The 130521-nt window shown below is 42.2% G+C and overlaps 2 protein-coding genes and 2 long non-coding RNA genes across 4 annotated transcripts; 2 read left to right on the forward strand and 2 right to left on the reverse strand.

Moving 5' to 3' along the window:
- Nucleotides 1-15957: 15957 nt before the first annotated feature.
- On the reverse strand, nt 15958-17269 carry LOC147316548 (uncharacterized). The gene is made up of 4 exons (XR_015124338.1): nt 17158-17269; nt 16709-16791; nt 16206-16407; nt 15958-16094 (listed from the first exon to the last, which is right to left on the reverse strand). It is a non-coding gene; the product is annotated as an uncharacterized LOC147316548 (long non-coding RNA).
- Nucleotides 17270-19669: 2400 nt separating this feature from the next.
- Nucleotides 19670-22725, reverse strand: LOC147316549 (uncharacterized). Its single transcript, XR_015124335.1, has 3 exons — nt 22279-22725; nt 21012-21106; nt 19670-20877 (listed from the first exon to the last, which is right to left on the reverse strand). It is a non-coding gene; the product is annotated as an uncharacterized LOC147316549 (long non-coding RNA).
- Nucleotides 22726-23071: 346 nt separating this feature from the next.
- On the forward strand, nt 23072-26119 carry LOC147316550 (uncharacterized). The gene has a single exon (XM_086260092.1). The coding sequence runs from the start codon at nt 23411-23413 to the stop codon at nt 24245-24247; it is 837 nt and encodes a 278-aa protein (XP_086116218.1). The 5' UTR covers nt 23072-23410; the 3' UTR covers nt 24248-26119.
- A 2474-nt stretch (nt 26120-28593) lies between these two features.
- Nucleotides 28594-54801, forward strand: lbx1a (ladybird homeobox 1a). The gene is made up of 3 exons (XM_086260093.1): nt 28594-28812; nt 53150-53470; nt 53899-54801. The coding sequence occupies exons 2-3, from the start codon at nt 53167-53169 to the stop codon at nt 54417-54419; spliced, it is 825 nt and encodes a 274-aa protein (XP_086116219.1). The 5' UTR covers nt 28594-28812; nt 53150-53166; the 3' UTR covers nt 54420-54801.
- Nucleotides 54802-130521: the final 75720 nt, after the last annotated feature.

The following is a 130521-nucleotide window of genomic DNA, read 5'->3' on the forward strand; positions in this document are numbered from 1 at the left end:
GTGTGTGTGTGTGTGTGTGTGTGTGTGTGTGTGTGTGTGTGTGTGTGTGGGCGCTCCAGGGTGTTAATTTCCAGCGATGGGATGAGTCCTTGGCATCCCAGCGTGATTCATATTAAAAGTCAATTGGCCTTAAAATTTGGCCAGACCCCCAAAGTCTGCAGCAGTGAGGCATGACTGTCAACTAATGAGAGAGAAGTTCACAGTCATACTGGCTGAAATTGAATCTGACCAGAGAAGCCAATGGGCCAGAGACAGAGTGTCACAGCGACTGACCATTACACTGATGACAACTTTCCTGCTAACTGATCCATACTTGCCCACCCTGCTCCAGTACATTCTCCCCAGTGCTGGCGGCCAGTTGGTAGTGTGCTTCTGTATGTGTGTATGTCTACATGTGTTTCTGCATGCATGTGTGACACATTGAGATTGATGAAAACTTAAAGAACTCTTACATCTATAGCAACAATTTGCTAGGGATATGTACAAAGAGCAAAAACCTGTTTTGTCAGTAACCCCCTGGCCAGTAACATCAGCAAGTGCTATCAACGTATCCTTGCTCTTAATTTCTCGCCTTTGTGCCTGTCTGGTGAGGTATGTCAGTGCTGGCTGAGAAACAGAACGAGATGAAGCCAGGAAGGCAATCTCCCACCTGCTGGGCTGTGATTTCTGAACTATAATTACTGTGCACACAATTTGCTGCAGCGCGAAACTTTATCACTTAGGACCAGAGCATTCATTACTGGCTTGGAAACTTCTACAGTCTCCTTTCTAGACGTAACAGTTTTTCTCCTCTAACATTAATATATCTGGTTTATATATCTGTGAAAGAGCAATATCAGGCATTCACATTCAGAGGTTCTGTTTAAGTTCTGGGCTGATTAGATGAATGCCCATGAATAATTGTTTTGTTTTTCCTCATTTTGGTAACAATGCCTTACTGATTTGTTTTATTTTTTTCACTGATTTCTTTTAACAGTGTAGAGAGACACTCTCACAGATGTGAAGGTTTTTTAATGACGCTGGTATCCCATCTTTTTAAAAAGACATACTTACTTATATATACTTATACTTATAAGATTGCCAAACTTTAAGTCCTACTTAAACAGAGAAGAAAAAATGTATACATAATGGGAAGAAACAATTTATCTAGCAAATGTTACACACTAATATTAATGCATAAGATCTGTGAAATTAAGAGTAAAAGTGACTACATGTTACATTCTGGCCACTTGGTGGCAGTGAGACTAAAAACATGTCTTCCATTATCACTGAGATAGAAGACTAAAATATTTTACTGAACAATCAGCTGCAGATTGTTGCTGGACATATTGTTGCTGGGGGCTTTAATAAGACATGTTTGAAATCTGTACTCCTCAAATTCCACCAACACATGTACTACCAGGGGAATAGGACACTGGACCACAGTAACATCAAGCATCCCTACAGAACAACACCCCTCCCCCACCTCTCCCTGCTACTCATCCCTCCCTACATCTGCCTCAGGAAAAAAAACCTTCCAAGCACCTGGGCCATTAAAACATAGATGATGCTCTCCTCCAGCTACTGGACTGTTTTGATCTGTCAGACTGCTCCATCTTTCAACAGCAGGACCTGGAGACCTTCACTCACTCTGTCCTTTTCTACATTAAGTGCTTTGTATAGAATGTGACAGTGACAAAAACCATCAGAGTTTTTCTAACCGAAAACCTTGGATGACAAGTGAAGAACAGGTTCAGAATACATAACTCAGCCTTCAGACCGAGGAACAGTTCTCTGTACAGCACTGCCAGAGCTAGCCTGAGGAGGAGCAGGCCAAGGAGGCCTACAGGAGGTGGAGAGAGGGCTTGTGGAGAGGCATCCAGGCCCTCACCACCTGCAAAGGCCAGAGTCCCCCAACCTCTGTCTAGCAGAGAATATCAAGACCTTCTTTGCTTGGTCAGAGACCCATCCCAGAGACTGTGCTCAAATCCTCACCAGGCTGACTCATGCCACCATTGCCATCTGTCTGAAGGCCTCCACCATCATTCCTATTGCCAAAAAGGCTGGAATAGAAAGCCTTAATGACTTCGGATCTATAGCCCTCATATCTGTAGTCATGAAGTGTATCGAACGGATAGTGTCTCAGCAGAGACTGCCGACCTCCCTGTCTCGACCCCTACCAGTTTGCTTATACAGCAAATCGGTCCAGTGAGGGTGCCATCACCATTATCCTTCACTGAGCACTGAGACATCTGGAGAACAGGAAATACTACGTGATCATGCTCTTCATCCTTACCATCAAATCAGACCACCTCCACATACCCCCTGCTAGTGGTAGCAGCAGAACCCATCCTGCGACTGCAAGGTCTGGTTACTGGTTGTTACTGGTACTACTGCTACTGCACTGTCAACATAAGGCCCAACAGCTAATATGTCGTTTTTTTGATACAGTTTGTTGCATCTATGTCTAGTTTATATTTCTCTGAGCCTCTGAACATTTTTGCTGTTGTTCATACGTCTTTATCAGCCACTTCTTCCAACGAAACTCTTTTCCACAAGGTGCACAAGTACACAGGGAACGTAGAGGAGACGCTAGTTGCATTAAGAGGTTTGATTGGAAGAAGACAGATCAATCCAACTGTAACTACAGGGGTCCAACAAAGAATGGCCACGCATCATACTGTCGTCTTCAGAAATTTATTTCTCTCTCTCTCTCACTCTTATTGTCTTCAGACACCGTGAAAACTGAAGAAACACAAAGTTTACAACATAAATGTTTTGAGCTTTTCAGTCTCTCATATCAGTGTCCATAAACAGTCTTGTGCAAGCAGAACAGAGAAAATGCACAATAATGGATATCACAAAAATGTCCTCTCATTACCACTGTAGAACACGTATGCAACATTATACAAACAATATACATGGAACCATACCGTGTGCGCCTCTTGGACCACATGCAGAATAACATTAACGCTGAGGCTGTAGATGCATCTGTAGCCACGTATCCATGCTAGCTCCACAATGCCGTGATTGTGCTCTCAACCAAACTCTGGTCATGTGACAATTACAAACTTTACCTCATACAAACTTTACAGCACTTTACATATTTAACAAACCCATATTTTGTAATCACATATTTTAGACATGTTTTTTAATTAATGTTACACTTTTATCATCTTATCTTGTAAATAAAAGAACTAAATTGAGCATGAATCTATCACAGAAACATGAAATAACCAACTTTATTTTAACTGTCTCAGGGACAGTTACACTCCCACCAAATTACTATGATTTATGAAATCTGTAAATAATTTGAATAAATCTAGGAATTTACAGAACCAAACAGTACTTAATTGTGACAAACTTGCAAGTCAATCCTAATACTTTAACCATCCCATACACATTTACAGAAGTTCCACTGGAACATTCTAGTTACTTTCTATTAGGACCACTAATTTATGTATAGGGCGTTCAAGAGTGGATGGTTTATTGAGCCTTTCACCCTCTTTCGATAGTTTTCTATTTCTTAGTTGTATTCTGGCTCGTTTTGGCTAGTTGCTGAATCCTAGCAACTACATTTACTGCTGTATGCCATTTTGAGAACTTTTTGAGTCTCTCCAAGAAGTTCCTGTCCTCTACTACCTTTGTTTGTAGTATTTGTGTCGTTTTGACCTCTGGATCACCTACCAGAAGGTCTGGAGTTGAGTCTGGTGTGACAAGCTCTCTTTCCCACAGGAAATGAGGTCCAATGAGCCAATTTGAACTGATGAGTTCCGCTACTGTGAGGCCTCTGGAAGCGTGATCCGCTGGATTTTAATTGGTGTCAACATAGTGCCACTGTGCAGGATCAGTTGCTTCTCTGATTCTTTGCACTCTATTAGCAACAAAAACGTGAAATCTGCGAGCTTCGTTGTTAATGTAGCCCAAAACCACCTGTGAATCAGTCCAGAAATACTCTTGGTCAATTTGAGCTCCAGTTCCTCTTTTAGCATTCTGCTGACTGCTGAGGACACCACTGCTGCTGTTAATTCCAGCCTTGGTATGGTTACAACTTTTGTGGGTGCAACTCTTGCTTTGCCCATGACTAAGGAGCAATGCACTTGGTCTTCATTCATCACCCGAACATATGAGCACTGACCATACCCACGATTGCTCGCATCTGAAAAGTGGTGGAGTTCTATTCTCTGGACTTTCCCAAGGCTTTCAGGTACATCTTGGGATTTGGAGTCTCTGCAGGTTCTTCAGATCAGTGACCCAACTCTCCCACCATTGTGGCTTCAATTCACCAGGCAGTGGCTCATCCCATCCAATGCTCTTTAGACACATTTCCTGTAGAATTTTCTTTCCTATTAGAAGCAAAGGAGCCAAGAAGCCTAATGGGTCAAACACAGAGGCTATAATGGACAGAATTCCCCGTCGTGTTACTGGTTTCTCCTCCAGGGCAACTTTAAAGGAGAAGGTGTCACTGCTTACACTCCACCTTACTCCCAACACAGTCTGAACTGGGAGTTCATGATGGCTGATGTCCACATCCTGGGCTCCACTAGCTCGTTCACTATGTGGAATTGACTCCAGGACTTCTCTGTTGTTGGATATGAACTTGTGGAGCCTTAGTCTTGCCTTTGCACACACCTTCCGCACATCTCTCACTAGTTCAATGGCTGCATTCACAGTTTTTACACTGATTAGCCCATCATCAACATAGAAACTACTTCTGATGAAGTTGGCTGCTGTGGGATGTTCCCTTTCATTTTGGCTCGCAAGATACTTCATTGCATAATTTGCGCAGCCTGGTGAGGATGCGGCCCCGAAAAGATGGACTTTCATGCGATATTCTTTTGGCTCTGTGTTTGTTTCACCATTTTCCCACCACAGGAATCGCAAGTAATTTCTGTCCTCTCTGTTTACATGAAATCTGTGAAACATCTTCTCTACATCACAGATGATTGCAATTGGGTGTTGGCGAAATCGGCAGAGTACTCCAGTCAAACTGTTAATGAGATCAGGTCCAGTCAAGAGGTGATCATTCAGAGCTGTGCCACTGTACTTTGCAGAGCAGTCAAACACAACCCTGATTTTTTCCGGTTTTCTCGGGTGATAGACGCCTTGATGTGGAATATACCACATATTTCCTTCTCTGGGATCATCTTCAGCTCTTTCAGCGTCACCTCCCTTGAAGACATTGTCCATGAACCTTACATAATCGTCCTTAAATTTGGGATTTTTCTCAACGCTTATTTTCTGGCAGCTCAGGGCGTGCCTTAAAGGGAAGTGGCATCTCTAGGTGCCCATCAGCATTCTGGTGTATTTTCTCATTTAGCAGTTGCGTGAACTGTATGTCATCTTGTGATATGCTCTTTTCTCCAGGAGCTGTGTCTTTGAAGTCTGACTCAAGCACTCTGATGATGGTGGCTGGTGTCAAGGGTGGAAGTTCCTTAACAGATAAGCGATGGCACAGGCCTGTCACTTCTGCTGATGTTGCCATTTTTTGTGAACTGCCAACAATGCTCCAGCCCAGGTCTGTCTTGATTGCATATGGCTCTTCGTCACCTCCCGCGATTACTTGCCGTGGTGCCAGTGCTCTAGGACAGTCGTAGCCTATTAACAGCCCGACCTTGCAATCCATTAACTCAGGCATCTCCTGTGCTATTCTGATTAGATGTTCCCATCTTTTGGCAGTTTCAGAGGTGGGAATGTGTGAACGTTCAGGTGGGATGAAGTCTCTGGTATAGGCAAGTGGCAAGTTGATAAAGCTTTTGGAGGAAAACCCTCTAACTCTGAGCCCACTAACTCTTTCGCTCTGAACAATGTAATCTCTTCCCATCATAGTGGTTAGCTTTAACTTCACTGGCTCTAAACTCATCCCCATCTCCTCACATACCCCTTGATCTACAAAAGTGTTGCTACTCTGTGTATCTAATAGAGCATACACTAAGGTCTCTCTCTCTGGAGTGGTGGTTGAAGAAACCCACACAGGCACGATCATGGATGTGCTCCCACCATCTCCTCTGTCCATGCAACAAGAAAGTGCAGATATGTTTTCTTCTGCCTGCATTCTATGTGATGATGTGTTCACTGGAGTCTTTGGACGGTCTTCGTGAAGAGCTGTTGGATGATGTTTTTTACAAACTCCACAAGTCGCCTTGCGCTTACAGTCTTTTGAATTGTGTCCTCTTCTCAGACAGCCAAAGCACAGGTTATTGTCAAGTATGAACTTTCTTTTGTTCTCCACGGACATTTTAGCAAAGATCTGGCATTTGTGAATAGAATGGCTTTCTCCACAGCAAATACATGTGACTGAGTTTGATAGCAAAGCATTTGCTTTTCTTTCTATATCAGGCTCATTTGAATTGTTCTCCACTCCGCTGTATCCTGTGGTTGTTCTCTCTGATGCTTTCACATTTGTGATGTATGCATTAGCTTTTGGACGCTTTATGTCTCTAGCTGACCTTTCTTCAGTGTGTTTCAAGGCATGAAATGATGTTACAGGATTGCTTGCAACTTCCGCTTCTTGTGCAACAAAATCAGCAAATTGTTTGAAGCTTGGATATTCTTCTTTTTGCTGTAACTGCACTGTGACGCGACGATTCCAACGAGAAGTCACCCAGTCAGGAAGTTTTTGGAGCAATTTTTGATTCTCTTCACAGTCATTTAACACCTGCAGTTCTTTGATGTATGGCATAGCATTGCTGCAGGCTGTCAGAAAATCACTGAATTGTCTCAGTTTAAGCGACTCTCTTGAACCAATCTTTGGCCAGTTGTTCAGTTTTTCCCTAAATGCACGCTGAATTATAAAGGGGTGGCCATACCGAGCATTCAAAGCTTCCCAAGCTTGGTCATATGCTTCGTCATCCTTTCTGTAAAAGCTTCCCTCCAATACAGACCGTGCTTCTCCACTGATGTATTTGCGTAGGTAGAACAACCTGTCAGCTGGATTTGTGCATCGCCGCTCTATCAAAGCTTTGAAACTAGTGCTCCACTCTACGAACTTAAGTGGGTCCCCTGAGAAGACTGGGGGCTCAGGTGCAGGAAGTCTGGTGAGGACCATTGTGTCATGCAAGGCTTGCATTAACAATGACTCATTGTTATTATTGTTTGGTTGTTCATTGTTATTATTCTTGTAGGTTTGCTCTGGTATGATTTCTTCAGGAGCTAATGGAGGACAACTGACTGCCGCACTGTGTGCGCTTTTGTCTTCTCCACAGGCTTCACTTGAATCTGCTTGAGAATAAGCCTTTAGCTTTGCAGTTATTACCTGAAGATCTCGCTGATTTTCTAGTCTTTTAAGCTCTTGCCTTTGTGTAGCAATAGCCTCCTCCATCTCTATCTCGGCCTGCTTCGCGGCAAGCTGTGCAGCACACTCTGCCTTTTTTACATTGATGCTTTGCTGCTCCGATAAACAGCTTGAGCGGCAGCTACGTACAGAAGGTCGGGAGATTGTAGTCCCAAATATTGACCGAGCATATTCTCTGTCTAGCACCATGTGAAGTCTCGCATTTTCTGCCTTAGCATCAAACTCTTCTTGCCCCACTTCACTCATACGTACTTTAAGTATTCTCATCAAGTCTGCTGTTACTGCTGTGCAGGAATCAATTTTTCTTCTAGTCTCAGTAGAAGGGGCTGACTGCGATCTCATATCTTCGTATGTATTTTTCACTTGTGACTCTAGCCCTTCGACAGTATCCATCATGTCAGCTAATTCCTGGTCAGAGCACTCATCTTTAAGTTTGGAACGTGTAGCTTTAACTTGTTCTTTCCAGCTTTCATATAGTTTGATAAATTTACTCTCCTTCTGAGAAAACTCTTGTTGCTTAAGTTCTAGCATTTTGGGCGTTAACTTTCGCTCCCTTGAGGATTTCCTGGGCTCTAGTCTTGAAGTATTAGAGGCAGGCTTCTTCAACATTATCTGCTTGATTTCTATTTTAGCATGAATATCACCTATGAGTAACTCCAATTTCTCTCTTTCGACATCATCAGTGTGTAATTTCAATTGTTCATTCAATCTACTTAGCTCTTCCTTAAGGGAATCAATTTGTTCTCTGCATTCTTCAATATGTGATTTTTCTGTGTTTACTGACATTGTACATGTTTCAGCAAACCTGCTGCATAAACAAGTTGTTGCTATATGTACATGCGATCCTGGCAAATATACAATTCTCAGTACAATCTGATTCTTGCAACAATTTGCTTAACTACACCCCTTGTTATTCTTCTTTTAAGTTGAACTCTTAAACATTATTAGAACATTTTAAACAACACCACTTGTAAAATAAAAGGGAACACTTTGGCTATAATGACAGGTTGGTTACCTTTAACTCAGTACCTTTCTTAAACAAAATAAATTATTATTTTAATAGACCTCTCCAAACTCCAAACCTCTCCATGAAGTTGTGGATATATCACAGCCCAACCTGGCGCTGACTGAAGAGCCGTTATCTTTTCCTTGAAGACCGCCAGGGATTTTACAGTTCTTGCTGTGTGCAGCGGCAGAGATTTGCAGAGCTGTAGTTTATGATGGTCAATGTCGCCCTCTATTGGTGAAGTCGTAGTCGTTGCCGTCCAAAGCGCCAATAATGGTGTTTCCTCTTTTTAAGTTTGCAAGCCTCTTTTCCGCTGTGTTCTCGAACCACACACACTGCGCTGTCAAGAAGGTTTCTTCTTTTCTTATTCTGGAACATGCATTGCTTCTAACGTCGAACTTCCAGCCACGTTGGCGGTACGTTTTCACTGTAACTACAGGGGTCCAACAAAGAATGGCCACGCATCATACTGTCGTCTTCAGAAATTTATTTCTCTCTCTCTCACACTCTTATTGTCTTCAGACACCGTGAAAACTGAAGAAACACAAAGTTTACAACATAAATGTTTTGAGCTTTTCAGTCTCTCATATCAGTGTCCATAAACAGTCTTGTGCAAGCAGAACAGAGAAAATGCACAATAATGGATATCACAAAAATGTCCTCTCATTACCACTGTAGAACACGTATGCAACATTATACAAACAATATACATGGAACCATACCGTGTGCGCCTCTTGGACCACATGCAGAATAACATTAACGCTGAGGCTGTAGATGCATCTGTAGCCACGTATCCATGCTAGCTCCACAATGCCGTGATTGTGCTCTCAACCAAACTCTGGTCATGTGACAATTACAAACTTTACCTCATACAAACTTTACAGCACTTTACATATTTAACAAACCCATATTTTGTAATCACATATTTTAGACATGTTTTTTAATTAATGTTACACTTTTATCATCTTATCTTGTAAATAAAAGAACTAAATTGAGCATGAATCTATCACAGAAACATGAAATAACCAACTTTATTTTAACTGTCTCAGGGACAGTTACACCAACTCTTGATAATAGTAGTAACAGTGAATCAATGCTATCATGTTATTATTATTTCATAAAAATGTCCCTCAAGCATGCACTATAAAATGACATTTTTGTGTTAACTGAAGCATCTATTTTACTTAAAGCACATTTAAGCAACAGAAGCTGATTCAATGTCCTTTAGAGGCAAGCTCATTTATATTCCAGGTCTTCAAAAATACTATCATGATCTAGCAGAATGATCACCTCAGTGGAGAGTACTGTTTAAATTACACTGGTTTATTCACGGGAGAAACGTCTGTCAGTGATATGTCCCAGTATTAAGTAAAGGGGGCATATCCAAATGAAGCCCGTGTTGCGGTCCTTATTGTTCTTCTGAATATCACGTGACCAAAGATAAACGAAGTCCTGATTCTCTTAAATGTCTCTGCTTCGTTATCAATCTGAGCTGTAAAAAAAAAAAAGGCAGAAATTAGTTTTTGTATGAGCTGGATCTGAGGTGATTCTGAGGATTATCATTGTAAGGACATTACAGGGAGTGCAGAATTATTAGGCAAGTTGTATTTGTGAGGAATAATGTTATTATTGAACAACAACCATGTTCTCAATGAACCCAAAAAACTCATTAATATCAAAGCTGAATGTTTGTGGAAGTAGTTTTTAGTTTGTTTTTAGTTTTAGCTATTTTAGGGGGATATCTGTGTGTGCAGGTGACTATTACTGTGCAGAATTATTAGGCAACTTAACAAAAAACAAATATATACCCATTTCAATTATTTATTTTTACCAGTGACACCAATATAACATCTCCACATTCACAAATATACATTTCTGACATTCAAAAACAAAACAAAAACAAATCAGCGACCAATATAGCCACCTTTCTTTGCAAGGACACTCAAAAGCCTGCCATCCATGGATTCTGTCAGTGTTTTGATCTGTTCACCATCAACATTGCGTGCAGCAGCAACCACAGCCTCCCAGACACTGTTCAGAGAGGTGTACTGTTTTCCCTCCTTGTAAATCTCACATTTGATGATGGACCACAGGTTCTCAATGGGGTTCAGATCAGGTGAACAAGGAGGCCATGTCATTAGTTTTCCTTCTTTTATACCCTTTCTTGCCAGCCACGCTGTGGAGTACTTGGACGCGTGTGATGGAGCATTGTCCTGCATGAAAATCATGTTTTTCTTGAAGGATGCAGACTTCTTCCTGTACCACTGCTTGAAGAAGGTGTCTTCCAGAAACTGGCAGTAGGACTGGGAGTTGAGCTTGACTCCATCCTCAACCCGAAAAGGCCCCACAAGCTCATCTTTGATGATACCAGCCCAAACCAGTACTCCACCTCCACCTTGCTGGCGTCTGAGTGGGACTGGAGCTCTCTGCCCTTTACCAATCCAGCCACGGGCCCATCCATCTGGCCCATCAAGACTCACTCTCATTTCATCAGTCCATAAAACCTTAGAAAAACCAGTCTTAAGATATTTCTTGGCCCAGTCTTGACGTTTCAGCTTGTGTGTCTTGTTCAGTGGTGGTCGTCTTTCAGCCTTTCTTACCTTGGCCATGTCTCTGAGTATTGCACACCTTGTGCTTTTGGGCACTCCAGTGATGTTGCAGCTCTGAAATATGGCCAAACTGGTGGCAAGTGGCATCTTGGCAGCTGCACGCTTGACTTTTCTCAGTTCATGGGCAGTTATTTGGCGCCGTGGTTTTTCCACACGCTTCTTGCGACCCTGTTGACTATTTTGAATGAAACGCTTGATTGTTCGATGATCACGCTTCAGAAGCTTTGCAATTTTGAGACTGCTGCATCCCTCTGCAAGATATCTCACTATTTTTGACTTTTCTGAGCCTGTCAAGTCCTTCTTTTGACCCATTTTGCCAAAGGAAAGGACGTTGCCTAATAATTATGCACACCTGATATAGGGTGTTGATGTCATTAGACCACACCCCTTCTCATTACAGAGATGCACATCACCTAATATGCTTAATTGGTAGTAGGCTTTCGAGCCTATACAGCTTGGAGTAAGACAACATGCATGGAGAGGATGATGTGGACAAAATACTCATTTGCCTAATAATTCTGCACTCCCTGTATGGAGCCACCACAACGGTCAAAAATATCAGCAGTTAGGGAGCATTTTGACATGCTATTGTCCAATAATAACATAACGCGCATTCGTGTGTATTTACATTATACAGGACTTCACATGGGTATTCTGCAACTGACACACCTTTACGTTTAGGTATCCACTGGTATGTAGCCCACATGATTATCAAACCATGTATGTAATCAGAACGATGCCACCTTGAAACGAAACCGAAAAAAATATTGAAACCGAAAAAAAATATTGTAACTGAAATAAATGTACTGAAAAAGCTTGTATTGAAACCGGGAAAAAAAAAATTGATAGTGAAAAACAATTAATTGAAACTGTAATTTTTTTGTTTTCGCTTACAATTTTTTTTTTCAGTTTCAATCCACTTTTCGGTTTCACTCTGCTGGCACTGTTTTGGCGTACGGGGGCGCGCTGGGGGGGGGCGGGGATTCCGACCCGCATGTACTTGCATATGCTGACCAATGACTGTAGAAAAGCAGGGTGAAGCTGACCCCCCACCCACTAGAAACGTAAAGGCAAATAGGCGGAGCGGTTAGTGCTACGTTTGTGCAGATTTGTGCAGGTAAAATTAGCGTTTGTGCTGCTACGGTTTTTGAGATATTAAACATTATTTTATAGGTCATTCAAAGGTCACCATCCCCCCAGACTGCTCCAAAACGGGCCAAAATGGTCTACTGTTTAGTGCTACGTTTGTGGTGATTTGTGCAGGTAAAATTAGCGTTTGTGCTGCTATGATTTGAGATATCCTGTTATGGTTTACTGCTGAAAAATGTCTTTTTCAAATGACCTTTCACTTTGTGTGTTCACTTGTTCAATAAAGTTCTGTTAAAAAAACCCTCTTGTTGTATTTAATTAGCTAAATTTGTAATGAGTGTATTTTTTTTTTACTTCAATTTCTTTACTTCAATCACTTTTTGTTCATAAAACCACGATGCAAATGCTTGAGTATTTTTTTTTTTTTAGAGTGGATTAAAAAAACTTTATTGAAAACTACATTTGAACATTTTACACTCCCATGAACACTTTTTGAGAAACGAACAAGCTAGCAGTCTTTTGCATCAAATACACATTTTCTGGCAGAAAAAACTATTATTTGGCATTACTGTGTCTGAAGGATTCTTAGAACAGCGTTCATCTGATTTCTGAACAAGGTAAGCTTACATTTAAAATACTGAGGTTTTAGTTACTGAGTTAATACATGATATAGCTAACTGTCTGGATCAAAAGGATTTTTTTCAATGTTAAACATTTTCAAAAATGTCCAAGAAAAAAGTTTCTAAAGCACTTTAAAACATGTAGCACACTGGACTAAAGTGCTGTACAGTACATGGGTTAAATACTCAGACTCAATTTAATAAACTCACAAATTCAATAGCTCCATCTTAAAAACAATAATTCCACAAAATATGAAAGTGTAGATTGGTGGAGAACTTGGGGGAGGGGTTGCTCCTGGCTGTATATATAGTTCAGAAATCACATTTTGCTCCATCATAATCAGTGTGGTTTTTTTTTTAGATGTCTCGAAAGCCATCTGTAGACAAGGTTTCCATTTTTGCAGTTCTTTGCAATTCAAAAGAGGCCATAGTCCAAAATGGCAAAATAGCCACTCCAGCTACATCAGTCTGGAAAGAGCTGAGTCAGCAGCTAGAAGACAAGATGTCAGCAAAGGCCCTGTACACTTTTGTGAAGCTAAATAGACACAACATCTGGTCAGCTTTGGAAATCAGTGATCAGGAAAGTAATAGTGAAGGAGAGTTAGATTCACATTGCATTTCTCCTGGACAAGAAAACTGTCAAGCTTTTGAACTAGACGTCCCTTTTGAGGACTGGGTTAAATTTATTCCTGAAAAGGTTGAATACAATGACAAGTTTTCTCCTACCCAAAAAAGGGAATACACAATTTTGAAACCTGGCACTTGGACTCATATCATCAACGATCTTATATGGAAGAAGATCAAAAATACATGTACACTTGTGTTCCGTAGAGCAAAGGTCCATCCAACTGTCAACAATAATTATCTGGACATCAGAGGCGACTGTAAGGAGTGTCATGGCCAGTTAGAAATGTCATGTGACAGACAGCCAGCAATTAATAGTCCAATGGTGCTCCAGTGTTTCATGAGAAATACAGATTTCTCCCTGCACACTGGCCACTCCAAGCAGTTCATGTCTGGAAACCTGCGTGAACAGATCGCTAAAGAGCTGCGTGAGGGCAGAATGGGACCGGCTGTATGGAGGTCAGCGAGGGCAGCAGATCTGATGGATGTTGGAGATCCTGAGCCAAGCCACCTTCCAAATTTGGCCACTCTGCGAAAAGCCAAACAAGAGAGAAAAGACTTGTAATTAGGAGATAAGGACCCCATTGCATCTCTGCAATTGTTAAAATATAGTGTTCCTCACAGTGGTAGCATCCGAGATATTGGACTGGACAGGTTTTTCTGTCACTACTGGAGTCAAACACAGATGCATGTTTATAAGACATTGTCAAAAAAATCTCCCCCAACTGTGTGTTTTGATGCAACCGGTTCAGTTGTGAAAAAACTGCTGAGACCAAATGGCAAATCTGGCCATATCTTCCTTTATAATGGTATTCTGAAAGAAAACAATTGCCCCAGTGTCCCAGTGGTGCAAATGCTGTCAGAGAAACATGATGTTAATGCCATCGCAAACTGGTTGACAGAATGGATTCGTGCAGGTGCACCTGTGCCAAAGGAAGCTGTGAGTGACTTTTCTCTGGCAATTCTGGGAGCTCTGGTCAAGGCTTTCACTCCTCATCCTGATCTGAAGTCCTACCTTAATGAATGCTTTCATGCCCTTCTTGGAACCCAGTCTGCCAAACTCCCCCTTGTTATATCAGGGTTGATGTTGCGCACTGCATCAAGATGATATGCCAGTGGGACTGCCTGAAGAAGAAAACACATCGCGTTAAAGATTTCTTTGTCAGGTCATTAGCAAAACTTCTTCAGTCTCAATGTTTGGACCATGCAAAACAGCTCCTACGTGCTATCACTGTTGTGGCCCTCAGTGAGGCAGAAGGTGATGACAGTTCTGGAGCCCCTCTTCCTTCAGAAAGGTGCAAGAAATACTTGAAAGCCCAAATTGCTCAAGACTCCATCATCATTCCAGATGAACAGACGGAGGAAAGTGAGAGAGTGGATTCAGTGGATGAGATCCAGACTGACCTACGACAGTGGGTAACAGAAATATGTGAGGAGAGCAGGTCACCTGCTGCAGCAAACGGGGATAGAGATAATATTCACTTTCTCCCTGAGATTATTCCTCATATAATAAGACTGGCAAGTTACTTGCCACTCTGGACAGGAATAATGGTCCCTCTCTTCCAAAGCACCAGCATCACAGCAAGTTCAGCCACTGTTGAAGCTGAGTTCAAAAACATAAAACATGGCCTTTTCAAACATGACAACTTGCCTCTTCGAGTCAATTGCTTCATTGCTCGTCATCTTTCCTTCATCGAGGGAAATATGCGGATTTGTTCTGCAAAAGAAAAGGTCAAAGATGAGCCAACAGTGGGATCACTGAAAGTCACAGATGCCAATTCTGGATCCATGACGACTCACAATGCAGAAGACAAAATAAAAATGGATGCTCACCCGTTTGTGGGATCTGATGCTGCCACAAACATTCTTCCGGCTGATGGGGATGCAGTTGAGAACTGGAGGGGCCTAGCTGTTCCACCCAAAAAAAGAAAGATGACTTCCTACCTCTCTTCATGTACCGAATGGCTCCATGCAGATGAAACTTTTGGGGCCAAAAGAGTGAAAGTGGGATTATTAAAAAATGGAAACCTCCATCAGCCTATTAGATTAGGGGAATCGACAATCTCTGTGCTCAATACCTGTGCATTTGATGCATTTTTTCAGTGCTTATGTTGTGCCTTCTGTGACAGCTCCACATTTCAAAATGCTGTTCTGAAAGACAGTGAAAACCCAGTCCTGCAGCTGGTGAAAGCCATTGCCACAGATGGTGTGACCCAACAAACCTAAATGGTAAAATGGTAAATGGCCTGTATTTGTATAGCGCTTTTCTAGTCCCTAAGGACCCCAAAGCGCTTTACACAACCTGTCATCCACCCATTCACACACACATTCACACACTGGTGATGGCAGCTACATTGTAGCCACAGCCACCCTGGGGCGCACTGACAGAGGCGAGGCTGCCGGACACTGGCGCCACCGGGCCCTCTGACCACCACCAGTAGGCAACGGGTGAAGTGTCTTGCCCAAGGACACAACGACCGAGACTGTCCAAGCCGGGGCTCGAACCGGCAACCTTCCGGTTACAAGACAAACTCCCAACTCTTGAGCCACGATCGCCCCAGAAGGAGAGCAGAGCTGCTAGTGTAATGTTTGAAGCTGTCTCGTTGAGGTCTGCTGTGATCCAAATCGATGCTCAGTGCAATATCTCCGCTGTAATTGCTAAGACAATGAGGAACATCTCAAGTGTTTATTTTACCAAACACTGCTCTTCACAGCACTGCTACCTCAGCAAAGGGATGACAAGGGAAGTGCCATTTGTTTCTCCTGCTATCTCTGTCCTCAAAGAGTCTGGTATGGCTCATCTTGGCACGGCTGTGGAAGCAGGACTTGGCCTACCTGAGTCTACCTGCCTCAGGCCACTCTCCAATCCATCTCTGTGTCCATCAGAATTCAAAACAGAAGACAGCACCACAGGAAATGAGCTCTGTGCAGGGACAGTTACTCACAGCTACAACATTGGAGATATCGTGTGGATTGATACTGACCTTGCAAACCAAACAGAATTTCCACTGAATGAATTTCCCTCCAACCTGGTTCTCCAAGGAAAGTCGTTCACTTTGAGGGCATTAATTGCTTTCCATGGAAAGATGACCACTGATGGTTTGGGGCATTACACTGCATACTGCAGGAGAGCTCCATGTGTGTGGGAGTGCTATGATGACCTGGGAAATGGAGTGACAGGAGCATCTGAAAAGAAAAAAATACAACCCCATGCCGTGTTATACACAGTATAATGAGTGCTGCCTGCATTTTTCTGTTTTATTTGGTTCATTACAGTTACATGTGTTCAAATGGCTAGTGTGTGTTATCAGTAAGTTCAGTTTTGCACATAAAGTTAAAGTTCTAAATTAAAAATCTTTTAACACTCTTTTCTTTGTCAGTCTGATGTATATTTGCGTTTACACACCCAGTCACCTTCACCCGTAGCCTTGAAAGTACCCGTTCCATTTTTCTGTCAATAATTTTTCTGTATTTGTTTTGTGTTTACCTGGTGGCTTAAGTCAGGGGTCAGCATCCTTTTCATTTCAAAGGGCCCCTTTTCCCCCTGCTGCTACAAAACCTGTCTAGAGCCTAAAAAAAGGAAGAGCCTATAAATATCTAGAAAATGAGTTGTTGTATCTGGTAAGCTATGGAAATGTAAATAAAAATGTTTATTTTTAGATTTGATAAGACAATGAATCATCAAAGCTTTATAACGGAAAAAAGTATTTGTTAAAATGAAGCCAGCTACGTGAGTCCTTTCCATAATAATTGAAAATTAGGAAAGATGGGCAACCAACTTGAAAATTACAGTAAACAGATTTGAAGCTAAGAAACATTAAATCACTTTTAAAAGCCTTGTACATTCAGTGAATAGTCAATGCAGATATTTCATTTAAAAAACAAACTGTTAACAGAACCCTTTCTTGTTGTCTTTATAATAAAAAAATGACTTACTTGGTCTTATAAGAGCCACAGTGGAGGGGCCGGAGAGCCACATGTTGCTTTAGAGCCGCAGGTTGAAGATCCCTCACCTGGGTGCTGTGGAATATTCAGTTTTCTACACGTAGGTAACAACCTATCAAAACAAACACTTCATTTTTTCTGAGACAGCTACATTAATAATAATGAACATATATAATTCAAAACAAAATCACAGAGGCCAACTGGGTATGTAAAAAATAATAATAATTTAGGGATACGTGAATCACTTCACATGAAACTCAGTTTTGCCACAGAAAAAATAAAAACTTTAGCCTACCTTGTGTACGTTTCTACACTGGTAACAAAAGAAATATCGACCTTTCCGCTGAATAAATTGTGTTACTAAAGTGTAAACTAATAAAAGTTATTATGCAGCAAGCCTAGAAAAAGTGCAAAACTCCACAGCTGCTGAAACTCACTGCCACAGACACTGGTGTTATACAGCGTAGGCCGTAATAATTAAAATCATTATATCTCAGATACTGTAGCAGCAGAAACGCTAATTTTACCTGCACAAATCTGCACAAACGTAGCACTAAACAGTAGACCATTTTGGTTTGTTTTGGAGCAGTCTGGGGGGATGGTGACCTTTGAATGACCTTTAAAATAAAGTTTAATATCTCAAAAACCGTAGCAGCACAAACGCTAATTTTACCTGCACAAATCAGCACAAACGTAGCACTAACCGCTCCGCCTATTTGCCTTTACGTTTCTAGTGGGTGGGGGGTCAGCTTCACTCTGCTCTGGAGAAAACACTGACGACGCGGCTGCGGTCACGGACAAACTCGCACGTGTCTGTTCGGGAATGGCAGATGCTGAGAGGTCCAGCGTTTACATTACCGACTATTTCAAAGTGACAGCCTGAGGTGTTCTTCGGTAAATTGGACTACCGGACAGGAGGACCTGAGGCCCCACCGCATTATTTTTGCTAAATTAAATGTGTTTGTAAGCTAATCCGCAATCTAGCTAGCTAAGATGAGCACTCGGCTGTCGGGGAAACTAGTTTTGTAAAGTTCGTTTAGCTAACCCGTGCAGGTGAATGAATTTACCCTGACTAAAGAAATCAAGAGAAACGCACCGGGCTGCTCAGTGACTAACCACGCTTACTGTACTCTTATTATGAGTATTATACTGTAAGAGCAACGGGCTGGACTCTGCTTCTGCTCCTGTGCAGAGCTGATTATTAAATATGTGCAAACAGCAGCATGTTTTCTGTCGCTTTCCACATGTGGAAGGACATTAAAGCCAACTTTTAAATTCCCCTCATTAGTCAATAGCTACGGATTAAATAGCAAAGCCCGATACTTATGTACTGAAACCAACTACTTCCGCTTGTCAGCTTAACTTAAAATGTTACATTTTTCCCCCGATTATTTTTTTTAGCTTTTTTTTTTTTTTACTGAGTTTGTTACAAATATTCAGGTTAAAAAACTGTCCAAATTATTTTTAATGAGTTATGTTCACAAAGTCACATGTTCAGTACTCTGTACAGCTTGCATCCTTTAGGACAAATAATTTGAAGCATTAATATTTCTTGTTCAATACTGAGCTGATAACACCTCTGTATGTTGTGACCAGGATGCAGCAGCAGACTGAACCTCGACTGAAACCTGCTCCATCATCTCATCTTTGCAGATGTCCATTTATAAAGCATCAACAACTCAAAGGTAAACATGATGTTAGAAAATGTGTTAGTAAGGCCTTTAAAACAAATAAAAAAATAAACAGCTGTCGGCAGAACTGTAGGACTGAACAACTTCAGATCCCGAGTGTGTGAGGACGGAGAAGGATCAGCTCTATTTCAGATTTGAGATAAACTTTATATTTCAGTTTGTGATGATTCTGTTCTGTTTGTGATTACAGGAGCCGTCCTCAGATTCAGACCTCAGCACCACCCAGTGACAGCAGACAGATCATCCTATGTCTTCAGTCTTTGTAGTAACTCCAAAATTAACTGAAGAAAACAGTACAAAGGTTAAAGTACCACATGTGCTGTCAGTGAAAGCTGCAGCTGTTTTTATTGATAAATTTAAAGACAAAAAGTCAAAAGGATTAATCACCCCTGTAACTGTGTCACTATACATCAGCATTAACAGGACCTCAGTTTGGTGTTTCAGAAAACTGCTGATCTCAGACCTGCACAGCTTCTGTTTTAAACTAGTGATGTGTCCTGTGTGTCGAAGCTTCGAATCGTGCGTCGGGTAATCGCGGGGGCGTTTTTCTGAAGCGCGTATCGAGGCTTGCTTTGATTACGTAGGCAGTGACGTTCGAGGCCTCGCGGGCAGTCCGTACCACGTGACTGATTCAGGGACTGGTTCACCGGTTCGCGCCAGATTCGAAATAACATGGGCAGGAAAACAGCTGATTCCCCATCACACCGTGTTGTGGAATTGGATTACGTACGTGCTACATAGTTACTTGTGCATTTCTTCTTCGATGGAACCAGCAAGGAAGAGATGTTTTTTTTTTTTTTAATTTTGTCTCTCCTAATAAAGTATGCACACAGTAATAAATATCACAAATGATAAACACCAAAATATAAATAAACAACACTACACATCCTATAATCTGATTTCTGTCTTTTAGTTTATTAAAAAGTGAAGCACCAAACACTATTGTGTCATTATCCAGATGTACATAAGGTTTACACATCATTATAATCAAAGAGCCCGCTTCACTTGAATTGTCCACTTGATGGCGCAGTAGAGCAAATGAATCATCACAATGCTTCGAACCATGAGTCGACCAATTGGATGGAAAGCTTCAGTTCATCATGAGGCTTCATCTCACCATCACTATTTTAAACACTGAATGTACTCAGCTACATGAAGAGCATGTGATGTTTTCTCTGACACAATTAAATAAAACCTGATTAAAACTCAAAGGTTGTTACTTGTATTTGAACTAAAAACTTGTGATCTGGAATTCTTTCACTGTTTTTGACAATAGTGTGTTATTTATCATAAAGTAATTCAGAGTCATTCATACCAGAGTAACCAGAGAGCACAACATATATTTAACTTTCTACAGGACTTAAAGCTATTACTATAGCTTATAGCTATTACTTACCTGCACTACTGTATAGTTCTGTGTAAATAATCATTCTGTACATATGATGATTTTTAATCCTACAACTGTTTATAATTTGCATAGTTCACATTTCTGTATAACTGTATATCTCAGATTTCTGTAGTTTTTCATATTTATATCCTGTTCATAGCCTGTACAGTTTGTACTCACTACAGCCTGTACATACTTATAGTTATAGAATATTCTTAACATACTTCATACCGTGTACATTGTAACATACCATAATAGACCCATTTCTGTAATATACTTACATATCTATACTATTGCTAATATATATTGTAATATATCTATATCACTAAAGCACTTCTGGATGGATGCAAACTGCATTTCGTTGCCCTGTACCTGTGCAATGACAACAAAGTTGAATTCTATTCTATTATGTAAAAGTCCAGACCCTCTGAGGATTATCTGAGTACTTCTAACATTACACAAAGCAAAGGTCTCCATCAGTGTTCATGAAATGCTGGGTTTATCCTTCTTGTGAGGGAGCTGCTGGTGAAGATCACGAGCCCTGCTTGATCCTGGCGACGAGTTTCAGTCTTCCTGGTGTTTCTGAAATGATGCCTCTCACTGTGGGTCAACAGAACATCTGGCACAGGACAGCTGTGATGAAAGAAAGGGAAGAAGTTTTGAAAAAAATCTTGGAAATGCCCTAAATGTGAGAAGCAGATTGTGTATTTACTTTTCTTTTGCCAATCAAGATAACAAAGTATAATTTTCACCATACAATTACTAACCTTGTCATCTCCTGCACTGTCTGTTTTGGGCTCTGGGCTCGTCCTTCCCAGCACTCATGAGACTGCTTTGCTGCACTGTGGTATGAGGTGCTAACCTGTTGACAGTGTTGGGAAGGTTAATTTTAAAATGTATTCTACCAAAGATTATAGATTAATGTATTCTGAATACTTTACAACTACATGAATGTGCTATTGCTGTGTGATTTATTACTATTACTGAAGGCTACTCGCCACACCAACACCAACTAGATGTTAAAATCTTAATATAAATGAGTAACTGTAGGTGGACATTAGGTAAGGCTGCAGCGATCTCGTGTAGAAAACTATTCAGCGCGTATAGAAAACAGGTCAGCGGCTCCGAACCGTAGTAAAGGGACCTCTGGCTAATACGTCCGGTTCGTGTCGGGCTCGTAGCTGAAAACTAGCTTTACTTTGTTGTCTGGGTCAAGTTTGCTAGCGAGAGACAGAGAGAGGCGTTGAAAGGCTGCTTATTGTTTTGGAGGAAAACACGAACACGGTGTACAGTCGAGTCTTAACAGCTTACTTACAGCTGGGCTCGTCAGGCTCTCTTTTTGGCTTTAGTGGTTATTATTATATTTACATGCTTCCAGCTCCCGTTTCTGCTCCGTGACAGCTCGCACTTTTCCTTTCTCTCCCTCCCTCGCTCACAGACACATAACGGGTATGGCAGTCCATTCTCCCTGCAGCACGGACTACACTGCCCATGAGGCTACATTCTTTAGGGCGATGCCTGTAACACTCTGCTATTGCCTTCATATTAAATAATTTTTGTATAATAATTTTTAGAGGCTCTTATTGCGTGTTTTGTTTGGTTTCCACCAGCGTGGAATTACCAAAAATAGAGAGACCATAGCCTAACATATGAAACAGGAAAATACCGCCATGTAATCCATTTATTTCAACAAAGTAACTGTATTCTCAATATCACCTATTGAACGGTAACTGTAACGGATACATTTACTCATATTTTGTATTTTAAATACGTAACGCCGGTGCATGTATTATGTTACTGCCCAACACTGCCTGTTGAGATCCTGAGATCCGCTCCTAGAACACCGGCCTCCAACTCCTGAAGAGACACGGGTGTCCCTAAATTTAGCAAATATTAGCTTCAGGCTAGCTTGCTACGACGAATAGGCTAATACCAGCATTTTACCACAACTTCACCAGATGTAGCTAAAAAAAACTAAACTAATGTCCAGCCCAGTGGGACAGCAAGGAAAGATGACAAAAAATGATTACTTACTTGCGGTTTGGAGGTTCAAGCTGAAATTGAAGCAGCCATTGAAAGACGGGTGTCACTACCCGATCCGTACCGGAAACCCGATCGGTACCCCGCATGCGCGAAAGGTTTCTACTTCCGGTCGTAGCGTTTTACGATAGTTATGGGTCAGAGTATCTGTTAAGATGTTAAGAATAACAAGTATATCTTAAAATGTTTGCAATAATGAAGCATTTCAGTACAATGTAGACAAAAACGAAAAATAAAAAAAGTTACGGATCAGGACTCTCCGATCTTTACTGCGCATGTGTAAAGTCTGACCGTACAAATCGGGTCTACCCGATCCGTACCGCGCATGTGCAGATGTTTTCTTCTTCTTCTGTTCGTTTAATGGCAGTTTACTCCCCAGTGTACGAGGATACCGCCACCTGCTGACCGAGCGAATAAACCCTATTATAAACTGATTTATCGTCATTACAAACGTGTGTTAAATCTGATTTAGCGATAGTCGAGTGTGTTTATGCTTGTCTGTGAGGAGAGGATTGTTGGAATAGTGATGATGATGTGCGCTATCACTGTCAATTGTCAGTAAACACTTCATCTGGCTGATGAATCTACACGTGAGATATTACAAAGTCTGCATTATTAACTCTGTAATTAGGCGCCATTCTTCTTATTTTACGGCGCTGTTGCTCAATCGGGGAACGCTCGAGAAAAGCATGAATTTCTTTGTATACGGATTATCCATTGTTTAAATGTCCCGGGCAGTCGAAAAGAAGGCAGAGCTGTTGAGAAATGCTAAGAGCTAACTGGGCGCTAACCGCATCATTCAAATATATTGAATGTCGCAAAGAGAGGAAGTGACGTAAGATTTGCGCATGCGGGGTACCGATCGGGTTTCCGGTACGGATCGGGTAGTTTTTTTTAGTTTTTTTTTTTTTTATTAGTAATATAAACATACAAGGGGGAGAGAAAGATGGCGGAATAAGCGGTTGTACAATCTGCGGGTCTGATTAAGAAACGTGATTTTGATGTCCTGTAAAATACTTTACTGACAAACTGTTACTCCAAAGGAAGTAGAACGCAAGCGAAACCCCCTGGAAGTTACTTTGACAGACCTTCAGGCAGACACAAAGATAAACTTAGAGCGATAAAAATGGCTAACCCCAAGCTAACAGGTAGCCTCTCCGACCATGATTACAACCTTGCTGCTATGCGGGAAGCATGTGAGGATGAAGATATAGAAGAGATGGAACTTCAGAAAGAGATCGGAAGACCCATAGGTGACCACACTCCGTTACCAAGTCCCAATCCCAAAAAAATGAAAAGCAAAATAACTGAGAAGCAGGTGAGCATCGAGAATGTATATGAAGTTTTACTTGGCTTCACAAAGAGATGCGAGGAAAGGTTTGATTCGCTTGAAAAGAAGTTGGAAGCCTTCGAACAACGCATTGAAGTAAATACACAGGCGACCCAAAAAAACAGAGAGGAAATTGACAAGCTGACGACGAAGGTGGAGTCGCTGATGAAGGAAAACAAAGAATTAAAGGAGAGCTGTCGGGAGAGTGCACGTTACCGCAGAAGATGGGACCTCAGAATTTTGGGTCTGACAGAGAAGGACAACGAGAATACACGTGAAACAGTGATCGGCATTCTAACAAGAGTGGTTCCTGTATCAGTGGAAAAACTGCAGCTCATGGTTGATACAGTACACCGACTGGGGAAGAAAGACAATGCAGTGAGCAACAAGGTGCCAAGACCAATCATCATACAGTTCAGCATGAGGACGGCAAGGGATGAAGTATGGAGGAAATCCAAAGAGGCCAGGGTCTGCAAAGAACTGAACATAAAATTTAAAGAAGACTTCTCCAAAGAAGACCGTGAAGCTCGGATCAAGCTGTGGCCCAAGGTGCAGGAAGCTCGAAACAACGGCAAAAGAGCATTCCTAAAGGAGGGTTATGCAATAATAGACGGTAAAAGGATCGATCTGTGAGATGCACTTGAAGAAGTCACTACAAGTTAACCATAAAATGTGGGTATGTATGTGTATATATATGTTTATATATACATATCTGTTAAAAATACACAAATAAAAAATAGGAGAGGGTCAAAAAGCAAAGTCGTAGTTAAATGTGAGCTATACAGAGCTAAAATTGCCGCATATATAAAGGGGTAGTACTGTGATAGGGTCGGAGTACTGTTATGATTACATAGGTAGGACATTAGGCTTATTCCTGCTTCAAGCACTTTTTTTTCTTCTAGTAAGTGCCAAGGAAGCCGTTACTGTTCTTGTTTTGTATTTTGTTCCTGCGTTTTTTGTTTTTGTTTTTTCTTTATCTTATAGATGACTGTTCTATTAAGTTCCTTAAATGTTCGAGGCTTAAAAAACAATGTCAAACGTAAGGCCATGTTCTTATTCTGCAAGGAAATTAAGGCAAACATTTTGTTTTTACAAGAAACACATTCTGGTAAGGAAGAGGAAACATTTTGGAAACATCAATGGGGAGATAGTATTCTTTATTCACATGGTACTACTCACTCAGCAGGAGTTATGATCTTATTCAACAAATTTGCAGGGAGAGTTATTGATCATAAAAGCGACGGAATGGGGCATTGGATCATGGTGTTGGTAGAAGTCTGTGAACAGAAAATTATTCTTATTAACGTGTATGGATACAATAACAGGTCGCTAAATAGAAATATGATGTCTAACTTAAGTAAATTAATTGCAAAGTGGAGTACTACATATGGTTCTACCCAGGTGATAACTGGAGGCGATTTTAACCTGGCTCCTAACTCATGGCTTGACAGACAACCACAAAGAGGAAATCAACCAGAACACGATAGCATTACTTGTGACTTTTGTACGACAACCAATATGATCGATTATTGGAGGATGACAAACCCAAATACGAAGAAATATACTTGGTTTAGTCCATCAAATAAAAACGTATGTTCAAGATTAGATTATTGGCTTGTCTCCCAAACAGTATCATCATATGTTACGAAATGTGAGACCCAGTCAACCCCACTTACTGATCATTGTCTGATAAGTCTCTTATTATCTCTACGTAAACAACAAAGATCTGACAACATATGGAAATTTAACAATAGTTTATTACAAAACGAAGACTTCTGTAAACAAGTTAAAGAACTTAAATCAGAAATTAACAATATGAGCATGACTAATGTCAGTAAATGGGAATGGTTTAAATATAATGTGAAACAATTAGCTATAGAAACGGGAAAGAAAGTGTCTGCCCTACGCGTATGTGAACAGAAAAATCTAATTGAACAAATTCATTTATTATGTGGTAAACCCTGTATGACTGCGGAAGAGTCAGAACGCTTACAATCTTTACAAAATAAGCTAGATGAGGTGTACTTGATTAAAGCTAAAGGAGCATATGTAAGGTCTAGAGCCAAGTGGATTGAACATGGAGAAAAAAATTCATCTTATTTCTATAGTCTAGAGAAGCGTAGACAAACAAAGAAAAAAATAACTAAATTGAGTAAGGATGGTACTATAATTGAGGAACCAAACAAAATAAGTGAGGAAATTAACATGTTCTATAGTAATCTGTATAAATCAAGAACTGAAAAAGAAAATGCAGATATCTTTTTTGGTATGATTAAAGATCAGGTTAAAAAATTGGAAGAGGATGATAAAACATGGTTAGAAGAAGATTTGAAAATATCCGAATTAGATACAGCTCTAAAACAAATGAAAAATGGAAAATCGCCTGGAATTGATGGTTTAACGATTGAATTTTATAAAACCTTTTGGCAAGACATTAAAGATTTGTTATTTAATGGCTTTTTGGATTGTTTAAAAAATGAAGAACTATCCCCAACAATGAAAACAGGATTAATAACCTTATTACCCAAACCAAACAAAGATTTACAAATGCTAGACAATTGGAGACCCATAACACTTTTATGTAACGACTACAAATTATTAGCCTTAGTATATGCAAATAGGCTTAAAAGCGTCTTAACCAAATTGATTGATGAGTGCCAATCAGCGTTTATTAAAGGAAGGCAGATTCATAATAACATAAGATTAATATTAGATATGATTGACTATCGATCCTTTATTAATTCAGAAAGTTTAATACTATTTATTGACTTTTTTAAAGCATTTGATTCAATAGACCATAATTTTTTATTTAGATCTTTAGAACTTTTTGGATTTGGAAACAAATTTTGCAAAGTGATCAAACTGTTCTACAAGCAAATTTATAGTTATGTTTCGCTCAATCCAGGCATAACATCTAGGATAGACATATTCTGTGGAATTCGACAGGGTTGCCCAATTTCTCCAAAATTATTTATTCTTTGCACTCAATTAATGGCTTACCTCATTGTGAACCATTCAGACATCGAAGGAATAAACATTTTTGATATTGAACTGGAAATAAGTCAGTTTGCAGATGACACAGTAATATTTTTAAAGGATAAATCAATACTCGAGAAAGCATTGAATGTCATTTCAATTTTTTCTAAAGCTTCAGGCTTGTGTCTGAACCTAAAGAAGTGTGAACTTTTGCCACTTTATGATTGTTTGGAAAATAGCATGAGGACGATTCCAGTGAAAAATGAAGTCAAGTATCTAGGCATCTATTTAGACAAAGACATCAACACTAGAGAATCAAAAAACCTAAAAGACAAAATTGATGGCATGTCCAAAACACTAAATCATTGGTTGACGAGAGATATTACAATTTTTGGACGCAATCTATTATCCAAATCAGAGGGCGTCTCAAAGATGGTTTATCCAGCATACTCACTATACATTACCCCGAAAAGCATTAAAAAGATTAACTCTATAATCTATCAATTCATTTGGCGCAATAAAACACATTACATTAAAAAATCACAACTTGTCAAAGATTACGCTAAAGGTGGTATAAAGTCAATTGATTTTCAATCAATGGTTGGAGTATTTAAAATAAACTGGATAAAAGCCTTCCTCTTGAAACCTGACTCCATATGGTTCCATATCCCAAAAAATATTTTCAAAAAGGTGGGAGGGTTGGATTTTCTCCTGAAATGTGATTTTGATATATTGAAGTTGCCTGTGAAACTGTCAGAATATCATAAGCAGGTCTTGTCTTATTGGAAGATGGTGTTTGCCCATAACTTTTCACCACATTGCTCCACCTTGTGGAATAACAGGACAATTACAATTAATAAGAAGTCATTGTTTATTAAAGAGTGGTTTGAAAAAAACATAATCTTTATAACAGACTTACTTGATGAAAGGGGTCAGTTTCTCTCAGTGGGTGTTTTTAATGCTAAGTTTAACATTCAGTGTTCCCTTAGAGAATATGACAAGGTTTGTAAGGCAATCCCCTTACCTCTGTTGAGTTTGATTCAAGGTTATTTGTATTACTCTAAGGCACAAATTAGTCTACCTTCTTTACATCTAAACCAGATTCTTTTGACGGATAAAAACTGTAATAATAAAACCATGAACAAGATATTTAAAAACAAATTATTTCACGACTTTAACAGTAACACAAAACTAAAAGGGAGTAATGTTAAAATAACGAACAAATATACGCACTTTTTAAAATGGCCTATCCCCCCCAAAGTCAAAGAAATGCAATTTAAAATAATTAATGGATATTACCCAGCAGCCGAAATGCTTAAAAAAAAGGTTTGGGTTTGAGGTAGAGCCATGTGGATTTTGTTCACAAAATGCGGAAAGTATTGATCATTTGTTTTTTTCCTGCTCAGTAACAACTGACTTTTGGCAAGATCTAGTAGACTGGTTGAGTATAAGAATAGATGGGATGACCCCACTGACTCTAACACAAGTTTTATATAATAATGGTGATCCATCTAAGGAACTGTCCATGCTACACAAGGTGGTGATAATTATGGGCAAATACCACATACACAAATGCAAATGGCAAAGTAAAAGACCTTCCCTAACTGTATTGAAAATTGAATTAAAATCTTTTTTGTCATCTTTAGAATTACTGAGGGATTCATGTAAAGAGGCTGCTTTGATATGCGACAATGGGACTCAATCTCTATCCTTTTAATGATTGTGTTTTTGGTGTACTAAGTAAGCCACATGTATGTTAAAGTGTTCGCAGAAAGGAAACTGTTATGTCATAAAAATGGCCTTCATATATTTATGTATATGTATATATGTGGGGTTTTTTTTTTCGTTTGATTTCTTATTCAACCTTTTCAAGATGTTGTTGCACAAATGTTGTCTCCCAACGAGAGATTGTAATATGTGCATAAATTTAATTAAAGTATTAAAAAAAAAAAAAAAAAAAAAAAAAAAAAAAATATAAACATACAAACAAAATGCACCATATATTACAGATTCAGAGAATAAACATTTCTTACATATTAGCAACTTTCATATATAGTGAAAATAAAATATAAAGATGGTGTAACCCATATCAACTACTCCCTGTCACATGACCCACGTCAGCTGATTTGAGGTCCCTCTTCTGATTGGCTCCTTCCATGTCGCGGCAACTCTGAAAACCGGCTGTGGAGGGATCAATTCATCTTTAAACTTTAAACTCAGCGGTAAGTGTCCTTAATATCTTTCAACCTTTGGTTGTCAGTAACCAGCCGATCGTTTTCGCGATTAAAAAATGACTTTGTGCTGCAGCGCTCCCACCGCAAGCAGAACTCCGGTTCAAAAACCGCTGTTTTTGAACACTTTCTTTACTTAAGCATTTTTATGGGCTTACTTTGAAACAAAGTGCGATTGAATGATTATTGTTATGTGTTGCCTTGAATTCGGCTATGCTGTCTGTTAGACAGTTGTTTTCCTTTATTGTTGTTTTTGTATTGTTTGTAGCGAACGCTACTGGACTGTATAGATTAAGCTACGTAGCTAAGATGATTAATGATTTAACTGTTGTACATGGATTGATGATGATTTATGGTTTGCATTGTTACCTAGACATGCAGAAGAATATACTTGTTTACCGGTAAACTGAATCGAACTTGATGTGCTAATGGACATTTTTCTGACCTACAGGTCAGGTTTTTTTTTTTCCCTCTTTGAATTGATCTTCTTCATATTGAAGTGGCGAGCCGGTAGGACCATTCTTTCTTTTCCCCCACTTAGCCGTCTTTGGATTACGGACATATTTCCCCCTTGTATGAAGCTGGACCCTAAGGAGGAATACCTTAAAAGTGAACTTTAAAAAGAAAAGGACCAAAAAAAAAGGACTCTTAGCAAAAGGACTCTTGCACAGAAAAATCACAGCACTGATTTATTATTTAATTGTGGACATTTACGTTGTGTGTTGTGTTAATTATTTTGTTCCATTTCCCCTTTCCCCTATTTAATATATATATATATATATATATATATATATATATGTATATGTGTGTGTGTGTGTGTGTGTGTGTGTGTGTATATATATATATGTGTGTGTGTGTGTGTGTGTGTGTGTGTGTGTGTGTGTGTGTGTATATATATATATATATGTGAGAGCAGTCCCTTCTTTCAGAAGGTCTGCTAGATGATGTTAATGCAGCACTACGGGCAATACCTACAACCACGATTACCGACACTAACAAGCTGATCTACAATACGGCAGCAGTGATCAGTGAGATGCTTGGCTACAAGTTGAACAGCGACAAGGGGCAGTACCCTCCATGGAGAAGGAGGCTAGAGGGCAAGATCAAAGTAGCACGGAGAGAGGTTAGCCAACTAACGGAGTTGCAGAAAGGTGCGACAAATAAGGTGCCTAAGAAATACAGCAAGCTGTCCATACCTGAGGCCTTGGAAACTGCCAAGCAAAGACTCACAGCCTTGGCCAGCCGCTTGAGGAGGTACACCAGAGAGATAGAAGGCAGGAGAATAAACCAGCTGTTCTCCACAGAACCAGCAAAGGCGTACTCTCAGTGGCAAGGGAACAATAAGAGAACAGCACCACCAAGGCTGGAGACGGAGCAATACTGGAAGAGCATATGGGAGAAGGATGCAACCCATAACGGCAATGCTCAGTGGCTGGTGGATCTGAGGGCAGACCACAGCGACCTCCCTGAACAGGGTCCAGTAACCATCACAGTGGCAGATATCCAAGAAAGGGTCTCCAGTATGAAGAGTTGGACAGCACCAGGGCCCGACATGGTTCACGCCTACTGGCTGAAGAGCTGACTGCACTCCACGAGCGTCTGGCAGCACAAATGAACCAGCTGCTAGTTAACGAGAGACACCCGGAATGGCTAACTGAAGGCCGGACGGTCCTGATCCCCAAGGACCCCAAGAAGGGACCGGTCCCCTCCAACTACCGACCAATAACCTGCCTCAGTACTACATGGAAGCTCCTGTCAGGCATCATATCGGCTAAGATGAACAGGCACATGGGTCAATACATGAGCGGGACACAGAAAGGAATTGGCAAGAATACCAGAGGTGCAAAACACCAGCTACTGGTAGACAGAACAATCAGCCGAGACTGCAAGACCAGACTGACCAACCTGTGCACTGCCTGGATTGATTACAAGAAGGCCTATGACTCAATGCCCCACAGCTGGATACTGGAATGCCTAGAATTGTACAAGATCAATGGGACCCTAAGAGCCTTCATCAGGAACTCAATGGGGATGTGGCGTACAACACTAGAGGCCAACTCCAAGCCCATAGCACAAGTTACCATCAAGTGCGGGATCTACCAAGGAGATGCTCTGTCCCCACTGCTGTTCTGCATAGGCCTGAACCCCCTCAGTGAGATCATTAACAAGACTGGCTACGGATACCGACTACGGAACGGAGCAGTTGTCAGCCACCTCCTGTACATGGATGACATCAAGCTGTATGCCAAGAGTGAACGAGACATCGATTCACTGATCCACACTACCAGGCTATACAGCAATGACATTGGAATGTCGTTCGGACTGGAGAAGTGTAGTCGGATGGTAACAAAGAGAGGGAAGGTAGTCAGAACTGAGGGGATTGAACTACCAGAAGGCAACATTGCAGACATAGAGGACAGTTACAAGTACCTGGGGATCCCGCAGGCAAATGGGAACCATGAAGAGGCCGCTAGAAAGGCTGCAACCACCAAGTACCTGCAGAGGGTCAGGCAAGTCCTGAGGAGTGTGTTATATATATATATATATATATATATATATATATATATATATATATATATATATAACACACCCAGCACGCCCCTGCGGGCGGTTTATCCTTCAAGCTCGGGTCCTCTACCAGAGGCCTGGGAGCTTGAGGGTCCTGCGCAGTATCTTAGCTGTTCCCAGGACTGCGCTCTTCTGGACAGAGATCTCCGATGTTGTTCCCGGGATCTGCTGGAGCCACTCGCCTAGCTTGGGAGTCACCGCACCTAGTGCTCCGATTACCACGGGGACCACCGTTACCTTCACCCTCCACATCCTCTCGAGCTCTTCTCTGAGCCCTTGGTATTTCTCCAGCTTCTCGTGTTCCTTCTTCCTGATATTGCTGTCATTCGGAACCGCTACATCGATCACTACGGCCGTCTTCTTCTGTTTGTCTACCACCACTATGTCCGGTTGGTTAGCCACCACCATTTTGTCCGTCTGTATCTGGAAGTCCCACAGGATCTTAGCTCGGTCATTCTCCACCACCCTTGGGGGCATCTCCCATTTTGACCTCGGGACTTCTAGGTTATACTCGGCACAGATGTTCCTGTATACTATGCCGGCCACTTGGTTATGGCGTTCCATGTATGCCTTGCCTGCTAGCATCTTGCACCCTGCTGTTATGTGCTGGATTGTCTCTGGGGCATCTTTACACAGCCTGCACCTGGGGTCTTGCCTGGTGTGATAGACCCCAGCCTCTATGGATCTTGTGCTCAGAGCTTGTTCTTGTGCTGCCATGATTAGTGCCTCTGTGCTGTCTTTCAGTCCAGCTTTGTCCAGCCACTGGTAGGATTTCTGGATATCAGCCACCTCCTCTATCTGCCGGTGGTACATACCGTGCAGGGGCCTGTCCTTCCATGATGGTTCCTCGTCTCCCTCCTCTTTCTTGGGTTTCTGCTGCCTGAGGTATTCACTGAGCACTCGGTCAGTTGGGGCCATCTTCCCAATGTATTCTTGGATGTTCCTTGTCTCATCCTGGACTGTGGTGCTGACACTCACCAGTCCCCGGCCCCCTTCCTTCCGCTTAGCGTACAGCCTCAGGGTGCTGGACTTGGGGTGAAACCCTCCATGCATGGTAAGGAGCTTTCTTGTCTTTATGTCAGTGGCTTCTATCTCCTCCTTTGGCCAGCCTATTACCCCAGCAGGGTACCTGATCACGGGCAGGGCGTATGTGTTGATGGCCCGGATCTTGTTCTTACCATTCAGCTGACTCCTCAGGACTTGCCTGACCCTCTGCAGGTACTTGGTGGTTGCAGCTTTTCTTGCGGCCTCTTCATGGTTCCCATTCGCCTGCGGGATCCCCAAGTACTTGTAACTGTCCTCTATGTCTGCAATGTTGCCTTCTGGTAGTTCAATCCCCTCAGTTCTGACTACCTTCCCTCTCTTTGTTACCATCCGACTACACTTCTCCAGTCCGAACGACATTCCAATGTCATTGCTGTATAGCCTGGTAGTGTGGATCAGTGAATCGATGTCTCGTTCACTCTTGGCATACAGCTTGATGTCATCCATGTACAGGAGGTGGCTGACAACTGCTCCGTTCCGTAGTCGGTATCCGTAGCCAGTCTTGTTAATGATCTCACTGAGGGGGTTCAGGCCTATGCAGAACAGCAGTGGGGACAGAGCATCTCCTTGGTAGATCCCGCACTTGATGGTGACTTGTGCTATGGGCTTGGAGTTGGCCTCTAGTGTTGTACGCCACATCCCCATTGAGTTCCTGATGAAGGCTCTTAGGGTCCCATTGATCTTGTACAATTCTAGGCATTCCAGTATCCAGCTGTGGGGCATTGAGTCATAGGCCTTCTTGTAATCAATCCAGGCAGTGCACAGGTTGGTCAGTCTGGTCTTGCAGTCTCGGCTGATTGTTCTGTCTACCAGTAGCTGGTGTTTTGCGCCTCTGGTATTCTTGCCAATTCCTTTCTGTGTCCCGCTCATGTATTGACCCATGTGCCTGTTCATCTTAGCCGATATGATGCCTGACAGGAGCTTCCATGTAGTACTGAGGCAGGTTATTGGTCGGTAGTTGGAGGGGACCGGTCCCTTCTTTGGGTCCTTGGGGATCAGGACCGTCCGGCCTTCAGTTAGCCATTCCGGGTGTCTCTCGTTAACTAGCAGCTGGTTCATTTGTGCTGCCAGACGCTCGTGGAGTGCAGTCAGCTTCTTCAGCCAGTAGGCGTGAACCATGTCGGGCCCTGGTGCTGTCCAACTCTTCATACTGGAGACCCTTTCTTGGATATCTGCCACTGTGATGGTTACTGGACCCTGTTCAGGGAGGTCGCTGTGGTCTGCCCTCAGATCCACTAGCCACTGAGCATTGCCGTTATGGGTTGCATCCTTCTCCCATATGCTCTTCCAGTATTGCTCCGTCTCCAGCCTTGGTGGTGCTGTTCTCTTATTGTTCCCTTGCCACTGAGAGTACGCCTTTGCTGGTTCTGTGGAGAACAGCTGGTTTATTCTCCTGCCTTCTATCTCTCTGGTGTACCTCCTCAAGCGGCTGGCCAAGGCTGTGAGTCTTTGCTTGGCAGTTTCCAAGGCCTCAGGTATGGACAGCTTGCTGTATTTCTTAGGCACCTTATTTGTCGCACCTTTCTGCAACTCCGTTAGTTGGCTAACCTCCCTCCGTGCTATCTATCTATCTATCTATCTATCTATCTATCTATATTTTTTATTTTATTTTTGAGATTTAAGATTCGTTTATTTAATAACCATCTCCACAATAACCAACATTAAGTAGCATCATCACAATCATACCAGGATACAATGATAGAATCTGAGACAAAGGCTATATACACTACACCAGTGCTTCCCAAACTTTTTCCAGCCACGTACCCCTTGAGACATGTCACCCTCAGCCGCATACCCCCTACTACGAACGACTCTTAATTAGTGTCTATAAATACATTGCAATATCGCATGCATAAAGATAAATACTGCACAGTCGATTATTTCTCACCACCAAATGAATTTATCAATATTTTTTAGTAATGACAGAGTTTTAATAACAAACTTTACTACTTAATACTAGCAGTGTATCAAAGGATTTATTAGAATTCACTTTTTTGTCGAGAGCATAAAGGCCATGAACTTTCATTAAACAGAACTTTATTTAATGTGATGGATGTGCTTGAGCAGAGGCACACAGCTCTTCAATGTTTGGCTCAATTTGGGAAAGGCTGAGTCTTAAATCGTTTTCCACACAAAGTCTTGCTCTGTATTTTGTTTTCATGTTTGTTAAAGCAGAAAATCCCTTTTCGCATAAGTATGTGGTGGCGAAAGGCATCAGAGTCTTGACAGCGCGCTTAGCCAGCGCGGGCTGTTCAGTGCGCAGCCCTATCCAGAAATCCGCCAGGTTCTTTTGAGCGTGTTCAACTTTTAGAGATCCATCTGTGGCGATTTCAATTAGGCTCTCCTGGTCAGACGGTGATAACGAAGTAGGCACGGCGGTGAACGGGTGACGTATCCAATCATTTGAGCCGTCCGTCTCTGGGAAGTATCGGCGTAACTGCACCGCCAGCTCCTCAAGGTGCACGTTACATTCGCGCTTTACACTTTTAGATAGTGTGAGATCATTAGAGCACAGAAAATCATGCAGCACAGGAAAGACTTCAGTGTTGTTTGTATCCAAGCAGTTCTTCCAAAGGTTTAACTTCTTTATCATGGCCTCAACTTTATCTTGAACATTGAATATAGTTGCAGAAACGCCTTGTAATCCGAGATTGAGTTCGTTCAGACGAGAAAATATATCACACAGATAAGCCAGGCAGGTAAGGTACTCTTCATCATGCAAATGTTCAGACAGCTCAAAGGGATGGTTACTGAAGAAAACTTTAAGTTCATCCCTCAACTCAAAGAAACGGGTCAGCACTTTCCCTCTAGATAGCCAGCGAACCTCTGTGTGGAGTAATAATGTCTCATGCTCGCTGCCCATCTCATTGCACAACGCAGCAAATAAGCGGGAGTTCAGCGGCCTGGCTTTCACAAAGTTAACCATTTTTACACTCGTGTCCAAAGCATGTTTCAAACGGACAGGTATTCCCTTTGCAGCAAGAGCCTCTCGGTGGATGCTGCAGTGTACCCAAGAGGCATCTGGCGCGACTGCTTGCACACGCGAAACTACACCTCCGTGTCTCCCAGTCATGGCCCGTGCGCCATCAGTACAGATGCCAACACATCTGTCCCACACGAGTCCATGTGTGTTCATGAATGTGTCCAGCTTTTGAAAAATATCTGCGGCAGTTGTCCTTTGTTCCAGCGGTTTACAGAACAGCATGTCCTCCTTGATGGTTCCTTCATGAATGTAGCGCACATATACGAGAAGATGCGCCAGGCCAGCCACATCCGTGGACTCATCTAGCTGTATTGCATAACATTCACTGTGGCGTATGCGCAGAAGTAGCTGCTGTAAAACATTTTCTGACATTGCATTGATGCGCCGTAAGACAGTATTGTTTGATGATGGAATGGACTGTATCGTCTTTTTTGCCTTTTCCCCCAACATTGTCCCTACCATATCTAAAGCAGCAGGGAGAATGAGGTCCTCCACAATAGTGTGGGGTTTGTTGTTTTTAGCCACTCTGTAACTGACCATGTAAGATGCTTGTAGTCTGTTTTTATTCATAAGATCTGGCACCTGAATGCAGGTTTTACTTGTTGAAAGTGATTTTAGCTGTCGCTCAAAATATTCCCTTGGTTTATTTTTCAAATGGGGATGATTTGTCTCTAAATGTCTGCGCAAAAGTGAAGGTTTCATTGAGTTCTGAGACAATACTTTTGCACAAATAACACACTGTGGCCGGGGAAATCCACCAATATTTATACACGTAAACCCCAGCGAAATATAATTGTCATCATATTTGCGCTTCTTTGATGAGGTTGTGTTACAGTCCGAGCTGTCATGCTTTCTCCCACTTTGACGCTCCGCATCAGACACTTCATCACTTTCCACATGGCTGGCTCCAGCTATGCTAGCCACTTGGCTAGTAACCACAGATACATCCCTGCTAGCACTGCTAGCATCCAAATCTGACTAACACATTGTTGTTGAACAATCACCTGTGCGGTCACTGGAAAATGCATCTTCAGATATGAGCTTATTGGTTGTTGTGGCCGGTGTCTCTGTGGTAGGGCCTTTTTTTCTTGTTAACCACTTGTCCATTTTCGCGCTGCACTGAATGCTTGGAGGCAACTTCAACTGTTAGGTGTCAGTCATTTGGGCAAATCACGCCCATGTATTTTGTCAGAGCTATTTTTTTGCTGAACACCAGAGGGTGGTATATAGTCATGTATTTGACAGGCAAAAAAAACTGCATTAGCGCAAATTTCGGCTTTTAAAACTTTTGATCCCCACTCCAACCCCAACCCACGCGTACCCCCTACAGCCACTTGCGTACCCCCGAGGGTACGCGTACGGTAGTTTGGGAACTACTGCACTACACGATTAAGAACCAAATGATGAACCAGATAACTAGTGAACAATTTTCTCTTAAGTAGCTAATGAAATTTCATGCTTCCAAGTCTTATATTAGTAAAATGATGTTTAAATGATTTAAAACTGCAGAAGTCAAAGCCATTCTCGGGGGAACTGGTATGTGGGAAACAAAGACACCGCAAGGCTCAAGTTTGACGTTTTTGCTTGTACAAATAATAAAAAAAGTTCAAGAGCACTTCAATAGACTAATGAATTTAACACTAAAAGACCATCTGGGCTCCATAAAGAACTATTTCTTCTGCGCATCAGTCAGTAAATTCATCCATTGACATAAACTAGTCCTTAAATAACTTAGCGTTACAATGGGGTCACATAAATTAACAGATTATTAACTCACTAAATCAAAATCTTCTACAAAGGAAACAAAAAAAGCAGCCTTTTTCTTTTTAACTAAAGTCAAAGATTTAACCAACAGGTTTAGGTCGTTTTTCCAGTGAGCCAGTGTTGGTTTAATCTTAAAAAAGCGACATTTATGTATAAAATACTTACACAAGATTAATAACACATTAACACCATAATTAGCTTTCTTTTCTTTCAAAAACACTCCAAACATTATCATATTTAAGGTAAATGGGGTAATTTGAATCCCACTGGAATAAAGCCAGGTATGAAAATCCAACCAAAATATTTGTATAAAATTGCACAAAAAGAATAGATGGTCCTCGGATCGGGTAGTGACAATGGGAAGAGAGAAAGATGGCAGCTTGGTCAGCACTAGTTTTTTCTTTTTCTTTTTTTTTTTTTTTTTAAACTTTATCACATTATAGACATACAGTCAAGTAAAACAGGGATCAAATAAAAGATGACATTGTGGTAGTACAATGAGGAACAGAAAGAGTGACAAGGACAGTGAGACAAAAGTGAGTACAAAAAATAAAATAAATCAAGGGGAACATAAATAAACAAAAGTTTGCAAGAGCCAAAATCAAGTTAGCAGTTTCAATCGGTTACAGATGTTAACAGTCTTGAGAACCTTAGTGTTTTTTGATGAGGAGATTGTCCTTATATATTGTGCAAGTTCCATTTTTAATACAAGAAGTTCAGGCTTTCTGCCGAGGACTTTGCTTTTGTGTATATGAAATTTTGCCAAAAATAAAACCAAATTTATAAAAAAGAAAGCATCATTGTCCTTGTCTTTAAAATTATAATAGCCAAAGATAACATCCTTATAGTATAGTTGGAGATTAGGAAGAACAAAGTCAGTAATAAACTTGTGGAAATCCTTCCAGAATTTACACGTAAATTTACACGACCAAAACAGATGAGAAACTGTTTCAGGTTGCTCTTGACAGAAGGTACAATTTACATTTATTTCAGCCATAAATTTGGACAAATATTGTTTGGTAGGGTAAAACTTATGAATCAACTTAAAGGAAATCTCTTTAATTTTTTTGGTTAAGAAAAACCTTTGTGGTAAAGTCCAACCTTTTTTCCATTCAATATCTGTTACAAAATTGGCCCAATAAAATATGGCTGATGGAACAGAGACCATTGCATCCTGAAAGAGAGATCTTATTTTGGTATTTATAGACTTATGAGAGGAAAAGCAAACATTGCCAGGAGAAGAATGTAACACATCCGGGGGAGTGACCTGTAGTGGAGCACTGTGGGAGCATCTGTGTAACATGGACAGACCAGATGGGATGGCATCGAGCACTATTGAGAATTCTTTAGGCGTTATCGGTACATTGTATCTCCTGAGGAACTCAGAGTAATTATAAAAGAGTCCATCTTCTCTAAATAACTGACTAACCAAGATTATTCCATTATTAAACCAGTTATTTTAAAAAAGAGTTTTATTTTTATAAATAATATTGCAGTTATTCCAAATAAAACAGTTTTGTGGAGAGAAATTGTGTTTGTAAGTCAGCGCCCATGCCAAAAGAATTTGTTGATGAAAGTGAGAAAGTTTCAGTGGTATTTTTGGAATACTGTAATTGCAGAGCAGTAGGAAGTTAAGGCCGCCTAAATTAGAGAACACATGATGTGAGATAAAGTTCCAGATAGAAGTGGGATTTCTTAAATACTTTTTAATCCAGTTTATTTTAAAGGTGTTGTTAAGAGCACCGAAATCAATAAAATTTATGCCTCCTTTATCATATGAATTTAAAGCTACTGATTTACGTAAGTAGTGAGTTTTATTTTTCCATAAAAAATTGTATAATAATTTGTTAATCGACTACAGGTTGTATTATCAACATGTAATGACTGGGCAGCATAGGTTAGACGGGAGATACCTTCAGCCTTCGATAGCAGAACTCTACCCTTCAATGACAGGTCTCGCTGTAGCCAATGATTAAAGATTTTTTGGGATTTATCTATAATAGGAATGAAGTTTGTGGAGCATCTGGATTGCTCATTTTTTATTATTTGAATTCCAAGGTATCTTACAGAGTTTCTTACAGGTATTCCATGAATTGAAGTTGCTAAACAACTTTTAACTGGTAAAAGTTCACATTTATGCAGGTTGAGTGAAAGTCCGGAGGCTTTAGAGAATGGCTGTATATTGTTAATGGCCACTGAAACTTGCGAGGCGTCTCTGAGGAAGAGAGCTGTATCGTCTGCCAGCTGACTTATGAGTATTTCTCTGTTAGCAATGACCAGGCCTTTTAAAGAACTGAGTTTAATGTGCGAATTAAGGAGTTGCACAGAAAGAAGGAATAAATATATGGATAGGGGGCAACCCTGCCTCACTCCACGCTTTCGAGAAAATCTTGGGGAAATACCAGTGGCAAGCTTTATGGAGCTGTTACTATTGGAATACAGTGTCCGAACGGCATTACAGAAGGACTGACCAAACCCAAATTTATTTAAAGCAGTAAAAATAAACTCATGCTCTAAGGAGTCGAACGCCTTGTAGAAATCTAAAAAAAAGAACAAGACTATCACCCTGTACAAGTTCTGGGTAATCTATTATGTCTAGAATTAATCTTATGTTGTTTGAGATATGACGATTCCGCATGAAACCAGACTGACTCTCATCAATAACTTTATCTAATACAGGTTTCATTCTATTAGCCAGAATTTGTGCCAATATCTTATAATCATTATTCAGTAAAGAGATTGGTCGCCAATTGTCTAAGAGCAAAGGATCCTTTCCTGGTTTTGGAATGAGGGTGATCAAACCTTGACATAAAGTGGGAGGGAGTGCACCTCTATCCATACTTTCCTTAAAAACTTCTAAAAGAAACGGGGCTAAACTGTCAGCGAACTGTTTGTAAAGCTCGGCAGTTAGGCCGTCAGGTCCAGAGGATCTGTTAATCTTCAGATGTTTTATAGCATCTGCAACCTCAATCAAAGAAATCGATCTGTCGCAAAGCTGACTATCCTCCTCATTGAGCTGAGTGATTTTGTCTAAAGAATTTAAAAAAGTCAGACAAGCTTCAGGGCAATAACTAGAAGAATAAAGTTTGCAATAAAAGTTTGAACAATATTTTGCTATGGTATCCTTATCATTATAAATTGTCCCATTAATATTTAGTTGTAGGATGGAGTTGGTGTTAGATTGATGCTTTTCAAGTCTGAAAAAATAGGCTGAATTCTGCTCTCCTTCTTCGAGCCATTTCCTGCGAGACCGAATAAATGCTCCGTCAGCTTTGCGTTTGTAAATCTCATCTAACCTGTGCTGCAGGTCAACCAGTTCTAGCTTATCAGATTCACTGAGGGTGTCTATTGGTTTGGAAGTAAGGCATGTGATCTCTTGTATCACTTGCATCTCATCAGATCTTCTTTTTTCTGCTAAATCACTGCTATATTTTCTAAAGAATTTTCCAATTTCATATTTCAAAAGTTCCCAGTTACTACAAAATGTATTATCTGTGAGAGCTTTACTCCAATAAAGTTTAATGAATCTCTGAACTTCACAAATCACTTCTTTATGCTCAAGAATGGTACTATTTAACTTCCAGTAAGAGGTTTTAGTGATTAGGGAGGATGACAACGGGATTGATAAGCTAACCATTTTGTGGTCTGAGAGTGGTGTAGGATAAATATCCGTTTTAACTTTTTCTAAATCTTTTGAGATAAGCCAAAAATCGATACGCGAGTGTCTGGTTTGAGTCTTATTGCACCATGTATAAGCTATCTGAGACGAATGAGAATCCCTCCAAGAATCGACTAAGTTGAATCTTTGTGCAAACAGTCTTATGAATGAGTTAGAGTCTGAACTTCTAGAAGGCCATCTGTCTAAATAGCTGTTAAACACTGTATTAAAGTCTCCACCAAAAATAATAAAAGAATTGGGATATTTAGATAACCAGCGCAGTAGGCGCTCCTCCAACCTATCAAAATATAGTTTATTCTCCCTATACATACACATTGACTAAAACATAGAGTGTGCAGCCTCAACTATTAGAAACATGTAATGCCCATCTTTATCTATGTCAGAATTCAAGATTTTACCATTAAATCTTCCTTTAAGTATGCAGACACCAGCAGCATGCTCTGTACCATGGGACATCCACAGATCATCTCCCCATTGCGATCTCCAAAATGTTTTTTCTTGTTCTGTTGAGTGAGACTCTTGTATAAAACAGAAATCTGAATTGAACTGCTTGCAAAACAAAAAAATAGCCTTACGCTTAACATTGTTTCTTAAACCTCTTGCATTTAAAGAAATAACAGACAAAGACATAATGATAGTAACAAAAATTAAAAGTGACAAATAAGAAAAAGCTTAGACCAAGTAAATGAAGAACAGTTGAATTGGGAACCTGGTCACTTAAGAGAGTCCTATATAAGATGAGAACTGCAACCCCTGAGTAAGGAAATTGTGAACTTGAATAATAATAGGAATACAATAGCCTAAAACAATAAAACCAATGTGGTAAAAAATAAATAAATAAAATAAATAAATGCTTCACATATGAGCATTGAAAGGGAGCTTAATATAAATTTTCTTGCTCCATTTAAATAACTAATTATTCAAAAAAAGAATTAAACAAACAAACAAACAAACAAAATAAAATAAAAAGAAGCTTATCCAGCTTGCTCATAACATTTTCAGCAAAAATATTGCAGCCAAACTGAAGACCAATAAACTTATAACAAATAAACTGCATCAGTTTAACTCTGATCGTTTTATGAGTCCAACAACAAAAACAAACAAACAAAAAAAGAACGGCAGTGAAACCAAGTTAATCTTAAGATACTTCAGTTTTCACCTCAAAATACCTTGGATCAAGTTATAGGGGTGGAAAAATCCCTTTTCCCTCCACGAATGCACGACCTCCTACAAAGAACGCCAGCTTGTTTTCTTTGCGCGCAGCTTCCACAGACGGCCAGAGTCTGTTTCTTCGGGCACGGTCGTCAGGAGACAGATCCTCAGCCAGCTTTAGGTTGTTACCTTTCAGGTAGGTGGACTTCTTAGCAGCGCGCCAGACAGCATCGCGGTAGATCCTGGATGTAAACTGAATGATGATTCCCCTGGGTTGGTCGTTGTTGGACTTCTTGGGACCGATGCGGTGGACGGTGTCAACGACGTCGGGTAATTTATCTTGCATCTCCGGTAGGACTGATCTACAGACTTTGAGTACCTCCTGCCGCACATCCTGCTTGTCCCTCTCGGTCAGACCGTAGAGCTTCAGATTCCAACGCCGTGAATAGCTCTCCAGGTGAGAGATGCGCTTTTCCTGTGCTTCAGCGATTGCTTTATATTTTTCGAGCTGTGCCTCAACACTGACAACTCTGCTCTTCATATCATTTAACTCAGCACAGACAGCATCAAATGACTCCTTAACAGCTGTGATATGTTCAGTGTTCTCTTGGACAGCTTTTTTCATCTCGGAGATGGCTATGGAGTTGTCACTCACCATTTTTTCAAGAGTGTCCGACCTCGAGTTAATCAACATGGTAAGTGATGAGAGCTGGGAGAGAACCGTAGAGGTCTCCGTATCCGCAATTTTTCTTAGCTTACCAGCGGGAGAGGCGCATGGAGTGATAGGGAGAGGGGGAAACTCTTCTTCCATCCGTGAATACTGAAGCGGTTCGGAAACTGCCTCCAAATAGTCGTGCATGGAGTCGATGAGAGTATTTTTAGTGTCGGCGGGCATCTCAGTAGCGAGAGAAGACTGAGCAGCTTGGCTAACATTAGCAAGCTTGCTAACGGAGCCGCTGTTAGCATGCAACTTCTTAGAATCGGTCTTTCTCTTCTCGGGTTTGCTCATTTTGGTTCACAAATAGATACCAAAATGAGAAGTAAAGGATGACTATTGCGTAGGCGTAAATAAAATCTCTGTTCACTGTGTGTAATATATATTTTAAAAAAGGCCAGGTTCGCAGAGCTCAGCGATACGTGACTGCTCAGAGCGCCATCTTGGGGGTCTCCGCTTGGTCAGCACTAGTGGCCTCTATAATGTATGCAAATACATGCGGGCCGGAAACCCCGCCCCTACCCAGCGCACCCCCGGACGCCAAAACAGTGCCAGCAGATTGAAACTGAAAAATGGTTGAAACCGGAAAATGGATTGAAACCAAAAAAAAAAAAAATTGTAAGCGAAAACAAAAAAATTACAGTTTCAATTAATTGTTTTTCACTATCAATTTTTTTTTTCGGTTTCAATACAAGATTTTTCAGTACATTTATTTCAGTTACAATATTTTTTTTCGGTTTCGTTTCAAGGTGGCATCGTTCTGATTCCATAGGGTATCCAATAGTGCATTTTGCTTAGAAAAGGTTATAACTGAGACACGTGACCCGGAAGTATCTGTCGGGCAGCCATAATGAGAGCTGTTCCAATGTGCCAAATGCTACGGAATGGCGTTTCAGTGCTTCCCTTGTTGTTTCCTTTAGCGTAGGATAAACTGGAGCGTCCTTTATGAAAAGAGAGGAGACAGAGCTCAGTCACTGTAAAAGAACATCTGACAAATTGTGATTAAAAAAAACTGCAATAATGAACAGGGTGGAGCACATCATGTAAATGTTCATTGTAACTGCATTTTCTATTTCATACATAACCTGCATTTGAGTTTTTAACAGCAGTTTATTAAACTTACAGCCAAACTCTGAACATCACACTCCCATAATAAAACTATTTCTTGTTGACTTGTTGCATTGGATTAAGGGCAAAAACACCACTGTGTGTTGTAAGGAAAGCTTCTAAGAGTTCACAGCAGACACCAGAGGGATTAACTGCTGCCCAAACTGTGGACTTACAAATTGGTTTTGACTTTTTCATTGATCATATTTGACGCTTGTTCTCTTCAATCTTCAAAGATGAGAACAAAATCAGCTTCAGCTCAGAGTAGTAGCTCATTTTCGAGACAAATTGTTTTTAATTCAATTAAATGTTATTTGTACAGCACCAAATCACAACAACAGTCGCCTCAAGGTGCCTTAACCCTTGTATGGTGTTCGGGTCTGTGAGACCCGTTTTCAGTTTTTCTCAAAAGAAAAATTTAACAATTAATTATTTTTTCAACCTGAAATTCATTGGCTTTGGCTTATTTTCTGTGAAGAACATAAATCCGAACTAATTTTCAATGACCTCATACTGTACCTCCCCCCACGCATTTACATTACATACAAGGTGTTCGGGTCCACTGGACCCAGGTCTAATAAAAGTGTTGAAAGTGCAGGTCCTGTGTTCCCACACTCTGTCCTCCTCCTTTCTGGTGCTGCTGATGGTGTTTTCTTCCCCTCCTGCTCGCGCACAAAGTTGCCACATTGTTGAAAATTCAACTACCAACACCGTCTGCTCTTACATTCCCGCACATTTTACCCTCTTTCTTGAGGGATCCAAATTTTATTTTCTCATACCCTGTCCCTCCTGCAAATTAGAATCAGAATTCAGAATCAGAAAGGGGTTTATTGCCAAATGTTGAGCAGGTTTACAACATTAGGAAATTGCTGCGGTGCTTCAGTGCAAACATAGTGTCATAAATAGCACTTAAATAGACATGAAAAAATAAAAGAATAAGAATTAAAAGTGCTACGTTGAAAGATATATACATGAGTGCAGGTGGTGATCAGTGCCAAACATGGAATGATGCAGTGACACAGCGTAGGGTCATGTGTTAGTGGTGGGAACAGTCATATGGTTATTGTTCATGTGTCCAACAGCAGAGGGGAAGAAACTGTTCTTATGGCGAGAGGTTCTGGTGCGAATGGACCGGAGCCTCCTGCCTGAGGGGAGCAGGTCAAACAGACTGTGTCCAGGGTGAGAAGGGTCAGCTGAGATCCGAGCTGCACGCCGCAGTGTCCTGGAGGTGTACAGGTCCTGCAAAGATGGGAGTCTGCAGCCAATCACCTTCTCAGCAGAGCGCACAACACGCTGCAGTCTCTGTTTGTCCCTGATAGTGGCTCCAGCGTACCACACGGTGATGGAGGAGGTGAGGATGGACTCGATGATTGCAGTGTAGAACTGCATCATCGTCCGTGTTGGCAGGTTGAATTTCTTCAGCTGCCTCAGGAAGTACATCCTCTGCTGGGCTTTCTTGATGACGGAGGTGATGGTGGGCTCCCACTTCAGGTCCTGGGTGATGGTGGTACCCAGGAAGCGGAATGAGTCCACAGAGGTGATGGGGGTGTCAGTCAGGATGATGGGGGGGAGTGGAGCTGTGTGCTTCCTGAAGTCCACAATAATCTCCACTGTCTTCTGGGCATTCAGCACCAGGTTGTTGTGGCTGCACCAGGACACCAGACGTTCAACCTCCCTCCTGTAGGCAGACTCATCCCCGTCCGAGATGAGCCCAATAACGGTGGTGTCATCTGCAAACTTGATTAGCTTGACAGACTGGTGGGTGGAGGTGCAGCAGTTAGTATACAGGGAGAAGAGCAGGGGAGAAAAAACACAGCCCTGAGGGGAGCCGGTGCTGATGGTCCGGGAGTCCGAGACATTCTTTCCCAGCCTCACATGCTGCTTCCTGTCCGTCAGGAAGTCAGTGATCCACCGGCAGATGGGATCAGGCACATTCATCTGGGAAAGCTTGCCTCGGAGATGGTCTGGAAGGATGGTGTCGAAGGCAGAGCTGAAGTCCACAAACAGGATCCCGGCGTAGGTTCCTGGGGAGTCCAGATGCTGCAGGACGAAGTGTAGGGCCATGTTGATGGCGTCGTCCACAGACCTGCTGGCTCCACATGCAAATTAGGGGCATAATACTATAAATAAGACTTTGCCAGTGTGGTTCTTTATCACAACTGATCAAGATGGCAAAAGATTATCTGCTGCGAGGGCCATCCAATTGATTTTGGAAGAGAGAGGGGCTTCGGATGATGATGTTGACAAAGAGGTTTCAGAATATTTCACATATCTGAAAATTCAGAGTCTGACAGTGACTTTGAAGAAGAGGATGAGGTTGAGCACCATTTAGTAACAAAACGAAGACGAGTACCCCATCTGCAGCCAGCTCCAGGACCAGAACAAGCCCACCAGACAGCAAGTGAAGAAATATGGATGTCAATAACTGGTGAAATTGAATGGTCTTCTTGCCCAAGAAATGAGCCACCCTGCAGAGCTGTTACTGTGATAAGCCAGGGCCAACACGGCTGACAGTTACTCATGTGCAGGACATCAAGTCTTCATTTGAGCTTTTCATCCCAGATTCCATCCAGAAAATTATTCTGGATTGCAGTAATCTAGAAGGACGGTGTGTTTTTGGAGAGAGGTGGAAGGAGATGGACCAAATTCATCTAAGAACCCCAAAGGCCTACTTTGGGGTTCTTATCCTTGCAGGAGTTTTCAGGTCCAAAGGGGAATCCACAGAATCCCTGTGGGATGCAGAAACCGGCAAGAACCTTTCCGTGCATCAGTGTCTCTGGAAAACTTCCACAAAATTTCCAGGATTATCCGTTTTGATAGCCGAGACGACAGACCAGCTCGACGGCAGAGAGACAAGCTAGCTGCCATCAGGACAGTGTGGGATAAGTGTGTGCACCACCTTCCCCTGTTTTACATCCCTGGGCCTAATGTCACCATTGATGAGCAGCTGATCTCATTTAGTTGTGAAACATATTGCTTCACGTGTAAATGTGTTGTGTCTTTCCACGCACTCTACTTAATTATAACTGATTTATTTTTTTATAACATTTTATAAAAAAAAAAAAAAAAACGAGAAGCACATTAATTCATAAATGTGATCTAACAAAGGTAAAGGGAAAAAATTAACCATGTTTGCTGTTCATATGGTTTGTAATTGGGATGAAGTAAACATCTGTTGAGTAATTTAACATAAAATTGTTTGATAGTGTTAATTTGGAAAGCCAAAACTCTAGCGGGTCCACCAGACCCATGAACACTGGCTGAGTAACAGAAATATGAACACCACACAAGGGTTAATATTGTAAGGTAGACCCTACAATAGTACATACAGAGAAAAAAACCCAACAATCATATGACTCCCTATGAGCAAGCACTTTAATTCAAATTCAAATTCAAATTTTATTTGTCACACACACACAACCATACACAGTATGACATGGGGGTGAAATGCTTGTAGCTGTACAATGCCCGACCATTAAATGACAGAAGAAAAGTTTTACAATATTTACAATTTACTACAAAAGTTTACAAATTAACTTAGGAATTTACAGTAAAGAATGTGCAAATAGCAGAAGAGATTATAAAGACAAGGATTATAAATTATAGGAATTATAGGATTATAGGAAATGTGTGGTGGTGCGTGTGGTGACGTGTGTGAGAGTCCAGTCCTACACCTGGTTCAGGGCCCGAATAGCCTGGGGGAAGAAGCTCCTCCTCATTCTCTCTGTTTTGGCCTTAAGGGAGCGGAAGCGCTTCCCAGACCTCAACAGTGACCTCAACAGACCTCAACACTTTAGCAACAGTGGGAAGGAAAAACTCCCTTTTAACAGGAAGAAACCTCAGCAGAACCAGGCTCAGTGAGGGGCGGGGCCATCTGCTGTGATTGGTTGGAGAGAGAGAAGGAAGACAGGATAAAGACATGCTGTGGAAGAGAGACAGAGATTAATAAGTGTGATTCAGCAGAGAGGTCTGTTAACAGATAGTGAGTGAAAAAGGTGACTGAAGAATAAATACTCAGTACATCATGGGAATCCCCCAGCACCCTACACCTATAGCCACATAACCTATAGCAGACCTGGTCCAGCCCTAACTATATGCTTTAGCAAAAAGGAAAGTTTGAAGACTGATCTTGAAAGTAGAGATAGTGTCTGTCTCCTGAATCCAAACTGGAAGCTGGTTCCACAGAAGAGGGGCCTGAAAACTGAAGGCTCTCCCTCCCATTCTACTTTTAAATACTCTAGGAACAACAAGTAGGCCTGCAGAGCGAGAGTGAAGTGCTCTAATAGGGTGATATGGTACTACAAGGTCATTAAGATAAGATGGGGCCTGATTATTTAAGACATGAACTAGTTTTTAATTTAATTGTTTGTTTGTTTGTTTGTTTTTTTGGGGGGGGGGGGGGGTCCATTTTGATGATTATTGTTTGCACTGGAACCAGTTCAGAAGGCAGTTTCAGCCTTACAGCTGTCAAATGGGGTTTAAAAAAAATTGTTATCTTCATTATGACTTTTTAAGAAAGCAGAAACTTTACCTCTTCATTCTTAGCTTACAGTGTGTTCTTTTGTGATAATGCATTTGCTGAATATTTATTTACTTTCCAGGACAAATGAGAAGCAACACAGAAGGGAGCAGTTGCTCAGGTACCTGCAGGAGTTTCCTGTGAAACACATGTCGTGTCCATCATATTTGTGTGTGTGTGTGTGTGTGTGTGTGTGTGTGTGTGTGCACGTGTGTGTGCGTGTGTGTGTGTGTGTGTGTGTGTTGAATAAAAACTCGTATTACTTGTACTTCTGGTGCTCTTAAAGATGCCCCTGAGAGGGGACTACAAAAGAAGTTGCTTATACAGTTTCAGCAGACTGGTTTGATAGCAGAACTTTTGTGTTTTATAGAGCCATGTGGGTTATTATTGATCCCCCCCCCCCCCCCCCCCCCCCCCCCCGATTAGTTTTGATCAGAGGCTTCACTTCACAGAGTGAAGAGCTTTCACTTATGCCAGCTCAGATTAAAAAAAAAAGTGATATTTTGCTGAAAACAAAGGTTTTCCAGAGTCTTTCATTGAACATGGGGAGTTTTTATTTGTATTTTTTGAGGTGAACTATGAAATACAGGTTAGTGTAGCAAAGATGAAAAGTTTTGAATACCTTTTGAAAAAAAAAAAAAGGGCCACGCAGTCAAGTGTCCGTCAATATTAGAGATTCAGCTGAATAAGGAAATTTAAGTTGTTTCAGACAAGTTTGCTTGTGTTGTGTTGCTGCAGCTTAAACTATTTAAGACAATCAGTTTCCTTAATTAAGCAGGACACAACTAAGTTTAGGGTTGTCACAACTGAAATGTTGTGATGAATCTTAATGGAAGCAAATAAAGAGAATAAAACTGTCACGACCGCGCTGGCAGACGTGTGGAATTGGAGAAAGGACCCAAAATGCGGCAGCTCTGGTGCAGATGAGTATTTATTTAACAAAAGAAAATACAAACAGCAATGGCGTGGGTGAAGGTGAAACAGGAAAACCTAAACTGGGTAAAACTAACAAAACAAACCAGAAAAGATGCAGGGAGGTCCGGGGAAATACATACGGAGAGACGCAGGGAGACCGAGGGAAAACAACACAGACAAACCAGCAATTACTAAGACAGAAAATACAACTTAACCCCCTGCTGGCCCTGGGACCATTTTTGTACATTGTAGTTTTTCAGTTACAAGCCATTTGCACTGTGTTGAATAGAATATAGCCAAATTCTCTAAAAAAAAGTTTGGCATAATTTCATTTCAAAATTCAAGTCTGACTTCCTTAAATTAGCTTCAGTGGCTAAGCTAACAATACACATCCTCTTAGAGCCCTAGGGGCCGTTTACGGCCCCATTGACTTCCATTATAAACGCTATTTTTCACTGCAGAATTATTACCGTTAATGTCTTGGTGATTACTTATGTTTCCGTTTCGTTTTGCAGGACGGGCCTTAGAGTTGTAATTTTTTTATTTGTCCACCGGGTGGCGCCCTTGCTCCACATTTGACCCCGGGCTGGAAAACAGCGGGCTGCTTGAACAGACCTGCGGGAAATGAAGCCTCATTTCCGGCGTGCAGCAGCGGCTTCGCCCGCTGATCGGGCGGGACCATTTTCGGCCCCTAGGACCGTGAGAGGGTGCATTTTTTTTTTTTAGTCAACAGGAAATGACGTATTTGTTGTCACGTGGTATCGGATGTGTGTGCTGGAAAAAGGGGTCCCCGGTGATCGTGCCCCGGTGATCGTCGCGACTTACCCCGGGACGATGCACTTATTTCGGCCTAGAGGAGGAGCATTTGCCGCCTGGAGACCATTTTCTGGTCCTGAAAAAAAAAAAAAAAGGCGATCGAAATGAATGTTGGTGCCAATCTTTAGTCCATCTAAAGGCCTAATTATAATAACAATTGAATATTACCTCAAATGTTTTTTTTGGAAAATATTCAAGTTTTATGTTTTTTGGGGCAAAAAAAGCAGTACGCTCATGTGACGAAACCGGGATATAAAGGGTTAAAATCCGCGAAATGTAATTAAAACTTGACATGAATATTTCAAGGAGAAGTAGGTCTAAAAGATTGGCTAATTTAAAGTGGAATAAAATATTAATATATAAATTTTTTATAGCACTTTTTTTGGGCGTGGTCGATTAGGACCGATAGTGTGTGCATTTTATGAAATGCGCTCCTGCAAAAAAAATAAAAGGCGATCGAAATGACTGTTGGTGCCAATCTTTGCTCCATCTAAAGGCCTAATTATAATAACAAACAAATATTACCTCAAATGTTTTTTTTGGAAAATATTTAGTTTTTTTGTTTTTTGGGGCTAAAAAAACAGGGCGCTCATGTAATAAAACTGGGATTTAAAGGGTTAAAACAACGAAAATATAATTAAAACTTCATATGAATATTTCAGGGAGAAGTAGTTTTAAAAGACTGACCAATTTAAAGTGAAAAAAAATATGAATATATAAAGTTTTTATAGCACTTTTTGGGGCGTGTACATTTTTGTACACTAGGGCCTTAAAAGGATGCATTTTTAAGGGCCAGCCAGGTTAAATACACTCAGAGAACACAGGGAGATTACACACACAGGTGGGAAACACAGCTGGGAGTGATTAACATGACGAGACTAGGGAGGCAAACTGAAAACACTCACATAAGACGCAGACCTTCACAATAAAACAGGAACTTACACATGAAAGGACACAAACTAAGAAACGCGGACTAGATACAGGAACACACGGGGGGAACAGGGTAAACACTAATCAGAGGAAGAGCAGAACCAAAATCGTGAAGAGAAAAACACAAAACGCTGGGTCAAAAGGACCCAGGATCATGACAAAAACTGTGTAAAGATGCATTCAAGTTCATTTGGCTCAATTCATATTAATAAAATAACGTACGCAAGTTCAATACTCTTTACTTCGGGGGGTTTTGGTTTGTTTGTTTTTAAATTATGAGTACTTCAGTCACTGTCACTCAGTTAACAATAATAAATCCACTTAAACTGTTTGATTTTATTAACTCAAATAATTCAAGGCAATCTGAGCTAACACGCCAGGTTTTACATTGCGGAATACTGAAAACTGTGAAGTATATCGTTAATGTTGGAACTGATAGCTTAATGCAGACCTTCCCAAAGTGTGGGGCCCGCCCCCAAAGGGGAACGCAGAGCCATTGCAGGGGGGCGCGGTATGAAAAGGGGGGGAAGAAAAAACAAAACGCTTGGACCCTGCTGGCACAGGCGCCCACAGACACGCAAAGCAGGAGATGAAGCGTGTCTGAATATGTTTCCAAACCAACTTCATTCTAAGCTAAAGACTAGAAAATATGGTGAAGCAAATCTTCCCTTTGGCTTCACCTGCACAGGAGCTGAGGTAGGTCTCCCTGCAGGGTTGGTTTTCCCTGCATCGATAGCAGCGCTGGGCTGTTTCAATCACAGACTAACAGGATCCCACAGCTGTTTATGTTTTTGAACCCATTTTGCACAGAGAGGCATTTTTTGAAAAATGTATTGATAGCAATGTTGAACATTATTACACATGAAAAAACAAAACAAAAAAACGACATGTAAAATAATCACACCGTGATGCCTCTGCCTTTCTAAATAGAGGGACAGTAACTGTATGTAAAACCTGACGATAGTCAGATTAACAGTATTTTGTCTCTATCTGCTTTTCTGCAAATCATCTCATGTAAAAAAAATAACGTGCTCACAGCATGATGTGAAAAAGGCACATACCTTTTAACTTTGTGTGACCAACTCTATAAAATATAAAAATAAATGACTAAATAAAAACGCTCGAGTAAATCGATGAACTAATTGTTCAACTTCGAATTATTTCTCTTTTGGAAGTTTCATATTGTGCATAATGTAATACAAATATTTGAAAATATGGAAACAAAATAAAAACCCATGATAACGTGCGTATTTCTACACAACTAAAACCAAAACTTTACCGTCAGAAAACTGCTGCCTTGATAGCAGAATGTTTTAGAAGAAATCATCTCTACAAATGATTTTATAATCTTCCTGACTGGATTTTATTTAGGATTAATTGGCATAAAAAAATATGTGCTCGGTGTCCTCCCTGTCAGTTTGTCCATGTGTTCCTGTCTCGGGCTGTGGTCCGGGGAGCCTGACGCTGATTTTGGCAGAGCGCTCGTCTTACCGCGGGGGTGGCGAGGCTGGAGGTGTGGTAGGGCCTGCTCTGCTCCGCCACTAGCCTTGTAACGCGCTGTCACGCTCGTGCATGGCTCTGTCTGTACAGTTCAGCACGCATTCTCATTTTCTAATTTGCTTATTGTCTGTTTCTGACTGTAACTGGCCTGAAGAGTAATTCTGTGCTACTTACACCGTGTACGCAAATGACGATGATATCGTGCTGATAAACACATTTGCTCGTTTGGTGACAAATGATGTCGTTTTACAGATAAAGTGTAAACAGAGCCTACTCTGATTTGTAATTGGACTGTTCTTCGCTGTTTGCTCTGTCTCAGAGCTCCCCCCCCCAGCACGCGCGCTCACGCACGCAGAAAGAGAGAGAGAGATAAGGGGAGGGGTGAAGTGAGTAATTGATGGCCTTCCGCAATAACATGTTAGTTAGTCGGTCCAGCTCTTGGTGCATCGCTGTTCACCGAGTGAGTGCCAGTCTTATATATATTCATATTGTACGTCACTCCGAAAAAGTGCTTCAGAGAGACGGTGGGAGTCTGGGAGTCAGAAGTGTTTAGGCAGTGGGCGATATGAGGTTACACCTGTGATCCTTGCCGTGGCTCGTTTTCCTTCATTCTTGTCCAAACTTTGACATTTTCAGTCAGCTGCTGAGCCGTCATGACCTCTAAGGGAGACTCTAAACGTCCAGCTGTTCTTGAGGGCAGTAGTCGCAGTCCGCTGGATCAGCTTCAACCACCGGTCAACACCAACAAACCGCTGACGCCTTTCAGCATAGATGACATTCTCAACAAACCGTCTGTGAAAAGGAGCTACTTTCTCAGCGGAGAGAAGTTGCCCTCGGCTTGTCACGGCGTGTCCAGCCGGGTGCTGCTCAGTCAAACCTCCCCGCTCTGCGCGCTGGAGGAGCTGGCCAGCAAAACCTTTGAAGGCCTGGAGGTCAGCGTCCTGCAGGCTGCTGAAGGTAAAAGGCTGTTTTCTTCCTCTCTTATTGTAGGTAAGGAGAACATCCTCACTGTTACAACCGCAACAGCAGCAGCTTATTTTTCTGAAATATGAAAAATATCCGTAGATGTTTGGAGAAAAAGCTTTCAGCGTTATTTCTTGTACCTAATTGTAAGTACTACTGTTTTCTAAACAAAGAATGATCCTGTGCTATTTTTTCCTATTCGAAAACCGCTGTATGTTTTTTAATGTGCTCATTGAAATTTGACAAAGCACGCTAACTAAATGAATGAATCTGAATGAATGAATTTCGGAATCATTTCAGTGATGTCGTACTGGAGTTTTTGGTGACTTATAATTGGTTTCTTTTGTGTAACACTGTTTTTAGTGACTTATAAACGTGTGTTTTATTCCAGTTTTACATTCTGTATGATCTTATTTCTACAGGCAGAGACGGGCTAACCCTATTCGGTCAGAGAAACACCCCTAAAAAGCGGCGGAAATCCCGCACGGCCTTTACCAACCACCAAATATATGAGCTGGAGAAACGTTTTCTGTACCAGAAGTACTTGAGCCCAGCGGACCGGGACCAGATGGCTCAGCAGCTTGGTCTGACCAACGCACAGGTCATCACATGGTTCCAGAACCGCCGGGCTAAGCTTAAGCGGGACTTGGAGGAGATGAAAGCGGACGTGGAGTCCGCCAAGGCCGCCGGCGCTGTGGCCTTTGAAAAGCTCTCCAAGCTGGCTGAGCTGGAGAAGTCCGCGGCGGCGGCAGGAGGTATGGGTGAGGGGACGATTTCTGGGCCGGGCCAAACCGAGCAACACCAGATCTCTTCCAGATTCCACACCACCGACACCCTAGACCCGCTGCATTTATTACCTCCATCACCTGCATCGACCGGTGACTATCGACTGACCACCAAGTGTTGCTTGGATGATGAAGATGAGATTGACGTTGGTGACTAAATAACACAGAGACAGTCGCGTGTTGCCCAATAACGCGATAGTAACAGACAGCCTTTAGAGGATTTACATAGCGGTGCGATTCAAAAATAGACGCCTCCGCTGTGATTTGCCAAAGCCTTGCTGAACAGGCCCAGGCTCTGAAAACGCGTGGACTCTTCAGATTCAAACACTGATACTTAAATCTAACACTGCTGTCGATTGGCCGCTGTGGTTACAATCAGAAAGATTTCACTGCACATTTAATGCAGCCTACTTTGTGCTATAAAGCGGTTGAAATGCTTCTGTGAATCAGTTTGTAAGCTTGAGAAGACTGTTTTTAACCTTTTGATATATCAGCCCTCAAACGATAACTGCACAGAACAAGTGCGGTTGCTTGTATTAAACATGGCTTAAATAGGGTTTGATGTTTTGTAACACTTCACGTGCCTTTAGAAATACAAAACGAACCATAATAGCAGACATCTCTACAAATTGTACAAATGTTAATAAAAATGCATTTTTTAAATATGCAGATTATCTCGCGTTGCTCAACATGATTTCCGGGGTGAACCAAGCGTTATTGAAGTGTAACATTTCTGTTTAAACGAAGTTACTCGAGATAAAGGCTTCTCGTTGAGGAGGACTGTGGGGGAGAAAATGCCAAACTCATCTAAACACCAACTCACCTTCTGACCTGCTGTGCTTGAACATAATATGGGAAAAAGAACGCCTACCCGTAGTTTTCCCCGGGGGCGGCTCTATACCGTCGCGCGATATGGAGACAAGCGTGTCCGCCTGCCTCACCGTCCGGCGGCTCAGTGCGCACAAAGGGCAGTGTTGCAGAGGCCATATGGTTGGAGGGCTCTCCTCTCAATTACGAGTCGCTTTGATGGATTGACTTAACCCGTCTTTTCATCTGTTTATACCCCTTTTGTCACGCATAATTCAGACAGTTTCGTTGGTTGCTGCTGTGTTGAAACACACTTCCATGAATGTGAATGAGGCATAGTGGGGCGGTCAGGGAGCAGTGAAATAATTGACTTATAAAGGAGCGCCTGCAGAGCTCCACCCCCCAATAATCAGACCCAACCAATATACCCCCCTAAAATTATGAATTATCTTGCATAAATAGGCTGTTGATTTTCTTTACTCATTTCAGGTATTACCAGCAAAATGATTGCATGTTTAATAATCCGGGAATTTACCCAGATTTATTTATTTATTTAGACAGAGAGCTTCGCCCCCCCCCCCCCCCCCCCCCAATGTTCAGCACAAAGTTACGCTGATGAGCTCCTGGTTACACATTTCATCACCCGTATGCTGCATTTTTTTGCATTTGAATTTATGAAATTTACTATTTTAAGAAAAACCTCCCACGGTATTTTTCTTAAAAAAAAACTATAAAAGCAACAACTTTGTAACAAAATGTCCAAAGTAGATATAAAATATGTAATATAAAAAATTGATTGTTTATTAAACAATTCTCAAAGGCGATTATTAAAATCAAAAATATGACCAATATTGCCATTTACAGCCAACGCTTGACAGTTTCTTATAGAAACAGCTAAACATGAAAAATATGTTTTCATATCAATATCCAGCTTGTCATTTCGAATATAGATTTGTGAAGATTTATAATTTGATTTGTCAATAAATATATTTGTTCAGTAGGAAAAAAAGAAATTATTATTTGCCACGAAGCGTCCGATTTTCTTTTTCTTTTCTTTCTGTTTAATGTTTTATTTAATTTGTGTGTATATCACAGCAGGCGTATGTAGATGCACAATATATAGAATGACTATGAGTCTATGTGATCTTAGTCAGTCCCCCCCCATGGGGGTTTGTGTGTTTGTGTGTGTGTGTGATAGAGAGAGAGGGAGATCATTTATTCAATCGTCCGTAAAATGGAAGTTTGATGCATGTCCTCGTGCCCCCTCCATTTTTTTCTGTGGGACCTCAACAAAAAAGGCTGTTATCAGCCGGGATCCTCCAAAAGCAACGATAAATTGATCGATCGATTAAAATGCGATGTATATCTTTGTTTCTCTTTAAACTGCCAACTCCTAGACATACTTCCACTTTTACTACTAGTGTGCAAAAATCTCGAGCCACCCCTAATTTTGCTTGGAAAATAAGATGCATATGAAGCCATTTATTGAAACATGTGCAACTATACATGGATATATAGTATACAAGACAAAAACAGTATGTACAATTCTAATGAGCTTGAAAGTCAGTTATTAGCATGAACAACTTTGTTTTTCAACAAAGCTTGAACTGTCTCGGTCAAGTCTTCTTGCTTTATGTTAGGAAGTCTTCAGGAATCGTTTTTCATGCTTCTCGAAGGACAATCCAAAGCTCTCCTTTGGATGCTGGATGCTTTTTATTCCATTCTCTGTCAAGATGATCTCACACTGTTTCAACAGTGTTGATGATAGGCCAGCGAGAGGCAGATGCAGGATAGCTCGTCAGCCTGTCGAAAACATATAGATGTTAATAATCGCTGTATGTGTGATGTTCCTATAATAGTTTGTTCCTGTTAGCCCACCTGCTAAGGAGAAGATAGGGCACATACAGACACATGTTCAGACATACTCTACAATCATTGTAGCAAGATTAAAATGATGATGATTACGATTATTATGCTGAGACCAGTTCTGTCCAATCTATAAGCAATAGTCAGTGACATATTATCGATTATTTCCTAATTCAAAGCATTGCTCATCGAGCACAAATTCTTGTGTTTGTTGGTGAACTGTACTGTAGAGCTGGACTGTGTACTGCAATGTAAAGTTCTATGCTGTGAAAGCTGCCCTGCAAATGCCTGCGTGTGTTTTAAGAGCAGTTTGTGATGAGCTGGTGTCCATGCTTTGTGTTTGTGTGAGTCAGGATGGAGCTGAAGAAATGAACTGCCTCTGCTCCAGGGTACAACTTGATTGATCACTAAATAGGCTAAATTTGAAAGTTTTAGTGATAACGTTCCTGTAGAGCCCCTTAACACTTCAAACTTCAATTTTACGGTCTATTGAACGAAGTGGTTCCTGACAGAATTGATATATGTAATAATTTACTTGAACCTGTAATTAATTACTATCCAAAAAGAAAACACCCCCTCCTCCAACACATGCCCATTTTGTTTTTAAGTTTCCAAGCTTAGTTGATCATTCAGAAGCAGAAATGAATTTAGCAGTCCAAGAAGATACCTCTCTCTTTTTCACACATCGCCTTTCACCCCCCTCCTGGGGCTGAGTTTCCTGGTTGCTAAACTGCTCGTTGAGTGTATTAAAATCAGAGATGCAGAACAAGCTTGGCTGGCTATCTGGTGGAAAAAAGAAATTGCCTGTCCACTTTTGTGATGTGTTCATGCTGAGCAGGTTCTTCTTAATGTGGCTTGTCATTGCAACCTGGGATTTACAGCCGGCAGGTAGGGCGCACACTTTACGGTGTTAGCACACATATTTGTTTACAGTGTGTGAAAAGAAAAACAATGAAAGACTTTCAGAAAACCTGGAGAACTATTAAACTACAAGAGGGCTTCCTACCTTGACCATTTCAATTTCAGTAAGAAAAAAGGATGACACAAGCATAGAAACTGCCCACAAACTTCTGTAGATTTGTCAGATTATACAATCAGATCTTTTATTAAGTCTCTTATATTTACACGTTCAAAAGTAAGTAAATAGATCATTGTTAAAGGAAACAATGGTGGAAAAAAGTTTTCTTTTAGTTGATAACTTACTGATGAAGCAGCACAGGGGTGTTGTGTGTGACTTCAAACATCCTGCTTACCTAAGGTGTAGAAATTCTATGAGGAGGAGGAGCCTTTTTCTGGGTATTCTAGCTTCCCACCAGGTTAACTGGTGATTCTAAAAAGGCTCAGGGAGGGGTGGCCATCTGCTGCCACTGGTTGAGGATGAATCCAGACTGGTTCTACAGAAGAGCGGTCCCAAAGCTGAAGGCTCTGCCTCCCTTTCTACTTTTAAATAGCCAATCTAAGAGGACGCACACTATTGGTGTAATATGGTACTATAAGGGCATTAAGATAAGATGGGGCCTAATTATTAAGACCTTGTGTGTGAGGAGCAGGATTTTAAAGTTTATTCTGGATTTAACAGGGAACCAATGAAGAGGGGCCAGTATGGGAGAAATATGCTTTCTCTTTCTGCTTGACAGTACTTTGGATTAAGATGAAGTATTTAAAGATCACTGAATAAGATATATGAATGTGTAACGCTGCAGGCGTGGCTGGAGACCAAGTACAAGTAACAGTGTTAAAAGTAACGGCGTTACTTTTTTCAGTAACGAGTAATCTAACTAATTACTATTTCTATTGTTACAACGCCGTTACCGTTACTAACAAGAAAATGCGGTGGCGTTACTATTTTTCAACAGACAGCTGAAGCTGTGTTCAGCTTACCGCTTCTATCAGTTGCACGTAAGTAGCTGTAAGTAATCTGGGCGCTACAGCTTTAAGCAGCTGTGCGCGCTCCCGCGGGCTGCAATCACTTTCTTACAGACGATCAGCTTTTTGGCACAACACCTGGAGCTCAGGGGGCAAAACGATCGCATGAGTGCTGCTGTTTGACTGAGGAAGAATAAAGTAGTGGTGGTAAGCCAATCACATGACCTCTTAAAGACAAAGCAACAAGGTGACATATACCAGGTTTTAAATTGTGTTGATAGGTCTCGTAAAACCAGAGTCATGATAAACAATATATACGCGTGTTTTTCCCTCAATAGTCACGTTTACTGTCAAAGGACAGCGCAGCGAGACCTCTCTGCTTATGAGCAAACAAAAAACAGCTCGTTCCTGTTGGTGGAAAAATGCACCATGTCGACCAATCAAAAAATGATATGGCAACATGACATTTGGTTGTTTAGGGTTGTTACAGTAAAAAATATAACTTTTTTGTCTGTTAACCCCGGTTCTCTGTTCCTGCTTTAATTGTCAGTCCAAAGTCATTCCTAGAACCTAGTTTGTTTAAACACAATTCATCTACAGACTGTGAACGCACCTTATTTTTTCTGTTATTGGTAAAGGAAAACGCTCACCTGTTCACAACCTGATTGCCCACTCTCCAGCCGCATTTCTCTCATGCCCCTGGATTTCCTTCTAAATGCCAATCAATTACTCCTTCTAAGCCTAAATTTACCTTTTCAACAATTAAGACTCTTAAAAATATTCCCAAGCACCAGAATAAACATTTCCTCCCACCTGGACTGCAGTCAGTGTTCTCCCTCCTCTCTGGCGGAGCTCCTGTGCCGATAAACAATCCACTACCTTTCAATAAACTCTAAAAACCTGCCCCAATCTTCAGGCGATGTTGTGTAGGATTGTCAACCAAGACAGCCCTACAAGACTGAGGGCCTGTAGGAACTCAGGTTAAATCTCCTTCATCCTAGGGGGTCAGCCATCAAGGAGTTATTTAACTGCCTCAGTGACCTCACCCCCACAAAGGATGAGTCATCCCTCACATTCCCAGATTGCACTATGGAAGGCGTGTCAGTGGGATTCAGATCCTTATAGTATCCCTTCCCTATCTTTATCCTCAGTTGAAATCAGCAGTACCCTACCTGCAATATAACACATGTGAGTAGAGCACCGCCTTCTGTTCCTGAGTTACCTGCCAGCTTGTGTCAAGGCTGACCAAAAGTCTTGATCCATGTTCTCACTGAACCCCACCCAATTATTTTTCTCTTTCTGTTTTTCCATTTTCCTTTAGTCTGTTTATTTATTCATTTCCATTACTGTTATTTCAGTTACTACATCATATGCGTAGTATGCAGTGTTGGGTAAGTTACTTTAAATTAGTAACTTAGTTACATTACTAGTTACTTCTATCAAAAGTAACTCAGTTACTTCAAGTTACTCATTACTTTCAAAGTAACTAGTTACTAGGGAAAGTAACTTTGGTTTTACTCAGAATTCTCTTGTTAATCTGTTGCTTCCGTAACTGGATACCCAGCAAGACTGTAAGTCTTCTAGCTTGCTTACATGTTAGCACTATCCTGCCACAGTGCACTGTGCCACCTACCAATAGAAAGGAAAAGATAATGTGCATATTTCCACGAGAGAAATCCCACGCCTGGACCGTCGTTGACTGCTGCCATGATTCTAGCCTACGTCACAGAGTCATGTGCGCCTTTTACATCCAACACAAAAACTGCAGTCGTGGTGCTTTGATTGTACTCAGAACTCGGAAATTCTGCCTTCTGAATAGGAAGATGTAGGTAACAGCAGACTGCAGATGAGCTGCTTACAGGGCTGGACTGGGACAGAAAAACAAAAAACAAAAAAAACAAAACAAAAAACAATTATTGGTCCAGGGGTTTTGACTAGAGACCGGCCGCCATTATAAGCCTTTAAATGAAAACAAACGCTGTTGTGACAGTGATGTACACTGTTCTGATAATAATAATAATGGAGTGGATTTATATAGCGCTTTTCAAGGCACCCAAAGCGCTTTACAATGCCACTATTCATTCACTCTCACATCCACACACTGGTGGAGGCAGCTACGGTTGTAGCCACAGCTGCCCTGGGGCAGACTGACAGAAGCGAGGCTGCCATATCGCGCCATCGGCCCCTCTGGCCAACACCAGTAGGCAAGTAGGGTAAAGTGTCTTGCCCAAGGACACAACGACCAGGACAGAGAGCCCGGGGATCGAACTGGCGACCTTCCGGTTACAGATGCAATTCCCAACCCCCTGAGCCACGGTCGCCCAAATGGTATATATGCATCAATCAATCGTTCGTCATAAGAGTCAGATAATTATTTTTTAAAAGCGAGACATTTTAAATGAGAATAAGAAAGAAAAGTATTTCTTCGTGCCCCCCTCTCCCTGTTAATGCCCCCCCCCGTGTGTGTGTGTGGGAGGGGGGGGGAAGGGAGTGAGAGTGGCCCACAGGAGCCGCTGATCTCTGAATGTCCATCCATCCATCCATTCGCTTCCGCTTATCCTTTTCAGGGTCACGGGGGGCGCTGGAGCCTATCCCAGCTGTCATAGGGCGAGAGGCGGGGTACACCCTGGACAGGTCGCCAGTCTGTCGCAGGGCTAACACACAGGGACAGACAACCATTCACACTCACATTCACACCTAGTGGCAATTTGGATTATCCAATTAACCTATCCCCTCTCTGAATGTCTGACTTGTAAAATGTGTCATTAGTGAAAAGAAGTTGCAATGGACTAAATAATCCCATTCTGATTTTGTGATTCTTAAATTATTAATATTATTTAATTCTCCTTTTGCTTTGCTCCTGCTAAATTTTTAAAAGAAAATTATCTGCAATTAAAGTCTAAATTGTGGACGTTCCCTTTTTAACACTTTGTGGAACAGTAAATGTAAAAATCTGAGTTTCAACCCATTTTAGTGTAAATAGCCCTTATAGGTTACTCCAGCCCTTTAAACGTACCAGACCCTTGAGGTTTACTCTCCAGGCCCCTAAAATTAACCCACGTATTCCAAGTGCACTAATCAAGAGGGAAGTTGAAGTAACAAGTGTGGCTGGTCGGACACCTGGATTTCGAGGCGCTCAGGACTGGGCAAGTCCCCAGTTCCATCTAAGCTTTGTATTGCCTACTGGGTAAGACTCACTAACAGAGAGCTGATCCATAATTCCTGTGTCAGGGTGCTGGTTCCTCAGATTGACAATATCAAAATATCAATTTTACACTGAACTGAGGTTCAGTGTAAAATTGAATACAGGCTCAAATCAGAACATAAGTCATAATCTTAACCAAGCATTTTTAGTTCTTTTTAAAGATATCTAATTTATCTGTCAATATTTTAAATTAATTAACTTTACTCACCCATCTTGAAGGCTCGCTAGATTGAGATCTTCATTACTGTTGCTAAAACCTGATTTTACCCCTAGGATCAGATTAACTTACCATCATTAGACTTGTGTAGAAGCCCGTACAAAAGCAAATAGTGAATCTGTCATGGTTCCATAGTCTGTCTTGCTTTTCCTGTCCCTCCACCTCCCTGCCGACTGCTTACCTGTTAGTAATTAGCTTTCAAATGAACTTGTGACTCATGGGATATCAGGCTGGCCACTTATGACTGGAGCACAGATCGTTGGAACCAAGATCATTGCATCAGCAGGTACACACTTGGCCTCTGTCTAGTTTTGATTTCTCTGTTTCCTATTCCCATGAAATAACCCATATCTTTGTGCAGACCTCTCTGTGAGTTCAGGGCCATGTGAACATCTTTTTGTGTGTGCCCTTGAAAGACTTTAAAATTAAATAAAATGAGCGAGTTATGAAATAATAATAATGGATTGCATTTATATGGCGCTTTTCGAGACCCTCAAAGCGCTTTACAATACCACCATTCATTCACTCTCACACACTGGTGGAGGCAGCTACAGTTGTAGCCACAGCTGCCCTGGGGCAGACTGACAGAGGCGAGGCTGCAATAACACGCCATCTGGCCATCACCAGTAGGCGGCAGGTGAAGTGTCTCGCCCAAGGACACAACGACCGAGACTGTCCGAGCCGGGGCTCGAACCGGTAACCTTCTGATTACAAGACGAACACCCAACACTTGAGCCACGATCGCCCCGTGATTATGAAGCTAATCTTTAATCTCAGCTAAACCAATTTTCTCAGAAACAAATAAAACACTGAAATAAAACAAACATTTAGAAATTATCTAAGTGGAGGGGCTTGAAAACGACGTGGCAGGAGTCAGGCGTTCTCACCGGCTTCAGTGAGCCTTGACCTCCCAGTCAGCTATCGAGCTGGTGCGTAACAGAAGTCTCAGAAAACGTAGGAGCACTTTTGTGATGTCTTGATAAACCAAGAAATTATTTTAAGTTTACAGATCTACATTCTTGCCTGAAATTATCTTAAAAGTTTATTTTGTATCACAGAAACAGTAATATTTCAAACTTTTTAGTCACTCTTCTCCGCCATTGCTGCGTTTGAGTATTGGGTGAAATGCATTCTGGGATATTTGGCTGCACAAGTCACCACAGATGTGTGCTAGATAGAATGGGAGGAGCATGAACACATCTGGGAACACAATTCTCAGCGTATTTGAGTTGATGTGTACTTCGAATTGGAACAGTACTTGGTCTATGACTAACGATGTATCACAACTCCACGAGAACGCAAGCGCACACACACAAGGATGCATACTAAGAAACGGCCTTAGTGTGTGTCTCTATCGATGCTTTTAGAAGGTTGAAAGGATATATTTGTGTGGCTTCTTGCTCCTTGGCGAGTAACTTTAAGTTGGATGAAGGGAGCAATACAAGAACTTTGTCTTACCCTAGCCCGTCTGTTGTACAGGGGCTGCTGAAGTTCCTGGGCTTGGAAAAAGGTATCTTGTAATAACCTCCCTAACATGTGTAGCTTTGCTCTCAGGTCCAGAATGTGTTGAATTAAACTTTTTCGTAGGCTTTGACGTTCCTCCCATTTCCTTCAACTAGGTCCAACACTGCTCGCGGAATCATGCCGAACATCAACTCAAAGGGTGGGAATACTGTGGAGGCCTGGGTCACCATCAGCACTGCAAGCAAGAGATCGTCTAGCCAAGGATCCTCATTATGTTCATCAGCGTGAGTGAACTTTATGAATCATGGACTTTAAAGTTTTGTTCTGCCACTGCACCAGTCCATCAGTCTGAGGGTAATAACGTCTGGTACAGTCTATCCAGAAAAGGGCAAAAGCAGAAGCTAACTGCAGCCTTGTGCACTACAGGAAACTTTTGAATATCCCCATGCTCAAACCTAATCTCCACCCATTCTGCCTCCAGCAATGCTCTGGGTCAAATCAGGGTTTGATGGACCAAGGTTTGCACGCATCCTTTCCAGAGGGGAGAGGTGTTGGTAGGCCGGCAACACAGAACACCTGCGAGAAATGTCCCAGCCGCCCACACCTCCTTTACTCCTGCTGCAACAACTGTGCAACCCTCTTGAATTGGATACAGAGCCTTCAGAATGATCATTCAAATTCTTAACAATCTCACAATAGCTTCAAACATGAACTCTAACGCTAAATACCCTTCAAAATGCAGGAACCACCCCCCCAAATTAGATGATTCCCTATGAGCACGCACTGGAAACAGTGGGAAGAAAAATGCTCTTTTACCAGGAAGAAACGTCCAGCAGAAGCAGGTGCAGGTTGGGTCAGCCATCTGCCACGACTGGTGAGGAGAAGGAGCTCAGACAAAGTTGCATCCTCCTGATGTTAAACAGCAAATTTTCCAAAAACAAGCTTTCCTGGTTATTGCTCCTCTACTGTCACCTTGTGGTGACTTTTTCATAGTACAGTCAGTCTGCAATTCAGGGTCATAATGAAACCACATGAAGCAGTTCAAGTCATGCTTAGCATCAGAAGAATTTGTGACACAGGCAAATGCTACTCATGTATGGAGGTAAGGATGTATTAGGCTGTGAAACACAAGAAACCTATTTACTGAACTTTGGGACAAAAACCTGGAAGGTCTGCTTAATCGGAATCAGAACACTTTATTAATCCCTCAGGAAACTATGTCCTTGGAGGCATTTCATAGTCCTCAACACCCAGTTTTGAATTTTATAACCTATAGAAGACAAATATTTATGAATAAATAGAATTAAACAGTTAAACCCAAGCCTCAATTTTAATACAGATATATCCTTTTAGGCAGGGGTCCCCAATCCCAGTCCACGAGGGCCAGTGTCCCTGCAGGTTTTAGATCTCACCCTGGGTCAACACACCTGAATCACATGATTAGTTCATTACCAGGCCTCTGGAGAACTGGGCTGTATCCCAATTCAGGGTCTGCAGCCTTAAAGTACGCAGCCTCAAAGATCCTCAAGGGCCGCGTACTCAAAGACCGCTAAGGCCGGAAGTGCGAGGCTTGTGAAATGGGACGGTCTAGCCTCCGTCACGCTGCCCAGGTTGCCTAGCAACCATGATACTAACAGCTGGAAACGTGTCATACAGCTGTGTTTGACAGAAATGAAGGAGAAAATCTTTTGTTCATTTGTTTGTTTGTTTCTACATGAGCTTTGATCATTCTCTGTGAGATTAAGCTCAGCTATTGAACGGCGTATATTTTAAAGTAAAGGCTTTAAAACCAAGTTAGTACAAACGTCACTGATGTCACATAACTTTGCCGACATGTGGCCAACAGGAATGTTTTATTTTTCTTCGTTACTTATTTACGTGCAAATGTTTAATGACATAATATTCAGCACTTACTTAAAATTTACTCTTCGGCCGCCCCTCATCCGTTGTTTTTTTTCGGCAAAATTATCCACACCCACTGCTGCGCTATGCATTCTGGGATATGTTGGGCCATGAAGTCTACACTGCCACAGCCTTAAAATTCAGGGAAATGAAGGACGCATTTCAGGGCCGCATTTCGAGCAGCCTTTGAATTGGGACAGCCTTTGGCGCGCCGCTGTGATGTAATCGGTCTTGAAATGTGGCCTTTAAGGCTGCAGACCCTGAATTGGGATACAGCCTATAAATGTGCAAAGGGCCAATTAGGCAAATGGTGAGCAGGTGGGTAAACAAACAGGTGCAAGCAGTCAAGGGATAATGACATAAAGGAAGTAAAACTAAATGCAATATAGAAGGAATAAAAGACTACAAAATAAAAAAGTAACACGAGAGAGACAGAGATGGAGACATAACAAGAAACACAGATTAGACATGACAAACTGAAACTCAAGGAATAAACAAAAGTATAACCCTGAACATAAACAAACTGCTTATCTAAAGGCTGAGACTATAAACATAAAGAAACCAACCAGAAAGTAAATGTTGTTAGAAGAATCTAAAACTTGGAACAACATAAGAATCCCAAAATTAATGCCAAATATCAGGACCAGGAGAGGTCCACGAAAGATGGATTGAACCACTAACCTTCCCATCAGCAGGTGACCTGCTCCACCACCATGAAAAAAACTCCATGATAGTTTTTTGTTTGTTTGTTTTTTATTTCATTAAGGGAAAACTGGAGCTGGTTCTGAGCAAAGAGGACAGTGTGGTTTTTTTTTTTTAAAGAATTCTAATTAAGGCACTGACAGGGTACAGGATAACTTTGATTATTGGTTCAGCATCTCAGTGCCTGGGTTGCCGTTAGTTCCCTCTTTGTTCCCAATCAGTTCACTGCTTCTTTTAATCTTGATTCTACACTAAACAATGGGGACTCTTTTTTTGTAAAAGTCCCATAAACTATGGGCTACTATACTTACATTTGACATTTCACTCTCCTGAAACTAACACAGGTCACTGAGCATTCACTGTTAACTTCACTGCTGTACTGCTGTAAACCACAAGGGGGTGTATCCTCACTGTTTGTTTCAGAAGAATAACTCTGTGTGTTCCTCGTGTAACCCAAGGCGCTCAAAACTTTCTTAATTACGAATGAGTCAAGTGAACAATATAGAACACCTGATAGTTACTGATTCATTCATTAATACATTCCTAATAACTCCTGATCCAGGTAATCATTTAGTTAGAGAGAAATACTATATTAAATATTATGTAATACATGAAATGCTATATTAGTGAATTGTGATAGAATTGTCTGTATGTAAGAAAAAGCAATAGTTCTTCTTACATACAGTGATTCCTCTTTAACTCTAATCCAAACACTAAATTCAGTTTAATTCAGTTTTATCTGATGAGAACCAAATTCCAACAGTAATCACCTCAAGGTGTTTACATGACACAAAACATCCATTTCTTATCCAACTCAAAGTGTCCCTTATTGTAAAGTCTTACGCATGGAGATGGAGCTTAACAGGTCAGCTCTGAATTTGTTTCTTCTTGTTGTCAAATTGAAAACTCAGATTTTTCAGTCACATTTGAAATAATGAAAGCTTGTAAAGATACGGTTTTGACTCAAACTCTTTGTAAAGTCACTGCACCAACATGTCTTCTATGGTATTGCACGGTAATGTGAATGGGATTGCAATATAAAACTAAAGAAAATTAATTTAAATAATACAACCATAATCTGATTTCTTTTCCAAGCTGATCCTGTTAAAGGACATTGTGTTAATCTGTAGTTCTTTATAAACAACCAACATTATGAACTGTGCTAACACAGCACAGTAGGTGGTTTTGTCACATACAGGTGGAGTATTAAAACGCCTCAGTGACAAGCAAACCTGAAAATGTGTGCATTTAATGCGTCTTCTCCTTCAGTTTGGCAAATTATTCACGATGACAGAAAAAAGTTTATTTCTATAACTCTATGACTTGCCATTGTTTACTGTCAAAAAAAGCCCATCATTAGTTAGCTGGTTAATTTTTCGGTTGAGAAATTAATTGGTCTATGAAATTATAAAGGATCTTGCTGCAGAAAAAAATAAGTCTCTCTGTATATCTGATAATGCAGTTTTCAGGAGTTTCAGGAGACGGGTTTGTTATTTGGAAAAATTACACTACAGCTCCCTTGCAACGCAAACACTTTTTATAGCCTTTATAAAGTACTAACTAAAATGCTACAGTGTATTCTTAATACTACTAATATAATTCGTTATTATCTGGCAGATTATTCTATTTTCTGATTCTATTTATTGTATCATGGAGTGTGATTTTAAAAAATATTTCTTATATCTGTCCCTGCGACAGTGCAGCTGAATCAAAGAAAGTGCTGCCTGTCCGGTAACAGGGTGGTCAGTTTGTTTAGTGACCTCCTGTGTACCACTCCTTCACAAATGTCCCATTTACGGCCAGTTACAGACTCAACCGTCCTGATCAGTTCATCCAGCCTGTTTGCGTAACCAGTTCGAATGCTGCTCCACCAGCACGCCACAGCAAATAACACTGCACTCAAAATTTCATGGAACATTGCTTGGCGAGCAGCGGGCAAACTCGGCAGACAGAATTAAACTTTAAACTTCAGCTCTTATTTAGCTGAAAGAAGAGCAGAGAAATGAACTAACTAAGAAGGGTAGGAACTGCCTGACAAAACAGAATGACAGAGGCTCACACAGCGTGAGGAAGGACACAACAACGAGAGACAAGGGGCTGTTAAACAGACTAAGACATACAAACAGAACAAACAGGGAAACCAGACAATAAAGGAGATGGGACAAATGGAGACCAGACAGACACATGGACACAACTGGGAAAAATGAAAAGTGTTAAAACAAATGATAACTAAATATTACATAAACTAATGAGAAGCGCAGACTGGAAACAAAGGGAAACGCACAAAGAAACAAAGCCATTGCCATTTGAAAGAACTAGACAGAGAACTCGAACATTAACCACAATACAAAAAAATAATTATGAGCTCAAAACATCCCACAAAACTCAAACCATCTTCAGTGTTTTGCTGCACACATTCAAGGAGAAAGAGCCTGTCCATCACCTTTGTGTATAAAGCCTTTATGATGTTTTTTTACTTCAGCCTGCTGTCCATGTGGACACCCAGGTACCTTTACTTCTTAACTTTATCAACATTCTGCCCAAGGTCAGACAGATGGCCATCTCATTTCCCACCATTTCTCTGGTCTTATTCACATACAGGATTAGATGATTTCTCTAAGACCACTATACTTTTCCTCCTGCTCATTACTTATTCATCCAAACATTGCAGAATCATCTGTGAATTTTGTAGCAAGAGCTGTCATGAAAGTCTGAAATCTACAAGTTGAACTGGACTGGAGACAGCAGAATACCACATGGTGCTGTAATACACATTACCAAATCAAAGAACACTACCTAGTCTTACATATCTCTCAGGTAGTCTGTATTCCATGAGATGATATTTACTGACATTTCCTGTAGCTTCTCTTAAAGTAGATTTGGTTTGTATCCAAACTGCAGAGCATCAAGAAACATTTTCATCTGTGGTCTTAGTTCAGTCAAAACTATTCACTCCAGAACCTTCATCGCTTCATCATGATGTCAGGGCAATAGCTATTAAGCTCTGATTGCCTTGAGTTCTTTGGTCCTTCTGACTTCAGCTGTGTATATCCCAGAAGCACTTTGATTGTGATGCATCAATTTGAAGCTGTAACTTGGTCAGTTGTGGACATTCCAGGCTTCAGTTGCCTAGATAACCTTCAAATGTATTTATTACCTGATCATATGTTAAGCATTGGCACTCATCATATGTTGCCTTTCACAGACAGTGGATTGGAGTTCTGGACTTTCAATTTGTGTTTAATGTTTGCTGTTTGACTTAGTTTGTTGTAGTTCTTGCAGTATTGAGTGTTCTCACTGTTGATCATAATATTTTATCACAGCGATTAGAGCATGCATTAGAGCAGTAGGTAAGGTACTCTGCTGCAGTGGTGTATCGTGCAAATGGAGAGTCCTCTTTTTCTGGTTAATTATGTTCCACAGAGTGACCCACACCAGTTTTCACACCTTAGCTCGTGTGATTAGGCAGATGATCAATAGTGGGTCAACATCCCTTTTAGGGACACTCCCAAGGGCTTAAAAAACTGGGACTGTCCACCAATTGCTCTTAGAACTGAAAAAGCTTCTCAGACAAGACATATTCAAGAAACTTTAAAAAGTACAGTCACTTTTCTGTCCAAGCTCCTTAGATTACCATCATCTGGATGACTGAGGACCTTCACAGATGATGTGTTTTGATAAATTATGTATTTTCATATTGTGAAACATCCTGCAAGACACCTCCAAAAGTTGATTCTGTTCATCTGGACGTAGCGTTTTGTGGGAGAAACGTTTCGTCACTCATCCAGGTGACTTCTTCAGTCTCAGCTGACTGCAGGTTTCCAACCTTATAAACAGTACATTTGCATAATGACTGAAACCAGCCCACTGAAGGAACAATGGGCTGGGAGGTCAGTTCCTTAATCTTAATTATGCAAATTGTCATGACCATTGATCAACAACCACTGACCAAAACCCACTGATCAAAGCCCACTGATCAATGGCCATGAGTCCCATTCACAGAGAGTTGGGGAATGGCTGCAATCACAGCATTGTAAGATGGTGACAGATGTACCCTTAGGTCCCTCTTCGATTCAGAGATGTTCTTTCCCTTTTCACGTAAATGGCCTCCTTGACTCCGCCCTCAAACCAGCGTTCCTGTCATGGTCCTGGGTCGGTGACCCAGCGCTTTTAGTTTATTATCATTTTCTAGTTTATGATGATGATTATTATTGTTTGAGTTCTATGTGTTATATTTGGTCTGCCTCTGAGTCTGTGTCTCTGTCTATGGTGTCTCCCCGTCTGTTTGTGAAGCTGTCTGTTTAGTTCTGTGTCTTGTTTGGTTCCCCGTGTCTGAGTTTCCTGTTTTATTGTGAAGGTCTCTGTCTGATGTGAGTGTGTTCAGATTACGTTTCCCCTGTCCCGTCAGCTCTGATTCCTCCCAGCTGTGTTGCCCTCCTGTCTCTCATCCCCTGATTACTGGTGTGTGTATTTAAGCCCTGTGTGTTCTCCTGCCTGTTGCCGGTTCATCTGTGTTCCTCTGTGTTACTTGGTGTCCTGCTCGTCGTCAGCCTCTCAGCCTCTCAGCCTCTCAGCCTCTCAGCCTCTCAGCCTCTCAGCCTCTCAGCCTCTCAGCCTCTCAGCCTCTCAGCCTCTCAGCCTCTCAGCCTCTCAGCCTCTTGTCGTATGCTCCCAGGTCTGTTATTTTAGTTCTCCCAGTTGAGGTGTTTTCAGTTATTTGTCATCCCCCACTGCTTGTTTGCCACTACACCTTGTAAATAAACTTCACTAGCATTTTCATCCACTGCTTGCATCTTGGGTCCTCCTTCCTCCACACCACACGGCTCGCCTTCCCAGCCGTGACAGTTCCTCCCTGCCCAGGATGTTACATCCTCATCATTGAAAGAGTGTCCACTGGCCTGTAGGTGTGAATAGACTGCAGAGTCCTGGCCTGACGAGGTGGCTCTTCTGTGTTGTGCCGTCCTCTTAGCCAGAGGTTGTTTGGTTTCCCCGATGTATAAATCCTGCCAATCCTCCTGGCACTTAACAGCGTACACTATGTTACTCTGTTTGTGTCGAGGGACCCGATCCTTGGGGTGGACCCATTTTTGGCGCAGCGTGTTTTGGGGTTTGAAAGCCACAGAGACTTTGTGTTTAGAAAAAATGCGTCTCAACTATTCTGATACTCCTGACACATATGGGATCACTACAGGTTTTTGCTTAGGCAGCGGTTGTCCTCTCCTGGATCGGCTGGAGCTTTTGTTTGGTGCCTTCCCAGCTTTGACAAATGTCCAGCTGGGATAACCACATTTTCTGGGCCTTCTTGATGTTATTCTGCCTCCCTGGCTGCTGTGTCAGTGGGGATGGTGTTCGCTCTGTGTTGTAGCGTCCTGATGACGCCCAGTTTATGCTCCAGTGGATGATGAGAGTCAAACCTTAGATACTGATCCATATGTGCAGGTTTACGGTACACATCAGCTTTTAGATGTCCCCCATTACTGATGGAAATCTCACAGTCTAAGAAGGCTAACCTGCCACTTTTCATATCCTCCCTGGTGAATTTGATGTGTCGGTCCACCGAGTTAATGTGACCCGTGAAATGTGGAACGTCCTGAGATTTGATTTTCACCCAGGTGTCATCCACATACCTGAACCAATGGCTTGGTGGTGTTCCAGGGTAGGATAGCAAAGCCCTCTTTTCCACTTCTTCCATGTACAAATTGGCCACGATGGGTGAAACTGGGAGCCCATGGCACACCCATGTTTCTGCCTGTTGAACTGACCCTTGTATGTGAAGTAGGTGGAATGAAGACACAGTTCAAACACACTTGGTCGATGCTGAGAGCGGTCCTGTCGCTGAAGTTGGTGTCATCCTGTAATCTCTTACGGACTACCTCCAACGCTTCTGTGACTGGGATGCAAGTGAAGAGAGATGTAACGTCGTACGAAACCATGGTTTCATCTGCCTCCATAATGACATCTCCCACCTTCTCAACAAAATCCAGGGTGTTCTGGATGTGGTGTTCAGAGCTGCCCACCAGCAGGTTGGAGATCGAAGCCAGAAACTTGGAGACATTATAGGTGACAGAGTTGATCATGCAGACAAGCTATCTTACAATGCTGTGATTGCAGCCATTCCCCAAATCTCTGTGAATGGTACTCATGGCCGTTGATCAGTGGGTTTTGGTCAGTGGTTGTTGAGAATTTGCATAATTAAGGTTAAGGAACTGACCTTCCAGCCCATTGTTTCTTCACTGGGCTGGTTTCATTCATTATGCAAATGTACTGTTTATAACATTTGGGGAAACCTGCAGTCAGCTGAGACTGAAGAAGTCACCTGGATGAGCGACGAAGCGTTTCTCCCACTGAAAACGTCCAGATGAACACAATCAACTTTTGGAGATTTACTTACCTGGATGATTGAGCATGCATCAAAACATCCTGCAAAACAAACTAAGATATAGGAACTTGTGGTGCATTAAAATATTTGGTAGTTGATCAACAGGTTAGCTTGCACTGATATCATGAATTCAGTGAAGCTCTGTGTTGGACTGGTGCAGTGTGGCCGTGGTGGTCATGGTCAGATTTAGGTTACACTAAGTGTACCAGAGATAAATTTGCATTTAAGCTAAAGATGTTTAGATTCATTCACTGAGTTCAAACTTTACACTGTCTAGTATAAAAACATTATAAATAGTATAGTGTCAGTTTTTTTAAATTCTTGCATATTACATTTTTTAACATACTTTTGTTAATAGTCAACAGTGCAATAGACCTCAATACTTGAAATGTGCAATTCACTTGTATTTTTATTTTTATTCCTATTTATTCTATTTATCCCCTTCGTATATTTTATTTATATTTATGTGTGTGTGTGTGTGTGTGTGTGTGTGTGTGTGTGTGTGTGTGTGTGTGTGTGTGTGTGTGTGTGTGTGTGTGTGTGTGTGTAATATTATAATATAATAATAAAAGAAACTGTAACTTCTGTCGGTGCTGTGCTTTTGGAAACCGAATTTCCCAGAGGAACCCACCCGAGGGATTAATAAAGTTTTATCTTATCTTTTTTGACAGCTACATGCTAATATATGTTAGGCCAACTTGCTCTCAGGGAAGGATCAACAACTCCAACAAAATTAAGTGACTTCATATACATTTTGAATAGTATAATAGTCGTACCAACTAGACCCCAAAGAGAAACAGTAAGTTGGCCCAACAACTACAATGAGTTGCTTAGTCAAGGTGTGATAATGTGGAGAAAGGCTCAACTCAAAAATTTGTGCAACCTGTTTATTATGTTTATGGCATTCAGCCCTCTAACATTTATTTTTATTTTCTCATCTATTATACAGCCTTGTATAATAGCATGGTGTATGTGAAGATACAATTCAATGGTTTCTGTCCTAGACAAAATGTACACTTTACTGTTGTACTCTTGTCATTTTGTGCAGTAAAAATAAAAGTAATGTCCACTGTCCAAAAATTGTAGACTGCTCCACCACTGTCCTCCTTCTGCACATGAACCAAAATCAACCGACTGTAGTGTAAGTGTGCAGGAATCATTAAACACATTTATGCTTGTTTGTGTTTTGTTTTGTTTGTTTTTCTTTTTATTCACCTGGTGTCCAAATAACCAAGGAACTTTTGTAACTGTAATACCATTCCTGAATTAAGCATAGTAACTTGTTGCATTATGTGATTACAGTAATGCATTATTTTTGGAGCAGGTCACACCCAATGCTGATAAACTCAGGCCCCCAGCCATACAGTTTGCCCTTAAAAACATTAATTTGTCACTCACTAAGGGTCAGATTTACCAGATTTACTTAAGAGGGCAAAAGAGGATGGGAACTTAATCCCCAAATAATGCTGATAGGTGTAGTTTAGTTTTATGGGAGATTTATAAAAGCTGCTTTGTTTTCAAGACACAGGTACAGGCAATTACAATATATATGCCAAATATGCCCAGATCTGTGCAATTTAGAACAACTTCGCAAACTTAAATATGATGTTCAGCTGTAGGTGATTTAATTACAAGATAACAAGTCATGCACAGTTATCTAATTACAGTCAGAAAAGCATGCAAATATAGGTCACACACTGTCTCGTGTGGACCACATTAATGACAGAGATGCAGTGCAAAGAAACATTTTCTGCATACAAACTGGAGGTGCTACAGTTAATCGTCTACTCCAAAATCCGAACGTTTAGTCTGGCCTCAGAGCCGTTGTGGAGTCTAGTTTAGAAAGGATGAATGCAGTGGGTGGAAAAAGCACTCTGCTGAGGACATTTTAAAAAGGTGTCTTGATCTAAGGCAACAGACAAAATCAGAAATTGGGTACACAAAGGTATTGACTAATGAGACTGGTGGAGGCCCTGTGAGTAAAATACCCTAGTTGAACAGGAACACCCTTGACTGTTTACAGTTTAGTGAGTCAACTCCAGCTCATATCAGCAAGTATGCAAGACATGCGAAGAGATGTCATAGCACTTGCTGTTATGCTGTTATGAAATTCCACACTCAAAACGCTACACTCAGAACCAAACACACAATATTTTAAATATAAGCAGGCTTTCTCTTAACCTCAAGAACTTTTGCAGTTCCCTGCAGTTCACCAGCAATTAGAGGTAAAGCTGGAGTCCGCCAGTCTTCTCTGTTTTATCAGGACTCAAATGATCCTCCATGTTGAGCATTGAATGGCTTAAGTATTAATGAAACCTAAAGAAATTCCAACATTTAGCCTCTCGATATGGCTTATAGCAAACTGCTCCACTCCTCAAACTAACCTGATAGCCAGGTCAATAATATAAAATTACTTTTGTTTTGGAGCTTTAAATAAACATTAGGCTAATGCAAATATGAACCATGGTAAGAGTCTGTCACTCACCCTGCGAGGTGATTGAGTTTAGCACTGATGTGGAGTTGATGGAAAGACTCGCTGCTCCCTGAAGAAAATTAGGGCAACATTTTGTCAACCATGTCTATTCTCTGGTAGACAAAATATTGCTTCCATTCACTGGCAATAAAAGTGTCCCCTCTCCCTCTCTCTCTCTCACACACACACACACACACACACACACACACACACACACACACACACACACACACACACATAAACAGACATTCGGTCTGACACTCAGACATATAAACACACAATGTTGAAACAGAAGTACAGAGAAAAATACATAAAAAATAGTCACTACACACACACACACATAAACACACATACGCCATCCACCAAGTGGTTTAATTACCCTCCTCTATTTTGGTTTTCCTGTCTCCTGCCCACTGTTGCAAGATAGATCTCAGTGTCAGAGCAGCTGACAGATTGAGACAGAGCACAGGTACCACTGCATATGTATACATGCACACGCACATGCGTACACACACACACAGAAGAAAGAAATCTGTTCTTCTGTTTTCAGCATCCCCCACTTTCTCCACCACACATACACACCACCCCCATCTCCCCTGTCTCCTATATTTCCAGGGTTACAGGGGTACACAATGTGAGTAAATAGCCTTCCTGAATCGTTTGGATTAGAGCAGAGTAAATCAGACTGATGCTGAGTTTAGTTTACGGCAAGGATCCACACACAAGTGTTCCATATAAACACCACTTAAAGTTGGAGTAATGGGTAGTTTCTGCTAGCTGTTGATGGCAGCGTCTACCCAGTTCATCTAAGAATTCTGAGGGGAAAAATCACTCCGTGTTAATCGTGCTCCACACAAGATTTGGGATTGTGAGATTAAATTTAGTTGAACTAAACTTAATCTCACAAGCTGAAATCATGGAACCCTAAAACCTATTAGCCAATAACTTGGCATATTTTGGTAAAGTGTACAGTCTACCCTAAAACAACAACTGATGACAACACTTCTCCTAGCAGACAAAAGAAGAAGTGGCTGTAAGTCCTTAAGAGTCCATATCATTAAGGAAGATAGAGGAGAACAGGGAGAATGATCTTAAAATAGGTGGCAACAGGTCTTTTATGGATCAAAATTAGATATTTTTATTCAAAAATCAATGTCAACATGTGTAGATGTAGGCAGCAGAGATGTACAACAGTGAGTATGTACAGCCATCTGTAAAGCAAGTAAGGGAAATTATTCTAGGGTCGTCTCCTTACAATATAAAGCGCATTGAGGCGACTGTTGTTGTGATTTGGTGCCATATGAAAACATTGAATTGAAGTTGAATTGAAAAAGAATTAGAAGAAACAAAAAATCCAGGTGACAGGTAGTAACAAAGTTTGTAAATTCAGTTAGGGAAACTTTATTTTTATAGCACCAAATCACAGCAAAAATTCCTTAAAAGTGCTTTATGTTGTAAGGTAAAGACACCAAAATCCATCCATCCGCTTCTCAGGGTCACGGGGGGCACTGGAGCCTATCCCAGCTGTCATAGGGTGAGAGGCGTGCAAACTCTACACAGAAAGACCCCGGCCTGATGGTGGAACTGAACTCAGGACCTTCTTGCTGTGCAGCAACAGTGCTGACCACCGTGCAGCCCAGACACCAAAACATGAAAGCAAGCGAACGGTAGTGTCATTAAAGAAAAAACAGAAGGGGGTTAAAAATCTATAGCACGCCCGATCTCGTCTGATCTCGGAAGCTAAGCAGGGTTGGGCTTGGTTAGGCACCAAAATAATAAAAGAAAAAATCCAACAATAAGCAAACATTTGGCAACAGCAGGAAGGAAAAGCTTGTTTTCAATTGCACGAAACTTCTGGCAGAACCAGGGTCAGGAAGGGATGCTCATCTTCCATGAATGGTTGAATGTGAGGGAATGAAGGCTGTGCAAAGGGCACACTGTGAAAGACTATTAGAGATCAATAGTAATAATATATGGTTAAATGCAAAGTGTGTTTAGAGGGAACTACATAGTAACAAAAGTAAGTGAAGAAGAAGCACATGCATCGTGGAAAGCCCCAAGAACCTGGGCCTATGGTATGATATATAAGGGAGCATTCAGATTCAGGAGCAGGATGTTGAATTGTGGGTTTAACAGGGAGCCAATGAAGGGAAGCCAATACAGGAGAAATCTGCTCTCTCTTTCTAGTCCCTGTCAGTCATAAATCTACATGCTGCCTATGGAGAGATGCCAAACAGTTTCATTGTTCTTGTAACAGTGACAATAAAGATCTATCTGTAAACAAGATGTGACAAGTGATAATAATAACATCTGTACTGCATTAAAACATTCACAGCAGGTGAGATATCCATCAGGTGATGACCTGATGAATCCTGCTTCCGGGTCCAAACTACTCTCTGTTTATTAAGGTGTTTTGTTTTTAACATGTTTTAATGTTTTGTATCTTGTTCTATTTAATCTGAACAAGCCCCTAAAAACAGTCAGTGATCACTGTTGTCCTCTCTCGGTTTTTATTATCACTGTTCATTTTGAAGCTCAGTTTTTAAAACCTTCCCATGCAACTACAGCCCATGCAGCAGTACATTAATGACTAACCTCGTATTGTGGATGGATTATCTCAGTTGTTCTCCTGACTGAAGTTTGGTCCGTGTACAGCATCCTGCCATACGACTGCATTTGTCTCTAACCATCAGGAACCTTCACGTTAACTTTTATCGAGTGGACAAGTGTTAGCCTTCATCCTTCAGCTTCACTGTTTATGTTATGCTAACATAGCTGTGTCGCTAGCGGTCACGTAGCACATCATTATATACCAGCTAGCCCAACTTCAGTAACCCTACAAACGTCACTGCTGTTTAGTTTTATGTCTTCATTTGTGTCGGAAGTGACAGCAGGTATCCAAACCTAGTCTGTAAATTTGGTTCATGTGTAGATGAAAGTACAATTAGCTAAGCCTAGCTCACTTTGGCTTAATAACGATAAAGCTTAAGGAAATTTCAATCAATATAAACACATTACATCAAATATTTTTCTCAGAAAATATGCTCCTAAATTGTCCTAAATCACTGCAATAAAGTTTGACTGGATCCCCTCAGATCAGCCAACAGTGAAACTTTTTATTAAAGAAACATTATTTTTCTCAGCAGTGCAGAGACACGGAGGAACTTTCAAGTCATTTTTTGTTTGTTTGTTTGTTTAGTATTTAGTATTTATTTATTTATTGTCATTGTCAGAGAACAATGAAATTGCATTGTTACTTGCTATTGGAAATCAATGAAGATTGCAGCTTTTAATATGACTGCATTCATTTTTGTCTAAATTTTATTTACATTTTTTATTTTTATTTATTTACATTTACAGTTAATTGTATTTTGAGTTCTAAAAGTCAAACAGGTCACTTGTAGCACACAGATTTCAGGTTCATACAGTGGAATAGTTTGTACTAATTCAGGTTCAACCTACAAGACCCTGCACAGTTCCCAGTTGTTCCTTATAGAATTTCACATTTCAAAAACATATTTTCTTTAGGCTGCATCTCATGCATCTAAATTTCCTCACTGTTTTCATAAAACTTTTTTAACCTATTAATTTGCACAGCTCCTGGTAAAATGTTTGCCATTATTGAAATGAGCTTGCTGTGTCTTTGTTTGTAAATGACGGCTCTGCTCATCAATCATCCCACAGTTTCTACTCCTACTTGTGCATTTTTGTTATGTTAATTTTCCTGTTAAATCTAACATTGAAAGTTAATACCACTCTGCAACGACATGTCTTCTCATGGTCTACCAGTGTGATGCAATTCAATTCAGTCAACACAAACTGCATCACGTAAGGTGTGGATGATACGACTGGTCTATATGTGACCAAAATAAAAGAAGATTATCTTTTCTAAATAGCATGTACCACTGAATCTATACCATCCACACACCTGGTTTATCAGCTGTGCGAAGGAGTGTTTTTGTGGCTGTATGTGGGTAAGTGTGTTTAGCTAAGGCCAGCTTTGAGAGGGTAATCCATCTCCATCACTTAAATGATTATCCCCATTAATCTGCTGTAAACTAATAAACACTATTCCCTCCTCCCCTCGTCTTCATTCCCTCTCCTTACCATCCTGTGCCTCTGCTCTCTGCTTTAGATGGAGGTTCATTAAGTGTTTAGTACATTAATATGTCTCCATGTCCCCCCATTGTTCCTATCATCTGGTGCTTGGAGCCCCCTGAGGCCCTGGTAGAGAGTTTCTCTTTCTGTGCATGTGTGGAAAAGACAGGAGGAGAGAGAGAGAGAGAGAGAGTGTGTGTGTGTGTGTGTGTGTGTGTGTGTGTGTGTGTGTGTGTGTGTGTGTGTGTGTGTGTGTGTGTGTCACAGAGATGGAAGAAGAGAGTGACTGAGTGTAGATGAGTTCCCAGTATGTGTTGACATGAGTGGAAAGAGTTGTGTGTGTGTCTTTGCAAGAGTGTCACTAAGATGATGAGCTGGGTGGATTTAATTTTGTGGTGGCTCAGATGGCCCGGCAGTCGCCACAGTAATTTCTCTGATCAGGTTAGAGAATCACTGCACTTGGTGATCAATCATCCAGCTTGTCACAGCAACTGGGGCCCCAATCTGCGTGAAGCCACTTGTATTTGGTGCAGAATTGATGTAGCCATGTTTCTTTTGCATGCTGAACAAAAGTTTACTCAATTAAAGGTTGTTAAGATTACAACCCATTCAATGCACACAGTTGTGTATTCATTACTGCAGAGGACAATACACTAATTTTGTGGAGCTGCTACTAAACCCAGCCAAGAATTGTACTTGCCTAACACTAACCCCAAAGTAGGGGTGTCATTATAGTAATTAGTAATCCTAAATAATTGTGTAATTGTTCTTTTTGCATAGGAATGTATGCTTTCATCTACCTCTGGTTACAGACATTTTCATCATCTGCATACATCTGTGGTCTGAGTTTTATTTGCCACAAAGACAACACACTGGATCATAATATTCATAGTAAATAAACCATAACACCCATGTTAGTCAAGGGAATGAAAAGATGAACAGGACGAGCTTCACAGCTCATTAAATGGACCATCTCTATTACTGTTTATTAGCTAATGAAAGATTAATATTCTTAGTTGACTGCCATTACCAAAGAAGGAAAATGCCAAACAGCAAAATCTCCAGTGTTAAATTAACACTGGAGATTTTGCTGTGCAGGGAAAGACTTGTTTACTTTTGATGTAAGCTTTGGAGATCCCTCTCCCAACCAGCATCATCACATCTGACACAGATTATCATCACCAAGTATCCCTGAACAACTCCCAGCAAAGCAGAAAGCTTTAATAGTGTCTGTTTATTGAGACAACTTTCTGACATTTGATTAATGTGTCTCAAATCAGCACGGGCTTTTCACATGACTGTCTTTCCCACTGTCGCCAAAGTGCGTGGCGACAGTGGGAAAGAAAAACTCCCTTTTAACAGGAAGAAACCTCAGACAGAACCAGGCTCAGGGAGGGGCGGGGCCATCTGCTGCGACTGGTTGGGGAGAGAGAAGGAAGACGGGATAAAGACATGCCACACATATACAGCCATATATATATATATATATATATATGGCTGTATATATATATATATATTTATTTATTTATTTATTCATTTATTTATTTTTCAGGTAGCATTTTCTTGAGATATTTTAGTAATATTTTGCCTTAGAAGGCAGCAGTTTTGAAAAGAAAACCACAGTAAACTATCTGCCAGTCATGAGAGAAGTTATTTCTGTCTTAATAACTGTACATGACTTGAATGATTGGAATGAGGAGAGAGAGATTAGAAAGTAAAGGAGAGGATAGTCAAACATCACTCCGCCAGTCACTTTTGCATGATTACAGCCTTCAACACCTAGACATCCTACACTGGAAGCTCGGCCAGCTTATTGTGCCCGCCTCCACCTGTCAGGGGATCACCAGCTCCCTGACGGACAGGCAGCAGGAGGTGAGGATCACAACCCACACATAGACCATCAGCACGCACCGGCATCCCCCAGGGGTGTGTTCTCTCCCCTCTGCTCTTCTCCGTTCACACAAATTACCACACCTCAGAAGAACCTTCTCTGAAAATAATAAAGTTTGCAGATGACACCACCATCACTGGTCTGCATACAAATAACAGGTGGACAAGCTGTTCCACTGGTGCAGTCAGAACCACCTGAACCTGTTCAAGACTGTGGAGATGACAGTGGACTTTTGAAGAAGCCACAAAGCAGGGCAGAGCCAGAGTGCAACGGACAATCATGTCTGCAGAGCAGATCATCAGTCCTGACCTTCCCTGGACCTGTAGAGGTCCAGGGTTAGGAATCAGACAGAAAACATCTCTGCAGACCCCTCACATCCCAGACATAAACTGTTCAAACTGCTGCCTTCAGGCAGAGCGCTGTTTATTTAAACCAGCCACCAGCATCACTCTGAGAGAGGATTCAGCGAGGAGCATGGCAGCCTGTGCAAACAAGGCGGACGTCGGAGGCATCGAAGTCAAGCAGCTTTAAAGAGAACTTGCAAGTGCTCAGACGTTCATCACCGGATAATACCAGTTAAACTTAATCCTATCAACAACAAATGAATTTAAGTAGTGGTGACAGTAGTTTAAGACAAGATAAAGAGCCAGACTTAACATAAATTTGTTGAGCAACTCGATCGAAGTAAAGGGACAAGAGGGGAAGAGGACCATCATGACTGTTGTCACAGCAGAGGGAACTGCAACTCGTTTTGGGTTGGAGGCTTTCCCTCGGACCGGGTCAGTATGAAGTGAGGGAGAAAGAGGGAAATTGCAATGTATGAAAGCATGGAGAACCAACTGAAGTAATATCTTTTAATGTAAATGGAGTTCTAAATTGAAAAGATAAGACATATTTTCGTCTTCATACAAGGCAGGAAATAGGAGAGGAGTTGCTATACTTATTTCAAATACAATTAATTAAGAACACATATGAGAACTACCAGATGAGGAGGGAAGGTTTATAAAAAATTATGGGCAAAATTGAAGGTCTGGAAATGACTTATATAAACGTGTATATTCCTCCAGGAAGCAACTGGGCAGTATATAAACAAATACTTGACTTATGGTGAATTCACAAGGTATCGTAATTTGTGGAGGTGACTTCAATATTAGATTGAACCCTAAACTAGATGTGTCTGGAGAATCTATCAGCCTAAATGCTCTTACAAAAAAAAAGAATTTATTGATGGAGGAATTGGGGATAACTGATGTTTGGAGAGAGTTACATCCTAAAAGCAGGGACTGTACCTGTCAGGGGATGTCGTGTGTGGATGCGAGGAAAGGAGGACCCAAACGCTGAACTCACAGGTGGGTGAAGGCTGGATGAACAGAACATGAAACGGAGGACTGACTGAACTGAAATGGCTGGACTGGACACACAGACGACGTAGACAACATCAATGACATGATGGTGAACAAGTCGAAACTGAAGACTTGGATGAATGAGAGACACACAGCTGAACATAACCTGGCTAATGACACATGAAACAAGCTGCCACAGGAAAAACAGGAAATGAGAATGTTGTGAAATCTGTTTATGTTGTCCTAGTAAGGCTACCATGAGGGCAGCCACTAGAGGTCGCTAGGAGACCGGTGTGTATATGTGTTTTCCAGAAATTGATGTAGCCACGTACACTGCTGCTACAATTGAATAAAAAGTGGTTCGTGCTTGAGAACCCTGCGTCTTATTGCCTCCGAACATGACATGGTGTCAGAATTGAGGACTTCACGCCGAGTTACACGAAGAAATGGCTAAATTTGGACCTCCGGAGCCGTTCGACTTTACACAGCCGGCAGAGTGGCCGATATGGCGGCAGAGATTCTCCCGTTTTCGAGTGGCGTCCAAGCTAGGGATGGAGAGCGGCGAAGTGCAGGTGAACTCGCTTCTTTACTCCATGGGGAGAGATGCCGAACCAATATATGGCTCATTTGTGTTTCCTGCTGCTACGGAGGCCAGGCCAAGTCCGCAGTTTGAGTATGATCTGGTTATACAAAAGTTCGATGAGCACTTTGTCCCAAAGAGAAACGTTATCCACGACCGTGCCTGTTTTCACAAACGGAGCCAGAGGGCCGGGGAGACTGTCGAGGCTTTCGTGCGGAGCCTGTACGAGCTCGCGCAGCACTGCGAGTTCGGCGGCAGTAAAGACGAGCAGATCCGGGATCGTATCGTCATTGGATTAATTGACAAAGATGTTTCACAAAAACTCCAGCTCGAGGCGGACTTAACTTTGGATAGAGCCATTCAACTAGCACGCCAGAGTGAAAAAGTCAAATAGCAAAGTGCAGACCGAGTGGAAAGCACGGTGAATGAGGTGAAACAGAGGCATTATAACAGCATGAGAAGGAGTTACTACCAACCTCATCAGGTACGTGAGCAACAACATGGTGAGAGTAAACCAAAATGCCAAAGATGCAACAGGGTGCATGACAAAAGAGAAAACTGCCCAGCCCGCAATAAAAGATGCAGAAAGTGCAATAAGTTGGGACACTTTGAAGTTGTATGCAAAACCAAAATGCTAAAAGAGGTCAGGGCTGAGGCTGTAGAGGACTCAGATGAGGATTCATTCTTCATAGGGGAGCTTTTCCTGGGAGCAGTAATTGAGCCAAAAACAACAGTCATTGAGGAGTCAGGCTCAGATGGCGACTGGGACATTGAGCTATTGGTAAATGGCAGTCCAGTTGATTTCAAAATTGATACAGGCGCAGACACCACTGTTATGACAGAAACGACCCTTAATAAGCTACAGCAGAGACCCAAACTTATCCAGTGTAAGCCAACTGTGTACAGCCCTGGTGGAAAAGTCAAGTGCATGGGTAAATTCCTTGCTACTACAGTGTACAAAAGCCAAAAGTACCAGTACTGGATTACAGTTATAAAAGGGCAATATGCAAGTAACCTACTGGGGAAGACAGTAGCAAAGCACATGGGATTAGTCACTAGAGTTAACAAAATCAGTAGTGACTTAAAAGAGGATGTGTTCGGAGAAATTGGCCTGCTGAACTGTGAACCTGTAAAAATCGAGCTGACCGAAGATGCAGTGCCGTACAGTGTAACCACCCCACGCCGGGTGCCTTTTCCTCTCCTCCCAAAAGTGGAAAAGGAAATAAAGCGCATGCTCAAACTTGGCATCATTGAGGAAGTCACCGAGCCAACAGACTGGTGTGCACCAATGGTGCCTGCTCCAAAGCGCAACAAGGATGAGGTCAGGGTGTGTGTGGACTTAAAACGTCTGAATAAGGGAGTAAAGCGTGAACGGTACATCTTGCCCACATTGGATGACATAACTCCTAAGTTAGCAGGGGCTAAAGTTTTCTCCACTTTGGATGCCTCCAGTGGGTTCTAGCAAATACCACTGGATCCCAGCTGCCAAAAACTAACCACGTTCATAACTCCCATGGGCAGGTTTTGCTTCAGACGCCTGCCATTTGGCATAACTTCAGCACCCGAGATCTTCCAGCGGCTCATGAGCACCTTGCTCAAGGGCCTAGAGGGGACTGTCGTCGTGATGGACGACATATTGGTTTTCGGGGCTAACAAAGAGGAACATGACCAACGCTTAGGTGCAGTATTACAGACAATCAAAGCATCAGGACTTAAGCTCAACAGGTCCAAGTGCCACTTTGGAAAGAATGAACTACAGTTCTTCGGTCACATCATCAGTGCGGATGGTGTGAAACCTGATGATGGCAAGGTGGAGGCTATTGCCAGGATGCCCAGCCCCACCAATGTAGAACAACTCAGGCAGGTACTCGGATTAATAAACTATATTGGAAAATTCCTGCCAGGCCTGTCCACGGTGCTGCACCCCCTCTCCAATCTACTCAAAAAAGAGACTGTATGGGTGTGGGGCGAGCCTCAGGAGCAAGCATTCAATAAAGCAAAAGCAATGCTCGTGGCTGCACCAGCACTTTGTTATTATGATGCAGGCCGACCAACAGTTGTCAGTGCGGATGCCAGCAGCTATGGCCTGGGTGCTGCACTGTTACAGGACAATGACGGGGAGTTACGGCCTGTTGCCTTTTGTTCTCGCACGCTCACAGACGCAGAGAAAAGATATTCGCAGATCGAAAAAGAGTGTTTAGCATCTGTCTGGGCCTGCAAACGTTTTACCCACTACATCCAAGGCATGGGTCATGTACGTCTACAAACTGACCATAAGCCCTTGGTGCCTTTGATCAACTCATACGACCTTGATAAAACGCCACTGAGATGTCAGAGATTGCTGATGCGACTGATGCGATTCAATGTCACTGCTGAGCATGTTCCCGGTAAACAGTTAGTGGTGGCGGACGCACTCCACTCTCCAGACATCCACTGCATGGATGCTACCCGTCCAAGACAGACAGCCAGGTCAAGGCATATGTGAGCAACGTAGTGACAAGCAAACCTATCAAGTCACATAAGTTGGAGGAAATTCGTAGAGCTACACAGAGGGACCCAGAGCTTCAAAAAGCAATCATCTTCATCAGACAAGGGTGGCCTCGGAGAATGGCAAAGAGCTCACCACTGCAAGGCTTTTATGCAGCCAGAAGCCACCTTTCAGAATCAGATGGTCTAGTGCTCTACCACGATCGCATCGTAATTCCCACAGCACTTAGACCCAGTGTCCTTGACCAATTACATGAAGGCCACCAAGGACTAACTAAATGTAGAGAGCGCGCAAGATCAACAGTGTGGTGGCCCAACATTGGACTTCAAATAACACATAAGGTGAGGTCATGCAACTTTTGCAGAGAGCACAAGCCTACACAGCGACAGGAACCTCTCGTGACTACTCCTCTGCCCAATGGCCCCTGGCAAAAGATTGCAGCTGATCTTTGCGAGCTTGAGGGTAAGAACTTTCTTGTCGTTGTTGACTATTTTTCAAGAGACATTGAGATTGCTTCCCTCACTACAACAACCAGCAGACAGGTCATTAACAAGCTTAAACACATGTTCGTTAGATGGGGCATCCCGTTAGAACTGGTCAGTGATAATGGGACGCAGTTCACATCATCAGAGTTCCAAGACTTCAAACTGAGTTATGGCTTCACCCACACTACGTCGAGCCCTCATTACCCCCAGTCAAATGGAGCTGCTGAAAGAGCTGTCCAAACGGCCAAGTACATTCTCAAACAGCCTGACCCCTGCTTAGCCTTAATGAGTTACCGCTCTACACCAATTGCAGCAACCGGTGCAAGCCCAGCTCAACTTATGACAGGACGTCAAATCCGCACCACCGTCCCAGTACTCGAAAAGACATTGCTGCCCAGTCCAGTCAATAGGGACACAGTGTGCCAAAGAGATGCTGCAGCTAAGGACTCTTACAGATTCTTCTACAACCGCAGACATTCAGCTCGTCCACTTCCTGAGCTTCTCCCAGGCCAGGATGTTGTAGTGAAGCTTGGCGGGGAAAAGGGGTGGACGACTCCAGCCAAGGTCATCAGTAAGTCTAAGGAGCCGAGATCCTACTTGGTGGAGATGGCGAATGGGAACGTGACTCGCCGCAACAGACGACACCTTCAGCCTGTCCCAGGCACCGCTGATCCTGAGGAGCAGCAGCAGAGCACTGTTCCAGCTACACCGACTACTCCAACTAAAGGGGCAGCCGCTTCCCAAGAACCACCAGTAAGGCAGACATTGCCAATCCCTGTCCCGGGGTCTCCTCTCCACCCTACCACACCTGTGAGAGTGACTTCCAGGGGGCGGGAGATTAAAGTACCTCTCAGATTCAGAGACTGAGGACTATCTCCTTTCTATGTTCTAAGGGCAGAATAATCCCTTATCAGGACTGAGGGTAGTCTACCCCTGTGATGTCCTGCGTTCTGATAACACTGTTTTATGTTTAAAGTACTTTTGTTAAAGGGGGAGATGTTGTGAAATCTGTTTATGTTGTCCTAGTAAGGCTACCATGAGGGCAGCCACTAGAGGTCGCTAGGAGACCGGTGTGTATATGTGTTTTCCAGAAATTGATGTAGCCACGTACACTGCTGCTACAATTGAATAAAAAGTGGTTCGTGCTTGAGAACCCTGCGTCTTATTGCCTCCGAACATGACAGAGAACAAGTAAAAAATTGACTGAACATGAATGAACTGAAAATACTGGGAAAACAACCCACGAACCCTGACAAAACCCGCTACTCCTGTCCCCGTAGGACTTATTCTACAGTAGAATAGACTATGTTTTATGTTTAGCAGTGATTGTGCCAGAGTAAGGCAATGTAAAATTAAAACGATAGATCTTTCAGATCATAGCCCCATCTCATTGTTGGGGGCACTGGAGCCTATCATAGGGCAAGAGGCAGGGTACACCCTGGACAGGTCACCAGTCTGTTGCAGGGCTAACACACAGTGACAGACAACTATTCGCACTCACATTCACACCTATAGGCAATTTGGAATAATCAATTAACCTATCCCCACAAACTGCATGTCTTTGGACTGTGGGAAGAAGCCGGAGTACCCGGAGAGAACCCACGCAAGCACGGGGAGAACATGCAAACTCCACACAGAAAGACCTCGGCCTGATGGTGAAACTGAACTCAGGACCTTCTTGCTGTGCTGCAATGACCTCTCATCTGAAAAAGATAAAGCTGCAAAAATTAGTCAACCTTCAGGCAAAGTTAAAACAACTACAACGAGAAGATGGATACAAAGGTAATTCTGAGATTTAAAAGAAAGAAAGAAAGAAAAGAAATACAGGGTGAAATTGATACAATCTATACACAAGAAACTCAAAAGAAATTGTTTTTTTAAAACAGAAATATTACTCTCTAGGAAGCAAATCGAGTGTTAGCCTATAAATTACGTAAACAGAGACTGTTTGATCCTATTTTACTGAAAACATTTCACTGGATTATGCAAAAGGCTAAACTACCCCCTACGTGGAAGGAAGCAGTTATCTCCAATGAGGGTAAAAGATAGGATGGAAAGTAACAGTTATCAGCCGATCAATGTATTAAATTTGGATTATAAACTATTCACAGTAATTTTGGCACGGAGACTTCCTGATATAATAGACCTGGAGCAGTGTGGTTTCATCCATCAAAGGCAAACACTGGCCGATATAAGGCGCTCTCTACATGTTATGGAACAAATAAACAGAGATGGGGTGCGGGCAGTGTTGGTGGGACTGGACGCTGAGAAAGCCTTTGATTCAGTCAGATGGCTTTTTCTTTATACGGTTTTGAAGACTTTTGGTTTTCACAATAAATTCATCTCAATAATACAATCCCTCTATGATAAACCAAGGGCTTGCATGAAAGTCAACAGAGATCTATCTCAATCTTTTACTTTGGAAAGAGGGACCAAGCAGGGCTGTCCAGTCTCACCACTTCTATTTGCACTCTATATTGAGCCTCTTGGTCAATTTATAAGAAACAATACTAAAATTAAAGATATCGCAATTGCCAGGGAAGAACAAAAAGTTGCAATGCAGATGACATCTTGGTCTTTTTGAGGGAACCTGAAAAATCATTTGAGGAGTTGATGTCCTCTCTATCCGACTTTGGAGAACTGTCCGGTTATAAACTAAACCTAAACAAAACACAGGTAATCACACTAAAGTATACAGCATCTAAAACTTTACGAGATAATTATAACATAGATTAGGAAGCTGAAACACTCAAATATTTGGGAATAATTCTAACTAAGAACATTTCTAATCTAACACAGGTAAATTATGGTCCTTAGTCACAGGCCATGAAATCTAATTCAGATAGGTGGAATCTGGTGTTTTTCTTAAATTTAAGTTCAAGGACATCAGCAGTGAAAATGAACGTAGTCCCCAGATTCCTATTTCTATTTAGAACTTTACCTGTTGAAGTAAGTCAAACACAGTTTGGGGAATTGGACAAATGGACTTCGAGCTTTATTTCGTATTCATCTTACAGTTAAGCAAGGCAAAAGGTGGGGCAATACTCCCATGCTTACAATACTATTATTAGGCATCTCAGGTCATCCCCCTGCTGCAATGGTGTAACCCTGATTTGAAAGCTAAGTAGAAATCCATAGAATTTAATACAACCTCTAAATTTCAACTACAAGCCTCAACTGCGAAGAAAAAACTAGCAGATCGACTAGAAGGTAAAGGAACATGGATAAGCCATACTCTAAAAATATGGAATAAAGTGGTCTTGATGCATGCTCTATCATCCAGGTAAGTAAATCTCCAAAAACTGATTCTGTTCATCTGGACGTTTTCAGTGGGAGAGAAATAATAGAATAAAGCAGAACAAAGTATGTGGTAGTGAACCAATACTAAAACACTTGGTGCACTTATGATACAGATGTTAAACCAAATGAAAGCGATAAGATTTCAGTCTTGGATAGAGAGTGGACAACATTCCATTCCTTCACACATAAAGGGACACTACAGAGCTTTCAATCTTTACAAGCAAGAAATGGCCTAAGACAAGCAGATTTCTTCAGGTTCTAACATTATTTTAACAAACATTCAATATCCCAAACCCAAACTCTGTTGAGTCAGGAATTTTTAAGATAGTTAAATTAGCATATTTTGGCTCTCTGAGAAAGGCAATCTCCAAACTACATAATGTGCTTCTTCAGGCAATGAAGGATACTACTCATAATATTAAGACCAAATGGGAATTGGAATCAGGGATGGGTATAACAAACGAGAACCGGGAGAGGACTTGTAATTTTCATTGGTACTCAACAAGTTCATTATCTTGGAGAGACCACTGCTGGAAGAATATTATTAGATTTTTCAAAACCCCTCATCAAACTAGAGAAGATGTGGATCAGAAGAGGCACATCATTACCATATCTTTTGGGATTGCCCTAATTTAAAAAACTACTGGCTGGGAATTCATAAAACTCTGTATGAGGTCTTTAAGATAAAATTTGATATTAATTTTGTAAATTTGTACTTGGGCCTGGTTGCTGGTTTGGTCTGGGGAGGGGACACAAAGCTCTTACAAGCGCTATTAGCAGCCAGCAAAAAATCAATGACCAGATATTGGCTAAATCCAACTCCGCCAACACTTGAGTTCAATGTGGTTTTTAAGATATTTAAAATGGAAAAAAATGACATTATAATTAAAAATTCGAAAAGACAAAATATGGAATAAATAGATTAGCTTTGTCTCCCCCTCCACCCTGAATTTAAGTAACACCAGTCCTGAATTGCTGTATCTCCCATGTACTGCACAATATCAGGTTGACCCTCTGCTTCACAATATGTATTGAATGTAATGTAAATAAGTTAAGTTATGTATACACTGTCAAGCCACCGAGTTCACTTTTTGTTATCTGACTGAAAAACAAAATATTATTTTTTGACTAAATAATATCAGTGTACTTTATTAAAACATGTCCTTTTTCAACAAAACATGTCATTTAAAAAATAAATAAATAAACCAGCCACCAGAGACAGTTTCTTCCTCACATATGCTTATTGCACTACTCAGTTTTGCACTTAGTACTTGGTACAGTATCTTTAGAATTTCTGTAACTTTTTTCTTACTTATAAATATAGTATGTATATATACTGCCCATTTTCTTTAAATGCTTCTTTTTTTGTATAAATAAGAGTAAAGTGTCAGATTCAGTTTTTGTGAACACATTCACACCAGTGTGTGAGTGTGTGTGTGAATGGGTGAATGACTGAATGTAGTGTAAAGCGCTCTGGGGTCCTTAGGGACAAATACAGGCCATTTACCATTCTCAAACTGATGATTCGGATTCTAATGGAGTGTACGTTGCAGGTTTGTCTGTGGCTAACATGGCTAATGCTCCATTTCACTGCAGAGTCCTTTCATGTTCTTCATATATCCATGTTGGGCAGAGTGTATGTACAGAGACTGAATGCCCTTTATACAAGCACACACGTCTCAGCAGTGCAAAGCTATCGGCACAAATAGCGGTGTAAAAAAAGGCAGCCAGCCTGTGTAAACAATCACACAGCTCCTTACATCGTACACCATGGCTAGTTTGCGTTACTTTTCCAAGGACCAGAAGAGTCAGGGAAATGGGATATCTTATCTGCTAGGTAATCTGTTAGCTGATCTACGAGATAATCTGGTAGTTTATCTAATTATTTTGTTAATATATTAGCTTATAACAACTTATCACCTCTGGCTTCTACAATATTGAGATGGCAGAGGAGGACAAAAAGCTAACGGCCTTCACAACACCAATGGGGCTCTACGAGTTTAACAGACTCCCCCAAGGCCTGTGCAACAGCCCGGCGAGCTTCATGCGTCTCATGATGGGCATATTTGGCGACCAGAATTTCCTAACCCTGCTGTGCTACCTGGACGACCTGCTTGTTTATGCACCCAATGAAGCAGAGGCTCTCAGGAGGTTGGAGATTGTGTTTAGCAGACTACGTGCCCATGGACTGAAGCTGGCCCCCAAAAAATGTCATCTGCTCCGAAGGAGTGTGAGATTTCTGGGCCATGTTGTGACTGAAGGCGGGGTTTTGACCGATCCTGACAAGGTTAAGGCGATCACCGCTATCTCAGAGGCTGATCTCATGATGGAGGACGGGGTTACGCCATCCCAGAAGAAGATAAAGTCGTTTCTGGGTATGGTAATGTATTACCAACACTTCATACAGGACTGTTCTAAGATTGCCAGACCCCTTTTTACCCTGACTGCCGTTCCTAAAGGAAAGAAAGTAAATGCCCGAGGTGCTGCTTCTTTCCGGAGGCTCAGCCCAAGTGATTGGAAGAAGGAGCATGTTGACTCGTTTGAACGCTTGAAGGCTGCACTCCTTGACTCCGTTGTGCTTGCTCACCCTGATTTCAACAAACCATTTATCTTGTCGACAGACGCTTCACAGGACGGCTTGGGTGCTGTGCTGTCACAAGTCCAAGAGGGCGAGAGTAAAGCACGTCCCGTTGCATTTGCCAGCAAGGCCCTCGCCCGTGCACAGAGAAACTATCCCGCCCATCGCCTTGAGTTTCTGGCGCTAAAGTGGTCTGTCTGTGACAAATTCAGCCACTGGTTGAAGGGGCATAGCTTTACCGTCTGGACAGACAATAACCCCCTAACATATATTCTCACGAAGCCCAAGCTTGATGCATGTGAACAGAGGTGGGTGTCAAAGCTGTCCCCCTACGACTTCAGCATCAAGTACATTCCTGGCAGTAAAAATGTCGTTGCAGATGCACTGAGCAGGCAGCCATTCGTTCACAACCGTGTTAGTCAGAGACTCATGACTGAACCCTATGCAACCCTGTTAGAGGAGTCGCAACAGGTCAAAGAAATCTCGGTTCAGGATGCATTCAGGCTCAGTGCCAACCACCAAAGTGTTGAGTGTTTGGCCCCTGCAGAGAGCCTAGGGTGTTGTTCCCTGACTAATGATGAAGTTTCCGCAGTCTTCGCAGGCCACGCTGAGTGGGACCAAGGCTCAAAACAGAGAGCAATCTCCTGGTTGACTCAAGAGCTAGATCGGTTTCCCTCACTAGGCCAGAACACCTTGTCTGCCTTCTCGCTCCAGGAGCTACAGGAGGAGCAGAGAGCAGATGTGACACTGTCTCAAGTCATTCCGTTCGTCGTACGTGGTCGGCGTCCATCACGTAGAGAAAGAGCTCACCTGTCGCACAGAGCGCAAAAGACGATGAAACAGTGGGAAAAGTTGAAAGTGTTGGATGGTATCCTGTACAGAGTGAGCAAAGACCTGCTCACTGGCAAAAAGCGCCATCAGTACGTGACCCCATCCACATTAATCAGTCAAGTCCTGTCAGGTGTCCATGATGATGCTGGCCATCAGGGCCAAAGCAGAACTCTGTACCTAGCCAGGCAGAGATTTTTCTGGATCAACATGGAGCATGACATTCGCGAGCATGTCAAGTGCTGTAAACGTTGTGTTGTCAGCAAAACACTCGAGCCTGAGGGGAGGGCTCCTCTTGAAAGCATTAAAACTACCAGTCCTCTTGAGCTTGTCTGCATAGACTTCTGGTCCGCAGAGGATCACAGGGGCAAGAGTGTGGATGTTCTAGTAGTGACTGACCATTTCACCAAGATGGCCCATGCTTTCCAGTGCTCAGATCAGACGGCAAAACAAGTTGCGCGCCAGTTGTGGGACAGATATTTCTGTGTCTATGGCTTCCCTCAAAGGATCCATTCAGACCAGGGCGCCAATTTTGAGAGTGAGTTGATCCAAGAGCTGCTGCAAGTGGCCGGGGTGCAGAAGTCAAGAACGACACCTTACCACCCTATGGGTAACGGTCACACCGAAAGGTTTAACAGGACCTTGGGAAATATGATCAGAGCCCTACCTCCGAGGGAGAAGCACAAGTGGCCTCAGATGTTGCACCGCTCATGAGTCCACTGGTTACGCACCGTTCTTCCTAATGTACGGGCGTATCCCCAGGTTACCAGTGGATGTCATGTTTCACAATGTTGCAAGGGACAATGATGTAACAGACTATGACAGTTATGTAAAAAGGATGAGAGATGACCTCAGAGAAGCACTCGCATTGGCCCAGACTAACACCGGAGCTAGTCAGCAGCGTCAAGCAGACCTGTACAACAAAAAGCAGAAAGGTGTTGACATTGAGGAAGGAGATCGTGTCCTTTTGGCAAACAAGGGCGAACGGGGTCATAGGAAGTTAGCTGATAGGTGGGAGTCGACCATCTACACTGTGATCTCCAAGAACCCCACATGCCACACGTATCGCATCAGGAACGTCAAGAGTGGACAGGAGAAAGTTGTCCATAGGAACTTGCTTTTGCAGGCTAATTTCCTGCCCATAGAGTCCGAGGGCGAACCAGAGATGTCTTTTGCCAGTGAATCAGAACTCGGCCAGGAGCAGAGTCAATCTGATGGAGAATCCCCTGTCGCTGATCCTGAGGACGATTGTACTGAACGCACAGCCCGTTGGGTGGCTCAGATGACGGATGACTGTGTCCCGGCTCCTAGAGGACCCCAAGAGTGTGACAGTATTGGAGACAGTGTCTGTGCGCAGTTGGATGATGAGGAGCATCAGGACAGTGACAGTGCCAGTAGTGAAGTAGCTGCTTACCCTGAAGTAGATGATGACAACAACAGCAGGGCTTGCACTACCCCAGTTGAGGAGGGAACACTACCAAGTATCAGTTACCCTGAAAGTCAGCCAGTCAGCGAGGTTGGGAGCCTCGTGAAACATGGTGGTGTACCCCCAAGTAATGCAGCAGGCCAGATCAGGACGAGAGTGGGTCGAATAGTGAAGCCTGTGAATAGGTTAATCCAGACTATGAAGCAAAGAAACCTACAAACAGGCAATGTAGTGAGCAGCTTTGCCAAGAACTTGTTTCTGTGAGGGCTACTTGTTTTATATGTTGGGTGATTTTCATGTCAGATGTTAACACCTATTTTGAGATTGTCTTCAGCTCAGAGTACTATTCATCATATAGTAGCTGTTACCGTGTTGTTTGTTCAGGATAGTGTATAAGGCACTTTCTCTTGCAAGTAAACATTAGGGGGTCTGGCCAACTTTCTTCTGTTTACTTTCCCCATGAGTTGGGAAACATATTTGTTGCACGTATCACCGGGTAGTGAATTTCCAGATCACTGACAGTTACGAATTGTTATATGTGACGCTCAGTTGCTCACCCTTACCTAACGGGTTTTGAGAAGTTCAGGGGGGAGTATGTAGCTGAGATATAATGTACGAATTGTGAACATTCTCAAAACTGTATTGTACATAGGTTATACTTTTTTATTGTGTGAACTTTATTTTTGTGGAACTAAGGTTCCGTGTGTTATTGTTGAAGTGGGACATTAATCAGTGTAACGCCACCTGCGGCCACATTGCGGGTGTGGGGTTTCCTAGCCAGAGCTGTACGGACTCCACACTGGTGAGGCACGCTTTCTGTAGCTCTTCTCCCTGTACTAAATTATCCATATAAATTCGGTGTATTTGTCTTTGTTAAGTATTGGCTCCTAGGGTTAAAAGCTCTCAAAGTGTTTTCAATCGCTTTGAGTGAGAAAAATGATATTTGGAACTGCGCTTTATCTGTTGTATCATCCGTTTGTGTGGAACTGACTTGTGTTAAACAGGGTGAGGAGAAGCCTGCTGCCGCTGTGTGACACTGATTTTGCTGCTGCACTCTGTTTTATAGGTATGTGTAAATGTGTAGTTTTTGTTTTATGTGTATAACGAGCTCATGTCCCGAGGCTGTGCTCTGAGCAGTATCTTCAGCCATGTTGGGAAGAGTTAAAAAGTTGTTTGAATATGTATTATGCAATTGACCTATTTTAATGGGAATTTGAATGTTATACGTTATTGTTAGTGATTCCATAATTGTCTCTGTTTTACCCCACTGTAATATTTGATTTTGAAGTGGCGGTTGTGAAAATTATTATTTTGATAAGTTGTATTTTCTTTTATATGATGCAAGCAGAGCTGTACGGACTCCACACTGGGTGAGGAGAAGCCTGCTGCCGCTGTGTGACACTGATTTTGCTGCTGCACTCTGTTTTATAGGAATAAACCCTGTTTCCAGCCAGTCCGTGTCTGTTGTCACAACGCAGTCGACCATTTCACATCTGCTACACAGGCAGCTACTCAGCCTTCAAGCGGAGGGACAGTCTGGCCAGCTGATGACCCAACCAGAGGTCTTATAGCTTACAAAAGAGGATGTTGGCTATATAGATCAAGCTAGACACTTTCTGGTCTTCTTAGCAGAGCTGCTCGATCCCAAATCTAGAAATCTGGCCAAATTTATTAAACACCACAAAACATTTTGGATTTGGATGACTAAACATTAGATCTCTGTCTTCTAAGTCCCAGTAAGTACACAAATTAATAACTGATCAACAAATTGATTTACTCTGAATTAGATAAACTGGTTACAGCCTAGTTAGTTTAAATTAATCAACACCCCCGAGTCATACTAATTGTCAGAATCCCTAAAACAGAGGCCAAGGACGGTATGTGGCAGCAATCTTCCACTCCAGCTCATTAATAAACCAAAGACCCAGACAGAGTTTTAATTCATTTAAAAATCTGATGCTTAGCTTAGCTAGAAAGCTCCAAAACCTGTTATATTTGTTGTTATCTGTTATCTTTACTCAGAGTTTCTGTCTGATTTCTCAGACTTTTTATCTGATTTAGTGCTCAATCAGCATTTGATTTATTATTAGACTCAATATTCTTCTTTTAAAATATAAAAGAACCCATCCAAAGCTGAAAATTTAAATAGTTAAAAGTTGAAATGTCAATATTTGGTTTTTGTATTTTATAGTTTATTTATTACATTTTATGTGGAGTGAATAAATAAAAGTATACTTATGGTGGCCCCCAGAGGCAAAGCACGTACAAACTCCAAAGCACATGAATCCTCCAACCTTTCTAATGTGACGATGTTGTCTCTTGTTGTTGTCTTTGGCTCTCTGTCTCTCTCTGTTTTGTCTCTAGGGGCCACCCTATATATTTATATATAAACATATATAAATAAAACCACGGGGTTTTTTTACATTCGTAATTCATTTTGTGCATAATTTTATATTGTTGATGATAATAAATTTATTAAAGCAACAAAACAATCTGAAGAGCCGGTTGGGAGCCGAAAGAGCCGGCTCTTTTTAGTTAGCTGAGCTGAAAGAGCCGGTTCTCTAAAAAGAGCCGGAAATCCCATCACTACTAGGAAAGGCTTTTTATCTTAAGAATGCTTTTCTCCCTTTACAAGCAAGAAAAGAACCCGGAAGACACGCAAGGGGCTAGACTTGGCCTTTGCTCTGACTGATCTTCAGTCCTGTTGATGTGTCCCATGTTCAGGGCGCAGGGGGAAAGTGTGTGTGTGTGTGTGTGTGTGTGTGTGTGTGTGTGTGTGTGTGTGTGTGTGTGTGTGTGTGTGTGTGTGTGTGTGTGTGTGTGTGCGCGCCTTAGGTCAAGATCAGTGGTTATAAGCCATAAAACTCCTGCTTGTTTCTCCAGCTTCCTGGAGCTGGTCGGAAGCCCTTCACTGCGTTCCTCTCAGTCCTGTCACACCCTGAGATATTAATGAGCTGGTAAGCCCAGAGTTCACATATTCTGTTAGCTGATGCTTGTCCATGATTGTGGAGACAAGTGTCTCTGCAATCAAGGCCATGAGTAGCTCCTGACTGTCCCTAGGGCACAAATTGCAGCATTGACCTGGACTAAATAATTTTAAATCAAAAGACTAAAATACAAAGCAGTGTTTAATGAATGACTGGTCGCCTCAAACTATCTGTAGTTCAACCCAGTATTCTCCATTAAAGCAACTCTCAAAGACCCACATTTCTATATAATCCACTGATTTTATTTTCATCACTCTGTCTATAATCAGTATTTAACAGTAATAGTGCATTATGTTTTTACTTTTGTTATCACAGTGTGATCATAATAACCACACAGTGTGATTAATCAAAGTCTTCTGGCTTTGGCTTCAAGCAAAAAAGACAAAAAAAGGTGGATTTTCTGACCCCATTGGTTTGAAAGCCTCCTAACTATCACAGTGTTTCGAAGGCCTCTGTAACAACAAGTGGTTAATATCACTGTCAAAGCACACACGTGAGGCAGCAACTTATCAATCTTAAGTTATAGGCCCGTGAGCATACTTGGATATATGAGCGTACCTCTAGATAGTGCATTTCAATTAATACTATCAAAAGTCCAGCCCTTGTGGTAGAAAAGCGCTATAGAAGAACCAGTCCATTTACCATGTCCTGGTGGCCATCAAAAAATCCAGGTTTAAGGTACATATGTGCTGGGTTTACTTTGAGAGCCAGAAGCTACAGCCATCATTTATATGTTACAGCTTCAACAAGCTTTCAGTTCCACCAAGCGTTTATAAAGAAACTCTTTTGTTTTGTTCTTCTTCTTTTCTGAATATGATATTTTTAAAGAACACTTGACAGTGAAATGAAAATCAGCTACAATAATCATCAGGAAGTGAAGGAACGACAGCTAGAATAAGTCATCTATGTTTTACTGAGATAACCACAAGGCATTAACTCAAACCCCTAGCTAGAGTTTCTTTTTAGACTTGCACATTTTTCTGAAATTCCACTTGGACACACGTGGGTTTCAGTTTCTTTTGCTCTAGCCAGCAAGGTCTTTCTGACACCAAGAGTGTGAAATACTATACTTAAAGAAACAAAGCCATCAGAGAAGCAGGATTTCCTCTTGCTGCGACTCACTGTGTGTAGTGTAAAGTGTTGTTCCTCAATCCAGTAAATTTCTATAGCCTCAGTAAGTAAGTGTCTTAGTGAAACATGTGAACTGAGCTGAGTGGAGGTTGTTGAGCAGCCCGACAGCCTGGGAAAGAAATTATTCTTATGTTATTAGGTATTGTTTTCTGGGCTGTTTCTGTCCCCACTCTGAAACGCTCTCTCCTTCTCCAGCCCTAGCCTCGTTAGCTTAGCTGTGAACCAGGGCTTGTCAATATTATAACTCACCCTGGTGTGTGATGGTGATGCATGATGCAGCTGTCCTCACAGATGCTGATGTAGGACGTCACAGTCTGTATACTTGTCCAAATAGTTGGTAGCAGTCCTGAAAACGTCCCCATCAGTGTAGTCCAGACATGCCTGCAGATTCATTAATCCAGTACTTAGATTTCTTCAATACAGGTTTAGAAAGTTTTACTTTCTGCCTGTATGCAGGGATAAAGTGAACCATGATATGGTCTGAGAATCCTAGGGATGGCATTTACTTTATAGGCAATAATACAATCACATTATTTCTCACTGTGCAAATGAGTTTGACTGAAGAGTGCATTCAGATGCAATTCTGCTTGCAAAGCTGTCAGGACACAAAAGATCAAAACTAGTCTTGCTCACCTGTTTGCATGAAATGTTTTTGGTCCAAAGTTCAAACAGATAAATGGGTGCTGTAAAATTTAAGCTTAATATATTATATGAAGTGTAATAGCTCATATCTCAAAAACTAATACAGATAAAAGCTTGAACTTTCACTCGCCTTTTTTACCATCAAAATAATTCAGAATCTGTAATTTGGGACAGATACATCAATATCTGAGTATTGGCTCGTTAATAAAAATGAAAAATCGAATTTTCTTTGCTTGATATGGCACTGGCAAACTGTCCACCCTGGACACATCCACAGTGTGGCACTGGGCTAACACAGAGAGATACACGCACTCACGTTCACACACACACCACAAAAACAAATTAATTACATTGCAGTTAGGTACAATTTATGAATAATATATTATGGAATTTCAAAATGTAGTATAATTAATACTGCTGTCAGTGTTGATCTCGTTTAAATGTAGCTGCCATCACCAGTGTGTGAATGTTGTGATGACAGGTTGTGTAAAGCGCTTTAGGGTCCTTAGGGACTAGAAAGGCGCTTTACAAATACAGGCCACAGGCCAAATGACAATAATGCCATAACCGCATTAATGCCTGCACGGTGTCAACGCGTTTGCGCGGCTAGCTCATTAACACGTTACCGCTGTCCATGTTCACCACATAAATGGTCCGTTTCAAATCATCAGATTTTTAGAACATTTTCTGTTAAACCATCTCAGATGTGCCCAAAACTTTTATGAGGCATATATAACGATTACTGCTAAATTGTAACTTTCGATGTCAAATCATTTTTCTTTTCTTTTTTTAAAGACTCATCAAACCGACTTTCAGGTCCCTTTTTTCACATTAACTCTGAGCCAGTGTTTGAAGATGAATATATCAAATTAAAAGTTAAAAGGATGAAGTTTTCACTGGTCTTTCTTATCATCACCATGAATCAGAATCTATCATTCTGGACAGATACATTACATGTCTGAGTACTAACTAAATGAAATATGGAAGAAAACATCTTCAAGCCGTCTTATAAATATATTCTGTTTATAACTGAGAATATCTTATTTTTAATTTTTACCTTAATTATCAGAATGTTCCAGGGGACACGGTCTCAGAATAGTAAGGAGGTCTTCACAATGAAAAATGTGCACATTTTTAACAAAATGATTTTCTGAGTTATAATTAGAATATCATCGGGAAAGTGTTTTGTTCTATTTGGACAGGACAATCTCCTGGACCAGTTAGGCACTGCTCGTTTTTTCACAGCACTGGAGTTGACCAATGGCTACTGGCAGATTCCCTTGTCTCCAGAGTCAAGCAGCCTCCACTCAGTGCGGTTTGTACCAATTTGTTGCAATTCTGTTCAGCTCGTTTGTAGCCCCAGCCACATGGACCAGGTTCTGCATCCGTAGGCTGCAGACATCATCACCCATAGTGATACCTGGGCCGAGCATATGCAGCAGTTGGCCAGAGTCCCCAAAGAAGGGCGGGGTTGGCTGGATAAGGGAATGGAATGAACGAATGGAGAAAACAACAACTATCACTTCCTGCCCACATCTGAAGACCTAGCTGACCTAGCTGACCAGCCCCTTAACTGACCTCACCTGAAACGGTGCCCCATCTGCTCCAGTCGAAAGCCCCGGGCAGCATTCATGCAGGGGAAGAAGGGGGAAACCCATGCCCCACACTCCTAAATTGTATGCCTCGAAAATTGGCTGGAGGCTGTTTTGTCTTAGCAGGTAAGGGAGGTTGATGAACCTGTGGTGTATGAAGCCTGGTAAAGCACTGCAGAAGAAGAGTGCCTGGCAATCTTGTGGGGGGTTGACTCCCTTCCCAATTACCTCGTAGGCCACCCTTTCACCCTCTGTGTGATCACACCCTGCTGCAGTAACGCCATTGCATATATGTGTAGAGTGAATTTGTTGAGACCAGGTGACTGACCTAACACCTGAAAAATTGTGAAATTCTTGGGTTGCACTGTGAAGTGCCACCTGATCACTTTTGTAGCATTTGTCAACATCTGAGCAAAAAGTATGGATTTGCACACTTGAGAAATCCTCCTGGAACACTAACAAGAAACACTAGTGACCCTGCTGTGTCTGCGCTAGCCCTGCATCAGATGTGTGTTATGTCTAACACATTTCTGTTTACTGTTTTGTTGCAGCTCTCATGTCCTCATTCAAGCTGACCTGAAATCTGTTTGTTTTAGGTCAAGACAGTCCATTAAGACAATTAGAGTGTGACATTTAACCTCTGGAAAATTTGAGAGTGAAAAAGAGGAAAGGATAAGACCCATCATACGTATGCATACTCTTTCATTTCACCTTCTGTTTTGCCTTGCAGACAGCATTTCACTTGTGGTGAGTCCTAATGTTGTTCTTGGAAATTATAATAATAATAATAGTAGTGAATAAAGACACACAGATAAATATACTCATGCAGAAAACAAAAAGTGTGGAGTACTGCAGGTTAAATCTTTTGTAAAACATTTCATTCTTGCTCTATGTTTGCTGTCATTGAGCAAAGCAGCTCAGAGATGCAACACCAACGGAAGAACTTTAAATGAAAACCATAGAAACCACACACAAGACAATGGAAAATGAGCAGTGACTGCACTTTGGATTTTTTGTGCGACTGTAACTTAATGAAGTGAGAGAGTAGGTCTTGGCTGGATTCAGGATCTGTTAAAATGGTTTGGAAAGTTTGAGAGAGACAGAAACAAGAGCCTAAAAAGCAATGGAAACAAAGCAGAAAAGAAGAAAAGCTTAAAGACAATACAACATTAATTCCACAAAGATGAGAGAGAGAGAGGAACAGAGTGAGCCAAAGAGGAGGTCCAGTATCAGTTGTTGCAGCTCTGTCCTTATCCCCAAGTGAGGCTGAGGAGATGCAACGGCTCAGCTTGGATCAGAGCATGTCATTAGGGCAGCAGCACACACCCCTGGGGCTGCACAGGCACCAGCCAGTCTGTTTTTGAAGTGTGTGTGTGTGTGTGTGTGTGTGTGTGTGTGTGTGTGTGTGTGTGTGTGTGTGTGTGTGTGTGTGTGTGTGTCCATGCACAAGCTTCAGTATGCCTAATACATCTTCATACTGTGTGATGCTGTGTATTTGTGCATCTGAGCAACGTTTCTGGAATAACTTAAGCGCAGCCTTTTTTCCTGGCTGCCTCGAATGAACACTAATCTGTACAGTCTTTTATACAATCATCAGGTCAGTTACTAATCTTTCATACAACTGTCATATAGAGCACTCTGTGAAACATCGATATAGATATGGATAAAAATCTAGAGGTAGAAATACAAAAAAAGAAGAATTTGTTTTCTAGTCCTCCCAAAGCATTATCATTCAAAAGCATAAAAATACTTTGTTTTGTCAAAGGAGGTTCACATAGTCATAGTTGGTGTCCCAATTTAGACCACATTAGTGCTGGATGACAACAGATCAATGCTTTTCTTTTAAAGGTTGATAAAATTTGGATGTTGGCGGGATGGAGGTGGTAACACTGGGTTTGAATGACAACAATTTAAAGATGAGAACAAAAACAGGGGGCTTTTAACAATCATCTGCATGTGACCAACGTAATTATTCCAAAACCCCGTTCTTTTACCAAAAGACATCATATGCATCTGAAATACCACAGGCACTGGCAGGGGGGGTATTAGTCATCCTGGGCATTATAATTGACAATTTTTCATGACAGCCCTGCAGATGATACAAAACAAACCCAAAAGATGGCTCTAGAACTGAAGCTGAGTATGGCCACATATAGAGGGGCTTCAGCAGGATGATTCCATCTATTTGTGAGCACCAACATCTCCCAGCTGCCATCACTGCATGGATGGATGAGAAATAGAAAGCAGAATAATTACCATTCTCCCACCCAATTGTACAGAGACAGCAGGAAGTGCACACTCAACCCTTTGAGACTCAGAGCAGGATAGAGGCACTGGGAGGACTGGGGGGGAGTTGGGGTTTCAGGGTGCTGACAGGGTCAGCTGTTACACCAGACACAGCCCATCTGTTGTCTTGTTATACATGTGTCTAAAGGGTACACCTACTTTTCTTTACTTTTTTGCCTCATTAAAGGTTATCTGCTTCATTACAAGAGTGAAACCAATTTGACTTGGCTTCTGAGAAATTTAAATGTCTGACACAATGAACAACTACAAAAAGAATAATCAATGCAGATACTTCAAAAAGATTTAAAGGGTAGGTGGTTAAGTAAAACAGATGCACATCACTGATACTCAGTTTTACAGCACAGGTTATTTATTCTACCTGGAAAACTGTCCGTGAGCATCTTCTGCCAAAACAAAGTTTTCTTTGAAAAGAAAGGTGAGCAGAGCACTGACAGGCTAAGAATGATTTCACTGATTTCAAAAGTTGTTAAAGAAAGTAACTCACTATCAGATGTGGCAATGTTGCTTTCATAATTACTCAGCACAACCTAACACCATGCTATGCACAGCTTTTAATTTCAGAAACAGCCAGAGAGAGTACAGCAGCAGTCGGTCCCTCTCCAGTGATGGGACATGAGGTAAGCAGTGAAAACTAAAGCCAAAGAATCACTGGTGTCAATAACAGTTTCAGCTGAAAGCTGGAGGAGCTTCAAGATCAAATACTACAATGGCATTTCTTTTCTTCAAAAATTGGAGAGAGAGAGATTTCATTAAATTAGATTGATTAAATCTTAACATAATGCTGTTTGGGCAATTAAACCAGGATGTGTACTTGAATTTTTTTACCATTAGTATGGTGGGTCTTGATGGTTTGTCTGGTTTGTCATCTGATGTGCCTTAGCACCAAAACCACTGAAAACAGTATCAGTCTGTTAAGGTTAAGAGGCTAATTTCAGTTCTGTACTTCATTCTTGCCTGTGCAGCAGGAAGATGATATGACAGAGAATGGTAGAGGTGAGCAGAATAAGAAAATGTAAAGGAACATTTTTTATATACTACAGGAATCATGTTTCCATTTTTCTGTCACTGCGTTTGGTTTGCAGGGGCAGCAGCTGAAGCAAAGTTGCCCAGGTCTCACTCTCCCTAGCCAGCTCATTCAGGGGAACATGAGGCATTCCCAAACCAGCTGAAAGACACCAATTCTCCAGTGTGGCCTTGGTGTGGACCAAGGCCAAAAAATACCTTAGCTGGGAGGTGTCCAGGAGCCCCTCCTGATTGACCAAGCTTCTTAATCTTCAAGGAGAGCCAGCCACCCTTAAGAAAAAGTTAATTTTTGCCACCTCACTCCCTGATTTTATTCCTGTGGTCAATACCTGGAGCTTTTGGTCTAATCCAGAGTAAGCACTCCACCCTTTCCAGCTGAGGACCATAGTGTCAGACTTGGAGGTGTGATTCTCATCCCAGTTTCTTCACAATCAGGTGCAAATTGCCACTAATGCAAGGTGAAGGTCATGAGAAGTCACCAAAAGAACCACATCCCCTGCACAGAGCAGTCACGTGATCCTAAAGCCACCAAAGTGGAAACCTCTGCCACTTGGTTGTGCCTAGAAATTCTATCCACGACAGTATGGATATGAACAGGAGTGGTGACAAAGGTTAGCAACTCTCAACAAGAACAAGCCCGACTTACTGCCAGCAATGCAAACTAAGCTCTCACTGTGGGAGTAAATGGCCCATAGCAATGGACCAGTCACCACATACTGTAGGAGCATCACCCAGAGGATGCTCCGAGGGAAACAGTTGACATGCTTCTCCAAACAGAGCCTTTAAGATCTCAGAGTGAACCTCATCTTCACACTGGAGAGTATTTTAACCACTACAGTGGACAACTCACCCGTTGTCCTCCTCATCCCCAGGCTCTGCCTCCACTAAAGACAGCGTGCCAGTGGGATTGAGGAGATCCTTGAAGTAATCTGTCCACCAACTAGCTGAGTTGTTCCACAGCATGCCACCCCCAGTGTGTAAAGTGGGCATACCAGATGCTCCTAACACACACGCCAGGAAAAGGAAGAGGCCAACAAAAGCTAGTTCTGTGCTACATCCATCAACAGACCATTATAAGACAAGACAGCTTTTCCTTCTTGTGCTACATGGGATAGTTCTTCATTATTCTGTTGAATAGAGATTCTGTATTGATCAGAGAGCTCCCAACCTGCAGACAATGGACTTAGAGATATGACTAATATACAGCACTGTGCAATCAGGAGAAAGAAACATGTAAAAGATGAACAAAGATTATACTCATAGTACAAAACACATTTGTGTGCATATTAAAATCTGTGGTAGCCATGTTGGCTTTGTTTTATTTCAGCATGTCATGGTGGCATTTACATACGGCCACATTATACTGATGGGTTTACTGATGGGCTGTGTGATAGACTGTGTTTTGTCTAAATGGATTCATTTCACACTGGCTGCAGTGATGGACCTTCACACCAGTAGCTCTGTTGTGTCTATGACCTCAGGCTCTAATGACACACGTTTCTCAGTCATTACCACAGAACTAAGACGGTTGAAAGATTGTGCAGATAATAATAATAAAGCATCACTGAAGCTGCCAATTGTTGAATATCTGAATAGCTTTTTCATGTCTGACACTGTAAAATCTCCACTGAGACCAAACCAAAGTGAAATAATTATGAGTTTGGGGATGGAATTACATTATGTCTCCAGATTTTTTTTCTGTATCGATGTCGATCCTAATCCCAGTATATCTGTCCTGTCACTCTCTAGTAATAAACTGCAGGTTTCCATTGTTTTACTTTAAGACCTATTGTGATTGCGATTTATAAGACACGTTTGTGTTTTATAAGCCATTCGTGGTTTATTTCTACTCAGCAATGCTAAGCTTATGGCCATGAAACCAGCAAACTTCCCTGTAGGCATTAACAAGGTGGGAAGTTAAATGAGCAATTTGGGGGAATGGAAAGAAAACCAGAGAGTTGTACGTTACACCAAATGTGTTTGATGAGTTCATTTACTTATATTATAAACTTCTAAACACATTCTCACTAAATAAAATGCATTTTCCACAGTGATGTCATTTACTAGCATATTGCTAACCACAGTTAAATACAGTTAACACAACAACAGCAATGAAACGTTGTGGAATAAGAACAAGTGTTCAAAAATATAGCCCTGGTTTCCACTGCAGCTGTGGTAATGAAACTCTTTGAAAATTACATTTTTATGAATATAATCTTTAAAATTATCCATTTCAGACAAACATTACTGCTACTTTTTAAGAACTCTGGGAACCCCGTGAGAGCATAATAGAGCACTTTCAGCACTCAGTCAGTTTGACTGATCTGCAACAAAATGGATCTTCCTCTGTGGAAAAACAAAAACAGCAATCAAATCTCAGTAGGAAGAGTTTTCTTTATTAAAATTTCAAACGTTTAATCTTCGGTCAGGCCAACCATCGAGCATTCGCTTTTCCTTTCAGTTCCTCCACACGGAGCCAACAATTCTTCCCATCAGCTACTCCATTTATTCTCCTCAATAGGTCAATAGGTCAACAAGCTGGGATCTGACTAACCAGAGGCCTTATATGGGAGAACTATGAAACGCTGTGGGTCAGTTGGCCTATTAGTCTTGGTTTAGCTCCTGATTTATGGCACATCAGACGTACCCTGCCAAAGACTTTATCTCACAAATCATTTCTTGTGACGTCTAATAAAGGTAAAACGCTCCAAATTAACATGTACATGTTAACTCATTCACTGCCATTGACGTCTATAGCCGTCAATTGCAGTGAATGAGTCAATGGGTTTAACCCATTCACTGCCAATGGCTGGCAGTGAATGAGTTAATTGCATAACACAGCAGTAAATTCTGTTCACCATTAAAATGTACAAATGCTAAATATTATCTAAAAGTACCAATAGTTATATTGGAAAATGTATTATTGGTTTTAGTGTTAGTATATAGAATTATACAAGCTATTGTCTAAAAGTAATCCATACAAGAAATGTATCAGTACCAGGCAACTGGTGCTTGTAGCAGAGATAGCTTTCTGTATAAGTCTCGTTTTATATTTCAGTACATTGTTCAGAATTCAGATGAACACAGAGAAACACTTTGCCTATTTAAAAGCACCATGTCGGAGGAAGAATCTGGAAGACACTGAACTATAGAGCAAACATGAGTTTAACGTTGTGGGTGGCTGCAGCTCAGGTAGTAGCACCGGTCACCTACTAATCAGAAGGTTGGTGGTTCGATCCTTGTCTGCCCCAGTCAGTTAGCACCCTGGGGCAAGATACTAACCCTAACCCCTGATAATCCATTGTAACGTCTGTCTGAGTGCTCAGTTATACTGGTTGACTGGTAAGCAGTTTCACAGTTAAGTGAGACCTGTTTCCTGGTTGTTTTGAAGCAGACATAACATCTGACCTTAAATTAACCAAAGTGTTGAATATCTTTTCATTGTAATTTTAAATGTAAGTACAAATGAGGCAGGCCATCATTAAAAATCATCCTTGGAAAAATATATGACTAGAAAGATACCAAAATATTTAGGAGTGACCACATCAACAACCTGATATAATCTCAAAGAATGAATGCAGTCCATTTACCATCCCTGGTAAGAAAAGAAATCTTCAGTTAAGATATTTTTTTTACCAATCTGTGGTCTGTTTGGCTACATTGATGTGATGTTGAGGTTTGTCAGCTCTTTTTTGCCCCACTCCTTCTCTTTAACTCTCTCTGTCTGTTTGCTGACTGGCTTCCATCAGTCACCTGAAAATGGGATTTTTTTCCAAGTCCTTGACATTCATATGATAAGTGCACTGATAGGAAGACCTCAATCACTCAGTGGAAAGGGAAGTAGCAGCCCTCTGTCTTAGATGGTTCAGCAAAAATACTACCACTACTACAACAGAAGGGTTTTCTCACACAAAGGCAAACAAAACAACAACTGAAGAAATTTTTAAAAGTATTTAAAAATAGATAGATACACATAGAAAGAATCACCAGGTCACCCTTTTTCTGTTTCTCCAGTGAACTAAACTACATCCATGGCTAAAGTAACCTGCTGGGAGGTGTCTAGGGTAAGACTCAACTGATAAGCCGCTAATGATCAGTACTCCAGTACTGCAAGATGTATAACCTGGCCAAATCTTTATAAATAAGTGTTTTAAAAACAGATTTTCTAACTCCTATTGAATAGACATACTGCTGAGCTATACTTAATGTTAACAATTCTAATAATACAGCTATTATTTCTTCATCCCAGACAGTTTTTTAGAAGGCTGTGTACCAATGAGAAATTAAAATATCACCCACGAAGTTGAATTTGATTAATAAGTTGTGTTTTTAGCAGTTTGATACAGTTAAAGTATGTTGTATAATTCTAAATAATAATACTAATACCAATAATAAAGTTTCCAATATAACTATATACTTTTTTAAACTCCACATCCTTACAGAACACATGTGCACAGGCAGTTGATTAAGAAGGAAAGCTTGAGGGTCCTGCGCAGTATCTTAGCTGTTCCCAGGACTGCGCTCTTCTGGACAGAGATCTCCGATGTTGTTCCCGGGATCTGCTGGAGCCACTCGCCTAGCTTGGGAGTCACCGCACCTAGTGCTCCGATTACCACGGGGACCACCGTTACCTTCACCCTCCACATCCTCTCGAGCTCTTCTCTGAGCCCTTGGTATTGAGCATATCCATAGGAATAGGATGATGGACCTATGGATATATATATCGGTGGGCAAGAGACGAAAACAGGGCGTTGTTGGAATGCTACTACGCAAGTAACCCCGGCGGAAGGGGCTACATGAATAGGATGAGGGACCTATGGATTCTTCGATACCCAACATCCACAATGACGGCGAAACAACTAGTAGCTCAGTGTTCCAACATTCGAAAGAAGGGACTGCTCTCACAGCTAGAGATTGACGAGGTACAACACAAATGCTACGGCAAGGAGGAGTCAGGACGCCAGGTCAGGGGGGCGATATCATCACCCCCACCCGAGATTGGGTACATAGCCCCAAGTGCGATAGGAGAAGGATCGTTGAGTGCGAGAGGAACTGACCTGAAAAATAGGATCATGGCCAAGCTTGAAACCTGGATCCCCCGTAGCCGGTTACCAAGATTACGTGAAGTACCCTCAGAAGGTCTGCTAGATGATGTTAATGCAGCACTACGGACAATACCTACAACCACGATTACCGACACTAACAAGCTGATCTACAATACGGCAGCAGTGATCAGTGAGATGCTTGGCTACAAGTTGAACAGCGACAAGGGGCAGTACCCTCCATGGAGAAGGAGGCTAGAGGGCAAGATCAAAGTAGCACGGAGGGAGGTTAGCCAACTAACGGAGTTGCAGAAAGGTAAGACAAATAAGGTGCCTAAGAAATACAGCAAGCTGTCCATACCTGAGGCCTTGGAAACTGCCAAGCAAAGACTCACAGCCTTGGCCAGCCGCTTGAGGAGGTACACCAGAGAGATAGAAGGCAGGAGAATAAACCAGCTGTTCTCCACAGAACCAGCAAAGGTGTACTCTCAGTGGCAAGGGAACAATAAGAGAACAGCACCACCAAGGCTGGAGACGGAGCAATACTGGAAGAGCATATGGGAGAAGGATGCAACCCATAACGGCAATGCTCAGTGGCTAGAGGATCTGAGGGCAGACCACAGCGACCTCCCTGAACAGGGTCCAGTAACCATCACAGTGGCAGATATCCAAGAAAGGGTCTCCAGTATGAAGAGTTGGACAGCACCAGGGCCCGACATGGTTCACGCCTACTGGCTGAAGAAGCTGACTGCACTCCACGAGCGTCTGGCAGCACAAATGAACCAGCTGCTAGTTAACGAGAGACACCCGGAATGGCTAACTGAAGGCCGGACGGTCCTGATCCCCAAGGACCCCAAGAAGGGACCGGTCCCCTCCAACTACCGACCAATAACCTGCCTCAGTACTACATGGAAGCTCCTGTCAGGCATCATATCGGCTAAGATGAACAGGCACATGGGTCAATACATGAGCGGGACACAGAAAGGAATTGGCAAGAATACCAGAGGCGCAAAACACCAGCTACTGGTAGACAGAACAATCAGCCGAGACTGCAAGACCAAACTGACCAACCTGTGCACTGCCTGGATTGATTACAAGAAGGCCTATGACTCAATGCCCCACAGCTGGATACTGGAATGCCTAGAATTGTACAAGATCAATGGGACCCTAAGAGCCTTCATCAGGAACTCAATGGGGATGTGGCGTACAACACTAGAGACCAACTCCAAGCCCATAGCACAAGTCACCATCAAGTGCGGGATCTACCAAGGAGATGCTCTGTCCCCACTGCTGTTCTGCATAGGCCTGAACCCCCTCAGTGAGATCATTAACAAGACTGGCTACGGATACCGACTACAGAACGGAGCAGTTGTCAGCCACCTCCTGTACATGGATGACATCAAGCTGTATGCCAAGAGTGAACGAGACATCGATTCACTGATCCACACTACCAGGCTATACAGCAATGACATTGGAATGTCGTTCGGACTGGAGAAGTGTAGCCGGATGGTAACAAAGAGAGGGAAGGTAGTCAGAACTGAGGGGATTGAACTACCAGAAGGCAACATTGCAGACATAGAGGACAGTTACAAGTACTTGGGGATCCCGCAGGCGAATGGGAACCATGAAGAGGCCGCTAGAAAGGCTGCAACCACCAAGTACCTGCAGAGGGTCAGGCAAGTCCTGAGGAGTCAGCTGAATGGTAAGAACAAGATCCGGGCCATCAACACATACGCCCTGCCCGTGATCAGGTACCCTGCTGGGGTAATAGGCTGGCCAAAGGAGGAGATAGAAGCCACTGACATAAAGACAAGAAAGCTCCTTACCATGCATGGAGGGTTTCACCCCAAGTCCAGCACCCTGAGGCTGTACGCTAAGCGGAAGGAAGGGGGCCGGGGACTGGTGAGTGTCAGCACCACAGTCCAGGATGAGACAATGAACATCCAAGAATACATTGGGAAGATGGCCCCAACTGACCGAGTGCTCAGTGAATACCTCAGGCAGCAGAAACCCAAGAAAGAGGAGGGAGACGAGGAAGGATCATGGAAGGACAGGCCCCTGCATGGTATGTACCACCGGCAGATAGAGGAGGTGGCTGATATCCAGAAATCCTACCAGTGGCTGGACAAAGCTGGACTGAAAGACAGCACAGAGGCACTAATCATGGCAGCACAAGAACAAGCTCTGAGCACAAGATCCATAGAGGCTTGGGTCTATCACACCAGGCAAGACCCCAGGTGCAGGCTGTGTAAAGATGCCCCAGAGACAATCCAGCACATAACAGCAGGGTGCAAGATGCTAGCAGGCAAGGCATACATGGAACGCCATAACCAAGTGGCCGGCATAGTGTACAGGAACATCTGTGCGGAGTATAACCTGGAAGTCCCGAGGTCAAAATGGGAGATGCCCCCAAGGGTGGTGGAGAATGACCGAGCTAAGATCCTGTGGGACTTCCAGATGCAGACGGACAAAATGGTGGTGGCTAACCAACCGGACATAGTGGTGGTAGACAAACAGAAGAAGACGGCCGTAGTGATTGATGTAGCGGTTCCGAATGACAGCAATATCAGGAAGAAGGAACACGAGAAGCTGGAGAAATACCAAGGGCTCAGAGAAGAGCTCGAGAGGATGTGGAGGGTGAAGGTAACGGTGGTCCCCGTGGTAATCGGAGCACTAGGTGCGGTGACTCCCAAGCTAGGCGAGTGGCTCCAGCAGATCCCGGGAACAACATCGGAGATCTCTGTCCAGAAGAGCGCAGTCCTGGGAACAGCTGAGATACTGCGCAGGACCCTCAAGCTCCCAGGCCTCTGGTAGAGGACCCGAGCTTGAAGGATAAACCGCCCGCAGGGGCGTGCTGGGTGTTTTTATATATGTGTATATATATATATATATATATATATATATATATATATATATATATATATATATATATATATATATAGATATATATAGATATATATAGATATATATATATACTCATACAGTAAAAACATTGAAACCATAATATTTTCTTTAGATGCAGAAAAAGCATTTGACATAGTTAACTGGAAATTTCTATTTGCAACTTTAATCTGGTTTTGGACCCTCTTTCATAAACTGGTTAAAAATATTATATAATTCCCCAACAGCTTGTGTTAGAACAAATGACCAGACATCCTCCAGCTTCTGTCTCTTGAGGGGCACCAGGCAGGGATGCCCACTCTCCCCTTCACTGTTTGCAATTTTTATTGAACCACTAGCAGCACTAGCAATTAGACAGGCTACAACAATTAAGGGCATAAAATAATAATAATGGATTGGATTTATATAGCGCTTTTCAAGGCACCCAAAGCGCTTTACAATACCACTATTCATTCACTCTCACTCTCACACACTGGTGGTGGCAGCTACAGTTGTAGCCACAGCTGCCCTGGGGCAGACTGACAGAAGCGAGGCTGCCATATCGCGCCATCGGCCCCTCTGGCCAACACCAGTAGGCGGTAGGGTAAAGTGTCTTGCCCAGGGACACAACGACCAGGACAGAGAGCCCAGGGATCGAACCGGCGACCTTCCGGTTACAGATGTGATTCCCAACCCCCTGAGCCACGGTCATGTAAGAATATAGAACATAAAATCAGCCTTTATGCAGATGATGTGTTACTTTTTCTCCAAAACTCACAAACCAATATCTCTGGGGTAATTGCATTGATAAATTCCTTCTCAAGTGTCTCAGATTATTCAATTAACTGGTCGAAATCAACAGTTCTTCCGATTAATTGCTCCCTCCATAATTCTTCTCCTTCCCCACTGCAATGTGGAAATATAAAATATTTAGGTATTAATGTTTCTCCTAAACTTTCAGAATTAACTAAATTAAACCACATCCCACTTTTAAAGACAGTAGAAGATGATCTGGCTAGATGGAAATCTTTACCCATATCACTCATGGAAAGGGTCGCCGCTATAAAAAGGATGGTCTTGCCAAAAATAAACTATTTATTTTCAATGATTCCAAATAAGCCATCACAAGATTGGTTCAGATCTCTAGACTCGTATATTTCTAAATTCCTTTGGAAAGATAAACCCCCACGTATCAGCTTAAAAACACTACAAAGGACCAAGGATAAAGGAGGATTAGATCTGCCTAACTTTAATCACTATTTTTTAGCCAACAGGCTTCAGTTCATCTCTAGATGGTTTAAACACACCCTCTTAGATGAACCTTGGATAGATGTAGAACAGGCACTATGTAATAACCTACCATTTATCAGCTCAAACATCAAACGACATGAATGCTTTAAAGTCAAGTCAAGTCAAGTTGGCTTTATTGTCACTTCAACCATATACAGTTTAACAGTACACAGTGAGGCGAAACAATGTTCCTCCAGGAACCAAGGTGCTACATGCAACATAAATTTACAACATAAATTAACAGAAAACTCTAAACTAGCTAACTAAGAGGCCTAGTTAGCTGGCTAGCAGAGACAAGACAGACTGACCTAACATAAATTACAACATAAATTAACAAAAAACTATCTAACTATCTAAGGAAGACTTTTTTTGTTGTTGTTTTCAGACAGCAGACAACAAAGTGCACGTGCAAATGTGCAAACAAGAGCAGCAAGTGACAGTGTGACAAAAAAACCTACAATGTAACATAATAATAAGGTTTTGTGATGATGAGTTGAGGTAGTGGAGGAACAGTAAACATTCCTTAGTGTAGCAGCAAAAATTAGGAAGTGCAGAAGTTAGTGCAGAAAGTCCAGTAATAATATTGTGCAAAAGAGCATTTACAGGTTGGTGTGTACGATGGTTTGGTGGTGTAGGTCAGTGTGTTTGCGCTTGTGTTGATTAGTCAGTCCAGTCTCAATGTTTTGAGGTAGTTGAGTTAAGCTGAGTGACAATGTGTGTGTGTGTGTGTGTGTGTGTGTGTGTGTGTGTGTGTGTGTGTGTGTGAGTGTGTGTGTGTGTGTGTGTGCGTGTGTGTGCGTGTGCGTGTTTATCAGTCAGTCCCTTTTTGCTGAGGAGACGGATGGCTTGTGGAAAAAAGCTGTTGCACAGTCTGGATGTGTGTGCCCGAATTCTTCGGTACCTTTTTCCAGATGGCAGGAGTGTGAAGAGTGTGTGAGAGGGGTGTGTCCGATCAGCCACAAGGCTGGTGGCTTTGCGAATGCAGCGTGTGGTGTAGATGTCCTCAATAGAGGGGAGAGAGACCCCGATGATCTTCTCTGCTGTTCCCACTATCCGCTGTAGGGTCTTGCGGTCCGATATGGCACAGTTCCCAAACCAGACAGTGATGCAGCCGCTCAGGATGCTCTCGATAGTTCCTCTATAGAAGGTGGTCAGGATCGGTGGTGGAAGCCGGGCCTTTCTCAGTCTTCTCAGAAAGAAGAGACACTGTTGGGCTTTCTTGTGCAGGGAGCTGGGGTTGAGGGACCAGCCGAGGTCCTTCTCCAGGTGGACGCCCGGGAATTTGGTGCTGTCGACGATCTCCACAGAGGAGCCGTTGATGCTCAGTGGTGAGTGGTCGCCTCGTGTCCTCCTAAAGTCAACAACCATCTCTTTTGTCTTGTCACCATTCAGAGACAGGTTGTTGTCTTTACACCAGTCCGTTAGCCTCTGCACTTCCTCTCTGTATGCTGACTCGTCGTTCTTGCTAATGAGACCCACCACGGTCGTGTCATCAGCGAACTCAAATTGCAGTGGGTCCAGTGAGGGGGGCAGCAGGGTCTTGATGTGTCTCATGACGAGCCGTTCGAAGCACTTCATGATGGTGGGTGTAAGTGCAACAGGACGGTAATCGTTGAGACAGGACACAGAAGACTTCTTGGGCACGGGGACGATGGTGGTGGCCTTGAGGCATGTGGGAACGACGGCACTGCTCAGAGAGATGTTGAAGATGTCGGTGAGAACATCTGCCAGCTGATCAGCACATTCTCTGAGCACTCTGCCTGGGATGTTGTCTGGTCCAGCAGCTTTACGTGGATTGACTCTGCGTAGAGTTTTCCTCACCTCAGCTGTAGTGAGACACAGGACCTGGTTGTTCGGAGGAGGGGTGGTCTTCCTCGCCGCCACGTCGTTCTGCCTGTCGAACCAAGGGTAGAAGTTGTTCAGCGCATCTGGGAGGGAGCCGTCACTGTCACAGGCAGGGGATGTCGTCCTGTAGTTAGTGATGGCTTGTAAGCATCAATATTAGCTCTTCTCTGACAGCATGGTGGGAATTTCTAAAAATGACAGAGTCTTCATTAATCATTAATCCCATGCAAACGTACACGCCCCCTTGCCCTGGTGGGTTCCAGAGTGTGGGGGTCTACCACACCCACCCACACACGCAGGGCTTGGGGTGCAGGTATGTCACCAGGGCGCAGGGGAGGCCCCTCTGTCCCCTTCTGGCCACCTGTGCCTCAATTTTATTCTGCAACCTAGACATCCATATTACTCACACTCTCGCATAACACATACATATAGGGCCTTGGGGGTTTTACAGCATCCAGAGGATGGTCGGTGTACTCCAACCCACCTCTGGTGCTGGTGCCCCACCATCCATCCATCCATTCATTCGCTTCCGCTTATCCTTTTCAGGGTTGCGGGGGGCGCTGGAGCCTATCCCAGCTGTCATAGGGCGAGAGGCGGGGTACACCCTGGACAGGTCGCCAGTCTGTCGCAGGGCCAACACACAGGGACAGACAACCATTCACACTCACATTCACTCGCACATTCACACCTAATGGCAATTTGGATTTTCCAATTAACCTATCCCCACAAGCTGCATGTCTTTGTGGGAGGAAGCCGGAGTACCCGGAGGGAACCCATGCAAACACGGGGAGAACATGCAAACTCCACACAGAAAGACCCTGAATTGAACTCAGGACCTTCTTGCTGTGCAGCAACAGTGCTAACCACCGTGCCACCGTGCTGGTGCCCCACCCTCAATTTTAAATGTATATAGACACTGAGGGTTTTCGGGAAGAGCCGTGCTGCTCTCTGAGAGGAAGCTAGTACCATGCTCTCCTGAGTTTTAAATGCACTTTAGAACAGCACACAGCAACACTACATATGACCGGGCGTAGGGAGGTTTGAGGTCTTCACTCAACAACAACAACAACAACAATCTTTATTTATAGATCACATTTAAAAGCCTTGGGCATACCAAAGTGCTTTACATAAAACAATAAAAAATAAAACAGTTCACACATTAACATCAAATACATAAAAGTAACGGATTATGTTCACAGATAAAAGCCACCAATAAGAGTAAACTGCAGCACATAGGTTATAACCTATGTGCTGCAGTTTACTCTTATTGGTGGCTTTTATCTGGTAAGGTAAGGCAAGGTAAGACTGTACCACCATGATAAAAGACACCAATAATGGAAAGATAGCAGAGAATTTAATACAATACAATACAATCCAATAGGTCAATAGGTCACTGCAAGCAAGCCAGCATTTAACTGGTAGAAAAGGCAAGTTTAAAAAGATATGTTTAAAAAGTTTAAAAGTTTAAAAGTTTAAAAAGATATGTTTTTAGCCGTGATTTAAAAGAATGAATAGAATCAGATGCCCGGATGCCAATTGGGAGATTGTTCCACAGCTCCGGTGCAACTAGAGCAAACGATCGATCACCTCTAGATTTCAGTCGAGATCTGGGCTGAACCAACAGTAACTGTGAGGATGACCTTAAAGCCCTAGCAGGAGCATATGGGTTTAAAAGTTCCTTAAGATAGCTTGGTGCAGTGTTATTGGTAATTTTAAAAGTAAACAACAAAATTTTAAATTGAATACGATATTTTACAGGCAACCAGTGCAGATCAGCAAGGACAGGAGTAATGTGGGCAAACTTCTTGGTTTTAGTTAGAATGCGTGCTGCAGCATTCTGAACTGTCTGTAATCTATGTAAAAGGGAAGAGTGGAGACCACAATAAAGTGAATTGCAGTAATCAAGCCTTGACGTTACAAAGGCGTGGATGAGCTTTTCTAGGTCTTTATACGGGATATAGTGCCTGGCCTTAGAAATAAGGCGAAGCTGGTAAAAACTGGATCTGACAACAGCAGACACTTGTTTATCAAGTTTAAATGAGCTGTCAAATAAGACACCCAGATTCCTAACAGTGTCAGAGAAAGAACTAGTGAGAAAACCAAAGGCATCCCGAAGTTTGGCACGAAGGGCATTACTACCAAAAATCATAATTTCAGTTTTCTTATCATTAAGGATAAGAGTATTTGCCAAAAGCCATTTCTTGACCTCACACATGCATTCTCGAAAGCTATTCAAAGACAGAGCAAGATCATCGTTTAACTCAAAATAGATCTGGATTTCATCCGCATAATAGTGAAAAGCAATGTGGTATTTCTCAAAGATAGCACTTAAGGGAAGCATGTACAATGAGAAAAGGGTAGGGCCTAAGACAGATCCCTGGGGGACACCACAGCAAACAGGTACAGCCGAAGAAGAGGATGTGGCCAAATGTACCGAAGAGAGCCGATTGGAGAGGTAAGATTTAAACCAATCCAAGGCAGCGCCCTTAATGCCTACAGTGTGCTCTAGTCTCGCCAATAGGATGTTATGGTCAACCATGTCAAATGCCGATGAAAGATCCAATAGCACTAGGACAGAGGTGCGTCCATTGTCAGCCATTAGTAAAAGATCATTGAAAACACGAAGCAGCGCTGATTCAGTGCTGTGATGTTGTTTGAAGGCCGATTGAAATTTATCATTTATATTATTCTCATCCAGGAAGGTCTGCAGTTGAAGCAGAACCACCTTCTCAAGAATTTTAGCCAGGAAGGGAAGCTTAGAAATCGGCCTATAGTTGGCAAAATCACTATGATCAAGGTTCCTTTTTTTTTAGAACAGGTTGAATTATAGCATGTTTGAGAGCTGAAGGTACATAGCCAGAAAGCAAGGAAAAGTTCAATATGGACAATAAACAAGGTCCAATTGCATTAAAACAATCCTTGACTATACGGGATGGAAGAACATCATGTACAGAATTAGTATTGTTCAGTTTATCAATTAGACGCTTCAGAGTAGAGAGTGAAACGGGTTCAAATTGATAAAGAGTAGCAGAACAATCAGGAATAGACATACTATCAGTCACCAAAGGAAGAGTAGATTTAAGAGATAAAACTTTATCTAAAAAATAGTTCTATTAGCCGTGAGGGCTGGGGGGCTGGGAGGAGGTGCTGGCCGTCAGACTGGGGTCTGGGATGCGGGGCCTCCCTGCTACTGCAGATAAGGAAGTGGTCCGCTTGCCTCCACCCCAGAAAGAAGGGTTACATCTCCTGGGTCTAGGTGCGGCTTGCCCCTCTGAGGGCGGGGGTACCTGGACCTGGGATATAGAGTATGTTTGGAGAATGTGAATGTGTGTGCAGTGTCTATTTGTGTCTGTCTACACGTTGGGTGAGTGCCGAGTATTTGGTTGTGCATATGGGGTGGGAATGCACGTTTGTGTCCGCGTGTGCCTGTTCGACTGTGTCTATATGTCAGGTTGGGTCTTAGACTCCACCTCTCTGGGTACATCTCAGGCCCTCTAAAGTACGGAGGCCTATCTCCCCTCACCACACTCCCTGCCGGTGGTTGATGCCCTCAGACGTTGGTGTGTTGGTGGTTCTTGTTGACTGGGGCTGGGCGCTCATGTATGTACCAGCTCACTCCTGGTGGCCGATTGGCGGGGCCTGGCGCCTGTGGCCTGGCTGGGCTCCTTCCGGGGGGTGGGATGCCCTCAGGCCTCTGGCCTCTGGGCCTGAAGCTCGGTCCTCTCTGGCACAGCTGGCTGCCGGCAGAGCCCGCGGGCACGCCACTGCAACCCCCTCTGGCCTCTGCTCCGTAGCTGCGGGGTGATCTCTCCTTGGGGCTCTACTCAGCTCTTCCCAGGAGGGTGGCACGGTTCCCCCCCTTTGGTGGTCCTCCTCGGGTCCTTGTACTCTGGGGCCTCTGGATATCTGGGGCCTGGATCTCCTCCATACCTGCTTCATACCCTGGAGGACAGGGCTCTGGCTCCCCACACTCCCTAGCAGATCATTACATGGAGAAACCTTGGGAATACAAGCATGCTGATCCACACAGGTATGCACACAGGTGTACACACGGGTATTCACAGACGCAGACTACAGCTTTCTTGGCTGCTGCCTCAAAGCACATTGTGCGCTGTCTATCTTGCGTGCTGCACAATATCGTTTATTATTTAGTATCTACTGATATCTACTGCTAGCTGGTTTATTGTGACGGTGCTTTTTTTTTTATTATGTTGCTCTTTGTTGTTTGCTTTCTCTTCTGTTTTTTTTCTCCACACAGGTGATCCAGGCATTTTTTTTTCTTTCTTCCCCCCCTTCTCACCGTCTCTTCTCCCCTTTGGTTTTCTTTCTCTCCCTCTCTTTCTTTCATTCTTTCTCCCTTTCCTATCCCCCAGTCATGTCTGTCCCGTTTGTAGCAACCGAAAATAAAATAAATTCATAATTATAATAAAGGTCAATCAAATGGACCAATATGGCAAGGCCATGACGATCTACTTGGTAAAATGAATCCGCTTGGCATCTTTCTTGGCCTTAAGACAACAATTCTGATGGCTAAAGATCCAAACGGGACAAAATATATATATATATATAAAAAAAAACACCCAGCACGCCCCTGCGGGCGGTTTATCCTTCAAGCTCGGGTCCTCTACCAGAGGCCTGGGAGCTTGAGGGTCCTGCGCAGTATCTTAGCTGTTCCCAGGACTGCGCTCTTCTGGACAGAGATCTCCGATGTTTTTCCCGGGATCTGCTGGAGCCACTCGCCTAGCTTGGGAGTCACCGCACCTAGTGCTCCGATTACCACGGGGACCACCGTTACCTTCACCCTCCACATCCTCTCGAGCTCTTCTCTGAGCCCTTGGTATTTCTCCAGCTTCTCGTGTTCCTTCTTCCTGATATTGCTGTCATTGGGAACCGCTACATCGATCACTACGGCCGTCTTCTTCTGTTTGTCTACCACCACTATGTCCGGTTGGTTAGCCACCACCATTTTGTCCGTCTGTATCTGGAAGTCCCACAGGATCTTAGCTCGGTCATTCTCCACCACCCTTGGGGGCATCTCCCATTTTGACCTCGGGACTTCTAGGTTATACTCGGCACAGATGTTCCTGTACACTATGCCGGCCACTTGGTTATGGCGTTCCATGTATGCCTTGCCTGCTAGCATCTTGCACCCTGCTGTTATGTGCTGGATTGTCTCTGGGGCATCTTTACACAGCCTGCACCTGGGGTCTTGCCTGGTGTGATAGACCCCAGCCTCTATGGATCTTGTGCTCAGAGCTTGTTCTTGTGCTGCCATGATTAGTGCCTCTGTGCTGTCTTTCAGTCCAGCTTTGTCCAGCCACTGGTAGGATTTCTGGATATCAGCCACCTCCTCTATCTGCCGGTGGTACATACCGTGCAGGGCTCTGTCCTTCCATGATGGTTCCTCGTCTCCCTCCTCTTTCTTGGGTTTCTGCTGCCTGAGGTATTCACTGAGCACTCGGTCAGTTGGGGCCATCTTCCCAATGTATTCTTGGATGTTCATTGTCTCATCCTGGACTGTGGTGCTGACACTCACCAGTCCCCGGCCCCCTTCCTTCCGCTTAGCGTACAGCCTCAGGGTGCTGGATTTGGGGTGAAACCCTCCATGCATGGTGAGGAGCTTTCTTGTCTTTATGTCAGTGGCTTCTATCTCCTCCTTTGGCCAGCCTATTACCCCAGCAGGGTACCTGAGCACGGGCAGGGCGTACGTGTTGATGGCCCGGATCTTGTTCTTACCATTCAGCTGACTCCTCAGGACTTGCCTGACCCTCTGCAGGTACTTGGTGGTTGCAGCTTTTCTAGCGGCCTCTTCATGGTTCCCATTCGCCTGCGGGATCCCCAAGTACTTGTAACTGTCCTCTATGTCTGCAATGTTGCCTTCTGGTAGTTCAATCCCCTCAGTTCTGACTACCTTCCCTCTCTTTGTTACCATCCGACTACACTTCTCCAGTCCGAACGACATTCCAATGTCATTGCTGTATAGCCTGGTAGTGTGGATCAGTGAATCGATGTCTCGTTCACTCTTGGCATACAGCTTGATGTCATCCATGTACAGGAGGTGGCTGACAACTGCTCCGTTCTGTAGTCGGTATCCGTAGCCAGTCTTGTTAATGATCTCACTGAGGGGGTTCAGGCCTATGCAGAACAGCAGTGGGGACAGAGCATCTCCTTGGTAGATCCCGCACTTGATGGTGACTTGTGCTATGGGCTTGGAGTTGGCCTCTAGTGTTGTACGCCACATCCCCATTGAGTTCCTGATGAAGGCTCTTAGGGTCCCATTGATCTTGTACAATTCTAGGCATTCCAGTATCCAGCTGTGGGGCATTGAGTCATAGGCCTTCTTGTAATCAATCCAGGCAGTGCACAGGTTGGTCAGTCTGGTCTTGCAGTCTCGGCTGATTGTTCTGTCTACCAGTAGCTGGTGTTTTGCGCCTCTGGTATTCTTGCCAATTCCTTTCTGTGTCCCGCTCATGTATTGACCCATGTGCCTGTTCATCTTAGCCGATATGATGCCTGACAGGAGCTTCCATGTAGTACTGAGGCAGGTTATTGGTCGGTAGTTGGAGGGGACCGGTCCCTTCTTGGGGTCCTTGGGGATCAGGACCGTCCGGCCTTCAGTTAGCCATTCCGGGTGTCTCTCGTTAACTAGCAGCTGGTTCATTTGTGCTGCCAGACGCTCGTGGAGTGCAGTCAGCTTCTTCAGCCAGTAGGCGTGAACCATGTCGGGCCCTGGTGCTGTCCAACTCTTCATACTGGAGACCCTTTCTTGGATATCTGCCACTGTGATGGTTACTGGACCCTGTTCAGGGAGGTCGCTGTGGTCTGCCCTCAGATCCTCTAGCCACTGAGCATTATGGGTTGCATCCTTCTCCCATATGCTCTTCCAGTATTGCTCCGTCTCCAGCCTTGGTGGTGCTGTTCTCTTATTGTTCCCTTGCCACTGAGAGTACACCTTTGCTGGTTCTGTGGAGAACAGCTGGTTTATTCTCCTGCCTTCTATCTCTCTGCCTTCTTTCTCTCTGGTGTACCTCCTCAAGCGGCTGGCCAAGGCAGTTTCCAAGGCCTCAGGTATGGACAGCTTGCTGTATTTCTTAGGCACCTTTCTGCAACTCCGTTAGTTGGCTAACCTCTCTCCGTGCTACTTTGATCTTGCCCTCTAGCCTCCTTCTCCATGGAGGGTACTGCCCCTTGTGGCTGTTCAACTTGTAGCCAAGCATCTCACTGATCACTGCTGCCGTATTGTAGATCAGCTTGTTAGTGTCGGTAATCATGGTTGTAGGTATTGCCCGTAGTGCTGCATTAACATCATCTAGCAGACCTTCTGAGGGTACTTCACGTAATCTTGGTAACCGGCTACGGGGGATCCAGGTTTCAAGCTTGGCCATGATCTACCACCACTATGTCCGGTTGGTTAGCCACCACCATTTTGTCCGTCTGTATCTGGAAGTCCCACAGGATCTTAGCTCGGTCATTCTCCACCACCCTTGGGGGCATCTCCCATTTTGACCTCGGGACTTCCAGGTTATACTCGGCACAGATGTTCCTGTACACTATGCCGGCCACTTGGTTATGGCGTTCCATGTATATATATATATATATATATATATATATATATATATATATATATATATATATATATATATATATATATGACATCACATGACCATACCAGTAAAAAATATAAGTCCATACATAGTAAGTGGTGATACCAATATTCAAAAAATTACACAAGCTTAGTGTGGGAATTCAACTGGCTTGTTGAAATAAACACAAAATGGGTCCTGCCCACAGACACCAACAACAACAAACAGAAAGAAAACCGATTAAGTCAGCCAGGGAGTGACAGAGGCATTGCAGAACCTTGATGCTTTCTTTTTCAGCTATTCTGTGGTAGATTTGCTGCTGTGCTTGCTCATTGTCCTGTTACAATTTTGTCCATGTGGCCTCTGTGCATTATCAAACGTGGCCAATTTGCTCTCATATGTCCAAAGGATATATCAAAAGCCGTGGAGTTTTGGTGCTTCTAGACCTGTCTGCTGCTTTTGACACTGTGGACCATAACATCCTTCTATCCCATCTAGAACATAAAGACAGACTCAAAGGCACAGTTCTGACTTGGTTTAAATCATATCAACAACTAGAAGTTTCTCTTTACATGTGGGAGATTGTTCTTCTATAAAGGCACCTCTCACTTGTGGAGTGTCTCCAGGGCACATTCTGGGCCCACTTCTTTTTACATTGTACAGGGTGGGCCATTTATAACTGAAACTACGGATACTGGATGCCTGTGCTGGCATTTCTCCTGCAGTGTGTGAAGAGTGGGAGAAGAGGGTTGAATTGACAATCCAACACAATGGGCAGCACATTGAACACATTTTATAAGTGCTAAGAAACTTGTAAATAACTCATGAAAGAATAAAGTTACATTGAAACCAAGCACACCATTGTTTTTCTTGTGACATTACCAATAAGTGTCACATGGCCCTCTTCCTATTGAAAAAACAAAAGCTGTATCCAAGATGGCCGACTTCTAAATGGCCACCATGGTCACCACCCATCTTGAGGAGTTTGCCCCCTCACATATACTAATGTGCCACAAACAGGACTTTAATATCACCAACCATTCCCATTTTATTACAGTGTATCCATATAAATGGCCCACCCTGTGTATGGGGTGTGTCCTTGAAAAACACAACTGTCATGGTCCTGGGTCTGGGGACCCTGTGTCTATGTGTCTTCTGATTTACGGGTATTCTTTGTTTTAGTGTTCGTCATGGTTTAGTCATTTGTCAATCAATCAATCAAGGCTTTATTTGCCACGTGCAGGTTGCCCTGCAGTGAAATAGGACCCCCCCCCCGCCGACAACACAGACATCACATGGGGATACAGGTCGGAGATCAGTAGCGTTACAGAAAAAAAAACACTGAAATATACACTACAATGGGAAAGAACAAGAGGAAAAAAAGAGACCTCTACTCATGCTGGGCTCCTGGGAGGACAGCATGAGAACAGGAAACTAAAAAACTCCTCTGCACAAAAAAGCACATAAATGTCCACAGCACAACATTATGGAGCACGTGACAAGCCACAGGGTTGGATGGGGGGTGAGGAGTCATCCGAAGCAAACACAGCAGCCATCCTGCCCAGCGCTACCATTCCAGTGCGGGCTCAGACCCGCCGTGTTCCCCAGGAGGGAACAAGCGTCGAAGGCGTTTGGAAAGGGAGGGAGGATGAGTGTGTGCATATCAGTGTAAGTGTATGTGTGTGTGTGTCCAGAGTTCAGCTGAGACAGTGTCCTTCGCCCTGCTAGGCTAAGTAAACAGTCTTCCAGCCAACCCAGATGGCCTTGCATGGAATGGGAAGGAACAGACTAAACACAGTCGTTTTCAGGGTGTTTTTGTTCGGCTCCAGCCTTGAGACCGCAGCTGGCGCCAAAAGGGTATCCGCATGAAGTGATAGTGGTTTTTACTTTAGTGCGAACAGCTCATATGAATTTCAAAGCAGTTCTAACAGTCCAACACTGGTCTCTCAATCTCCCGTTGGAGAGCCGCGAGCTTCCGCATGATGTTATCAAACTTGCGCTCTGTGATGTTGTCATTCTTGTGCTCAAAGAGCCGATTCTAAGAACTCACGACCGCAGTGAGCTGCTCAAAGATGTGATCCAATTTGCACTCAGAGATCTTATTCTGAGTATTCATGGCAGCCGTAGCCTCTCCAAGATCTTATCCGTGCTGCACTCAATGAGCCCATTTTGAGAAACTCACGCCTCTTTCCATCGTTCCAATCCCAGCGGGCAGCCTTGTGGGGGTTTGAACAGCCGGTTCCGCTTTCTTAATTCTTCGATAAGTCAGGGCCAAGCCAGCTCCGATCAGCCAGAACCATAGCTCGACTGGCCATCGGGCATACCGGGCATTTGCCCGGTGGGACGATTTTTCGTTTTAAATGGGCCGATGTTTTGTTGTCGTTGTCTTTTTTTCGTAACCGTGTAAACAATGAAAGGTGGCGGATTGGACAGATCCTGGCAGGCATGTAAAAATAACTCAATTGTTTGGTAGTGGCTATGGTGGAGCTTTCACAGATACAGTAAAATTAGCAAGTGGTGGAGGCCAGCAGGTGGATGGGGGAAAGGGGAGGCGGAGGTGGAGAGACCCAAGGCGGCTGCCGGTCCAACTGTCAGGTGAACTGAACTTCAGGTAAGAAGTTATGACCTGCAGTCTATCTGGGTCAGATATAAACCAAGTTTAGGTGGAGTTTATTTTCATTGTGCTAACTTTTTACAGTCAGTTACAATAGCTTGTACTGTGTACTAGCTAGCATGACGGAGTTTCTATACAGTTGGGTGGGTGCTATGATGTTACTGGTGAACTTTATCTTATTCATATGGTTAGTTAGTAGAGTTGCCAACCGTCCAGTAAAAAACGGAATCCTCTGGTATTCAGAGTTAATATTATGCGTTTCGTATTGAGCTGAAAATAAACGGGATTTGTCCTGTACATAGGCTACAATAAAAAAAAGACAAAAAGCTGGAGTTATTCTGTGTCTTTACGCTGTCAGCTGCCTCTTCTTCTCTCATTCTCCCCCCTCCTTCTCCTGCTGCTACTTCAATCATGAAACTGATCAATGATCAGTGGCGTTTCTGCCACAAGTCCCGTCTCTCTTGCTTGTTTATCTCCCGCTTTGCGCCAGAAAGAGGAAACTAGCGGAGGTCGCGTTAAACAGCAGCAGCGCCTTTAAACGTGATAAGCGGTTGTTAGAATTTATTTAATATTAATTTCTAGTATCAGCTGATGTTTGCTGGAGTCACAGCTGTAACTTTGTGTGGTCATGATGTCGGTTTGGATATGTGGTGAGAGGGAAACATGAAGATGAAACCAGGAGATGTCCTTACTGGATCATCAGAGCTGAACAGGTGATGGAGAAACAGGTTTACCTTTTAGGTGACAGGAATGAGTTGAAGGGAAGTTATGAACTGTTTCTGAGAGACAAATAACCCCAGGATCCTTTTCTAAGTAGCTGACAGCTGGTAACTGTGCAGGGGCGGGTCTAGCAAAGTTTTGCCAGGGGGGGCAGGTAGGGCATTAACAGGGAGAGGGGGGCACAAAGAAATACTTTTCTTTCTTATTCTCATTTAAAATTTCTAGCTTTTAACAAATAATTATCCGAATCTTACAACCAAAATTTTCATCTGATGTCAAATTTATAGAAATCCATTATTGTACATAGTAAGTTTTTTTCAGGGTCCCAACATAATTTCTTCAGAAGAAAGTACTGTACATGATGCCAGTATTTTCCCACGTTTTCTAGATTCTGTACCAGTACTTTGTGTAAAATGCCATCAAAAAGTCAATTAAGTTTTATTCTTTTTCAGCTGTCTTTCTGTCTCCTTTCACTTTTAAAAGGTTGCCATGTTAGAAAAAATATTTTGCCCTGCCATGCTGTTTATTGATGTGGTAAATAAATAGTTTATGAAAATATCACTAAATCTGTCATTTATTATTTTTAATATTCAGTAATGGTCATGTCTCACCTCTAGTCTTCTCTGTCTTAATTTCAGGTTTCCACCATATGTTGTAGATAGTTCAGGAAGTTAACTCAACCAAGCAGTCTTTGGGTTTCGGCTAAGTACTGTTTAGAATACCAGAATAAGGAGGATGGTGTAGGTGTTTATTAGATTGATACATATGTACCAACAAGACAGTGTACATCACTGTCACAACGACGTTTGTTTTCATTCGAAGGCTTTATGGTTTTTCCTATAATACCTGGTGGGCCGGTCTCTAGTCAAAATGCCCGGGCTGATTTTTTGTCCCAGTCCAGCCCTGGCCAGAACCCTGTTACCATGGTTCTGAATAGGTAGATATCTTCAGCACCCAGGCTCACCCAAGCGTGTCAATTGCATTTAGGGACCAGTTGATCCAATCCATAATTCCTCTTTTAGGTTTTAGAGAACAGACTGTGAGAGAATGTTCCAGGGAAAAGTAATACAAAAAACACGAGACTAGACAAGGACACAAGAGGCTAAACAGGGAAGCTAAGGGAGAGGAGGAGGAGAAAAGTGCGACCGCCCTCGTCAAGAGCAAGAGCAGAAGATAAATATGGTTTGTACTTCACTTCCTTAGTTCTTTTCAGATTATATGTGTTTTATGTGTCATGTCGAGTTAGTTATGTTCTCATGGCTATTCTTCCCCGGTCCCAGTGTTGGGTCCATATCTCAATGTGTGTCTCTGGTTTCTGGTTGTTTTATTTTGATAGTCTTTGTCCTGTGTTCAGTGTATTTAGTTTGGCTTTCCCTTTGTCTTGTAATGTCAGATTTGCCCCAGCTGTGTTCCCAGCTGTTTCCCATCCTCTCATTACCTTGCGTGTGTATTTAAGTCCCCACTTAATTTATATCACTTTATTTCATCTCTTTATTTATATGAAAGAAACTATAATGTGGTGGGGCTTGTTTATTTCTTGTTTATTTTTTGTGTTTGTTTGGTTTTTTTTGTTTGTTTTATTTTTGCTTCATATGTTGTTTGTTTAATTGAAGACTCAAAGAAAATTTAATGAATGAGAGGTAAAACTTGAAGGGGTAGAGACAGTGTATACTATCCGGTCATTAAGTCTGACGTCACTAGCCGTGTCTGGACCTAAACTCCGCTGCAGGTCCATATATCAAACGATCACTGTGGCATTACTGAGAGTTGAAAAACTGTCTAAAGTCTTTCATCTTTAATAAAATGATCAGCGTTCTGCTCTACCAGGTGTAACAATTGAGTTTAACATCCAGGCATCCATGAAAACGGAATATATGACATTTAACGGAGTTAGAAGTTAGCAGGGAGTTAGCTCGCTAGCTTCTATCTAAATACAATATAGCATGTCCTGACTGCGGGGTTTTGGAAACAAATTAAAACGTACAGCTCTGTTATCACTTCCAACATAAATGAAGACAGAAAACTAAACAGCAGTGACGTTTGTAGGGTTACTGAAGTTGGGCTAGCTGATATATAATGATAATAATAATAATAATAATAATGGATTGGATTTATATAGCGCTTTTCAAGGCACCCAAAGCGCTTTACAATGCCACTATTCAATCATTCTCGCATTCACACACTGGTGGAGGCAGCTACAGTTGTTGATGTGCTACGTGACCGCTAGCGACACAGCTATGTTAGCATAATATAAATAAGCTAAATTTTTTCCACTCGATAAAAGTTAACGTGAGTGTTCTCGGTGGTCAGGAACAAATGCAATCGCATGGCAGGATGCTGTAAAAGGACCAAACTTCAGCCAGGAGAACAACTGAGATAATCCATCCACAATACGAGGTTAGTCATTCATATACTGCTGCATGGGCTGGGCTGTAGTTACATCCTAAGGTTTTAAAAACTGAGCTTAAATAAATGAGCTTTTTGAGATTAAATAGAAGAAAATACATAACATTAAACATGTTAACAACACAAAAGTCATATTACACGCAGACTACTTTAGGCCCGGAAGTAGCCTCGTCGCATCATCACTTAACGACCAGATAAGTGTATACTTCTGCCTACTCCTTTTCAAACAAAAAAAATGGAATGATATTTTGTAATGATTGTGAATGTACATGTTTGAAATAAAAATGAACTCAACTCAACTCTTTCCCTCTTTGGAGTGGCTATAAACACTGTTGCTGAGATACTGTGTTTATTGCTATTCATTTATCATGTTTTCTTTCCATTTTATTCGATTTTAATTTGAAGTATTTTGTTTAATTTTCTAAAAGTTTAGTGTAATTTTTCTTGGGGCTGTATACTTTTCATGTACAGCACTTTGGTCAACTCTGTTTTAAATTTGCTATATAAATAAACTTGGTACTATTCCAAAAGTCTTGGTTTGCTTAGATGCAATTTTGCAAGCCCAAGCCATGCTGCCATGTTTGTTCTGCCTTGTGTGTGTGTGTGTGTGTGTGTGTGTGTGTGTGTGTGTGTGTGTGTGTGTGTGTTTTGGAGGGGGGGATGGGGGGACTGTTTGTTTGGAGAGAAGACACTTGATCTCAGCAGCCCTTCCAAAGACCGATGGGCAGGGGGATTTTTGTTTAGACTTTAACATTTAACATATATGTCTTTTGTCCTGTCTTCCTCCTCTCACTCCTAAAAGCTTTCAGCAGCTGCCCCTTCCTGAGCTTATTCCTATTGGAGGGGAGTTTTTCCTTCCCACTGTTGCCAAGTGCTTGCTCAAAGAGGTCCCCCTGATTGTAGGGGTTTTCTCTAGTATTATTGTAGGGTCTTTACTTTATAATATAAGAGATAAGATAAGATAAGACTTTGTTGATCCCACGACGGGGATGCGTTACCTCAGCTCAGGTACAGATATCAGAAGGAAAATACAAAAAATACAAATAAAATAAAGAATAAAATTTTAAAAAGTAAGATAATACACTATATACAACGGTAGCATACACAGTATGTGATTATGGATATGGTTGTGGAAATATGCAAGACATAAACTATATAGCTTAACATAACTATTCTACCACTACTAGTCCAATGTATAGACATGTTCACACACACACAGGTGCACACTAAATATACATATGTATACACATACATACATATATACCTGCACACATCCAGACACATAGCATATACATCTGGCTAGAAGGAGACATCTTTTTAGGGGCAGGGATAGCTCGGTAGGTAGAGTGGTCGCCCCATAATCGGAAGGTCGTAGGTGCGAATCCACTGTACCTTCCCTGCACACTGCTCCCCGTGCACCTGCTTACTGGCTGCCCACTGCTTCACTGAGTGAATGGGTCAAATGCAGAGAGAGTAAGTATATATTATAATTATTACAGAAGGTCCATTATGCATGAAGTGGTGACCGTGGATGTCCACAATGTCCAGTTACTTATGACTTTGTGATTGAGGAGTTATAGAGTCTAACTGCTGTTGGGATGAATGATTTGTGAAAGCGCTCCTTCCTGCAGCAAGGGTGCCTCTTGAGCTTGATATAAAGTCTCTTAAGGCAAATGTTGTTATGATTTGGTGTTATATGAGTGAAACTGAACTGAATTCAACCTGTTAACTGGGGTCTGTAGAGTCTAAGATTTAGCAAATGCAGTTTTGCAATTTCTCTGAGCAGATTTTGCATTGACTTGGGGTGAATTTGCTTTAGCTTTCACTACTTGGAAGCTTTTGGCAATTTGTTAAACCATACAGGTCTTTGATATCAGTTGTTTGCTGGGTTGTTTTTTTTAATATGACACATGTGAACATGTGATTTCTGATCAGGTTATTTTAACTTTGGTCTTTGCATGGGCATTACTTAGTTAGGGTCACAACCCAAGATAAGGGTCTGTGTAACTTTGAAGCTAATAATAATCCAAGCTTCCTTCACTTCCTCCTTATCATACCCATTTTCAATGGGCTGAAGAATAAAGCTATTGTGGAATTCCCAAAAGCTGCAATTTTCTAATTGTGACTTATGGCTGTCTTCAGAGGAGAGACAGTCCCAAAAGATTCCTGTGTTGTATTTTTTGTCTCTATGGGTAATTTCTCCCTTCATAATTAAATAGGGTTGATTTTTTTTAAATAACACAGGCATTCACACTTTATTAACGAAGGTACAGACATGCCTGCTTTGATGGCTCCACCAA

Source organism: Aulonocara sp. 'chitande type north' Nkhata Bay, linkage group LG13 (genome assembly GCF_057382095.1).
Source record: "Aulonocara sp. 'chitande type north' Nkhata Bay isolate Kocher_YH1m ecotype deep benthic linkage group LG13, A_spYH_male_GT1.1, whole genome shotgun sequence".
NCBI lineage: Eukaryota > Metazoa > Chordata > Actinopteri > Cichliformes > Cichlidae > Aulonocara > Aulonocara sp. 'chitande type north' Nkhata Bay.

Bases quoted from the DNA above. Each gene is read 5' to 3' on its own strand.
- LOC147316550 (XM_086260092.1), top strand. From the start codon at position 23,411: ATGGCTAACCCCAAGCTAACAGGTAGCCTCTCCGACCATGATTACAAC.
- lbx1a (XM_086260093.1), top strand. From the start codon at position 53,167: ATGACCTCTAAGGGAGACTCTAAACGTCCAGCTGTTCTTGAGGGCAGT. The intron at 53,471-53,898 runs GTAAAAGGCTGT...TTATTTCTACAG, and splicing joins CGTCCTGCAGGCTGCTGAAG to GCAGAGACGGGCTAACCCTA.